At 40.2% G+C, this 144,179-nt stretch overlaps 4 protein-coding genes across 5 annotated transcripts; 2 read left to right on the top strand and 2 right to left on the bottom strand.

Annotated features, from left to right (window-relative positions):
- Positions 1–67,600: 67,600 nt before the first annotated feature.
- On the top strand, positions 67,601–72,537 carry LOC118772576 (putative GPI-anchored protein pfl2). The gene is made up of 8 exons (XM_036521027.1): positions 67,601–67,708; positions 68,921–69,277; positions 69,670–69,801; positions 70,115–70,147; positions 70,699–70,788; positions 71,396–71,527; positions 71,968–72,056; positions 72,438–72,537. The coding sequence occupies exons 1-8, from the start codon at positions 67,639–67,641 to the stop codon at positions 72,519–72,521; spliced, it is 987 nt and encodes a 328-aa protein (XP_036376920.1). The 5' UTR covers positions 67,601–67,638; the 3' UTR covers positions 72,522–72,537.
- A 476-nt stretch (positions 72,538–73,013) lies between these two features.
- LOC118772575 (NLR family CARD domain-containing protein 3-like) lies at positions 73,014–80,754 on the bottom strand. Its single transcript, XM_036521026.1, is given in 9 exon segments — positions 73,014–73,581; positions 75,061–75,107; positions 75,680–75,853; positions 76,288–76,451; positions 76,563–76,732; positions 77,707–77,708; positions 78,044–78,217; positions 78,541–80,341; positions 80,682–80,754. Coding segments are annotated over 9 exon segments (3,126 nt in total). The 5' UTR covers positions 80,719–80,754; the 3' UTR covers positions 73,014–73,024.
- A 5,121-nt stretch (positions 80,755–85,875) lies between these two features.
- Positions 85,876–96,994, bottom strand: dync2i1 (dynein 2 intermediate chain 1). Its single transcript, XM_036521802.1, has 22 exons — positions 96,905–96,994; positions 96,468–96,521; positions 95,532–96,246; positions 95,255–95,322; positions 94,798–95,052; positions 93,635–93,724; positions 92,728–92,941; positions 91,983–92,103; positions 91,583–91,712; positions 91,085–91,196; positions 90,652–90,746; positions 90,250–90,379; positions 89,675–89,847; positions 89,347–89,509; positions 88,963–89,076; positions 88,366–88,427; positions 88,044–88,095; positions 87,867–87,927; positions 87,411–87,510; positions 86,941–87,072; positions 86,354–86,577; positions 85,876–86,047 (listed from the first exon to the last, which is right to left on the bottom strand). The coding sequence occupies exons 1-22, from the start codon at positions 96,917–96,919 to the stop codon at positions 85,876–85,878; spliced, it is 3,252 nt and encodes a 1,083-aa protein (XP_036377695.1). The 5' UTR covers positions 96,920–96,994.
- Positions 96,995–97,781: 787 nt separating this feature from the next.
- esyt2b (extended synaptotagmin-like protein 2b) lies at positions 97,782–137,872 on the top strand. Of its 2 annotated transcripts, XM_036520707.1 has the most exons (23): positions 97,782–98,722; positions 108,585–108,626; positions 110,371–110,505; positions 111,110–111,186; positions 111,279–111,351; positions 113,589–113,678; positions 119,440–119,495; positions 123,865–123,985; positions 124,850–125,026; positions 125,366–125,448; positions 125,802–125,850; positions 126,210–126,299; positions 126,676–126,771; positions 130,053–130,115; positions 131,513–131,587; positions 132,038–132,124; positions 132,287–132,436; positions 133,665–134,026; positions 134,336–134,434; positions 135,030–135,161; positions 135,722–135,827; positions 135,939–135,988; positions 136,463–137,872. In XM_036520707.1, the coding sequence occupies exons 1-23, from the start codon at positions 98,342–98,344 to the stop codon at positions 136,506–136,508; spliced, it is 2,640 nt and encodes an 879-aa protein (XP_036376600.1). In that variant the 5' UTR covers positions 97,782–98,341; the 3' UTR covers positions 136,509–137,872. The 2 variants fall into 2 exon arrangements, with proteins under 2 accessions (XP_036376600.1, XP_036376601.1); XM_036520708.1 differs by lacking the exon at positions 130,053–130,115.
- The last annotated feature ends 6,307 nt before the right edge of the window (positions 137,873–144,179 follow it).

Raw genomic sequence — 144,179 nt, 5'->3', positions numbered from 1 at the left:
GTTTTGACTCCTTTTTTCTCCAACTTATAGAAGTGACTCCCCATCATGCAGAAAAAAAGATTTGCTTCAAAACAATGTCTTAAACTTAATTTGACATTGAAAATACCCTTTTAAACCAAAATTTAAAGTGCTGTTTTACCCACACTGTGGCCGTCTATCTGCAAGATGCAGCAGTCTACTTCAAAAAGGGCTTTGAAAGACAGAATTCAGTTTTTGAGCTTGTTCGTCCTCCTGTTATTTGATTCATACGCATTGCAAGTGAAGAACAGAGAGACCATGTTATTTTTAATCTGCCTTTGAACCATCTCAATGAAGGGCTTTTGCGTTTCAGAACAGCTACATACACCAAGAGGGGAACTGAGCAGTGTCTGGCAGGCACCAACAGAAAGCATTCAGAAAATGAGCTTTCATGAAAACGCTGGGATTCTGAGACCACACTTCAAAATGAAAAAAAGAGAAAAACTAAAAGAGATAAAAAATGAAATTAAAAAGGTCTCTCAAAAGTTGCGTATGAAATTCAAATGGAAGGAAAGAAAATTGAATTTGAAACGCTTCATTTCTTTTCTCACTCCTGCTGTAAGTTTAAGGCCTGACAAAGTACAGTGGAGTTAACAGCCGAAGGGCTTCATTGAGTCATTCAACAAAAAACTTTTTTAACCTGAGGAAAAAAGTTTTCTTAATTCAGGTCCAGGCATAGGACCTCCATAATCCCGTCTCTTGTCAGTTAATACATCGGCAGTCCCATGAACCTTCCACTGCACAGTTGAGACGGCCCGATGAAAATTGCACCTAAATCCGCCCCGGGGAATGCTCTACATCAACATTTTTACTGCTCCAATAAAAAAAAAAATCAATTTGCAGGAATGAGGGTAAAAACGCTTAGTTTGGTTTGCGGTGTTTGGGGGGTGGGGGAGGGTGGCAGTGTCAGAGCTCGGCTGCATTATGTAGGGCCTGTATTTCAGAATGAGTCCACGCAACAAAACAGTTGAGACACATGATCCCTGCATCATTGGAATGAGCAGATCTGCTGACTTCCCCCACATCCCATCCACCCGGTTCCCCTCGCTTCTCCTCCCCTCACCTCCTTGATATGTTAGGCTGAGTGGCCAGCAGGAAGATTGAATTTAAGAATAGAAATGTTTTTTTTTCCTTCTCTTTGTGTGTGTGTGTGTGTGTGTCTGAGATAGAGAGAGGCTTCTTTTTGTTGTTGCAATCGAATATGCTGTTAAGGCAATAAAGCCATGGCTTCCCTGACCTTTTAAGCGGTGCATTGAGCCAGGCTATTCTACACAAGCCAAAAGACGGGCGCTAATTTTAGGGGAATTGTCAGCGAAGCTCAGATTCCCTCCGCAGAGGGGTTGATTTGGGTGGGAGGACTCGCCAAGCCAGGTTCAGGAAGTGGGACAGGCTCACTACAGCCAGCTTCTTCCCCCATTAGTTCTGCATGCTGAAACACATATCTATTCCAGCAATCATGTCTGTCAGGTGGGTTGGTGAAGGTCACGCAGTGTCTATTTCTTTATTTTGACAGTGGCCCTCTTTCTTCACAGGGTGGTGAATGGAGAGCCGAGACACACACTGTAGATGATCCGAACAGCAGGCCATTATCTTCCAGCCCTCTGTGCTGTTTCTTGAACTGTAGAGAACCCAGGAGCTGTATTCATGGAACAGCACATAAGATAAATCTCATGACAGTTCTAATGAATATATTTATGATTCTTGTAAGCACATTTGTAAGTTCAATTCCTCACATCTTCCTGTGAGCATCTTCAATATTTCTCTTAAGAAAGAATATTGCAAAAGAGTGAAATCGCCACCAGTGCTCTCATTATAGTGTTCCCAGAATGAATAAAAACAACCCTCTTTAGCTACAAGCAGATCCCTCACTATATTAATAATAAGGTTTGATTGCTAGCTTACTTGCATTAATTCATTTGTGGGGATGTGGTGAACTTGAGTTGCATTTTTGGTTGGGATATATATCGATGATTGGTAATAGCAGCTAAGTGAGCTACTAGGTTCTATAGGTACAGAAAACATTTAGAGTTTAGGAAAATCGTTTTTGTTAGTAAATTATTTTGTTTGTTCATTTGTTTTGTAAGAACTTTCAGAGAATCCAGCCCTACAGTGCCATCTTCAGTCAAGGACTATGCGGTACACCAAAACCTCCCAAAGCAGTCTGAGGAGCTGAAGTATTCATCCTCTTTAGTATACAGTACCCCCCCCCCCCCCCCATATATGGGTCTTGATTCATCCAATCAGAAATGTACCAAAGATTTGAAATCACATCATTCCAAGATGGAAGAGGGGGAAGGGCAGTGTGAAGTAGCGGGTAGGGAAATTACAGTGCCTTGCAACCATAAGATTGCAGGTTCCTATCCCTGAAGGGATACTGCCGTTATACCCTCAAGCAAGGCACTTAACCCGAACTTGGTTCAGTGAATTTCTAGCAGTATAAATGGACTATAAGTAAAAAATGTAAGCTATGTAAGCCTCCCTGGGTGAGGGCAGATAAATAATAGATATTGCCTCTGTCCCTATTCTGCAACACAACATGCTGTAATGGTCCTGCAATGGTCTGGAGTTCTCTCTGGGCAGTGCACTTTTCCAATGAGCTGAAAGCATGTCTCACCACAGGAAACAGGCGAGGAACATTTCCTATGAGCTGCCGGTAAAAAGAAAAGGATATGTTTGAATACATATGTATATAACATATATATTTTTGAATAAATATATGTACTGTCTCTTGTCAACACATTCCAATGAACTCCAAAGAAAAGTTGTTACTTTGTTTTGCCTTCCTAACACTGCAGTGTCATAGTTTTGGACTTGAAAACCCTTCAATTAAATTCCTTTAATTAACACGTTTTTTTCTTCTTTTAAAAAAAGACAAGAGACAAGAATGCAATGAGGAGACAAAATCAATGACAGCCTTAAAAGAGCATCAAACAACACTCTTCAAAAGGACAGAAATTTTTTGTCCCAGAACTGAAAAAGGGCTGCTTTTAAAGACTTTCTTGTCCCCAGACAACATTATTTCACAAATAAATTAACATTCGCCATTACACTTCCTTTGAATATATTCTGCGTCCAAATTCTTAGAGAAGTAATCAGTTCAGTGCTTCAAGACAGTGACAGTGCTTTCTAACGGCTATTCAACTGTTTATTTTGAAATTCAGCGGTTTAATTACTTTACACTGAAAGGCAAGGCCGTTATCTTATATTTCTGGATAATCACTGAGGGTAATATAGAGGAGAATATAGACCATTTTAAAAGAGTTTGGTATGACATGGCAGAAATTGCACCAGAAAAGTTGAAACAATAGAAGCTCCGTAAACCAAAAAGTCTGTGAACAAATTATTCTGATTAAAATGGGTGACTGCTTTGGTAGCATTGTGCACTCTGCATTAGTTATGAAGAGGCTCAACCCACCCATGGTCACACATGAGGATGATTTTGATCATTGGTGTTGCTGACAAATTATAAATTCGCCATGTACATTGTAGTACGCACAAAAAATAATATATAGCTATTTTTATGTTTCCACGTTGAACATGCCTTATTATCTCCTGGAGTAATATCTTAATTGGCACAATACAAAAAAAGCTTTGGACTGTCACTCATGCCTTGTGATGTCATCACTCATTTCACTGATAAATCCAATGGTCATTTATGGTCATGTTTTTACAGCTAAATCTATGTTGTGCTTTCTAATACAAACACACAGAACTAGTTTCATTCAAGCAACAATATTGCATAGCGGTTAAGGCATTGAATTTCAATGCCTTAATCTCACATGTGTTAATATCACGTTTTATGCTCCTTTGCTCCATGTTAGAATAAAAGCCTAAGCAAAAAACGCAAACTCTTGAATGATTGAATATGCAGCTTTAAAAAGATGTTCACTAAAGAACACATTTCAAAGCCATGCAGAACTTTGAGCTACTTAATCGAAAATGCTACATATCATTGATGTGGAAAAATATTCCATCCTTCTTAATGTGCACTTAAAATTCTATAGTCAGTTCTGTAGGCTGTTGCTTTAAGAGTTTTGAGTGCTGTATTTCTAGATTGATTTAATGATTGTCATTTCAACAATGGACATTTTACTGTACATGTAAGAGAGAATATAATTTGGCTAGTGTTTTTTTTTTTTTTTTTTTTTTATCACAAAGACCTGAAGGTAACTGAGAAATGATACTGAACCTTCTGCATAATTCAATAATTAAATGAGGTTACATTAGCATAGCAAATGGGTTTGTGAGGCGTACAGATCTGATTAAAGACTGTAGCATCAATGGTTTTCACAAAAACAAGCCCAGTTTGCTTTCCTGAATCTTGAACTTGTCTTTTTTTTTCAACCTCAGTTCTGATGTCAAACAAAATAACTCATTGTTCAATGACATTTTGTGTATTTTCCACCTTGACAGTCAATGTATCAGATAATGTTCATTAAATAATTAAGTAAAAATGGTTCCTTTATTTTTGAGCATTCTCTCAAAATCATGTCAAATAGGGTTTCAATGGTAAGCTGCGGTACTCAGAATATGAGTAATGAAGCCCTCATAAAATATGTAAATTTAGTCATTAAGGCCACCCATCAGGAGCTATGTAGAGCGTTCATAAGGTGAAAACTTGTCGCAAAAACAAATACTAAGCCTTCACTGTGGTGGCCGTAATGCAAGCGCTAACCGAAGTGTTGCGCTGGTCAGCCTCAGAATTCTAGTTATATGAAACGGTTGCATCTGCAGAACAAACAGGACGCCTCTCAGTTTGTGCAGGTACCTGTGCAGAAGCACAGCTCTTTAGAAACAGCAGTCACACGCTTTGACTAGACAGCCCCACCCCTTTGGCTCCCCGCCACAGGACCTGTCCCAGACTCATAAACTGTTGCAGTGGGGTATTAAACTACTCAGAATGGCCTCAGCTTTGCGCCCAGTGCATTCGATCAGTGGGATCAAATGGATGTGGTCACCTCTTGACCACTCATAGTGGCTTCATCATCATTGAGTAAATAAATATATATATATATATATATATATATATATATATATATATATATATATATAAATTTAGTGGAATATTATATATATATAGTGGAAAAAAAACTGCGATGTAATCATTGTAACCTTGAAGCGTTTGGCTGCTCTTGGCATAATTCATATTTATGTGAGCCCGAATCCCAGTTTTGCGATAACTCGAAAAGTCATCTTATCACAAGTGACATCGCCGAAAACTCATTATACCTTTATAGATTTTCATCAGAAATGGTAATAAAAACGAGTCCCCCTGGCTCACAAGATGTTCAGATATATCGGTGCAAATCTGTATTCCATTAGCAATTATATGAGATTCCATTACAAGCCGACTACAGGAACAATGACAGAAATTACACATGGCTGGTGGTGTAGAGATCAGATATTATCATCCTAAACACTGATGCTCACACAACCCAAAATGCTATGGAGAAGTTAAACTTTTTAAAATTTCATCTATAAAATGTTTTGCAAATGTATTACTTTAAAGCTGTCAGTTCTCCAGTGACACTATTTTCACCTATTATGCACCAGATTTGAAATTAACAAAGCTGCACTGTGTGGAGAAATCACTGAGGCATTTTCATGAAGGGAAAAAAAATCACAATGTGGTAGAAGACAGGCTTTGAAAAGATTAATATTGAAAAGAAACCTTTTTTAATTATGTTTGAAAAAATGTGCTGATAACATTTTTAAAGCACACTGTAAGTTTTCCAGTCAAACAATGCAGAGCTGCCTACCGGTATTTTCAAACAAATTTGCCAAGACCAAGTCACAGTGTTTGAACCTAACCAAAAAAAGGTATTGAAAGATTGAAATAACAACGCTAATGGAGAACCTCAAAATTTGACTTTGAAGTTGTAAAAGGATTAGCTGCTTTGCCTCCGTTGTTAATAGAGCAAAGTGGAAGGTCAATTTTTCATACAAGGAGGCTACATTGAAATGAAGTCTCGAAGACATAATGGAATTTGCTAAAGATTTGCTACTGCATTCAGTGCATTCCATGCTGCATCATTAAAGTAGATATAAGCATCTTCATGAACGTGGAGACAAAGCAAAAATATAAAAAAGAAAAAGAAAGGCGCAAAGGAAAAGCGACAATGTGAAATGTGAAGTAAGAAGACTAAACGCACATTGGGGCTGGGAGGTGAAAGTCACAAAGCAGCAAAGAAGTGTGACTTGAACGGCGGAGCGTTCTTTCTCCTCCCACTATAATTACCTGCGCTGCCCTGAACCATGGCTCCCCCAAGCTTCATCTCTGAGCTCGGGAGCTGACTCTCTGTTAATTGCTGTGAAGCCAAGAACTCGCTCATTTACACACAATTTCATGGCTGGTGCTTCGTCCATGTTTTATTCATCAGCCACAATGCTTGTTTTACACAGCACGTAGCAGCCATTGCACAGCTCTCTGCTCGGCTGCCGAGCTCGCCTGTAATCGGCTTATATTTATTACACAGACTTGCTCTCCTTGGCAATTACAGCACAGCTCCTTGCCACCGCATAGCATGACCCTATTGTGCAAGCCGATGTGCAATAAGACTTGGCCTACTTTCAGTCTTTGCTATGGCACGGGATTTTCACATAAGCGCGTGTGGGGGAAAAATGATTTTGAATTTCTGCTGTTTCTCAGTTCAGCTGCTGAATTTTTGTCATTTACATGGCTTATCAAGTAAAGCACTTCAACTGTTCTTTCTGTGACAGACTGCAGTCTCTCTTTTTGGAGGGTACAGCGCCATTAAGCAAACCCAGGAGCAACTAGGTCAGAACAAAAAATTCTTTCTCAAACTTCATATACAGTGTTAGATATTAGTTAACTATCGCCGCACTCACCAGGAGTTTTATATCGGTGTGAGTGCTGAAATGACCTTCTTTTCTGGTGGAGTTGGACTTAACCTCAAGCACCATCTGTTTGGAGTGTCATTTATGCATGCATGGGCATAAAAGAGCACTTCATACACATCCAATCACTAACTGAATAACAAAGTGCTTCTGAAAATGACATCCAAGAAGAAAAAAGTCCAAAATGCGTCCTGCATTCTATATGTTGAACCTTTTAATGAGCCTAAACGTACATCACCCACATTACAATAGAGCGACAAAAGCCTATGAGCTCTGATACACGAGTGGCAGGTATTTCAGGTGGAAAATGAATGACGGTGGAGTGCAACCAACCAATACTTGGCAGTGCTGACACCTTGTCTCCCTCTAGGTGCTGATTTGAAGCTGGCAACCGCCACATGCACAGCTGTGCCCTTGATAAATTCTGAAGCACGTCACATACACACTCCATCTCCATCCATCCCTCCTCCACTTCCAAGTCAGCGGGCCTTTGCCGTGGAAGTGTGGCCTGTGATTATCTGTGATGCGCAGCAGACGACAGGTCTCCTCTTAGGAGCACGTAGGAGCGCATTCCCCCTGGGAGCAGTGCGTCATCGGTGACATTATCACCAGGCCATTTTTTTTAAACTACAGTACCAGTCAAAAGTTTTATTTATAAAGGTTTTTTTACACTTTTATTTCTTTATTTTTACTATTTTCCACATTTTAGAATAATAATAAAGACATCAAAACTATGAAATAACACAAACAGAATCATGCAGTGACCAAAAAAGTGCTATAAACAAGCCAAAATTATCTTATAGTTTAGATTCTTCAAAATAGCCAAAAAAAAATATGCCTAAGAAATCATTTAAGCATAAGTCTTTGAATGAATGCATGCTTACCATGATCTTAACCAGGTGTGTCAAAACTTTTGACTGGTACTGTATTTTACTCATATGCCGTCATGCCATCACTTCAAAAGCAGCTGAATTGTTTCATTATTATTTTGGTTTTTTTACCGTCACTCTAGAAATGCATGCACCTTTTCCACAGTGTGTCCAAAATAGGATACGCAGGCACACTGAGAGTGTTAGGTCCACGCTGAAGAGACTGACATTAAATGAGGTCCTAGAGCCACCCTGTATGATCACTTAACATCCCATTACACCAGCTACAAAGGCAAAGTGGCACTGTTTGCGGCTCAGCAAGGCGATCCAGCCCACCGAAAAGCGCAACGGAGAGAGGAGATTTGGGTGACGGACTGCCTCTCCCCACAAGTCGAGCGCAAATGAGAGAAATCTGTCGGACCCGATGGCGCCCAATGCTCTCTGGCTTATTGCCCCATCATTTACACAGACAAATTGGAAGGGGAGTCGCTTGCATTATACATAAGTCACAACGGGGGGAAAATGGCTGCACCACTCACTTCACTACATGGATTTTTTTTTTTTTTGACCGAGCGTCATACACTTTGAGCACTGTCCCACGATAGATGATGTTATGTTGGCTCATTAAGCCATGTTTGTCCATGTGCAGGGGAAAGGGCGTGTTGTTTGCGTGCACGCGTGAGTAGACACTGAGGCGTGCATGCTTAATGCATCCTATCAATCCTTTGTGCTTTGTTAGGGGGTAGGTGAGCCATTCCTCACCAATGAGCCAACAAAGTGTCTCAGTCACTCAGTCACTCTCTTCTATTTGACCACTAGGAGTGTGGAAGAGCCTGCATTTTTCTGTTTTTTTTTTTTTTTCTCCATGGTCATGTTTTCATCAGATGATGAAGGCACCCTGATGTTTCACCATCCCAGATACTTCAGGCGTGTCAAGATGAGGATATGTCTGATTTCCCATTTGACAAAGAAACAATCCTTACAAAACAAAGCTCTCACCAACACCAGCTGTCAGTGTGATCACTATTCAGAGCACTTCTTGTCGCTACAAAGCGATTAAATGGCATATCAGAATTAAAGATGCAGAAAAAAGAATGCCAGAACATTGTCAGATTGCTTATTTCGATCAAATTTACATTTAAAGATGTGCTTTTGAGACTGTGCGCATGAGTGACGCTCTCCTCACACTTCAGGCCGAGCGGCATCAAACACAGCATCCTGGGAAGAGTGGAGATGTGTTGCCAGGGAGCGCTCACATGCTGAGTCTGTGGTGAAAACATAAACAGCAGAGCCCAGGATACCATTCTGGTCTAAGCACTGCCATGCTTCACACTTCTCTCCTTGTGCTGCATAAAAACCAAGGGGAGGTAGAAATAGTTCCTCACAAACAGATTTTTTTTTTTAGAGAGTAGTGGGGTTTGTTGTAAATCAAACTGTCACCGTCTGTCACAGTGGCTATATGACATCAGTACGCATATAAAAATATATAATCCAGAGCTATTTATTATGAACTTTACAGGACTTTCAGGAGTCAGAAATTGTCGGGGCAGCTTTCACACCCTTCTCAGTTCAGACCCTCTGGATAGGACCTTCAACAATTCCAGGCGAGGGGGAAGGGGTGTGCAAAGACAAACATGGGTATGACGTGCTTTTATGCTTGAAAAATACAATTTATATCTTGCCAGCAAGGGTTCTTAATGTTTAAGTTCCAGGAACTGCTTCACACTGTGCTGTTCTGACTATTAGCCATTCCTCAGAAGCTGCCATGTAACATTCACTGTCCCTGATGCTTTATGAATGGTGGCAGATGAAATGATCATAAATAAGGTTGTTTTTTGGCATTTTACTTAAAACATGTATACACACACACGCACGCACACACACACACATGCACGCATGGGTGAAAATGTACAGCATTAAAATAATTGGGAAGCCGGCCTGCTGGAATCTTTGGTTTTATTTGGAGTCCAATTTTGCGGGTACAAGGAGAGGAATAGGTGATGCTGATGATGCCACAGAAAAGGAAGGGTAGTGGTCAGCTCATCAACATCATTACGTGGTTTGGTTTGGTTTGGTTTGGGGAGAGTAGGAATGATATAAGAATTTCCTGACCTGCTGAACTTCAGTTATTAAACTTTCATTACATAAAATGTACTGTGTATGCAGGTATGTTGATTGTAGGTACATTGCCTATGTAGGGGTCCACTGCTCCAAACAAGACAATTTCCTCTGCAATAACAATTTCCGGTTTTGCTGCATTCAGCAGTTGCAAGTCCCCAGCGTCACAGACATTTTGTGAGGAGACGCTGTGCTCAAAACCAAGACCAAATAAAAGATGCACATCAGCACATTGGACATTTACAGCGACAGGATTTCACAGCTTCACAACAACAATCAAGATCCTACAGCTCAGGGAGTGATGTGTACTGTTTGGGTTATATAGCCTGTGAAAAAAATAAAAATGAATATTGGAATCTCATTGCTTGAAATGGTGTTGCCTTCTGAAGGGAAAGAAAAAAATCTCTTATTTTAAATTCATACTAATTGTAAGTCTGACTAAAGGATGTACAATGGAAGGACAGCCCAACATCAACTACTTGACAACTTGAAAAGTATCAACAAATAAACATGTAGCCTTCTGGGGAGAGAAAAATAAAAGCAGAGGCTGAATGAAATGAAACAATACAATTACGCCTGCTGTCATTCCGCAACGGTGGTGGTCTGCCCACCTCAACATGTGCTCTCCAATGAGGGAGTGCTAGCACACCCCATTCTGTCCAGACTCCTCTACAACTCTAAGACGGGAGAAGTCGCTGCTGTTTCCATTTAACATCATTAGTGTTTTAGCAAAGGGCAATCTGCATATCTACACAGAGAGAAACAACACAAATAACAACAACAACAGAATAGCTTGCATGCAAAGTCACGATAGCGGCTGGAGACCCTTCGTTCCACAGGCGCTTGTTGTGATCCAGCATACGGATGAGCGTCGCAGGTGGGCGACGGTGGAGACACAATAAGAATGGGGGAGAGGATTATGCTATTATGATATTTTTATCTCATTATTATTATGTTTTAAAGCAGTGTGATCTCACTCATTTTTCATTCTCCCTTTCCGCCAGCTCCTCGTGAAGGTTTTAGCGCGGCTCACGCGCTGAAGATATCTAGCCCCGTGCGCATGTCGGTGTCAAACGCTGCCGCGCGGATAAAAGATTCAATAATTAGCCGGAGCGCGCAGTCAGTTTTATCGCCTTTCATCATCCCCCGCCCGCCCTCCTCTGATTCAGATTTCACTCATAAACTCCATCTTTACAGCATGCGGTGCAGAATGGCACCTACTGAGCGCTAACAGGAGAAAGACTGACGGTCTCCATAAAAGGTGGCATTTACATTACATTACTGTCACTTAGCAGGCACTCCTATCCAGAGCGACGATTTTTGTCCATTTATGAAACGTCTGGATGAGACGTTTAACAAGACTTAATGAGAAAAGCATACATGGTTATCAACCATCGTAGTGAAAAAGGGAAGTATCAAATCGGAAGGACCAAATGTGTGTTGGATGTTAACATTTGTAGCTAACTGTTACTTCGCTAATGTTGGCCAACTACCACAGCCAACTGCCGTAGACTGCACTGCAACATTAGTTTGATACAGATTATCCATTTGCGGAGTATTATTTTTGATAGCCATAGCTTCCAATGTCATTTATGTATTTTTTTCAGAGGGTTTTAAGATATATTCATTTATTCTTATTTTTTAAGCCTTTAAGTTTGCACAAAAAGCTTTGCTAGCATATACTTCTTCAGTCCTACTGCTAAATATCATTGGCATTCTCATCCATTATCTCGTGCTGACATGCACTACTTCACTCCATTGCCATCATAAGCCTTAAAAACAACATTTCTTATTTGCAAACAATCAAACCAATGTCCCTCCCTCAGATGCTCTTGAAAAAAAATGATAAGCATGCTTTGAACTGTTTCCAAAACAACAGAATTTTGATAATCCCAGCCTAAATTGCCCTCCTCAATCACCTGCATGCTGAAGAACATGGATTATGACCTGGGTTTGGCTAACACTTTACGGCACCAAATTAGACCCATTTGAAAGTGGTAGTATGAAGTAGTGGTAAAGCGGAGGACTTGTAACCAAAAGGTTGCCAGTTTGATTCCCTGCTGGGGCACTGCTGTTGTATCCTTGGGCAAGGTATCCAGCTGTATAAATGGATAACATGTATGTAACAAAGAAAAGTGAAAGGCACAGTGAAGCCTTGATATTTCCAGGTCTGACCCAGCAGTGGAAATGCAGTAAGTAAGTTTTTGAGGGGTAGTACTCGGACGGGTATCTGAAGGTCTTTCCCAGATGGTGCTGTCCATATACTGTCAAGGTTTCTCTTCATTTGCATGTTTGGTACACCCTTCCTATCAGACAGCAAACCATCCATGACTTCTAAAATGTCTCAAATGAGCCAGTAGTCGCTCACTCTTTCCCCATGGGTATTAAAAATAAAGCTAATTAATAATAAAGATGCACGGCAGTGCCTGTAGGTCACAGCATCAGAACTTTTAAAGTATATATTACACAGCTGATAGCCCGTTGTCCCATCTCCTAATGACGCAAATTCAATAATTTATTGATTCTGCCTGCAATTTTGATACACTGTGAGAAATGAAATCATTACAGAAGAGGCTACTGCAGGCTTTGCCTTTGTGCCTCAACCAATTAAAGTGATTCTAGGAGAATACAATATGAGGTTTAGACCTGTTCTCCTTCAATGCATTATTCAAAGTGACGAATGAATGGCATTCAAAAGCCAGTGAGGTCTTGATAGTCTTTCTAGACAAAACCATCAGAATGTATCATGCATTATAATAATCCCTACCAGAAAAAAAGGAAGCTCATAGCTGCAAGTAGAACATACAATGGCAAAAGAGAAATGGTGGTACTTGAAACAACATCTGTTTATTAAATACATTTTGATTGGTTGATTTATGACAAGACCACACAGCAAATCAGGATGGGTTTGAGGCTTCTGCATTGACAAGGCAAGATAAAAGAGATTGGTGACCTTCAGTTGGGCCATTTACACTGTGTTTTATATGCGAATAAACTCTTCTCATGCAGAGCGCTGTGTTTATTTCACTGGTCACAACAGGAGTGCCTGTGTGTCCCTGCAATGGGAGGAAATATTTTCTACTGACCTACATGAGAAGAGTTTCAACACATTTAACTTTTTACAAGGGCTACACACTACATGGACACTGCCTTAACATGCAGACCTTGAAACAATGTCATTAAGAGAAGCAGATGTCCGTCATCATTCTTGAGCAGAATACCATTCTGAGGTTTTATTTCCATAAAACAATTGCATGTTACAAATGTTAAATGAAATTAAGCAACATCAGTAACGGCTGTGCTCTCTTTGAGGGTACTTAAAACTTTAAAACCTTGTATTTAACAACACACTAAAAATAAATTACAGCCTTTATAAACCTACCCACAAGATGTTTTCTTTGTCCTTATCTGAAAGTGATGAAATCATGCAGGTGTTATGTTTTTCCTTAAACTCACCCACCAACTCCTAACTGGCAATGCACAACAAAAAAAGTTACACAAGCTTAAATTCCTTCATTAAGAGTAAGGACAAAGCAAACTGTGGTCAGACTGAATCTTTCCCTCTGCTATCTGCAAAAACTTGTGAAGATCAGAGCAGCTACTGAAATGAAATTTAAAAAAAATCACAGGGGAAAAAATGAGTATACAGAGCATCCTCCATTTATCAGTGACTACAACTACAATATCTGTGTGTACATACACATGCAAAGTGAGCAACATATATAAAACAATGTGGTAGATGAAACCATAACTATTTACAATGTGTTGGGCTTTGAGAAAGAGGGCTACTGGCAAGTCATCAATATAAACTGAAACTATGCCTGATATCTAGAAAATCTAACAAACCTGAAATGTGCATGCAAACAACTAATTTCTTTTAAAGTTAAACAAATGACATACAGAACAAAAATGCAGATGCTCTTGTGTCTGTAATATTTGGTAAAAAAAAATAACAGTAAATGCACTTAATGCTACTAAGTTTAGTTTCATTTTTGAAATGAGATGTATGTACTGAATGTAGCTGTAAATTTATAAAAACACTTTGTTCAACTTGCTAAATTTTCTCAATTAAATACCACAGCAATATAAAAAATTGAACATCCCACAACAACAATCTTCCTGCACCATAGGTGCCAGATAATTTCTAACAATAAAAATAATAAAATACCTTCTTGACAAAAAGGGACATGTTTTATCTAAGTAACCAGTTCCTGTAACTGCATTCATTCTGAATCCTCAGCATCAATACAAAAATAAATACAATGCATAACTTATCCTTGTGTTCTGTGTGTCTATCAATGACAGGGAACTGATTACTCACTGACACTCTCTACTGTGTTAAAACAAGTCTTTTTACTAGGGGGGGTGGATTCATCACCTGAGTATGCAGCTGCCCTTTTCACTGTGGTCTCAGTGAAGAAACCCATGTGCTCAAAGCAATAGAGGCTGACCGCTGCCTGAGAGTCAAAAACGTCCAGTTCGGGACCCTCCACCGAGATCCTGGTCAGGTACTCCAACATGTGGACTGGCATCTTTCCCTTGCTCTCTGCCTGCAGTCGGCCGACGGCGGAGTAACCCCACTCCAGCACCACGCTGGACACGGGAAAGCAGTGGAGGATGTTGACGACATGCCGGAGGTTGGGAAAACGGGCCCGCTCCCGGGACAGTATATTCTGCCATACCTGCTGACTGGACATTTCTGCCAATCTTTCGGTCCTGTGCTGCTTGAACTGCTCCCACTCCTCGAGCAGTTTGGTGACATCCACGCCATTGAGGGCCAGCAGCCTGGAGAAGTGACGGCTGAACACCTGCAGCTCCGCGTTGCCGTAGTTCTCCAGCTCGCCAGGGTCGTCCGGCCACATGTCAGTCTCGAGGATTTTCAGGCATTGAATGGGCTCCATCTGATGCAGGGTGCCAAAGCGCTGAAGGATGCACTCGGACACAGCAGCAACGTATGCAGGAAGCTTCTCTCTAAAAGCCTGGGCAGTCTCGGCTTCACACTGCAGCCAGATCCCACTGAAATAAACCATCTGGGGGTCTTTAAGGGCATCCTCCAAAACCTCACAGAGCATCCCCTGGGGCTCTCCCCGACTAAGCTGCTCCAGCGTGCTGTAGAACTTCTCCACCAACGACGCCGTGTACACCAAATCCACATTGCTGTTTTGCAGTGAGCTGGACAGCTTAGCAATGGCCTCCAGCATCTCAGAGAAGAACAGCAGGTGAAGGACGAAGTTGAGGCTCCGAAGGCTTTTCAGGCACTCCTGAAAAATGGCCTTTTCCTTCTGCAGGGCCGACTCGGCAGACATGTTGGCCAGGCTGCAGACGATAGCTGGGTAAGCCTGGAGAAGAGCCCTGGTGGCTCGATGCTTGTGCTGTACCCATCGAGTGCCATCAGCTTGCTGGGGATTGTTGTCCACTTCCTGCATTACCTGAGCTAGGGCCTTCAGCTCCTGCATTAGAGTCGGGCAGGTCCAGTGCAGCTTCGCCAAGACATGGAACATCTCGTTGACACTGTCGAAAACGGTACCGTAGAAGACCTTCTTCACAGCCATCTCCAGACGGTGGCTCACGCAGCCGAGGGAGATGAGGTACGGCATGTCCTCCCGCAGGAGCTCCGTGATGTTCGCCTCGACGGTGCCCCTGTCCGCCATGTATCCCACCAGCTTCGTCTCGACATCGACGCCCTCTTCTAGAAACATGCCGAGTACTGTGCGTCTTAGGCACTCTGGATGCACACGCTCCACCTCCCGGAAGCCAAAGAAGCGCATGCAGGGGAAACCAGTGCGGTCCACGTACAGCACGTAGACCATCCCCTTCTCAGTCATCCCTGAGCCTACAGTGCCATCCGCAACAACAGAAAAATAGGGGGTCTCTTGAATGGCCTGGACCAGCTCAAGCTTGGTGGCCCGTCCAATGTAATCAATATACTCCCTGCACTTCTGCTCAGTAATGGCGGTCTGGCCCAGGTCCACTCCATGACGCAGTTCCAGTTTAGCCAGCGTCTTGAACTTTGACAGCGGCAGCTCCAGCTTAGCTACAGTGTACGCAATGTCAAAGAGCCGGTTGAGGTGGCTGTCCTCGATGGTCTGGGCCATTATGGAGGTCAGGTCGGGGGCGCCGCCCGCAAGCTTCTCCAGCGCCAATGCCTTCTGGTGCATCTCACTCTGAAAGTGCTTCTTGACGTTGTCTTTCTTCAGGGAGTTGCCCTCGATGCCGTTGACAAAGGCCGGGCTGAAGTTCCTCAGGCCTTTGATCTTGGCTTTATGCTTGTTGCACAGAGCGCACTGGATCTTGACCACAAAGCAGCCGTCAACCCCAACCTCATAATGAAGCCAATCCTGAGCAGAGTGCAGCTCCAGCTGCCACCTCTTTACTGTCTCCACTCTCAGTGTCATCCTTCTGCCAAGACCCACGCGCGCAGAGACCTTAAGACCATCACACTGCTCTCTTCTTCCTTCTGGCAGACATCGTCAACGTGCTGCTCGCATGCATCTGTTTTGCTGACAGGTTGCCTTCATAGAATAAGTCAGAAATAAAACATCAGTACATAACGTTTGAAATGGCCACTGTATACACACATTTCAGTCAATAACTGCAAATATATTAGTAACCTTGAGGATAGCAATACCAATTAAGGCAAGAGCAGCTTCTTTTATAAGATGAATGTAAACATTCATGCGTCTGTTTCGTTCATCAAAATTGAAGTTCTTTTCGGTCAGAACAGCAATTTTATCGAGGAAGCATGTGTATGACATAGCAGCAAACTTTTCACTCATACATAATCAGAATTAAGGGCGAAGTTGACAGGGTGAGACAGCAAAACAAAGGAACAACGACGGCGTTTAATGTTTACGTTTAATTTTATGCGATGTCTACCTTAACATAATGTAAATAAGTAGCAAGGCCAAGTAGCAAGGTGGTATAACAAAATCAATCGCCATCATTAGCTAACAGCTATTCATTTACGATATACTGTAGCAAGACATTTCCTGTATGCCAATAACCAGTTTGTACATGCTACTATCGTTTTCAGAAACTTTTCGTCCATTGCAAATTGAATTCGTTTGTTTCATGTTAAACTGCACCCATTCGTTCAACTTCAACCGAAAGCGATGCACACTTACCCGTGTAGCAATATGCCCCAGGAGAGGAAACGACGATGTTGTCCTTGTTTGCTCCGTGTTTAAAACAAAATATTGTCTTGACAAAAGAATTACAATGACCGACTAATTTTGTCAGTAATATTATATAAAATATTTGAGTTTTATTAAACGTATAAATTGTTCTTATTATTTTCATACTTTCTTCCAAAGTCGTGGATAAAAATTAGGCATATTATTGCATATCCCAAAGTGGGTCCTGACAATGCTTATCGGTCCTCCCAGCAAAACATTGAGGATGTGTTTGGCAGTGCTAGGGGCTAGGGGTGGCTTGAAAATATCTTAAATAAGTGAATATGTCACAAAAATTGGTTAACAGATATTGCTTGCTAAATATTTGACGAAATGTACGCGTGATACAAGTTAGCTAAGTGCGGGTAAAAATAGCAGTCTTCTTGCTAACGAGTGTTACCGTGGCTACAGAGCTAGTGTAGCAATGTGGGAGCAAGCTAATCTAGTTATCCGGATATTGTTGAAATGAACCAACGTTAGCTAGGTAGCTGTATTATCTCCCGGTCTGTTAATGTTAGCTAATTTAGATATCTTCGATTGCCATGTTTGCTGTCTGATTAACTCGATTTAACGTCATCTCTGTGTTGCATTTAGCTAGCTGGTTACTTGCTATGCAATGTGAATAGTTTTTTTTTTATTTTTTTTTTTTTTTTAGGTAAATACCATAGTTGATAATGTGACAGTAATACGTGTCTTTCAATTTTCATTTGAATTGGAGCATGGTCATCTCTATAACGATATAGACGTCGGGGGGACGGGGAGGGTCCCTTTTTCCCTTAGTTTGATTGCTGTCTGTGGTTCATTGCACAGTTCTTTGACCCCTGAGAAACACTTGTTTCACAACAAGGGACATAAGTAAACAAACAAACAAAAAAATGTATGTGTTATGAGTTTAGTTCCTTGGGAATGTTGTGAAAATTTCTTTCATCTTAACCATCAATTTATCTGATCTGAGTGTTTTGTTAAAGCATTGAAGACATTTACATAAGCCACTTAAGTGTTAAACCTGTTTAGAAAGCCTTTGACTATGTAGGCTTGTATGATTTCTACACATCAAGGTAGATCCTTTGATTTACACCCCATTCCATGCATAGACAAACTTGGCATGGCTGTCTGCAATTCTTATGTGTTGTTGAGAATGGGAAAGGATGACAATGCGGACAGATTGCTACCTGGCAAAATGAAAAACCATCCATCTTAAAAATCTCTGCCACATTGCCAATGTGACCACCTGCTGTGTATCCCTGCATCTATCACAGTGTCATAAGCCTATGGGTGATTTCTGCACAGCTGGGTAGAGCTCAACCAAAGGTGTGTTCGGCTGGCTGAAAATTCAAAGGGAACTGGGTTGCCTTTAATTTTAGTAGTTGAACAGTTCCATCAAAAACAGAAATTGCATATTGTAATCTTCTAATACCTTTCAAGCAGTGTGCTCCTGTTAGCAAACATTGGCAGCAGACAAGTGTGACAGGGAAAAAAAAGCATGTTGGCATTAACACACCTCTGCTGCCAAGTGACTTTGTGCAAGACCACCTGCAGTTTCTACTTTGTCTAGATGTAATGGTTGAATTGTTGCAAACATGTCATTGCTTAATTGTCTCTCCCTGCCTGACTCTTGTGACTCTTGGTGATGTGGATAACTTGTGACACTGTATAATTTCCCCTGACCATTAAGTAACGGGGAAATGTCTATCTCAATCAATCCAGCAGCTTGCTGTCACTGACAGCACAGCAGGTCTTGGGGCTCAGACGACACACCACATTTACAGCATGGAGAATAGAGAGCGAACTTTCACAAGGGCACAATGGGGGAAGTTAAAGGTCACTGTCAAAATCACAAATGCTTTATCCCAGTGATCCTTAAAGAATGGCTTATCTGTTCTATGTAGATGCATAAAACATTTCACGTACCACATTTTAATATTTAGATGAAAGATTAAAAATATCATTTTTCACATCACATTTCTATTTGTACATTTTTTATTTTAAAACAAATGTATATATTGCACCTTTAATGAATATATTCTGGCTGGTTAATATTTTATAAATATACTTTCAACATTAAATGCATATACACATCCTGTCATCAAAATTGGTCATCACAAACCTGGCAAGTATCCAATACATAATGTGTACAAATTTAGATGTAGTAGATAGTAGAACCACTATAAACTGTATTACAGTTTATAAGATGAATCAAAATAGACTAACTGATCTAAGAATGTTGCTGTGACAGACTAGCTAACACCTGTGTAAGAGCACTTGTGCTGTTACATTTAAAGTTTGTTTCTTATCCAAAACAACGCACAATACCAACACATACCCGGGCCTCTCTTGATAAGACTTCCATAGATAGACTCTCTTGCCTTTGTACAACATATGTGAGAAACAACTGAGACTGCTGCTTCAGTGCAGAAACACTCAATAAACGCTCTGTTCAGTTAAAGAGCAGATGAGCAGCCAGCTGAGAGGAGAAGGCCTAAATTTAAATTCAGTACCTCATCTACAGTCACAGCCTATAACTCATATCTCATGACCTTTAAATGTGGAAAATTGGAGTTTAGAATCATCTTTATAACTTTTGTTGTTGATCATTTTTTAACAAAATCCATGTCAGGTATATTGTTTATGATATTTGCTTGATTATAACCTTCCAACTGTTCCACCTCAATGAGCGTCAGTGAGGTTATAATGTAACTCGGCAGCTGGAAATACAGACTATACTAAGGTTTTCATTTGAAGCCTAATTAAAGATTTCACAACCCATGATATCCTGCACCGGTTCTGCATAATAATCACCCTTACTGTAGATGACCATTTTGATAGAGGGAACATACCTATCAGGGATAAACTATGTCTGCATATAAATAACAGCATCAGCAGATATGCCTGGGTAAATATCATTTTATAGCAAGGTGAGAATGTTTAACTAAACTAACATATTTTTTCAATACGACAACTTCTTCTATAATTACTATTAAGCATAGTGCAACATGCCAGACTCAGCCATATTTGTGCCATTGTGTTAAAACAGAGTAATGCAGCCAAGTCAAATCTTAAACAAACAAGTCAGATTCGTCAGTTAAGTTTTGCTTTCAAAGAGAAAAGCAGAGAAAATAGGGGGTAGTGCTAGTGATGAACTGTTTACAGAGGGATGTTGGACCATTCTTCAAGAAGGAAAGCCTCCAGTTCTTAGAGAGATGAAGGAGGTGGTAATCTACACCACACGAAGTATATATATAGTGAAGTATATTCCAGACCTTCCCATGAATGTTCAATGATGTTTAGTTCTGGTGACTGGGGAGGCCATGGAAGATGTTTGACCTCATGCTGGTGTTCATGAAACCACTTTTGAATCTGTTTATCAGTGTTTATGGGGGCAATATCATCTTGGAGAACATCTTGAAGATGTTGCACTTGATCGCCCAAAATGGCTTCCCTTGGTTGTAATTCTACCATGCAGAGTAATAATCAGACCCAATGACTTCCAAGAGATGGCTGCCCATGCCATAACAGATCTATCACTATGTTGAACAGTTGGGAATAGGCAACGTGGGTTGAAAGTTTCCTTTGGCTTTCTCCAAAAAAATCCATCCAGATGTAGGAAGACGTATAAAAATCGACTCATCAGATCATATTACTTTCCTCCACTGCTTAGAAATCCAGGTTTTGAGCTCATAATGTTGTGCGTTGACCTTGGTTACAAGCAGTTTCCAAATGGCAGCCCTACCTTAAATCTCAGCTTTGTGACGCTCACAATATACAGCTTTTGTTGAGACAGGGTCATGTAGTGTAGATTGAGTTCTGTAGTAATTTCTAAGGTCATTGTTTTGTTGGTGCATTGCTTGCAAATTTAAGCGTCCGTCTATCCCTGTCAGTGACCCTTGACTGTTCCATTTTCCTGCTGCAGTTTTTTCTTGTTTGGTGTATGCCAGTATGATTTTTGTCACTTAATGGCCGCATGAAATATTTTGCTGTTTCTGTGACTGACGTACCTGCGATTTGGGAACCAACTATTTAACCTGTTTCAAAATCTGTCAGATCTGTCATGTTGGTATAAAAGGTCACATTTTCGAGTTTTGATTTAAAAACATCTTTTGCAGCAATCGATTGGTAATTAGCATTGACATTACTATGAAATTCATACAGACTCATTTTTAATTGCAATTTAGTTGCTTAAAAATATGAGTCGTTTTACATTTTGTGTTTCCATTATTTCATCCACATGCCATGTCATGCGTCTTTTCTGTTTCTCATGTTTTTACCTTGACCAGGTCATACATATCAATGACCAAACCATCTTTTGCAGTTTTACCGTATTTAATCTGTCAGTGTGGCTGAAATGCTTTGATTTGATCTTCCCCGGGGACAGAATACAGTAAATCTGTTTATTGAGAGATATACAGTCGCACCTGGTGATATGCAGTAGTCCATCTCATGGGGAAGTTCATTTGTATGAAAGCTTGAAGCACTTCAATGCACCCTGTGTGTTTGCTTTTCTCATTAACCTTGACAAAAAGGCGAATATTAACTATACTATTGTATATAGGCTGTTTTGCCTGCTCCAAAACATATAGTCTCTTCTGGAAGCAGAATACAAATGTCCTTCGCGGTTCAGCACAAAAACCTCACGATTTCCTTAAACACGACCTGACCTCAAAACATGCATTACAGCCATGGCGAGCTGTTTTGTGGACATCCACGTGCCAGCCTTTGCCCTGAAACTGTCAGGGCCACCGCAGTTTTGTCTTGACAAAAGTAAGTCGCGGGGTGCTTTTTTTAAATTGATTGCAAGCAGCGTGAGGCAGCTCCATGACCTTTTTAGCACCTTGCTTGGAGGGCTAGAAGAGACAGGCTTGCAGCAGTATTGACTGCCTGTGAACCCCTGGCTGTGACTGATACACACCAGATCCTAATAGGATTACAGGCTGCTGGGAGTTCGTCTCGCGGTGCGGCATCGTCTGTTTGAAGCTGATACGGCGCAAAGTTTTGAGAGTCTTGATTTCCCTTTTGTTTCGCTTTCAGCCGCGGTGCGAGCAGAGACACCTGTGATCAGTTCTGTCTCCCCGTCAGGCCAAGTTCCGGGGCCAGCTTTGGCAGGCTGCAGTACCCCTAGGAGACTGCTTCTTTATGGAGATCTTTGGCTAGGTGGGGGGAGGGCAGTCATACAGCATGTTGAGCTTGGCAGAGCAAGAGAAGCATGTTCTGAATGAAGCAAATACACCACAGATTAGCGTCATATGTGGTTTTAAAGGACATTTCACCGTAGCTTTTCCTGCACAAATAAATTGCATGGCATCGACATGTCACTTGTGTTTTCCTGTCTGCCTGCAGGCAAGTGATTCTGTTTGCTGGAAGTGCCTGTTCGGTTTTCTCTCTGATGTGGATTACACAGATTGCAGCCTGCTTCCTGGCTGCCTTCTTCTCTTCCTCCAGCAGCCTGAGCTGAACCAATCGGTGGTGCATCACCAGCACTCAGATGCTCGGAAAGCCGCAGTTTAAATGACCATTAAATCAAAATTACAGTAACTACTCCTTTTAATGGGTTTGATTAAAAGCAGACACATGTTTATTATTATAAGCACTTCTCTGTTACATTTCACAGTGGTGCAGTTTTCTTGGAGTACAGACTGATGAGCTCATACACAAAACAAATTTTGAATCCTCACCGAGTCCAAATGAATTCAGTTCTGAGGGCCAACTGCTTTATGTGACATTTGGTTCCACAAACATGGAGCTTTCCCATTATGCCAGTAGTTTAATTATGTGGTTATTGTAGTTTCAGTGCCCGCAATTTAGCTGTGAAATGTAAACAGCACAGTTCTACCATTGCCAGTCATTTGTATGCTGCCCGAAGATAGCAAGGAGCCACATACATGAGTCACTGGCAGAACTGAAGCAGAACTGCAATCAAGTCTTAATGCACACCACGTCTTGATGTACATAGCAAAAAATAAGCAAATAGAGTATCTTATAAGAGGAGGATTATGTGTGTGTGTGTGTGTGTCTGCATCTGCATGTTCATATGTGGCTGTAAAAGGCAAAAATGTGGCCACATGCCATGATATTGGAACAGTAAACCTGTATTTCACCTTGAATGTTCCACAATAAAAAGCACCCTTAGCGTATCACTGCTGTAAAAGACATGCTTTGGAGACCTGCACTGAAGAGTTTACAGAACACCTGTCATTTTTCCCTCCTTTTTGATGGCTGCCTGGAAATGAACGGATGTGATTGGAATATGCTCTGCCATGTACCTCATGTTTTGATTTTATTCACAGTTCTCTCTAGATAAGACAAGTTGCAACTATCACTGCCCTTGCTTTAATCTAACAGGCTGCCTCGGAACATGTTCAGTTTTGCCGCCGGAAATTGTAAGAGCTGCATCATAACATTTCGAGCTCATCCGAAAATGCATGTTTTTGATCTCACTGTCACTCCACATACTATTTTCCATTAGTCCATTTGAAATACCTTGATTAAGGTCATATATTGTGTTGTTTACCTTGCTAAAGCTTGATTTGTCTACAATTATTGATGATCAAAAGAATGGTCACATTACATCATTGTCAAGTCCAATATGTCCCCATGAATCCATTGCCTAAAGCAGTCTAGGGAAAGCAGACAGATTTCAGTGCTATTTTATCCTTTGAACATCAGAGCCCTTCCTCAAAAAAGGATGGAGTTGTTGGAGTGAGGGGCTTTTGATTACCTCCTCTGAATCAAGGAGAAACCTATTAAGTCAATTGCAGTAAAGAAAACAAAGGCAATTTTTAAAAAAATGCCTATAAATAGATCAACAACAGGGACACTCTTGAGATTTTTCTTGTCTTGTGTACTCATATCATAGCCTATAGCGTTAAGCCTTCTCAAAGGCTGTCCAGAAAGATGTGTTTGAACAGTCAAGAGCCTGGAATGGTAGGCTTCTATTTGGAGATAATATAGTTAATCAGCATCAAGTCCTAGAATTTTCATGTCCCATATCACTACATTGTTTTGTATTGACTGTACTTTGTGTAAGTTTTAGATGTTTAATTTGTTGCTTGAAAATGACAATATGCCATTCATACAGTGACAGAAATGATAGAATCCTATGTATAATATTTTCCTCTTAATTATTTCTAAGATGCTAGTTTGTAATTTGTTTAATATGTCTTGTGTGAAGTTTTCCACCTAGATTTATTTTTCTGCTGTTACAGAAAAATGCAGATACGACATTATATTCAACAAAAGGGGTAGCAGTGTAGAATAGTGGTAAGGACCAGGCCTAGTTCTGGCTGCTGGTTCGATTCCCCATTAGGGCACTGCTGCTGTACCCTTGGGCAAAGTACTTAACCCAGAAATGCCTCTATAAATGTCCAGTGGTACAAATGGTTAGCGTAAAAATTATAACCAATGTAAGCCGCTCTGGATGAGAATGTGTACAAAATGACAATAAAGTAATGTGATGTAATGTACACTGTTCAGTGGTATTCCTGCTAGCCTGCTCCATGTGGGTTAAACAGACAGAGGCTGTTGTATAACCTTCATCCCTGCCCTAGTGTTATACAGTATATGTGCTCTTAAACATGCCACAGCATTAGCAGCTGTGCCATAAGTGTCCTTCAGGGATGTGCATCTGCACCTGCTGATGCCTTTCAACACAGGCTCGTTAGTGGCCTTCCGCTGGCATTTGGCGAGCTCTGTTTATCTATTGATTACAGTGATTAGCACCTGTAAACATTCACTAATCTCGTTAGCATTACACAGGGAAGCACATCATCACATTCCATTTACTGCTCAGCAAAGATAAAGGTTCATTAGTGAACCAGGGAGCTGTGAAGAGCATAGCTATTGGTGAGGAGAAAAAAAAGAAAAAACTTGATATCCCACATTTTCTTATTTCTCTAGTAAACTCAGCTTGAACATTGTAACACGTGACAAACCTATAGGAAGTGTTTTCTGAATCCTCTCTGCATGACATACACTTTGTCCTTTCAGGCTTTCGTTTTCTGAAAGATGCTTACCACTCCCCGATTACATGAGCATTATATTTATTCTTTTGGCAGATGCTTTTATCCATACCGACTTACAAGTAAGGCAGAGTATAACACAAGCGAAAGTCATACACAGAGTCACTATTAGAAGTGCAGCATGACCAAGTTTCAATAGTTGGCTAGAAAAGGTTGGCCAGACACCTCTCCAACAGTCCTTCCTATTTTAATAATTGTTTTGTTTAATATGTTTTGTTAATAATAAAAGCACTTTCTCACTGTCAAATCAATTTTTGCTGAGGTGTTGAGAGCTGTTTCAATGCTTACATGTCTGCTCTGAAGCTGGCTAGGTGGCAAGGCAACTACATAGTATTGAATGGATGAAATAAACAAGCATGACTGACATTAAATTGTAACAGGCTCCAAACAAACTAATCACAAACCACCTTTAGAATGTTGCAGGCATTGAATTTGATCACAGATGGTCAAATATGAACTAAGCCTCAAGATAACACTACTGTAGAGACTTTCAAAGACTACCACACAGAACTATCTCAAGCACCTGGCTTTGGTGGATTTGATTTCTCTATAGCGCAGAACTGCTAATGAAGGGTGTGCAGGTGTATACTGTATATTACATTACATTACTGTGTGTTACATTACATCATTGGCATTTAGAAGACACTCTTGTCCAGAGTGACTTACATAGGTCACACTTTTTTACATTTTACCCATTTATACTGCTGGATATTTACTGAGGTAATTCTGGGTTAAGTATCTTGCCCAAGGGTACAAGAGCAGTGTCCTGGCAGGGAGTCAAACCAGCGACCTTTTGGATACAAGCCCTGCTCCTTAACATTTTGCCACACTGCTGAAAAGTATACTGTATGTATTACATTGTTGTCATTTAGCAGACACTCTTATCCAGAGTAACTTACAATTTTACCAATTCAAACAGCTGGATATTTACTGAGGCAATTGTGGGTTAAGTACCTTGCCCAAGTGTACAGCAGCAATGGCCCAAAAAGGGAATTGAACCAACACCCTCTCAGTTATAAGCCCTAATCGTTACCACTATGCCACACTGCTGGCTATGTAATATCAATAATAAACAAAGCAGAATCCCATGTGAGTCTATTAATTTTTCACATTATATAAGCATGTGTCTCATTGTATTCAAACTACTCAACACAGGTGGGACTCAGACCTACAATCCCCAGCTCCAGGGGCTGATGCCTTATCCATTAGGCCAATGGCTAACATATGACATATGCATTCAGTATATTTCTGGTAGACTCTATTCTGCAAACATTCTTTTGATAACTTTGCCATGTGGTCAGAATGTTGTTCATAGACTTTGACACACACATATTCTGTTGTGAATTATATTTTCTGTTAAGGGTGGAGTACTTTGTATTAAGTCCCCTTCACTGCTACATTTACTGCATAGTGTGTGCTATGATACTGAATATACTGAACACTTTTAGTGGAGACTGTGTACCATGGTACTGAACTCTTACTGCAGACTGTGGTATAGCATTGAACACTTTTACTGGAGAGTGTGCCATGGTACTGAACACATTAACTGGACAGTTTGTGCTATGATACTAAGCATTGTAATTTGAGAATGTGAACTGTGGTACTAAACACGTTTACTGGACAGTTTTTGCTGTGGTACTGATTTTTTACGAAAGTGAAGCGAGCTTCGGTGCCTCGGTGTCGAACGTCCCATCACTATGAATAATATTATTTCGTAGAAGGTTTTTTGGCTATATCCTTGTCAGGATGGTATCACACTGGCCATACACACTGCGGATATACTGAGGTTATGACTATGTAGGCACTGTGACTACATGGGTTCTGTGATAGCACTAGCTTTTTGAGTTTACAGTATTTGGACTATATCCATACTGAGATTGTAACTATGTTAGCACTATGGTCACACTGGCACACAGAACAGTGTAGCTGGCTGCCAATTGTCATCTAGGTTGCTGTTGGTGCTGGTAACTTTCAGAAGTTTCACTGAAGATTTCACTGCATTTCAGACTCCTGGCACATCCTGAGGGTCATACAAAGGTTTCCAAATCATGTCATATCACGGATAGGACCGAAAGCAAATTGACATTAATTCCTGTAACTTTTTTTCAAAGCGCATTTCCCAGGGAGCAACATCAAAGCAAAATGCAAATACTCTTTTATGCATGTTTTCCCTCACCTGTTTATGCAGCTTTTTCTTTCACATCAAGCCAGCACAAATAATAACAGTGCTCTCCAGCCACATTGTATAAGCAGAGGTGAAATTGGATGTTATCTTGAAATACACAGTGCATTCGGGGGCTTAGAGAACATGCATTTTAGGATTTGATTTGATTGTCATTACGAAAAGGAGAGGGTATGTGTACACTGTGGAAATAGAGGCTGTCTTGCACTATGCTTTAATGAAGAACACCTGGGTTGGGAGACCCTCTGTACAACAGTGTATGTGTGTCTGTGTTCCATTTCTATACAATTCCAGATTCCATATCTTAGACTGAAGAAAGCAAATTTCTTTATTGTATACAGGGCTGTAGACAGCACCGATTACATTACAAAGATAATGTGTGCTGCACATGCATGTTGCTCAATTTGAAGAAAAAAATCATTTTGTTTTTCCTTTTTCATTTTTATTGGTTAGTTTTGAGTGCCTGTATAGGGGAATATGCGAATGTGTGTATGTCTTGTGATTGCTGGCATCCCATGAGTGATTGATCTCATACCCCAGCAGTTGTCTCAGACCTTAAAATTCCACTGAGCAGCGTGACTGCTCAGATGTTGAATTTTTTGTTATTGAGTTGCTCTAGCAAAATCTGAAAGGGAATCGGCCGAGAGGGAGAAAAAAAAAGGAACGCTTACAGAAAGTCAGTTTCTTGCATTACACTGAGCAAAATACCTTTTTCAGTGGAGTGGAATCCCTGGCACTCTAAGCAGAGACAGGACGTGATATGCCCACTGATTTTAAAAGCAGCCTCTACGACGGCAACAGGGTTGAGAAATGATGGGAGGCGTTTGAAAATTGCTAAGTTAGATGCACCATGAGAGGGTCTGCACAAAGAGCTAGATTAAGTTTGTTTGTTGGCAAAGCCATTCTAAAGTATATTTATTTGATCGTCTTGACAAAATCGCACCTCTAAGTGGACCTAAATCCCTCTTTTGAAGGGTAAACACTCGTTGCTCTCCTTTGTATTCATTAGAAACGCCAGCCCTCCCTCTCTGAGCACTAAATGGGAGTTTAATGATCACGCCCTGCCTCCTCACTTCCACTTTTCAGAGGAGACATTCAGCCACGGCCCTGACCCACTGTGGTCAATGAGACCTGACAACAGCTTCCACATTGGGGTGATACACCCAGTGTCCTGGACGAAGTCCACTGCCCAGCTCCCTAAATCTGACCACCTGATCCTCCCGTACAGATAAATGCCCCTTGCTTCTCAACCCTGGGTCATCCCACAGAATGTGAAAGTAGGGGCGGCAGTGTAGCATAGTGTTAAGGAGCAGGCCTTATAACCAAAAGGTTGCAAGCTCAATTCTGCTCTTGTACCCTTGGGCAAGGTACTTAACCCAAAATCTCCTCAGTAAATCTCCAGCTGTAACAATGGGTAACATGTAAAAAAGTGTCACCTATATAAGTTGCTCTGGATGAGAGCATCTGCTAAAATGCCAATAATCTAGTGTTGTTGTGTGTTTTTTTTTTTTTTCAACGAAGGTTTTACCTGTGAAATCAGCCTGCTCCCATCACCTTCTCATCTGTCCTCCTGGGGTGAAGAGCTGGACGCCTGCACCCAGTGTCTCCTGAACAGCAGCTCCAGAGTAGTGTGAGCTATAGTTTCAGACGACAGGGATGCATGACAAGATGATCAGTCCAAGTCCTGCTGCTGCTGAAGGGTTGATTATTCCTTCCCTCCTTACACTCTGTCTGCAGGACTATAAAGATCCAATGGAAAAGCAATCTATATGCGAGTGCCAGCAGGCAAACAAAAGCAATTGAGCTTTGTGACATTCCACAGCAGTTAATGCAAAGGCACGGAGAGTATAGGCTCTCCATTTTTGAAATCGTATCAGATGGATGCAGTTCTCATGTTGCCTGACTTGTTTTGTGCAAGGCAAGTTGCTGTTTTGTGATGTTGAGGTGTACTCAGGCCTACAGATGGCAGACAGACCCAGTGACACTTAGAAATCTGCTTTTATTCAACACATCCTGCAGCAGCCTGGCATTTGAATGCAGCTCTGTGACTTTGCAGCAACCTTTGGCATCCCTCAGGTCATCCGAGACTGATGACATCAAAGGCCATCTTGGGGAGCGAGCCTTTGAAGGCTGGCCTCGCTGCACCTTCTCGTCCTGCCGACAGCAAATTACTCCTCAGTGTGGTTCCACTTTTTCCTCACACGTTCTTTTCCAGCGCTGAGGAAGGACACAGAGGGGGTTTTGGTACTTGAATAAGATTCAAGAAGTGGGAGGAGGAAGAGTAGGAGGAGGAGGACGAGGAGGAGGTGGAGGGAACCCGATAGGGCAGGCGGGGGAGCTAGTAGATAGACAATGGCCTCTCCGTGTCACTAGGAGATGACAGCCGCGCTGCCACAGGAGTGAACGAAGGCCACCATCAAAAAATAAAAGGCAACCCAGATCAGTCAGGGAAGGTCTCTCAGGACTAAGACAGGGGATTAAAGGTAATTGAATTCAGAGTGGGACCATCTTCAAAGGGATGACTTCATATGAAACACAGATATAGCCTTTTTTCACTCTATTTTTTTTTTCCACACACCACCCAGGTGGAGATTTAAAAACCAAACTAAAATACCGGGTGAGAGGCAGGCGAAGGATTAGCTGTTTGCCAAGATTTATCCTCTCTTAAAAATTTCATTTTGTCAATGTTTATGTGAGCTGTTTGTTTTTTCTGTGTGTGTGTTGCTTTGTTTTCAAGACCAGTGCTCTTCGACAACACAGCTGGTGTCCGGCGGCAATATGTATTCCTCACTGAGTGACCTTCACATTTGGCCAGGGTGTGTTAGAAAGGTCAGGCTCTTCGGTGCTCCAAGTCCACGTCCGCTGAGTGCAGAATAGAACTGAAGGCATGGTCCCTGCATTTGATCTCAGAGGTGTTGGCTCACAGATACCTCATATTATATAAATAAATTCTAGTTAATAACCACACAGGTGTGCACCTGCACGTGTCTTGTCCACCCAGTGATCAGCAATTACTGGGTCACCATTTTTGCAAACGATTTTTGAGGTGCAATATACAGAGACATAATTTATTTGGTAAGCAGTAGAAGTGATTATTTAGATTATGTATACAACTGGAGGTGGGGAGGAGGTAATACATTATTTTTATTTGATGAATATATTATATATAGATCTTTGTACATGTGTTATAATCAATTAATTACCTGCTAGATAATTTATATTTGATTTTAGTTTCATTAATTTGTTTGTAGTATGACTACAAATGACTACAGATTTACTGAAAGTTCTAAAATTTACTAAAATCACTTTAAAACTGGATGCCAGGTTTAGGTCTCAGGTGTGTTACAGGTTGCATATTAATAGTCACTGTGTGTATGTATTACAATCAATTACCTACTAGATCATTTATATTTGTTTTTAGTAATTTGTTGTTAGTAATTTTTTTTAGCCATTTTAAGAATGTCTAAAATTTACTAAGATTACTAAAACCTACTTAAATTGCTGTAAAACTGAATGCCAGGTTTAGATTGCAGGGATGTTACATGTTATACATAACCTGAGGATATTGTGGAATGTGTAGAGATCATAGGTGTGCTTTACAGATCATGTGCCCATTACAAATTATGGTCCAATCTGACTGAGCCCAAAGGGGACTGGTTCTGTGGAAACCCCTAGATTCTCACACATCACAGGTGTGAGCAGGCATAGATTTCACTCACAGTCACAGTATGCGCACCCAGGGGGAATTGACCTACCCAGCAACCTTCATCTCCTCATCCCCCGCCAATGCATCAGAGTTTGTGTGTGTGTGTGTGTGTGTGTGTGTGTGTGTGTGTGGGAGTGTGTGTGTGTGTGTGTGTGTGTGTGTGAGTGTGGGAGTGTGTGTGTGTGTGTGTGTGCGTGTGTGTGTATGTGTGTGTGTGTGTATGTGTGTGTGTGTGTGTGTGTGTTTGTGTGTGTGTCAGAATTGAGAACTGATCGACCAGAATGCAAGTCATTTTTTTAATCTTACGTTGTTAATCATTGTCCTGTTGTTGTTTTGGAGTTGTTGACACAGGGATTTTGACATGATTACAACAATTAAAATGAGCTCTTGCTGGGAATAAATGAAAATATTGACACAGTGGTGAAACTCTTATCACAAGCCTCACCACATTAGGAAAGTTTTCCATCTCAGGAGGCAGACATGTGAATACAAGTGATAAACTGCAATCGGTCATGGGTCTGCAGCTGGCTCGGCTTACATTTGGCACATTGAAAACACTCTCAAAAAGAAGATGTTATCGTTGGCCGAACAGAAGGAAATCAATAGGAACTCCATTGTCATTAGGCATCATGCAGTCATTGGGCAGTTTTATGGAGAACTAATGGCACATTAAAATGCACCAGGCCTTCCTGTTGCAAGCAGTCACCTTCCGTGTCTTTGCCGTTCGCGTTAAACTGTAGCTCCTTTTTAATTCTGATAACTGCAATGCGTTAGGGCAGTTTCTCTTTGTGTATGATACCCTTAAAATGCAGTCAGCTATAGTTTACAATGTCTGAGTCTTGACTAAAGAAGATATGAAACAAGATCAGCGTTTAACTTATTTAAAAACCTCCCCAAAATAATTGAAAGCATTAAGGAGTAAAGTAGACAAATTAGCATAGGAAATTAATAACAAGGATAAATAAACATCATGCACTATAAACACAATCTACATAATCATAATATTCATTATCATAATATCAACAGTGATAATCCATGTACTTTTCTGAAAAGACTTTGTTTATTTGGGTTTCATGCTCTTTGCTCCATATCAAAACAAACCGGATGAATAAGATACGTTATCTTGAGAACAACACAAGCACATCAAGGGATTGATAAAGTGTTGTGTGCTTGTTTACCGTTCTTTCGAAGCGCCACCTTTCGTAATAATTTTTTTCAGCAACCCTTCACTTGGAAAAAAAAAGATGTTGTTTAGGGCACAGCGAGATAAAACATGAGAACGCAGGCGCCCTGTTTTCTACATCTCTCCTTTCATTTCTCCCGTGTTCTGCTCATCTGTCTTTCGTCGTGACCTTGTTCTCTTTCTCTTTCCTCCGGTCTCCGCTGCTGTGTGACGTCTGATTGAATGCCTTCAGGTGAGAAGGTTTACTTTGAATGCCGAACAGCAAGTGAATTCCAGGGCGAGGGCTGATTTCCCGGCATATATCCTGGGGCACAGAGTGTTTGTCTACATGCAGAAATGAGTTTCTAAACAGGAACTCCATGGGTTGAGGGAAAAAAAAAACTAATAGCAATGATTCATTTAACTTTTCATATTCCTCTCTCTCTCTGTCTCTCTCTCTCTTTTATCAAAAGGGTAAGATAGATTATTTGAGATCAATAGTTTTCAGAACCACTTTTTTTGTTCCTCTGTATCGTAATTAAATGCCATATCTTTTTCATATTCATGCAGGTTTTATCAAGGTTACATGCTGTGCAGACACCGCGATAGTCTTCACAGCCGCAACTTGATTTATGTGCCATTCAGAGTTACACTTTTGATATTTGATGGTTGACATTTACCTGACTGGAGCAGCCCCCTGCTTGCTAATGTTATCTGTTTCAGCAGCACTGCGAGCGGATAGGTTTTTAGGTGAGATGCATTCAGCTCAGGGGGGTGGAGGGATGTTCAGACAGGCTACCCAGGGTCCCTCTGCGTTTGGAAAAGAAAATAAATTTCATTCTGCAGTGAATCCGGATCAGAAAAACATGGACAGCACTTTCGCCAGACTTTTAAGAAATGCCCTTTAGTAAAGCTACCACCTTAAGATTTTATATTTACATTTTCATTTATTCATTTGGCAGACACTTTTATCCAAAGCAACTTACAAGTGAGGTACAACACAAGCAAAAAACCATAGTCAACAATATTAGAAGCACTGCATTACCAGTTAGCTAGCTAGCCATTAGATTACATTTTTTTATAGTTTAGTAGGAAACAGTTTTGAGACATGAGAAGTTCCTTTAGGGATAGTGTTTCAGGTGGTCAGGTGAGAGTGGAAGAGTTGTGTCTTCAGATGTTTCTTGAAGACAGAGAGGGACTCGGAACGGATGAAGTGTTGAAGTTCATTCTACCATTGGGGGACAACGTCGGAGAAAATTCTGGAGAGTGATTTTGTGCCAAGATGAACAGGATCACCAGACGCCATTCAGTAGCAGAGCATAGCAGTCAGGAGGGAACATAGGCTTGCAGTTGTGGGTTCAGGTAGGTAGGTGCAGTTTTTTGTTGGGCGTCCTGTACACAAGCATCAAGGCCTTGAACATGATGCAGGCAACTACAGGGAGCCAGTATATATTTATATAGGGGGTAAGAAGTACCACTCTCACATGACTGATTGAGCTGGATTGGATTGCAATCCCACCTCAGGAAGACTCTAATTGGCTGAGACTATCATTGACTGTACTGTCTCAGATGGCATTTATTGAACTTCTAACTTCAGTCACCCTCTGGAGGGATTCCCATATCTAGCCCTCCTTCTGGTCATACTCAGGTTCTCTAGTTTGAGCAACTCTTACCTCTTTCCATACCATCATGTTCCATAGATTTACAAAATTTAACACACATAGCTTGCATTCGGTTTTACAGTTTTCACAGTGATCTCAATGGGTTCCTGTTATCTTCAACAGAAGAAGAATGAATTGTACCAAAGGCAGCATGTGATGTAAAACAAGCAATCTTTTACACTATGTTTAACAACAAAACACTACTCTGAGGAACAGTCACAAACAAGGATAATCCCTTCTTTTTACACAAGCACAAAGAATGTTGCACAGGCCAAACATATCCGTTTTCACACTACTAAAAACAGAATTGTACAGGTGGCAAATGACAGCCAAAGCTTTGCTTTTTTACACTAAAGCTACTGAAGAACATCATCACACAGGCCCTGAATCACAGTCAAACCTGTCTTTTTTCCACCACTGAAGAACAATATCACACAGCCCCAAACCATAGCAAATGTGCTTTTTACCCTATTTAAGCTACTAAAGATCAACACCACTGCACACCCCTGAACCACAGTCGAACCTGAGGTTTCTTTCTTTCACTCCCACAGAACAATGTCACATAGGCACTGGATAACCGCCAGACCTGTGCTCTTCTAAACTCCTAAAAAGCACACCATCAGAAACAGACTACTGTGGGTATACTGTATACCAAAACTCCAGGTGTTACAAGCTGCTGTACTTTTTTGCCACAGAGGGCCAAACTCACATTCAGCCCATTATTATTAGTATCAGTATTATAATTAATATTATTATCTGAAAGTGATAATAAGTGATAATATGTTACTGTGATGTATTGTTTTAAGTGACGTGAGCAATGAATGGGCGGTAGCAACGTTGACCTTGTGACTTAAAGACACTCATGGAGACTTACAGTGGTTTTAAAAAAACAAAGCATTTTTTTTCCTTGTTGCTCTTAAAAAAACTGTGGATAGCTGACTGTATCGGGTACTGTACAGCTTTTGAAAAACACTAAGCATGCTGTAGCGCTTGAGGGTGCACTGTGGCTCCTGTCTTTAATAATTGATTTGGGAGGTTTGTAGGTTGTCAATTAAATGGCGCTGGCCCCCGTGTGGCACGGCTCATTGTCGGTGCACACCGCAAGATGTGCTGCTATCCTGCGTAAGAGGAAAATTGGAAATGCCATTTCCTCTGCAGCGGTAATCAAAGGGAATACACTATGACCCAGGGGAGAAGTGCCGCTGTGGTAAAAAGTTCTAAATGAGCACATCACAAGCCGCCGAGCCCGTCTCCCGTTCAGGGGAACAATGCCGGGACTCCTGCAGCTCTGCCGTCTCATTTCAATTGTATCAGCAGCCTGCTGTACTGTACTACCAGTCTCTCAAAGACGCCCCCCCCCCCCAAGTCCTCTCTGGCCTGCCCTGTGCAGTGTCTCTTACCCACAGTGCTTTTTGGTGACAACATTCCAGACAGATCATGGTGACATTTTGAAAAGAATGATTGAGCCATTTTCTCTCCACTGTGCGGGGACCTGCAACTCTGTGCATTGCCTTTGAGTCAACCACTCCTTTATGTATTTATATTTATTGTTTGCTGCTATTTATTTTTATTTATGTATTGATTTTATATCTCAGATGCTGTTGTACAGGGTTACTGACAAGATATTAGAAAATGCAAATATATAATAAAGATATGAAAAGAGCAAGCAGAATTACAAGTGATAGAATTGATATACATCCATATCCATGTGAGCATATATACAGCTTTCCTGTAAGTCATCGGATCTCTCTCTCTCTCTCTCTGTCTCTCTCTCTCTCTCGCGCTCTCTGTCTCTCTCTCCCTCCCTCCATGCCTCTTTCTCTGTGGGAATGACTGAAGCAGTATCAATACCTACAGAGAAACAGACTGATGAATGGAGGAAATGAATCGGACAGCCATTAGTCCTAAGCTGCTTCCTGCATTCTGCAGATCTGTAAGGAAAGGGAAAAAAAAAGCTGAAATATAATCACTGCAATTAAGGGCGTTATGTCAATGAAGCATTAAATAGAGGATAATTTGAAGTTCAGAAAGGGAGAAAGAGGACACATTGACTCAGAGCACTTTACAGTATCTGTAACATCACAAAATCCATTCCTCATTTTAATCACTTCAAAGTGGTCTGTAAACTTTTGTCTGTTCTCTCTCAGAGCTGGAACATTTATAATCACAGACTACTTCATCAAAATTGCAAAACCTTATCTTTCCCCAGCAGATCCCTTAGCGCCTCATCTGTGACGTCTTTAGTGTGCTATGGTTAGCCAAATCTTTTTTGCACCTTTTATTATCACTATTTGTTACAGTTTTATATAGTGGACAGGAGGTGTTCCTGTGTTCATAACCATCTGTTGGAGCTGTCATGGTGGAAATACACTGTAATAATCCTACTAAAAATTTAAATCACCTGATGTTGCCCACAGTGGATTATTGACTGCAGTTTCTTAGAGTCTGTGCAATAGTTAGGCTTGTTTATTAGTCACTAGCCAGGGCATGCTGTAGATGAGGTAATGTAAGCACAAACACCAACCTATCAAAAGCAGAGGGTCTTTTACCCACTCCATCAGAAATCAGTCAGCATCAGAAATTCCATTAGGCACCTTTGCAAAATGGAAAGGTACTTGTAACTATCTAAAGTAGCTAATTGTCCACAATAGTGTTTCTCTGTGATACAAATATCTCATGTTTCCAACTAGCAAGGAATGATAAATGGTCCCAACACTGTGCCACCAACAGCTGATATCCTGTTGATTTATGTGAACTGTGATTCTGTCTGGCTATCAAGGCAGGTTTGGGATAAATTCTGGGGGTCATCATGAAACTCTTATTTGGATCAATATGTGTTTTTTTGTGCCATGCATTACAATGTAATGTGAATTAATCAATAATCTTTATGGGGGGGTAAAAGTGTGCCGAATTTCAACTCATTTTATTGACTACATTTCGGTTAAGCCCTTGAAAAAGTTTTGAATGTGTGGATGTTTGCTGCCTCTTTGTTTAATAGTGAGCATACCAAACTGTGCATACGAATGTGTTTTGAACACAAACCACGTGTCTATCCCACCTCTTGTAAACCATACTGTGACCTACAAATGCTGCATACTGTAAATGTTCTGCTTTATCTTCCAGAGGAAGACAGAGAGATGTCACTGGTCTTCCCCACTGTAATGAAACATTTATTATTTGTAAGTCTGGCTGAGCAAGACAGGCCTGACATATGCCTGGTAAGCAAGACAATGAAAGACCCATTTAGACATATACTATTTATTAGATTCGATCCTATTGTTTATTATGTGTTAATGTAAACCTAAACACCAGTAACCCAAGCAAACATCCTCTTTTCCAATGGTTCATTTATATTCAAGGTTTTTTTCAGTAGTTTTTATATACACTTTTCTTGAAACAGATGTGGAACCCCTTACTGAAGATGTTTAACTGCAGCTGTTTGGGAATTGTGCACTCATTCAGCAATTGAATATCTTTGTCTCTGCACTGGGTGAGCTATATGTGGAATGCATGTGTGCACATACATATTACATACATATTTATCAGTTGTTTTACTTTTATTGTGATGTGGAGTCAATCTTCCTGTCTTGCTGGGATTTTTCTACAGAAAGCTCTCTCTCTCTCTCTCTGCAATTTCAGAGCTTCTTTGAAAGAAATATATCGCCATCTTCAGGTTGTAAGTGGTACAACCCAAAAAGTTCTCAAGATGTCCATCCCAGAGAGAAGGCAAGCACACCCCCAAACTCTCTGTGCTGTGGTTGGTGGGGGAGAGAGGAGGGGGATGGAATGTATTCCCTGTGGAGAATCTACACATCAAAGGGAAGCTGGCCCTCCTCGGCAATATACATCCCGACACGTGAAATCAAAATGAGCGTTTCGAACCACATTCTACCTGCATCACCAATCTCCATTTATTCAGGTCCCTGTGTGTGCAAATTCATTCATGAATTACCACAGAAAAGGAGAGGAATTCTCACATTAGCTGCACATTGGGGCAAAGCTCAGCGAACAGAGAACAGGTTGTGCTCGCTTGCGCTGGCTAAGCAGGCAAAATGGCCAGGTTCCCCCTACCCCAATGCGAGCCTCGATTACTCGATTACTGGTGATGTCAGTGATTCACACCTACAGCCTGCTGCTCACAGGAAGCTTGCTAATGATTCCACCACCAACCACAGCAGTAAATTGACAACAAGACAGACCCAACTTGAAAACAGTCATGAGTAAAGATGTCACCTACGTCCACATGTCCATCTATGTCATCAATGTATCCTCTTTAGTCCCACAGTTCTCCTTTCTCCATGCTGAACTGGCCAATGGGTTAATCCAATCAGTCCCTTCAAAGCATAAGTGTGGCAGTGTGGTTTAGTAGTTAAACAGCTGAGCCTGGAACCCATAGGTGTCGCGTTGCTGTTTTCCCATTGTGCAGAGTACATAACCTGGAGTTATGTAACTAGGGCTGTTCCAGCAGATACTCAGCTGTAATTTTTGTCACCTTTACAGCAATTTACAGGCAGCAATAATGCCTCAACTCTCTTTAGTTCTGTGAAAGAAGGAGAGCCTGACCTTCCCAGTCACTGTCCACCCGTAATGAACCCCTGGTTTCTAGTTAATCAGCACTGATGGAGGACAATACTGACTCAACCCCTGTGAGTCAGCTTAGCCTCTGAATAAAATGGAGTAAGAGGACAGGCCCATTCTTATTGACAAACAGGCCAAAATACTCCAGCTCACTGTTTCCTTGTAGCAAAAATCACATTGACCAAGGTGGATATGCTTTACCCACCCTACATTACAGGAGAATGCACATTCAGAACCTTTTGGTTATGAGTCCTGTTCCTTATCACTATGCTACACTACTGTCCTATTTGATAACAGCTTTCAGATTGGTACTATAAAAAAATGAATCAATTCAAAACCCCTTTTAACTAAAGTGAACAATATAAAACCTCAGTATAGAGATCCATAGTAGCTCTCTGTAGCTGGTTAGGTTGCGGTGCTATTCCCTGTGGCTGGCTAATCATTTTGTTATGTTTAATAAACAACACATCAATATTAGTGCATTGTCCTATTTTCATCAGCAAAGCTCCAGTTTTCAGTGTAGAGATGGTAGAGGTATTATAACTCAAAGGAATGAGAAAGTTTATCTACAGGTGATGCTTCATCATACTCAGTTTCAGCACTGGAATTATATTCCACAGTAAATAACAGGTAATATAAGTAAAGCGTTGTTAGGTATTGATGTGATTATACTGTGCACCTGCGTCTTGTTATCTCCAGGTTTGTTCACTTATGCAACATCAAGCAACTAGAATGGAACTGTCTACGGATGTGGTTCTTCTTTGTGAGCAGAGCAGCAGTCTGAGGAGGTAAGAACAGAGGAGCACCGTGTTGTATAGAGTCGCTGTGTGAGAGCAATGCCTGAGCTCCAGTAAAAATGTGACTAAGGATTGGCCAGTATAGGTCAAACCTGATTTAGACAACACCTGATGTTTTCCTAGTTTTTTTTTTCTCCGTTCCACCTCTGAGATCAGTTGGTCTTGCTGTTCCACCAGTCGTGCCATGATGTCCAGTGTTCTAAACAATTCCCAGTGCAATTCCCCTGAGTGCTCATGCAACCGTGTTTGTATGAAACTAACCGAGACGAAATAGAACGTGAAGTATGCTCCACGGAGAAGATCACAGTCATGTTTGTGGTCTGTGTGTGTGTGTGTGTGTGTTTTGTGCATAGTTTTTGTGCATGGGAGTATGTGTTTATGTGTTTAAGATGTGAATCTATATGTATCTGTTTGCGCATGTGTATGCATGTGTATGTGTGTTTGTTTTGTGTGTGTGCATGCGTGTTTGTGTGTATGTGTGCGTGTGTGTATGTGTGTGTGTGTGTGTGTGTGTGTGTGTGTGTGTGTGTGTGTGTGTGTGTGTGTGCGTGTATGTGTGTATGTGTGCGTGTTTGTGTGTGTGTGTGTGTGTGTGTGTGTGTGTGTGTGTGTGTGTGTGCGCGTGTGTATGTGTGTGCACGCGCATACGTGCATCTATGCATGCAAGCTCTGCATGCAGAAGTAATTCTTCAGATTGGAGATAAAGATATCACCATGGTGGGACAAACATGGAGCTGATTTTACTGGGACTCGCTGCAGGAGCACCGACACTATTTACAGAAAAAGGCAATATAATCTGCCAACGATGAAATATTTAATCTCTGCCAGCTAATGCATATACATGACCCGTATATTTAACTTTGTGACAAAGAGCAGGAATTACACTGGGCTTAAGGTGCAGGGCCTTGAAAAAGGAGGGAAAAAATCACGGAATGTGCAGAGCATTCACTTCTCATTAATTAGTATGCCCTCCTTTAATCAAATAACTTGGGAAACAAATCAATTTGTTATGAATATCACATGCACGGGGGTAATCACTACGGCTGTGAAATGGTAAATTCAGAGGCCACAAACTCGCAAATTCACAAATCCAATTTAACAGTGTATATCAAACCATGGCTTCTAAATAGATTTTACAGCCTTAAACTATTTAATGGCACACTATGTGAAAAGCTAAAGTCCCCCCGTTTCTTAAAAACAAATGCAAGACATATATTCATTTGAAAGAGTGCCTGATCCTTCCCTTTGCTACCCCACTTAATTGGCAAGTTCCTGTTTTCCTCAGCCTGAAGCTTATATTTGCCAATAAAGCTGAGACAAAGAAATGCTGACTACGGGAAATTAAGATTATTCAGGGTAGCGACTGGCTCAATTAAAAAGGTCGACTGCTGTATATTCACACTCCACTCATTAAAAACAGATTAATGATAAACATATTTCTCTCTTTCCCCAAGTGCTATGAATTAGTGCTTTTATTTTTTTTCTTTTGAATTGAAATTTAATTTTGGATTACAATAATTACAATACCAAGGGCGTACTGTATGTCCATCTGGAGCGAGACACCCACATGCACACGGTCAGACTTATGAAGGCGTGAAAGCCCTTTCTTCCCACAATTCCACCATATAAAAAATAACTGTATTAAGGTAAGGGGTAGAATGAAAGCTTTATCCTATTTTGTCATATTTTGCCTGGCGTCAGACAAAGGAGCAACGTCATGACACGGGAATCTTGGACATCTGAAGAGATCCTTCTGTTGCTATGACAACGAGGGTGCATAAATGAAACCTCCATGTTTAATGAAATACTGTACCTAAAGAGTTAAACTCGATATTTACACAGGAAACCGTTTAACCTGGCTGCTCTCCGTGCCATGCCACCACTGGCACTTTTTATGGTTCCTTTTTGTTTTTTGTTTTTTTGTTTTATTTTTTTTTTCCTCCAGAAAGCTACTTTGCTCATATAATTGCAATCGCTTTAAAGTACCAAAAAGGGGAGGACTCCTTTGAGGAACTGGCCTGGCAGAGCAAGATAGGGACTTCTGAGTGCCATTTTTAATCACACTGTAATAGAGTCGAAGAAGCATGAGCTTCAGTATCGTAAATTGCTGCAATGGTGCAGCAATGCAGAAAACCTTTCCTGGTACTGCTGGACAGGCTTGTCAGGTTCAGGTTCTATGGCCCCAATTAATTGTGCTGCATTTCCTTGAATTCAGCTGTCAAAAGTACAAGAAAACCAGCCAATCATGAGTGATTTAAATTGAACATGATGGGTCTATCTCTCCTATCTCTCAAGATCGTGTAATCAGAATCCAAGTAATTTAATGAAACAATATGTGTACTTTTCAAGGTGCCACAACATGAAATAACCAGGGTCAGATGTCAACCTGATGGATTTAGGAAAAAAACAGGTTGACATTAGAGTACAAGGATAACCCACTGATCAGAAGACCAGCCCATCACAGAGTCATAACTACCTACACTGAGTGCCAAGGAGACCGACTGCACTGGGGTCCAGACCCACAAGCATGTATTTAGTAAATGCAAAATTTATGTTCCTTATGTTCCGGTTTTCCTTGAGGTTTTACCATTTTATTCATTTTTAAATGACTATTTCCCTTCTAATTACCAAAAAATGTGCTCAAATCCAGTCCAGAATTATTCTAAAAATAAGAATGTATTCAGTAAAAAAAAAAAAGAAACAGATTCAAAAGGCTGACTCCTGTTGTGTTGGGTCTCTTTTGATGTCTGCTCACAATGCCAAGGCAACATCTGCAGGGATGAGGTAAATACCACTAAAGAAATCTAGCCCAGCACTCTGGGGCCCTGGTGAAAAACAGACAGAGGATGTGATGTGTGCTCATTGAATATTGAACAGACATTCCTTTGTGCCGATCACAGAGTTTCAAAATGGAGACAAAGAGAGATGCAGCTTTTCCCAAAGGCCTATAAGACATGAGACTCCGTGGGTAAGCATAGGTTTGTGTGTCTCCATCCATACTTAAGAGATGTAAAACCCAATGGCTGATGCTCTGCACTGCCCTGCTGTTTGTGATTATAATGTGAGGTGATGCTTCTCCAATCCAGGAGCTCCTTCCATTGTAACTGTACAGCTCACAAGGTCTTCGTGTACCTCGAGAGACTGAACACTTCACATGTATACAGTATGAACATAATACCTCATAACTATACTGCGTTTTGGTCTATAGCTCATGTGTGCCCTAAATGTGTTTTAAGTCGATCCCTCTGTTTTATTTTCTGATCCTTTCTCTGTCATATGCCTTCTGTCTGACAGTTCTCTTAAAGTCAGGTAAAATTACCCACAGCATTGCAGAGTCCTGAATGTCATAAAAAGAGTAACCTTGACAAATACAGAACACTAGGCCTACTCTTGAAGCCAGTGGTTCACTAAGACCTTTTTTTTCAGAAAGAATTTTGATGAGACCCTGTGAATCAATAGAGCTGTGATTCTGTGATTTGTCACACTCCCCATTCAAGTGATGTATGACTTCAATGAGATTGCGTTCTTGATGCCTGTACCTGCGGAGCCATGCCTACGGCCTTAAAGTGCTTAAGGTCCTTGGTACCCAACATTCCCTGTGCGATTTCTGAGGCGCGTGCGTGTGCGCATTTCTGTGCATACTGAGAGTGAATGAGTGTAGATGTGTGTGCATATTGCGTGTTCATGTGCCTGTGCAAGTATGTGCGTGCATGATTAAAAATATCCAGCATTGTTAGAATCAAACATCTAGTGCACACAGATCCTTGCGTTCCAGCTGGCTCCATGACCCATCAAAACTGAGATTGTACTACACAGACTCCTCTTCGTAAAGCTTTATCCTCACGGTGTTACACAGCATGTCATTATCATTCCATCCTCATTAACTGGAGTTTCTCAAACCACAAGGCACATACTGCAGAGAATCTTAAAAGTCCATGCTCAGCATGAAAACATCCTTTTAGCTTTATTTGCTTAAAGGTTCTGGCAGATACTGATTAGAAAATGTTTTGGCAGATAGCAGTTGAAGGTTACTATAAAATATTGTAAGTAACATTAGATTACATTGCTTTAGTAAACACTCTTATCCTCTTAACACACTTAACTAAGAGCAACTTCCAGCACAAGAGAGCAAAAGTGTATCCATCCAAGTTAAAGTCAGCAACAGTGTCAGACCAGACTAACAACAATTCCAGATAAGTGAGTGTTAGCACAACACCATTCAACTACTAGAAAACTATGAGAAGTACATACACTGCAATATATTTCAATGTCACTAGACCACAATATCCATAACACATAGCAATACTATAAGTAATGAAGCAGCAAGTAATACTAGTACAAGTAGCAGCTGCTAAGATGTGGCAGTTGAAGTAGAACAGAGGTACAGTCTGAAGAGGTGGGTCTTCAGTCTGTACAGGAAGATGGCCAGTGATTCTGCTGTCCTGACCCCAGAGGGAAGTTCATTCCACCACTGAGTGACCAGTGCAGACAGGTATCATGGCTGAGAGAAGCAGCCCTGTTGAGAGGGGACAGTCAGTTGCCCAAATGTACTGTGTACTGATGTGAGCTATAACAGGAAGCCAGTGAAGTAGGGCGAGGAGCAGTGTAACTTGACTACATTTAGGGAGGATGTAGAGAGGTCATGCAGCTGCATTCTGGATTAGCTGCAGGGATCTGATGGCACAGGCAGGAAGACAAGGAAGAAAAAAGCTCCCAAAACAGTCCATTTTGAAATATTTGTCTTATAGGTTCTAATTATGCTTTCAAAACCTGAGTGCATTTTTTTTTCAAGGATACAAGCCACAAGGGACCATTACTACAGATATGATCCTTGATCCATAGACTTGCCCCCTGGCACTTTTTAGTGTCAAGAACTGAGCTGGAGCAGACATTCTATCATGTACTTGACATTGTAGTATGCTAAGGAAAGAAAGAGAACCCTCTGCTGGAGAGAAGTGGAGGTAGTTTCTTTTTAATGATTTCAGTGTAGAAAATATTTCATTTAAGATTTATGTGTTACTCCTTACTGTTGTATTGATGAATAGGCACACATTTTTTTTTAAATAAATAAATAAATAAATTGTGGGTTTGTTTCTCTGTTTCTGTGCCTTTTGGTTTCTGTGCCTTCTTCTGGTTTCAGAGATTAAAAGACAGAAAATGTTTATGGAGTGTTATATTCATCCAGATTATACTGGGGGTGCTTGGTATTTTAGGATAGATCATATCATAGCCTTTTATTCCATTTCAGATACAATGAAAATTTACTTTTTCCCAAACAGAAGTCAATGACAGTTTGCTGTAGCTGATCGTCAGAGTATCTATGACTTCACCATTCTTCATATAATTATTGTTTTTTTCTCTCTCTCTCTGAACTTGCATTTGAGCTACATAACTGAACAAGCATTAAAGTTGCAGTTTTAGAAACAGCACTTTATGGGGAACCTGTAATAGTTCATTTTTTTCCCATAGCTCATGACATTTTCCTTTGAATGTTAACAAGCTTTTTTGTATTCAGTTATCTATCAGAGCAAAACATCAAAACCACATACATTAACATAATACACACTCAAAATGTAAGATTGCACCAGTGATAAGTATCTCTGAGGATCATCTGACAATTCTCTCATCAGCTTTTTTATACCACTGATCTGTTCTGAGGTACGTTTTTACGAAAAAAAAAAAAAATCTGTACACTGTATACTTGTGTACTGTAACGAAAGAGTCAGAAGACCCAAGTGCAGAGCTCCAGTACTTTTAATAGAGTCCACAAATCCAAACCGCCAGACAATAAGCAGAGTCAACATACAGGTCTAAACTGGAAAAGCGCAATGCACAACCACCAAGACACCAGCTCAGCATACAAGTGCAATACCTCACAAAGAGGTGCCTGAATTGCAGTCCTTAAATCCCAGTGGTGATTAACAGAATTAGCTGCAGGTGTGGTCAAAACTCAGGCAACTCAGAGTGTGGGCGTGGCTGAACAGGGGGCTGGCTGGAGGCAGGTCTGACATGTACCATCTTTTTATCGTACAATAACAGCTTCCAAAACAAACATAAATTATACACCAAGTGAAGGGCAAATCAAAACTGATTTGTAAATGTACTGAAAAATCCCTTTTTGCTTTGGCAACAAGATATCAGTATTCTCAAATTTTGGTGTCAAACCATACACCTCCCCAGAATAAATATTTATCTACAGGCTTCGTTTTTTAACATGTTGCTATTTTTTTTCTCTCTCCCATTAGCAAGAAGGTGAGGAAGCACAATATAGATGAAAGTACATTTAAAATGTGACTATACACAGCGGTCTTAAAAACTATTTAGATGTTCACAAATGGCTTATAGGGACTGATTTTAAAGCAGCAAGCAATCACCTATATTATCAAGTTAATTCAGTGCATGAATATAACCTTCAAGGCAAGTCTCTGAGAGTCTATGGGAATGAGACTATGGCAGTCTTTGGGAATGATAATGTTGTGTGTGTGTGTGTGTGTGTGTGTGTGTGGGTGTGTGTGTGTGTGTGTGCATGCATTACCTGACAGAACTACAACCCAGGAGAGCTATCTGTTCCCTTCATTTCCAACTCTGTTTTGTTAGTGGAATCCTGTTCATGTAAAATTTGTAGAAGGGAGCAATGTGGAAGTGAAGGGCAAGGAGCACGCATATACAGACACCAGGGGGTTAAGTTTGTAAGAGCTCCACCCTGGGACACGACATGACCACAGAATGAGCCTTTCTGCTGCAGTCACTAGTTGTCTGTCAGAGGAGGCTGTATGTGAGAGATCCCTTCCTGGACTAGACAGGAGCACAAGATGGACCCGCCAGATGCAGTCATTGGAGTCCTGTTTCTCCTGCACAGTGTGGAAGGACAGACAACCCCTGGTAATTTTAACTAATTCAAATCAAATTCGAAAAGAAAAATCCCTGTAATTCCACCATTCTTGACTTGCACTGGTTTCTTCCTCATAGCTAAAGCTGTTTCATCCCTTCGGTCCCATCTAACTCCCTTGACTAAATATTTATGGCCCCTTCCTCACCTTCCTGTCTCTCAATTCCCAGCGTAGTGCTCACAAAGGAATTTTTTATGATGTTCCTGTCTGCCTCCTAAGGCAAGCAAACTAGGTGAAAAGTTTGCCCAAATATATAGTAAGTATTATAAATTATAAATGTAAATTATTATATTTAGTAAATATGATAGTATATATTTACCATATATAGTAAAATAAAATATTTCCTCTTCATTTTAACTGAAATAATGAATAATATTAAATAAAAATAAATAAATCATGAAATAATATTTGTACAAGAAATTGTCAAAATGTGTTTTTGGAACTTTCAGAGTTGTTTTTTTATTCTTTTTATCAAGAGTATGAATGTCAGGGAACATCTAAAATTAGTTTAAAAGCACAGCCATTAAGCACAGGGTGTCATCGATACACAAGGCTTTGAACCATGTCTCTGCAGTGTGTATTTATTCCTTCGTGAACTTATCATTTTAGTCTGGTAGGAATAGCTGAGAATTGCATTTAGGCTTCATCACGAAAAGGGCAGACAAATATTTATTTCATAGCCTTGTCAGTAGTTGTGACACTTGTTTGAGTGTTTTTCATAAATTGCCGTCAACAGCTTGGCGCATAAAGGTACAATAACCAAAATGATTATACATTTTATTCGCTGAACACTTTTCATTTCCCATCCTCAAAGTGCTGCACTAAAGTAAGCTAAAGTAAAGATGCAAATAAAATCTGTCTGTTTTCTACTTTTCTGACGGCCTCAGACATTTGAGGCTATATATGTGTATATTTACTGACTGACTTACTGTCAGTCAATTTCTGGAAGGGGGAGTTGAACTTGTTTTACAAATTCCTTTTGCGAGTGTAGGCATGAAAGCATTTTCATTCTTAATTATTTTTAAAGTTGTGGTCCTCCTGAAACACGATCCATGTCTCTACGCACACACAACATGCGTCGAGCCATAACCTTTAAATGTTTTTCCACAATAAATGAGCAGATTATTGTCTGAGAGTAGGAACTATCCCTCCCCAACAAGTACAGACAATTGTAAGGTTAGATTATACTTACACGTGGTATCACTCAGGATAACCTCTTCTACTTTAACTGAGGTCAGATTATGCTCTTAAACCCTGTCACATAAAGAAACTTCAAAATAATAATGAACTTGAGAACAACATGAAAACCCAAAGAGGTATCTAATACCCTTCTAACAGACTCACAAAGGTTCAAAAAGCATGCTCTTAGAGCAAACTTGTACGATTTCAGGTGTAAACAAATAATCCACTAGGCAATGCAGTGATCTTGCCAAATTTTATTCAGAGAATTGTATTCAACAAAGGTCTTTTCATAACAGAATAGAAACAGGTTATTACATGATGATTAATACTCTTCAATAACTCCCTATTCCAGTAGAGACTGTACTTACACTAATATGTGCTTGTTCCTCTTGTGGGTACAGGTACTGTTTCTGAAGGGCTGCACCCCCACCCAAAACTTCAATAAGCGTGACCTCCCACAATCGTGTTTGCATGTAGCAAAAACTGACTTGTGCTTCTGAGGAAGATTACGCAACTGATTGTTATCATGAATAGAAATAACAGACCGCTTGCTGTCAGAGAGACTTCCCTTTGCTACAAAACGTTATTAGCATAATCTATAAGGTAACCATGTTCATGCATCAAATTAGACCCTAGAATGGATCCCTCAGAGTTCTTGCAAACCAAGAAAAGCATGCATTTATCTTTTGAACAGAACATTCAATGGTGTCTGCATTTACTTGTGTTCCTCCAGCTTCCAGCTAAATTAGGCAGACACTGCTGAGTAAGAGAATGCGGAAATGTCTCCATTTCAAGTTCATTCTGAAACAAGTGAAACATGTTGGAATGCCAGAAACAGCTGCTCCACAAAAACCTTTAGCAGCACGCTTGCTCGCTCTCTCTCTCTCTCTCTCTCTCTCTCTCTCTGTCAAACTTGTGACGGGTTTGAGAGGTACTGTCCTCCCAACACTCACAACATAAAAGAAAGCGACATTTCTCTGAGTGAAATCTCTCAGTGAGGCTTTCTGGGCCTCACTTTCCTCACTACTATCAGTTTGAACCAGAAGGAACAGGGGTGGGATTTTTTTTTTTCCCCTTCGTTCTCAGCTGTGATTCTGACAGGGGTTACAGTGCACCTATCATCTTCACCATCACTGTCATTTTTGCAAAAAAAATCAGCTTGGCTGTCCCACCAAGGCAATGTGTGCATGTGTTTGTTAGGCGTTTCTCTGTATGAATTAAAGTTCAGCTTCATCAGCAATAGGCTTAGGGAAAACCCCTTTTTGTCTTGATTTATGCAGCTGTTTGCACTTATCCAATGACCTTTTCAGAGAGTCTGACTTTTCCTTTCCTTCCTCCACCTCCTGCTGCAAGAACTAAAGGATAACAACATTGTTTCTTTTTTCAAAGGAGAGAGCAAGAACATTGCCTTTTGAGGACCATACCTCATCCCTCTTTCCTTGAACTGGCTCTACAACTCAAGGCGGTTAGCTGCGAGTGTCTTCTCTCTGCCATCGATTAATTTGTCTGTCTCCAACAATTCAATAGCTTTAGCTAAATTTTGATTTAGGGCTTGAAACTCGGTTTTGAGCGTCTAAAAGATCAGTAGCTAATTTGTGCGCATGACCCTTGAACTTAGACCCAGAAGGAATTACATCCAGATGTCCTATTGAATCTGCAGCTGTATTATCTGATGCAAAGGTGTCTATCTGCATTTTTTGCATAACAATTTGTTTTGCTATAATCTCTTCCATGACGCTAGAATACATGCACAAACACCAGACAGAAATATCAGACCATAAATCATACACTATGCAGCATTACACATGATTATTTTTCAAGAATCAACAATCTGTCTCACAGCTGGAATTTGTGTTGTGTTGTGTGTGGATTGTTGAGAAACATAATGTAATCTACATGAATCTGCAAACCCTGAACGACATGAAAGAATGGATTGATTGATTTGAACATACTCAAGATTTTTGGAACATCATTCCTAATTAACTCTTTTGATTCATTTAACCTATTCAAAGAGGGTCTCAGTCACCAATAAGCCAGTATTACTACAGTGTGCAATTCACATCACCAAAAAGAGGGACTGGGGCACAAGCATCCTGACAGTCTGCATCCCTGCTGGCTAGCTTGCCAATTTGTAAAATATGCTGATTATTTTAGGAGTAAACAAATAATCTACTGAACAATGTCATGGTCTTGCCAAATTTTATTCAGAGAATTCCATTCAAAAAGTCTTTTTGTACCTGGATAGCATGGGCTTCAAGTGGTGAAATAAAAAGTATAGATGAAATTGGAACATTGGGGAAAAGGCTTAAAAATAGGAAATGGACAGGGTAGAAGTGAAATAAGGGTAAATCATTTCATGGTAAAATATACTGCAGTCACAAAACCCAGAGGGTAACTGTTCAGAGTACAATCGCACAAAAGCACGGTGTGCCAATTTGACGAAAACAAAAAGAACTAATAACATATTAGACATCAGGAGTTATCTGCTGAGGCCCGAGACCCCCTCTGGTAAACCAATTAGATTACTTTCTGGCATGTTATACAACCTATGTATTAAAAAAAGCTGAGGTGGGCTGAAAGCAGGGGGCAAGCACACTGGTTGTATCACCTCCTGTATCATGTATACTGTACATGCTTGTAAGCTAAACTACCACATAAAAGAACTTCTCACTATTGTATTGAAACTGTGCATCTGCTCTTTACAACAGTTAGACAACTTAATTATGGTTACTAGTCAGCCTCTAAAAATGTTGGTCCTCTGTCTCATTTCAGAGAGCAATAGCTCTCTGTTTTTCAGAGAGTGAATACTGCCACTTCCCTGCAAGGGTAAGCTCCATTTTCTAACACGGTCACCAGGCATCATGTTAATGATGACATAAGCACAGTGTGTGTGATAGCAACTGTCATGACTGCGGCGTCTTAGCCGGTTGTTTTCTTTTCCCTGTCCATGTGCTTTTGTTTTTCCTTGTGTTCTAGCCCTGCCCCGTTCTCCGCCCACCTGATTGTCTCTACCTGCCTGCCTGCACACCTGCATCCCATCTTGTCATCTGCCTTGCCCTATATATTCCCCGTTTGTTTCTTGTCTCGTTGCTAGTTCGTCTCAGTTATCTGTTTCGCTACAAGCTATTTTTCCTGTTCTGCCTGCCAGCCTGTTTTCCCGATCTTGCCTGTTTCCCTCGACCGTGTTTTTGGATCTGTTTGGTACTGTTTGCCGTGTCTTTCTGGTTTTCCGACTTTGCCTGTTTTTGACTTCGTTTTCTGGATTCCCCGTATCGGCTTATTATACTTCGCTTGGTGCACCCCATTCCGCTGTCTGCGCTTGAGTCCCTGCCTGAGTTGTGACAGCAACAATACCATTTTTTTAGTTTCTGAGGGAGATTGTATCACACTGTCACATGTAGGAAAGCTGATAACAGGCTTAAAATAATACATGAACAAAACAAAGATAACAGTCCAAGTCACAACAGATTTTAACTGTGGTGATAGGATGTTACAGTATGTCATTTTATTTTAAGGTCAAACTCCAAGAGCCTATTTAATTTGCCATACCCATTGCACACTAGTTATGTACTTGCTAGCCATTAGTAACATATTCTTTAGAACATACACTATATGGACAAAAGTATTCGGATGCCTGACCATTACACCAACAGGGACTGTAATGACATTGTATTCAAATACATATACTTTAATATGGAGTAGGTCCCCCTTTTGCAGCTATAACAGCTTCCACTCTTCTTGGAAGGCTTTCCACAAGATTTTGGAATGTTTCTGTGGGAATTTGTGCCTATTCATTCTGTAGAGTATTTATGAGGTCAAGCACTGATGTTGGATGAGAAGGCCTGGCTCGCAATCTCCGTTCCAGTTCATCCCAAAGGTACTCGATGGGTTGAGGTCCTCTGTGCGGGCCAGTCAAGTTTTTCCACACCGAGCTCATCAAACCATGTCTTTATAGTCCTTGCTTTGTGCACTGGGGCACAGTCATGTTGGAATAGAAAAGGGCCTTCCCCAAACTGTTACCACAAAGTTGGAAGCATACCATTGTCCAAAATGTCTTGGTATGCTGAGGCATTAAGATTGCCCTTCACTGGAGATAAGGGGCCTAGCCCAAACCCTTTAAAACAGGTGTGGCCAAATACTTTTGTCCATATAGTGTATGTTTAATGACAAGAACTTTCCATTCAGCCCAGACAGACTTGTCATTTTGTAGTGTAATAGGCCTACAGGACTGCAAGACTGGTCTTCAGCACTTTTAAGCGTCTTTGCTTCCTTCCACTACAAATCCCGTCAAGCAATTCCATATAATCATCTTGCAAATAAAAATATTTTCTGATACTAGTATGAAGTTTACCGTTCTAATTAATTTCCACCTATACCTCCTCTCTTGTTCTCCTCAAAGAAGCAATAACTTCTGTAGTCTACTTTATTTATCCCTTTTTAAAATTGAAAAAAACCCAACCAAATCTCCCCTGTCTAGACTAACAAGAATAAGTATGTGCACACAATTGCTGTATCTGCAACAATTCAGGATCAATTTTCAGGAAGATTCTCTGGAACGCCAGGTAGATGGCAAAAAAAAACATTAGGTCCCATTAAATGCTTCTAGACAAATCTGCCACCATGACTAACTTTCAGAGCATGAGGAAGATAGGTGCAGAATTAAACCAGAGGAGCTGAGGAAAAGCCACACCTATCGGTGATGGCAGGGCAGCCCAGGGGATAAACAGAAGGATGTGTGTGAAAACTCCACTCAGGAATCAGATATCAGCCCACAAGATGAAGTCCTTTACTGCTGTCATTGGGCTCCTGTTTCTTCTGCACAGTGTGGAAGGACAGCTGATACCTGGTAAAGACACATATATTTTCCATTCAAAGAATGTTAGGTGCTATGGATTTTCACTCCAAGTATTTAAGTGACATTTAAGTGAATGGGCTATGGGGGTGGCAGTGTAGCATAGTGGTAAGGAGCAGGACTCATAACCGAAAGGCTGCTGTTGTACTCATGGGCAAGGTACTTAACTCAGAATTGCCTCAGTAAATACCCCACTGAATAAATGGGTAAACATGTAAAAATTGTACTCTATGTATGTCTCTCTGGGTAAGAGCATCTGCTAAATGCCAATAATATAATGAACGAAGCAAATCTGTGAGGGCACACAAAAAGAGGGACAGGCTAATAGGAACAGAGAAGCTCTATATTTTCCCTTGTGACATCCTCTGGTAAAGACACAAACTTTGAAAAATATGAATGAAGATATTTTTCCACACAAGCCATGTTAGTGGCTGTCATGACTCCTGTCACATTTTGAACAATGTTTTATGGACTGATGAGACTAAGTCTAAGCTATGGGGATGCGAAACATAGTTACAGACTGACAGAAAAAAAGCAATATCCTTGTTAATTTTTTCAGATTCATTGCACTGCTTCTGTCAAGGTTGGAGTGAATAAACGTGGGAGTGTACCAGAACATTTTATACACAAAATAATTTTTTCTCAGCTGTTAAGATAGAGTTGGGCCGAAGAATTAACTTTAAAGTATGATAATGGTTGCAAAATATGTCTAATTCTGTCGTTAAATATTTTGTGTGGAATGCCATCATTTGCTGGCCAGAGGAGCTGCCCAGAAATATGTTTCCTCTTACAGTATTAAATCTGAAAGGTACTGGCATCCCAATGGGGAGCTTGACCAGATTGCAGTTGCAAATTGGCACCATGTGATTAAGTGAAATACCTATTGGGACGTTTATTCGGTTTGCACTTTGGTATAAATCATTTAGAGAGATGCTTTTGCATGCAGGCACAGGGATGGCATGAGATGGGGATGTTATTGATTAGACAGGAAATGTTAGTGTCAAGGGAATTTTGTGAGAAAGAAGCTGTACATGTCAGGTAAACAGTTAGCTAGCTTTGTACAGCTCTAGCTAGCAAGATATGCAAATGCCCTTTTGCCAGCACACCAGCCATGTTTGTGTCAGTCAAGTCAACTGCAGCATACACTTAGCAACACATCACTGTCATCGGTAGCTATGATCAATAGCTTTAGAAAGTAAGTATGGCAGTTAGCATGAAGGTGTCAAGTGACTTTGGATTCTGCAGTAGAGACCCTATCCTTGAAATGGATTGTAAATGATTGATGAGACAGATACCTATTTACGCTGTTTCAGTTTGGCCAGGTACATGTTTTACCATACCAATACCATACCAGTAGTTAAGTAAGTAGGCTCTTTCACAAGTGAGTTGGAGTAGAAAGTTGATTCCCATAGTGAACAAGATACCTTTGTGTATGAATTGCAGTTTAATGTAACCCAGGCATTTTCACTCAACAGAATCAAACAGAGCAGTGATGAGAACAGACCCCTAAAAAAACAATTAGGTAGCACATTATCTCATTTGATGTTATGCTAATTGAGTATAATTGGTGTTGAAGAGCCGTTTTTAATTTAGCTTTCTGTAATGTGTGACAGTGAATGCGGCATACACAAGTATTTGTAATTTATTACCATTTAGGAGTCATTTAAAAAACAGGAGCCAAAAGGGCATTAGTGCTGGTGTCCTAGTGCTGATGCCTTTTCCTTTGAACTCCTACACTCTGGACAATATACAGTACATGCATCTGCCACATCATACATATATCTGCCACATCACCGACAAGTTAATTCGCACCTTAACGAGGCAATATTGGACTAACTGAACCACAGGAACACAGTTTGCTGTAGCTCAAATAAAAATCAAGAAAAATCAATGTGAGCTCTGGGGTAATGGTACACTCCTCTGTATATTTCAGGAAGCTGTTCTGAGCCCTTTCCGCTTTGATGCCCAGGACAGAATAATTCCTGTAGTAGGACATGCTACTGTGATGAGGCATGTGTGACATTGCGTGACTGCTGTTCTGACTATAACAGTACCTGCGCAGGTAAGGAGGTTGATCAGGAATGCATTTAGAACTGCAAAAATTTCCATAAGTGGTACACAGAGGGTACAGTGGGCTATAGTCTGAAATATTTTGGCTGATGGGAATAAGATTATACTTTCCTGGTGCTGGAGAGAAGACTGGACCCAGAAGGTGATGGTCAGCTGAAGAGGAAGCTATATTTTTACAGGTCACAGGCATCAGACTGCATTGCATACAGAATAAAAGTGGCAGGCCATTTTGTTTAGGGGGAAAAAGCAGTCACTAACTTTTTTTCCTTCAACAGGGAATGTGTCAGTAAGTGCCACAACAGACTCAGAAAATACAAGTCTGTCTTTAACAATGACCACTAGAGACCCTGATACTCTACCAACCTCAGCCCTGACTACCAGAGACAACAGTACTCTTTCAACCTCAGCCATCACTACCAGAGATGCCAGTACTCAACCTACCTCAGCCATGACCACCAGAGATGCCAATACTCTACCAACCTCAGCCCTGACTACCAGAGACAACAGTACTCTATCAACCCCATCTATGACTACCAGAGACAACAATACTCTATCAATCACAGCTATGACTACCAGAGACAACAGTACTCTTTCAACCTCAGCCATCACTACCAGAGATGCCAGTACTCAACCTACCTCAGCCATGACCACCAGAGATGCCAATACTCTACCAACCTCAGCCCTAACTACTAGAGACAACAATACTCTATCAATCACAGCTATGACTACCGGAGACAACAGTACTCCATCAACCCCACACATGACTACTAGGGACAACAGTACTTTATCAACCCTAGACATGACTACCAGAGACAACAGTACTCTATCAACCCCAGACATGACTACCAGGGACAACAGAACTCCATCAACCCCGGACATGACTAACAGAGACAACAGTACTCTATCAACCCTAGACATGACTACCAGGGACAACAGTACTCTATCAACCCAAGCAACCAGTGCTCCACTAACCCCAGCATTCACAGCCACCCATACCTCAATAACCCCAATCGTAACTACTATGGTGACTGCCACCAAGGGGACAACCATGGATAGGCAGACCACAAATGCCACACCTCAGGGTATGTATAACACTGCTAAAAATGCTGTGCATTTTTCATTCATTTATATCCTTTAGCACAACTTTTGCAGAGTTTATGTACAGTTGTTTGTAGTTTTATATTTTATACTTTTATAGTTTTATATTCTACTATAGTTTTATATTTTACTTAGTGTTATTGTATATTTCCCTATGTTTAAGTTATGTGTGCACTGTATAGAGAAGCTTTAAATCTCATTGTACTTTGTATAATGACAATAAAGGCTTTCTATTCTATTCTATTCTATTCTATCCTGACCTGAGACGTCCACCAGTGCATTCCAAATGTGTGATCTGTCATTATATGCAATGAATACCATTTATTTACTCATCTGTCGATCTGCCTATAGATGCTCAATCAGCTTTTCCATAGACTTTGATGCCACAAGCATTTTACTTTCAGAGGGAGGTATGTGAAATCTGTGCGCTTCCAGTAACTAAGCACATTCAACATTGTAAAATCAGATCCAGAGAGAAAGGCTGAAATATTGTGGCTAATTGTCTTGATCCACGCTGGGCATCTTTTTATATGTACATGTGTTCTTTTAAAATGTACATTTCTCTTCCATGGAGACAGACACAAATTTCCATAATGCTTATATAATAGTAATCAGATTCAGATTCAGATTAGAATACTACTAAGTCTATATTTGTGAACTGCTTACTTGTTGGGGAAAACAGCTTTATCATACTACCCTTAGTTGAGATTACGTTCATATTAATTTTCATACAATTAAATCAAATATGGCACTACGGATACATAAAGCAGGCTTAAAACAGTGTGCAGGGGGGAGTCTGAATGTGCTTAAATGTCTGAGATGATGAGAAACGGCACACCCCCAGCATTTATCCCTTAAAAGTCACCTTATGCACACAGTGTGAAAACAACAGTGCCTTTGGAATATCTGATGCTTATTCAGAAATGCCTCATGTCCTTTCTTCCACTTATGGATCTTAGGTAAGAATCATCCCCTTCGTGCGTAGGGTGTTGAGCAAAGCAGCCTGAGATAGCCAACACTGCACTGAGCCATTGTGAGGAAAGCATTTCACCTCAATTGCTCCAGCCAAAATATACTGTAACTGTAAAATGGTTACCAGAATGCACAAGGTAGAGGAACCCATGGAAGTGAAGTAAGGAAACAAGAAATGACATGGAGACTAACAAATACATAACCCCATGTATGTGTATTACTACCTTCCTCTTTTGGTTGCAGGTATTCAGACAGTGATTGGTCAGATAAATGTGTCCATTCTATTTCCATCTAATATAAAGAACACAGCAGTGGTGGACACTTTTGACAATGTAAGTGGAAAAAAAACGTTAATATTTAACACATTACAACATATAAGTGTCTTATTTACTCATTACACCTATTATCATACTATTGATAATTGCTGAGAGTTTAAATTACATCACACACTCATGGAAGTCACTTTACTTGAATTATAGTGGCATAAAATGATGCAAGAGGTCATCGAAAAATCAGCATGTGTCATAGATCATTGTCTGAGTCAGGTGTTCATTCATCCACTTGTTTTGCTATTCACTCACTCACTCACTCAATCACTTACTCACTCACTCACTCTCTCACACAATTCTTATGCCCATTTTATCTTCACAGCTCACACTCAATCTCCAGATTTATTTAAGGAGAGAGTACAGGGAGGTCAACTCTCTAAGAATTATCAGGATCACAAGGAAATGAGAAACTTGGTTTAACTGTTTCACATTCAGAACAGCAATGCTTTGCAATGGAGTAATGCACCAGCCTGAATGAACCTGGGTACTTAAGTAAATTCCACCAATGTGAAAGGCAAACCAGATGGAGAACTTTGTTAGTTGAAAGTGCTTTTTATTTTGCATTCAGGTATTTAGCAACATTGCTAAAACTCAGAGTCCTGAATGTAAGGCTAAAGTATGCCTGTGTAGCTAGAGATAATATGATGGAGATGCACAGGAAGTTCACTAAATGCATAAACTTACGTGCAAATCATGCATAATTTAATATTAGCAATCAATGCCTGCCTGTCCTCCAATCAATATTTTAATTCCATCAAACTTTATTTTTCCAACATGTGTGTTTACCTTAAAATATGTGGGATTATTGTATTATTACCTATTTGTAGACTACAAGACTATTATAATTACAATCATACAACTGAACTTTTCTCATCAGTTCAGTAGTTCTTTGTTTTGTTGGACATTTCGTTTTGCATGCTAAATATAAAAACGTACTAGACTTCACCTGATATTGAATAAATATACCACCAGATGGCAGCATAGCACAATGTTTCAATTCTTTGCATACGCAAGTAGAGAGCTATTTATGCAATACAAATGCTATATTTTCTATTTACACAGAAAGTAAGAAATGCCTGTTTAGTGGCATACTTGTTTAAATGCTTTGAGAAATACCAGTATTTTTAGAATTCAATATTATCAATATTATCTGCTTCCTCTACCCATAATATTTTTTTTCTGATATTTAGCCCCTTATAATATTTCTGACATCAAGCATTAAAAAACAGAAAAATAAATATGATGACACAGAATCAAATATGCTGTTATGGGTATCTACAAGCAAAAGACAGTACTTCTACACATTTAGCATTTAGTACTATGTCTTTGATGGAGACTGTTAGTTCACTCAGCATTTGTAAGACAACGAATGCTGGCATAAAGAAAAGTATGAAAATATGATATAGGATTTGGCTCCCATATATTTGGATAAAAAGACCAAACCTCCATCTCATTGCAGAAAAGAGAGGCTTCATGTTTATGGGAGAGCAAACACTCACACTACCCTGCTTGTGTCAGCTTCATTTAAAAAACAGATTCATTGATACCCATTTTGTTAATAATAAAAATCCATGGCCACAGTACCTGATCAAAAAGCCATTGACAAACGCAGCCATACATCTCTTAGGGAGATCATATCACTCTGTCATGTTGCACAAGCTTTAACTGATAACAGCCTCAAAATAATATATTCAAGAAAGAAAGATAACAGTCCAAGTCACCACAGATTTGAACTGAGGATGTCACAGCATGTCATCTTCTTTTAAGTTCAAACTTTAAGGGCCTGTTTAATTTGCCAGCACATCATAAGGGCCTACATACTGAACCACTGTAATAATGACAATAATGATAAACTTTATTTGTTGACAATGTGACACAAAATATAAAGAAAAATTACCAACACTAATTTGTTTACAAGCTTAAATATAATTGAAGATAGTAGCCAGTCAACCCCCTTTATCGTTTCAGTCTGCCTTCTGAATGAAAGTGGTTCACTAACCTTCTCACCTTCACAAGGAAGTCATTGTCAATAAAGGCTTTCCTGGAAAAATACGACATTTGAAAGCAATACACTTTCTTCCTCCTTCGCAGGTTGTTGGGTCTTTTGTCTCCATTTGCAAATGTTGCAATACTAACAGTGTTGATGTGCTTGCAAAGGTTGTTCGGTGGCACCCTTAGGTTAAATGATCAGACCCCCATTTCCTGGGAGAATTATGGTATAATAAGTCTAGCCCCTCTTCTATTTTCTTGATAAGCATGTTGTGTTGTCAGGCAGACTCCACAAATCTATGTTTACAGTTATTGTACTTACCTTTTTTGCATTTAATAAATGGCATATATTTTGTGTATTTTGAACATCTGGGGAATTTGTACAAGGCAATGAGTGGATGTAGTTGTCAAAGATTTATGTGGTTTACTTGCTTCTGACAAAATGCAATTAACATATTTTGCTATACATTCAAAGATTATGTTTGTTTTCTCTGTCTGTTATTATGAATGCATGCTATGTTTGTGTGATAGCTCAAGCACAATGTGAATAGCAATAGTGTCTTTTTACAATCATTGGTCAGGAAATTATCAGGAATTATACAAATACACAACTGGGACCTTCTGTGCCACCATTTATTTGTTAACTTTTGCTGCAGTGAATAGTTTGGGAGTAAGCTGGAAACAGGGAAATTCACTTATATAGTGTTCTTGTACACAAGGTAAAATAATGATAATGATTAAAATGTTTGATATAAATTTACTAACTAACACATGTCTGGATGTACAAAATTTTCTAAAAATATCTTCTGGGATGTTTTTATTCTGAAAAGGTAAGTCATTATTTGGTGATCTGCCACACCTAACGCAGCCCATCAAAGGCCTGATAATGAGCTCATAAGTGGAGCCAGGAGTAATAGAGAGATCTACAATATGCAGTGTTGTGAGTCCCAAGGAAAATCTGCTCCAAAAAAAGCAAAATATCATGCAGGGGTTGCTGTCAGAAATGGCATAGCTGGTCTTCATCAGGCCAGCTGTAGTTATTCTGAAATTTACAAGACCCTAAAGGCAGAGAAAATCCCTATTTCTCTATCAGAGAATAGGTCAAAGCTTTGAAACAACAGGTGATTATACCAGAAAGAAAGGATCTGGAAGGCCCAAAGCCACATCATGCAGGGATGACCACCAAATTTACTGTTCTCAAAGACAGGAAAAAAACTGTCAGAAGAATTCAAGACCTCAGACAACAAGAATCTTTCGAGAGCAACAATTACCAGAAGGTTGTCTATTGCAGGTTTTGTGTCTAGAAGATGTGTTAAAAAGCCATTGCTGTCTGAGAAAAACATCAAAGACAGAATGAAGTTTTTGGCAGAATATGGAAAGTTTGATTCAGAGTGGTTCAGCACAGTTGTGTGGAGTGATGAATCATGGTTTGAGTTGTATGGTGATGCTCCACAGAGGTGTCTTCAAAGACCTGGTTAGAAATACAATATATGCATCTCTACCACAGTGTAATGGTGTGGGGAACCTTTTCAGCTGCTGGTACTGGTGAGCTGCTTCACTGTGAAAAGTCAATTAATGCTTTGGAGTACAGGAGAAAGTCCTGCCCACTCTGCAAAGACCACCAAGAAGTTGCTTGAGAACAAGTCCATCAGGCTCATGTTTTGGCCTGGCCAGAGTCCAGATTTGAACCCTATAGAGAGTATTTGGTCTCACATTAAACACAAAATAGCCAGGAAATGTTTTTCAACCACTCATCAACTGTTTGAAGCCATCAACGCTGAGTGGAACAATATTGACTCTTCCTTCTGTAAAAAGCTGTCTGCAAGTTTACCCTCAAGGCTTCAACATTTAAAGAAATCACAGGGGAAAGCTACCCCATACTAAGTTACTTTATCTATTTGTTTAATTCTTGCTAATTTCCTGAAAAGTTGTTTGTTATTAAGACCATTAAAAGCTTAATGCTTTGCCATTTTGGGCTTGGCCCATATTTTTTTGCCCGGGAGTGTACATTATATGGTTTGCCCAGCATCCGAAGCAGCTAAAGGAAGTGTGACTTCAGTGAAATGTCAGAGGTCCTGGAAGCGCAGGGGGATGAAATACTGGTCATCGGGAGCATCTATGAACGAGAGGAGTTTTGAAGGAATGAATATCCGCGACGGGGAGAGATTCAGATGTGTCTCGAGCTGCATCAGAGTTGCAAAGGCAAAAATCAGGTCTGTGTGCTCCCTCGGGTTTAAAATGTTTGTTTACACTTCATTGTAAACTTTTGATTTTTAGGATTCCCAAAATTGCCGTCACTGTTCGCGATGTTGCGTCAACGCATCAGATAATCAAAGGAAATAACTGAGAAACATGAAGTGGAGTGTTGAACTGCGTATCAAGTGCGTCTGTAACCGCTCCAAACTGAACTGGAATGAAAATCTGCATGTACAGGGAACCCGGGGGGGGGGGGGGGGGGTTTGGTAATTTACACATCAGTTTAATAGCAAAATAGACAACCTTAATGTGTTCATGCATGGGTATGTGTGTTTTTGGAGGCAAAAGGAGAGAATATGTGATGTCTTTCCTACCTCCCTTGGTGCTGAACTTTGAATTCCCAGTGGGCTATCCTTTGAGCTCTTCACCTCAGTTCACACTAAGCTGCAAATGGCTGTCCATATCCTGGTGAGTCTGGTCTGACAACATCACCCACTATGGTCTCTTGCCACTGTGTGTGCATAGGCTATCTGCCTTGATTTTGATGAAGCACGGTGGCAGATAGTATTCAACAGCCAGGTGTTTGACTGTGGATTCTGCTTCTTGCAAAAACCGGGCTCAGACTGCCTCTTCTGTTGAGAATGCAAGCAGGAGACTGCCAAGTCTGCGTGACAGTACTTCACGGTCCAGATCAGAGAGGATAACATCTGGAATTTCAAAGTGCCTGGAATCTGTGTGCCACTCTGCAGTCACACCCATGCAGGTAACATTGAAGCAATTCCACCCCGTATGGAATAAAGAAAGCATATGCACATCCATTAATATTTGCAGGAGCACGGAAACAAGAAAACGATACAGGGTGGAATAAGGAATCTATCTCAAATGTTACGTATGTGTCACCACAATGTTAGATTGCTGTCAATTATTGGAGTTGACAGCATTTACAGTATTACAGAGAAATTATTAAAAGCAAATTTATTTATTTGCTCCATTTTGGCTCTACTGTTCTTTCGAAACCAATAAGACATAATGGGGCTATGAGGTGTTTGCCAGGACATGATCTTATCCTTTTCCCCTTATGTCATGTCTTCAGGGTTCTTCAGGTGGGACACATTCAGTGCCTAAGCTTGGCTGAACACTATTTATCTTTCAGCAGGCCAGCAAAGATGAGGGCAAGATTGTGACTTAAACCAGAATCGTTGCAGCTACATCTGTCTTTATTTTTTTTTTTGTTTACACCATGTCTATCAAGTGGGTTTGTTGTGAATTTCTGTGCTTCTGTCAGCTATGGAATCAGACTGTACACATCAGTAGGTATGAGAATCTTCAGAACCACAGAACCACAGCTCTGACAGCAGCAGCAATGAGGAAATGGGCCCTGTAAGATACAGGCTGCGTTCAGGTGCAGTGGGGACTGGGCGCCACAACCTGTTTCCTCCTCTACTCAGGGGAGTTTTACGCAGTACTGCCATACTTTGCCTGGAGCCCAGTATGTTTGCTGTCTTCTCTGTCTTAGCCACAGAGGGACTTTGAGGCCAATCGGAGCAAAACGTGACAGAAAGCAACAAATATAAAGAGTTTGTTGAGAAGGGCTGTGGGAAACAGACAGGAGAGCATGATGGAATCACTGAACTAGAGCTGGCTGGCTAAGAACAGCAAGGAATGCCCACAATGCAGCTTCAGCATACAGGTAACAGGCCCTGAGTGACAAAACCATGCTGTTTGAAACCATTATGTAACTGGATCAGATCCCCCTGTTGTATCATCCAGTATTACAGTTCCTTGGAATTGCTGCTCTCAGAAAAACCAAAAGTGCAAACGTAAAGGGTATTGACTACAGTTCAATTATATATTATCTAATGCAGTTATAAATATAGATTAGGCATGAAGAAGGATGAAGTGGAACAGAAGTTATTAAAAGAAAATAAAGATACCCATACAATGATCCCTTACAGTCTTACATACTGTATATCTTTAGACTTGTTTGTAGAGTTCTTTTACTTAGCACTAATACCCTGGGCATCTTTGATAGATGACATTTTTTACATACTTACATATTGTCTGTATAGATTACATTTTTTGCATACTACTTTAGTGAAGCCCTAGAGGTTAAAATCCCTGTTCAACTAGTTCACCAGCTGCAGTGCCCGGTACTTGAAACAGGTTCAGACCGATTTCAGGGAAGCTCACTAAAACTGGTTGTTGAAAGAGGAGTTTTTGAACATTCCTTGCTACTTCTCCGACCCAAGAAGAAGATGAATTCCAGGGACATATGTGCTTTCATAACACACATGACTTTGAAGCAGAGAAGTGTATATCAGTGAAAAAGAACAAATCCATTTTTAGAGATTAAATTTAAGCAAATAGAACAAGAGCCCATTTGAAAGTTTCCCATAACCCATTTACAGATTACTGATACTGTAAAATACAAAACTTTAAAATACAAACAATACATACCTCATTTTAAATAGTTAGCTGCTGTCAGAGACATAAAATCTGCATCAAATGTGTCATCAAAATGTAGCTAGCCATTTTGTGCAATAGTGTAGCATTACATATAGTTAAAGCTAGTTTAATGCTAGCAAAAAAGTGGCAATTACTGACTTTTCTTATATTTTAGTTACATTTGTAAGCTGCTTAGTGTTGTAGGCTCATTTATCTAAGTTCAACATCTGTTCAGAAGTCATTCTTTTAATAAGTGATTTTCACTGTGATAGGTAAGATTTATTGAACTCCTCTGAAGAAAATATATTGTGGGTCAAACCCATGACACCTATGTCAAATTTGTCTCCAACCCAATCCACACCTGTTCAGGGGGATTGGTCTACAGTACCAGTCAAAAATATGGACACAAATTTTATTCTTTATTTTTACTATTTATCACATTTTAGACTGATAGTAAAGACATCAAACTATGAAATAATGCAAACTGAATTATGCAGTGACCAATAAAATGTTAAACAAATCAAAACTATGTTATATTTTAGATTCTTCAAAGTAGCCAATTTTTTTTTAATAATTGTTTTTTGTAAAGAAATCTATACCTATGCATCAGCTTCACTTTTTATGTTTGTCTAACAGACAAATTTCAAGCATTTAAGCATAAGCCTTTAGGTCAAAATGTCTTTGAATTTAGGTTTCCCATTATTTTAATCAGGTGACTCCAAGCTTTTGACTGGTACTGTACATCTATAATGATGGATAATGGATATGTCATAAGAACAGCTTTTCCGTCTCCATGCTGACCAGTGTATGCTGCCTCATGCCTTACAGAAGACCAGTGGGTGCAACAACTGTCTGCTATCACAATGCAAGACCTGTAATCACAAGGTGAACGCTGCCTCACCCATTTACAATCAATGATCTCTGACTCACCCTGCAACATTCTGTTAGCCCAGTCCCACCTGTCCCAAACACAGGCAGGAAGCCACACATTACATTACATTACATTACATCATTTAGCAGATGCTCTTATCCAGAGCAACCTCCAGCACAAAAGAACAAAAGTGTATCCAGTCAAGTTGAATGAGTAACAGCTTCAGACCAGGCAAACAACACCCCAAGACCAGTGACTGTGATTAAAACACTATTCAAGCCCTACCACAAGTTAACTTGTGCAACCTGACTAGACAAGGGAAGCCAAGTATGCTACCATATATATCCCAGTCACTAGATCACAAAATCTGAAACACATTGTGATACTACTTGTTGCATCGCACTGCCCTGCTTCAGCCAATCTGCCTTGCGTTACCAGGAAAAATATATATTTCAACTATGAAACCCCAGATCACATCTATCCACCCTACAAGCCCACCCATCAATAACCACTAAGTAGCCACATTCAAAAGAGCCCCAGTGTATTTCAGCAGCGCTGGTGTTCAGCCTGGGCCCTCACGAGTTACATTAAATTGTATTATTGTCATTTAGCAAATGCTCTTATTCAGAGTGACTTTCATGTTTTACATGTTTTCCATTTATACAGCTGGAAATTTACTGGGGATATTGTGGGTTATGTACCTTGCCCAAGGGTACAGCGACAGTGCCCCAGCGAGGAATCAAACCAGCAACATTTCGGTTATGCGTCCTGCTCCTTACCACTATGCTACACTGCCATTCCTAGTTCCTAGGCATTTCCCTCCATCAATTTCTGAATTAATGGTATCTAAATGACCAACTAGAGACCAGCTCAAGGTGAGCAGCCTGTTCTCCGTTCCATTCTCAGATTCAGAATGGAACGGAATGTTGCTTGACATTGTTGCCTTTTTTCCTTTTACACAAGGGTTTGTGCAACAACAGATTTGTAGTAGTTATTTATTTGTAGTAGTTACTTATTTTCAAGTTTACAAGTAAAATCAGGAGATTCATGTCTTACTTGAATCTTTTTGGGTGTCACTCATAACAGTGACCATTGACCATCACTCATCTGCAGCATAGATACCTACAGCACGTCCAATTTTTAATATGAGATTGGTGCGGCATGGTTATGTTTATTGTGCTTACCGTGCATGATTCATGTCTTTACAGTAACCTGAATCACATCCTTATTCAAAGTCAAAGGAAAAAAAGCACAGGGGGAATTTTACCTCCAAAACAAAGGTACTTCAGTGTGCTTTACATACCTTGTGTGAAAATCATTAACCAAGCTTAAGAGGATTGTTTTTGTAAACATTAGGAGCTGAAGTAAGTATACTTCTCAGCACAAATTCAAGTTGGACTAGGCCAGTACATTACAGAGATGTTCGTGCAAATTGCCCAAATCCTTCATAAATGCATTTCATTTTTATTAGGTATTAACAAGGTATTATAGGCTTAGGCATTAAAATTAACATGGCTGGATTCTTTTGAGAAGCAAGAGCCAAAACCGGTCTTGTTCAAAGTCTGATCGGTGTCCCACCTGGGATTCAGATGGAGACTCCTTTGATCCATCCATACAGTCCCCTGGGATTCAGATGGAGACTCCTTTGATCCATCCATACAGTCCCCTGGGATTCAGATGATTCCTTTGGAAGTCAAACACGCCCAGTGGAATAAATATTGGATTTAGAATACCAATGAAAGAAAACAGCGAGGAATGCCTGCACTGCAGCTTGACTAAAAAGCTCACCTTAACAGAACTCAGCGTATATATATAAAAAAAGAACAGGGGCCCTAGATGAGCTTACATACCTACTGCCAAAAACCTGTTGTCCATTGTGACCACTTCAAGGTCACATCGATGTGAGTTGATTGTGAGTTGACAGGTGAATACTGAACTTTAAAAAAAAAAACAGCGATGGCACTGTGAACAGACAAACACACTATTCCACCCTATTGTAAAAGTTGTGATGTAATCAGACCAATAATAATAATATAGCAGCAAATTAGTCACCCATTCATCTACCTCACAGATGGCAATCACAGCAAACACCCCCACAAACGTATACATGCAAAAACAAGCACCAAATATGTTAGGTTTTCATTACTTACAAGTGTGAATCTCGTTATTAGCAGGGAACAATAGAAGCATATCTTCTTTATCGGAAAGCATTTCAGTTACAGTACAGCAGTTGGATTCACAGGTCACAGTTTCTACCACATTGTAACATATGCAATTCTTAATACTGATCTTAATTCTTATGATGTTAAAATAATGCTTTCTCACTTTTCAGCTAGAATCTTATCTGCTCAATACCAGGAAATAGTCTTCACCATTTTGACAGGGGAAGAGGTTATCTCTCTCCAAAAACCCAATGACGTTTCTCCCTCTCTGCCCTGCACAATTGTGCAACGTACTTCTACCAGCAGAAGTATTGCTGGCAGTCTCCAACAAGGATTTAAATGCATCTACGTGTGTGGTGCTCACCCATAAACATACACTTCCATATATTCAATTGTTAAGTAAAAATATATATTGACGTAGTAAGTTGACTACATAGAATACATACAAAAATGCATAGATATTTGAATCTGATGTCTGCACCTTTGTCATTATCATACCTGCTTTGGTATTTAGTAGCCCTGATGATTTACACAGAGATGACTGCATTGAACTGTTCATACTATCCCTCACGCTTTCACTTTTACAGAAATGTGCACATACGTGAGGAAGGACGTCTTGACTCAAAGAAATAAGAATTCATATAAGCAAGGCTCATATAAGCATGGCTCAAATACAAATAAATCATTTTAGATTTAAATCTAAAACATTAAACACAGTATATGTTGACAATTTTTTTACATATAATAGTATGCATATTTACATGTTTTATATTTTCACTTTTAAGGCTATTGCTAATAACATTAAATGTCAGAATTTTCTTACTTGTACAGTACCAGTAAAAGTTTGGACACACCTGATTAAGATAATGGAAAACATGCATTCAAAGACATTTTTATCTGAAGACATATGCTTAAATGCTTGAAATTTATTTCTTAGACAAATATAAACAGTGAAGATGATGCCTATATATGAATCTCTTTCCAAAAAAAAAAGAATTAAATTTTTTTTTTGATATTTTGAATAATCTAAAATATAAGATTGTTTTGATTTGTTTATAACACTTTTTTGTCACTGCATAATTCCATTTGTATTATTTTATAGTTTTGATGTCTTTATTATCTCTATAAAAAGTGGAAAATACTAAAAATAAAGAAAGAAAAGCATGTTCAAACCTTTGACCTTGGTATTGTATGTACCACTGTGTGCTGCATGGCCTAATTCTGTCACAACAACAGTGGCGATGTGGTGGAATGTTCACCTGTCTGTGAAGGAAGGAGCAAAATAAGGGTGTATTCAAAGTCAGAACACATGACTGATCGTAAGAGCAAAAATCAGTTTTGACTAGAGGGAATCAGTGGGCGTACCAAGACGAAGGCAGGGTAACTGATGGCTTAAATAGGAGGCTGTTTATGAGAGCTCCACTCTGTGACCAGCCATCAGACCGCAGGATGGACTTTATTACTGCTGTCATTGGACTCCTGCTTCTCCTGCACAATGTTGAAGGACAGACGACTGCTGGTAAATTTGTGAGCCTTCACTCTAATGACGACCAGGAAGTTACATTTACATTACAGAAAATGTCTGTGTATATTTATCAATTATTTTATTGTTTAACAGACAAACCACCTGTGTCAGATTTCATGTCTACTTTAAAAGCTCACATGCTCAGATTTAGGTTTTTTTTATTATTTTTTAAACTGTGCTCTCCATAATGAACCTTGCTGCTCTGTATTGTGCTGTACCTGTTGTTTTAATTTGCCTATGCCTTTACCACACCTTTTTACTTTGATACATTTGATATTTGCATCTTAAGTGCCTTGATATTTACTAAAAATGCTTTCATTTATTATTCTTATTATATGCAGGCTTTGGAATGCCTATATATTAAAGACTCTTTACAAAAACAAATTTACAATAACAATTTTTTTTTTTGTATTGCAAAATCCAAAATTTGGATTTCAGATCAGATAACATAATTTCTTGTCAAAGGATTATGTTCAGTGTTCACAGAGATTGAGTTATTTTCCACTTGTTCTTCAGGTTTGACTTGAACGAAGTGCAGTCTGCTGTATGTAGCAGCATGTCATACTTTTCCTCAGGACATTGTTATGTAAAACACACATAGTGAAAGGACTGTTTGGGAGTAGCCTTGTGATCCATGGTAGAAGAAAGATTATAATGCGGCATGCTCTTTGAAATATCAAAAATGAGTATAAAAACATGCATGTTCTTTCAGTTGTAGTGGTAGTGTTTGGTGTATGGTTTGTTTCTAAATTCAGCAGACTGTTGGAATATGGCCAGCGATGTCCTTTGGGGAGACAAATTTATAATAACTACTACTGAAGTAATTATGCAAAAATACTGAGTTTGATCCATTTATGCAATTTGGTTCATCTATCATTCGCATGGAAATACATTCAATTCATGCCTTCCTGGTTGATCAGTATCAAGTTCAGAGAAAGCACCTGTGCTCCCACAAGACATTCAGTCACACCAGTCTCCAGTACTTCAGAATCAACAGTGCATCATGAACCAAAGAAGATCTGTGTGACTGAAACATTATTTGTTTGAACATTAAAAATATTTATATTTCTTAAAAATGCATGGATTTGTAAAGCTTGAATCAATTTTATTATTTTTTTTATTAATTGTATTGATTTGCTATGTATAATTGGCAAAAGTTGTTAACTGGAATGTTTTTTGTTTCTTTGTTTCATGATCCTGAGCCAGATCCAGTTCCTATGATTACAACAGCTTCTTCAACGACTTCTCCATCAACTGAAAGTTTGACAAGCACAACACCCCACCACAGCAGTGTGATGAACCCAGCTTCAACTACAGCGGCCTCAACGTTGTCTAACAGCAGTGTGATGAACACAACTTCACCTACAGTGGCCTCAACGTTGTCTAACAGCAGTGTGATGAACACAACTTCACCTACAGTGGCCTCAACATTGTCTAACAGCAGTGTGATAAATACAACTTCATCTACAGTGGCCTCAACATTGTCTAACAGCAGTGCAATAAACACAACTTCAACTACAGTGTCCTCAACCTTCCCCACTTTCACCACCCCCTCTTATTCCAGTGAGTCAGAAGTATGTGCTACCTACTTGCTTAAATAACAAACTGTTGGTCAGCATCAGCAACAGTATTTTTTTTTTCAAGTGGACAGTGTTATTTTCACCAGTAGCAAAATAAACCTTTGATGTTTTATCTCGATCAGACCTCAACGCCTAATACGGCAGAGAAACCTCTACAGTAACGAGTTCTGGCAAAGTCTATGTATTTCATTACACTCACGTACAATATCCTCAGAGGTTTCCTGTTTTCTTCTGAATTCTGTGTACTCCTTGCTTCTTGAATTTCCTTGTACTGTTGGTGTCTTCAGTCAAGGGCAGTGTAGAACAAAGCTTGTTGTGTGTTTAATTCTGTGTGTAGTTAGTCAGAATGTTTGTTTATTTTTATTCCGTTTTCAGGGAAATGTTCAGCGTATCCTCCATTGTGCTGTGCTGGACTCAACAACAGCTGTTACAGAGGGTGCTATTGTGATGTAGCCTGCTTACGGTTTCGAGACTGCTGTCCTGACTTCTCCACAACTTGTGTAACAGGTAGAACGGGAGCATGATTTATGTTTTTCTTTTTTTTTTTGGTTGTTTTTTTAATGATTATCGTAGAAAAATGATTATTAATACCACAATTGATTTTATTTTCAATGAAGCTGAAGTATAGAGACCTGAAGGATGAAGAGAATATACTGTGTTTTTCTGTCAAGCTGGTGTCAGCAGCGGTATTCACAGAAAGCAATAGGAGGGTTTTGAGAATTATCTGAGATATGAAATGTGTGCATGCACTTTATATGCAATCACGCATGCTTGCATGCATGAATTTTATTAATTTTATAAAACTTTCCTTCCTGTGCAGGCAGCAGTTCCACCAGCACTACACCAAATCCAGGTGGGTAAGGGTCCTGTACTATGAAGAATCGGAATCACAAAAGCAAAAAACTTTCAAGGACAGAAAATGTGTGTGTAAAAAATAAGGCCACCTCCAAAATTGCCTTGCTTCTGAGATGGCAATGTCAATTTAAAGCAAGAAAAAAGATTTAACATATACTTTTTCATGCACAGCTGGGATAAAAGATGTTTGTTACAGAGCTGGGATTTGTTGTGGCATTCACAAAAATGAATAGGGCTGTTTTGAGAATTAGTATGTATTGATTTTTATATAAGAATTTCAGAATTCAGATCAGTTATAAAATAGTTACTCTGCACTCACATGCACACTGACATGTATTCATTTAATACTGACATATATTAATAGCATTTCATATCTAAAATTAGTTCTTAATAAATGTCTGTAGTTTGCTATAATATTTAGTCTTGAAAAAAATTTTATGAAGTAAAGGCTCAATACATATTTGTAAGATGTTGACCATAAATGAAAACCCAGGATTCTGTGCAACTATATTTTATATTGTAAAATGACATTGCTTCTTGTGTGTGCAGATGGGCAGAATGGAACATCTATAAATACAACAGCATCCCCTGTCAGCAATGTGACCAGCACTCCACCATTCCCATTGAATACATATTCAGGTGGGTCAGTGTCCTGGGCTGAACGGCATCATACAGAACACGTGTACACAACCTGTACAACCAGGTGATGCTGCCACTTACATAATGAGGAATCAGTACCTGTATAAAGCATTAGAGAGAATGCAAACTTTAATAAATTAATTAATATATCAAAGATCAAATTACAGTCTTTTGGAGGTGTGTTTTTCTGAGATATTTCTTTTGAATGATGTCTGCATAGTTACAGAGGTATTAGCACGTTTTCTAGAAAAAAAAAATACTGTAATTACAATGACAAAAGATAATTAACATAAAAGACCAGAACAAAAAGACTGTCATAGAAGCAAAGAGAAGTTTTCTTGAAACCACACAACAAAAAAGTATGGTTCTCTTAAAGCGACACACATGTGCAGCAACGTCTGTGCTACTGTGGCAGCGTAGCATAGTGGGTAAGGAGCAGGGCTTATAACCAAAAGGTTGCTGGTACAGTTCCTCCCATTGTATCCTTGGGCAAGGTACTTAACCCACAATTGCCTCAGTAAATGTCCAGCTGTACAAATGGATAAAATGTCAAAAAACTGGAACTGTAAGTTGCTTTGGGTAATGTGTTTTTTTCATGTTTATTCAGGGAAGTGCTCAGAAGAGCCTAAGCTCTGCTGCGTAGGCTCTAATATAAACTGTTTCAGAGGGTGCTTTTGTGATGAGGCCTGCGTGCAGTATAATGACTGCTGTCCTGATTACATGGGAATCTGTAAAAATGGTGAGGACCCCCACTGTCTTATACTCATTATATAACATTCTCACAATGCTACTTTGACAAGTGTGGTTAGAATGGTAGCAGGTCATGTGAATATTACATATAGGTCTTAAAGTATTTTGCTCATGAAAAAAAGATACAGGCACATGCAGTTTTTACTAATTTCAAGTACTAAAACCTAGGAAATTAACAACAAACATAAAACATATTGACATGAATGAGAAACTGTGTGCAAATGAAAAAGTGAAAAAAAGGTTAAAAAGTACAAAACAAAACTGAAGACATTGGATCAATATTGCACAGTTAGGAAGGGAGTTTAATTTTATATTTACAATTTTTGTAATTTTGTGGAATATCTAACACACAAGAGAGAGATGGTTCTGCTTGTGTCAGCCTCTCCCACCATTACAAATTCTGTCTCTCATCCCTCTCTGTGTTCACAGATATCGAAACTGTGATCGGCGAACTGAGGGTATCCCTCCTCACTACAGCTGGCACCAGCGATCAGACCATAGAGGCATCTTTGTACAACGTAGGTCCTGCTGTGTTCTTCACGCAATGCTAATAGTTAGCTAAAAATGTAAGATATACCAATGGTGATGAGCAGAGGCAAAAACACTCCAGCAGTTTGAGTTTGTAGGTGATAAATCCATCGATCGACTATAGGCTAATATTAACCTGTAACCCACACATACTTTCACACATACTTTGTGCAGCACAGCTCTTTCTATTGGCTAATTATTTGATTGACAGGTAAAATTAATTGGAGAGGAGACTACAAAAATCAGACGTGTTCCTATGGAATACTTCCAGAGCAACAGAATTCCAATAGCTGGAATGATAAAGTACTCAATTGTGATTGATGTAAATGTGAGTTAACGCATTTATATATGTAAATGTCTCTCATCCTTAGGCCACTGTCCGCCTCCAGGCCTACTTAAAGAATATATCCAGCGCCATTGAATCCGTGAGAATCATCAAATTTATCAAGACCTGAGCCTAATGTACGTGTGTAGTTCCGAGCTACATGAAGCCGAGGGCTGCACTGTTTATCTCAGCGAGCGCTTAGCTGATGAGGAGATGGACCTGAAAAAAAAGAAAGCCTTGGAACGTCAACCCATTTATATTATTCTTAAAACTACTTTATTTTTTCTCTGTCTGTCTGATTTCAACCTGTATCCTTCAACGTCCTTTTTCAGCTTTATGGTTTACATCTATAAATATTCAAAAAAAAGAAAGAAAGGGGTGAGTGGAGATACAATAAATTTGTAGAAACTAATCAAATTAGTACTTCAGAGGTGCGATCACTAAAAACACATGCCACTCAAGTATTATACACTAGGTGCAGTTACGGCAGGAGGCAGTGAAGAAACATTGAATGATGAAGGAAACTACACACAAAATGAAACATGCTGGTCCTGTCCATCTTTAAATTCCATTGTCCCAGCTGCTTCATAACCAATGAAGATCCTTGTCATAGACACATACAGTACTTTGTAATCAGGGCGCAGAGGGCTGCTCCACTTGGCACAGTGACACTGAACTGTTAGGGCTGAAACAAAACCCTGGATAGAGGGGCTGAGTGAACCTGGCATGGAAAGTGTGCACAAGGGTCACTGTGACCGAGGAGACCCTGTAGAAGGACAGGGTACCAGCTGGCCAGTCCAGGTACACACCCACTCTGTAGAAACCAGGCATGGATATAACACTCTTCTTTTTATTGTGCATGATGTAGCAGCCTTCTGACTCAAACTCGTGGCTGACTCCAAATGCCCAGGATTTGTCATTCACGCCAAGGTCACATTCAAAATTTCCTCTGCGGTTAAGGTCACCATAAGCCACTCCTATTTCAACCCCTTCTCCTCCGTTCCACTTAACCTCCCAGTAAGAGCGCCCAGAGAGGCCTTCTCTGCACAGCACTCGGGGAGTGAATTCAAATCTCCCAGGGTGATCAGGCTGCGGCCTCTTATTTGGCACCCATGTCACCTTGGTGTCATCCTCAGTCACAAACACCTCCTTGTGTGCTGTGTAGGGGTCCAGTGAGAGCTGACAGGCATCTGCAGGTAAGGAGAAGAGTTAAAAAAGAATAAAGAATTACATAGACATATGTAGATATTTGTGAATATTGATATGTGATTTGGATAATTGTACTTTCTGTAAAAAAAAAAAAAAATATATATATATATATATATATATATATATATATAATAGAAAGAAATGTGTAAATTATTAGCACAAAATGGAAAAGGCATCATGAGTGGATCGCATAGATAACCAAATATGTCAAGTAGCAAAGAAGTGAACAGCTACAGGAAATATGGTTGAGTTGTCCCTGTAAGGGGGTTGGATAATGATGGTCTGTGAAGTGAAGTGGAGGGGACTAGGGCATAATGAAAGAAGGAAATCAAAAAAGTAATGATTAATGTATTTCTTTCCTTTTTTCATTTCTTTGCCCTTAAATGTGTGTTTTGTTTTGTTTTGTAAATATATATATAGATATATATTTACAGTTATATATAACTATAACTGTAAATATATCCCTAGTTATATATAACTAGAGAAGAGGTTGGAATACTGACCATTGGTTTTGGGTGGAGGATAGGTGGAGGACATTCACTTGCTAGTGGTGAGACAAAAGACTATTGATAAATATTGTATGTATTTTTTTTTTTCTGTTTTCTTTTTCTTTATTTTATTCTGTTATCCTTTTTTTCTCTTTTTTTGTGTCTTCACCTTCATCTGCTTGCTGTAATTCAGTAACATTATTGATCCTGTTGTCTTTCTTCTTGAGCTTAATAAAGAGGTCCTCCAATGAGGGGGGGTGGTGGTGGGCAAAAAAAAAAAAAAGTTAAAAAAGAAAACAATCCTACTATGATCAGAGACTGGGGGCCTGGTTCATTTCTTCTGCAAACAGCTTGAGCCATACAACAGCAGAGTAAAGCTTTATACAGCGTTTCCCAAACCTCTCCTGGAGGAGCCCTTGTCCTGCGTGTTTTAGATCTCTCCCTGCTCCAACACAGCTGATTCAAATGATCACCTCGTTACGAACTCCTGAAGCTGCTTAGTAACAAACTGAACAAGCTTGGGTAGATCATGTGCTAGAGGTGATTCGCTGATGTAAACTAACTGGATTGTTTTACAGTGGGCAATAAAGTCTCTCAATGTTCAAGGTTAAATTCAAATATTAAATTAAAAAAAAAAAAAAATACTGTAAATGCACAACAGAAAAAGATTGGCATGTAATGGCAATTTAAATAACGGAGGATCCCAGGTAATGTCCTGTTACTTAATACCTAAGTTTTCTCTTACTGTCATATTGTTCTGAATGTGTTCTATGTTAGATGAAAAAATAAAACCACAGCTCTCCATCAAACCTCAATTTAGTGTGTATAGCAATGGAAATATTAAAATGTCCATATATATCTAAAAAACAGCGGGAAAACATGTATATTGTGTTTTATTTTCTATGGTTTGACTGTGAGTGATAAAACTTTATAAATGAAAATTGAAAGAGTATAGTCACCACAACAACTGACATTTTTGAGGACTCGGTCTCATGCGGCACTCTCCACCATAGTCCATACTGCAAAAAATAGATATAAAAAATTAAATTAATATAACTAATGGGCTTAAGCATGTTCCACTGCCAGTCCTTCTATTAAACATCATGTATTTTTAGGAACAAGAAATGTGTCAAAATTTTATTATGTTTTCTCCACTTGTCAACATTTTACTTTGTTTTTCTGTCACCAAGGTATACCATAGTATCTCTCATGACATAAAAAAAACAAAAAAATATGATGCTTTGTGAAAAACATACATGTAACTAAAAACTCAAATAGTGCCAACAAATTCAATATGCATGAGCTCTCTATTGCCACCTAGCAAAATAATAAAGCACTACAGACTGATTCAAGTTAAGGTGACAAAAGTGAGCAACTGTTCTTCCATTACAGACATCTGTGGCTTTTGACACAGTTGGGTGAGTGCATTTACAGCAAATATCATTGGTTTATTTGACATTATTTTTTGGTAGTTAATCTTGAATGATATCAGTATTTGCTACTATACAATTTATGCAACAAGTGAATAGATTTAAATGGAACATCCCTACAAATCTGCACACATGCACACGCACACACACACATTACATACCACAGTTTCTCCAGCTTACAGCTGGGGTCCTCCAGTGCATGTGACAGCACTGTCACCCCTGAATCTCCTGGGTGATTGTAACTCAGATCCAGCTCTCTCAGGTGTGAGGGGTTTGAACGCAGGGCTGAAGCCAGAGAGGCACAGCCTCTCTCCGTCACCTGACAGCCTGACAGCCTGAACAAGAATGGTGATAACCTCTTTATTCCCAAGTCCACATTTGTGTTTTACTTAGAGTAGACCAGTTTTCTAATGTGCCATTGGAGCTGCTGAATTTACCCATACAATGCCTACAAAGTGTACTCTTCTGTAAAGAGTTCCTGATTGCTAGTTATCTCTCCCATTTTTACATCACATTACATTACGTTATCGGCATTTAGCAGAAACTCTTATCCAGAGTGACTTACATTGCAATTACATTATAATTTATATAGCTGGGTATTTACTGAGACAATTGTGGGTTAAGTACCTTGCACAAAGGTACAGCAGCAGTGTCCCATGAGTGGGGAATCAAACTGGCAACCTTTCGGTTACAAGACTTGCTCCTTAGCCACTATGCTACACTGCCACCCTTTTAAAAGCTGATCATGACTCTTCTTCGATGTGCTTACCTCAGCATCTCTAGTTTACAGTGAGGACTCCCCAGCCTGGCAGAGAGCAGATGCACTCCTGAATCCTGCAGGTCATTATCACTCAGGTCTAATTCTCTCAGGTTTGAGAACTCTGAACCGATTGCTGAGGAAAGGGCTGAACAGCATTCCATTGATAGGTTACACTGGTGCAAGCTGAAAATGCACATTTGCGTTAAGCCATTTCTGAACTACACTACTGGCTCTCTATCACAAAACAAAATGGGAATGCAAAAATCTGCACACACACACATTACATACCATAGTTTCTCCAGTTTACAGCTGGGGTCCTCCAGTACATGTGACAGCATTGTCACTCCTGAATCTCCGAGGTGATTGTAACTCAGATCCAGCTCTCTCAGGTGTGAGGGGTTTGAATGCAGAGCTGAAGCCAGAGAATCACAGCCTCTCTCTGTCACCTTACAGCCTGACAGCTTGGAGAGAGATGAATGAGATGAATAAAAACTCTTCATTCTCCCAGCTCTGGACACGTTGCATCATTTACATTTACATTTATTCATTTAGCAGACACTTTTATCCAAAGTGACGTACAAAAGTGCATATAGTAGGCAAACAGGCACAGGGGCAGGATATGTACAGGTCATACAATGCAGACAGTGCTGAAGCTGAGCGCAAGGTCGGTGTAGCGAGACAGAACTAATCTGATCTAGGGTTACATATATCAAATACAGTCACTGGGACAATAAAGCATCAGATAAATTACTCCTGCAACGGCTCTCATGAACTCATTATAGAAGGTACTGTATCATTTCTTTTATGATTTATGCAGTTGCAGTGGGCCTGTATTTTTTATTGATTTGCCAAAATTTGTAAGCAGCCTAAGTTATTTTCTGCTAATAATATCTAGGTAGGGCCCAAATGGAATTGTTCCCTTGCTTAACTGGCATGGTGGCCATATCATACACAGTGAATGTATATTGACGAGGGATTATACAATCCCCTTATGTTACAGGTAAGTGACATACATATACAAACTGGCAAAATACATTTTTGATATTTCCATTACATTATTTTTTTCCTCTCCAATGCATGGACCCACAGAGTGACTGCAGCTATTTTTCACACTACAAGTCCCACAATGCACCAGTAGGAAAGCTTCAGTCAGAGGAGGCGCATCTTCCTCTCCACCCATCAGAGTAAGTCATGATTACACAAGACCAAGGGTGCTGAGAGCAGAGCAATAAGCATACCCTAGCTGAGTTACCCACCTCTATCCCTGCCAGGATGAAGTCAATCATTGTCAGCAAATGAGCCAAAAAAAATTTAACCTGGGCCATATGCTTATCCTGCACATGAAACGAACACTTTTACTGTCTGAGCTGCTCAGGAGCCCATATAAAATACTTCTTAATATCTCCTTATGTATATTTGGGCCTGAACACCTATGAGGGTAATTTTCTTTTGTCTTTGTGTGGTAGCAAACAAACAGAAGCTATAGAGGGGTGTTCTCTTAACATCATACTTTGCTCTTCTACTAAGCATTATGGCATTCACAGGATTCAATTTTTGATGTGTTGTTTTTATGAAAATGACATTGGTGAACCCAGCCGCCCACTGAGTTGAGAGTTATTGTGCATTTAGTGAGCATGAAAATGAAGAGCTTCCAACCTAACTGGAGTGCTGTATGAGCCGATGGTCACCAGAATGAGAAAGGCAAAGTTCCTGAAATTTTTAAACCTGTGACATTCTACCCGCATTTTTTAATTCCAGGACTTACCTCAGTACCTCCAGTTTGCACTGTGGATTTCCCAGTTCAGAAGAGAGCAGGTTCATGCCTGAATCATGCAGTTTATTGAAGGTCAAGTCAAGCTCTCTCAGGCTTGAGGGCTTTGATCTGAAAGCTGAGGCCAAGGCTTCACAGCATTTATCAGTGAGGTTACAACGGTCCAACCTTGGAAAAATAGAAAGTTGAAATCTCTTAAAAACAAATTTATCTTTTTCAAATCAATAAACAGTGATGTTACAAGTCCTACATTCAGATTAATGGACTTAATCTGAAACTCATAATTTTCTATTTTATTTACTTGTGTCTTCAAATGTCTCACAGAGATAACTAAGCATGTGTCAAAATTTCTGGTGTTCAGTACAATCATTCTAGAAATAAAAATGACATTTGTTTTTGAGAAATTCAGTACAGTGTTGAAAATGAACATCTTAAACGTCTTTTTAACGTTTAACATACACAGTGCTGACTGTCACAGTGAGAGTACTTACAGGGCAGTTTTGGAGACCTTGACCACTGGCAGAAGCCTCAGAAGACCCTCTTCTGACGGCACATATTTCTTCAAGTCAAACACATCCTGCTCTTCCTCTGATGTCAGCAGCAAGAAGACCAAGGCCGACCACTGTTCAGGTGAGAGCTTTTCTGTAGAAAGACTTCCTGAGCTCAGGTAGCTCTGGATTTCCTGTGTCAGAGAATTGTCCTTCAGCTCATTCAGACAGTGGAAGAGATTGATAGATCTGTCAGGAGAGGGATTTTCATGAATCTTATCTTTGATGTATCGAATGGTTTCCTCAGTGCTCTTTGAGTTGCTTCCTGTCTGTGTCATAAGGCCTTGCAGTAGAGCCTGATTTGAATTCAGCGATATGCCAAGGAGGAATCGGAGGAAAAGATCCAGGTGTCCATTTTGACGCTGCATGGCCTTGTCCACTGCATTCTTCTGCAACTCAGACAGTGTTGTCTGCTTAAATAGCCTGAAGAATCATCCAGAGAGGGTTTGATCCAGCAGGTTTTTGTTGCTGTTTATGTGTGACAGAAACACATACAAAGCAGCCAGATACTCCTGGATGCTCAGATGCATGAAACAGTAAGTCTTCTCCTGATACAACACAGACTCCTCCTTAAAGATCTCTGTGCAAACCCCAGAGTACACCAAGGCTTCACTGACATCAATGCCACACTCTCTCAAGTCTTCCTCATAGAATATCAGGTTGTTCTTCTCCAGCTCTTTGAAAGCCAGGTTCCCTAGTTTCAGAATGATGTCTCTGTTTGCCTGCAACACTTTCTGCTTATCTATCTCATTCCCTTCCCCGAACTTATGATTCTTTGCTTTTGTCTGAATGAGCAGGAAGTGTGTGTACATTTGGGTCAGTGTTTTGGGGATTTCACCCCTGTTTGCCTCAGCAAATAGCTGTTCAAGGACGGTAGCTGAAATCCAACAGAAGACTGGCACATGGCACATGATGTGGAGGCTTTGTGATGACTTTACATGGGCGATAATTCGAGTGGCCAGGTCCCGATCACTGAATCTCTTCCTGAAGAATTTCTCCTTCTGGGAATCGCTGAACCCCCGTATTTCTGTTACTCGGTGGACACAGTCAGGCGGAATCTGATTAGCTGCTACTGGGCAGGAGGTTATCCAGACTAGTGCAGAGGGCAGTAGATTCCCCATAATAAGGTTTGTCAGTAACACATCCACTGATGTTGGCTCTGTTACATTGCACCTTCTTTCATTGCTTTTAAAATTTAAAGGAAGACGGCACTCGTCCAGACCATCAAAGATGAACAAAGGCTTGTAAGCATCAATGTCAGTGAATTTTAACTCTTTCAGATCTGGGAAGAAGTGGTGCAGAATTTGAATCAAACTGTATTCTCTCCGCTTCATCAAATTCAGGTCTCGGAACGGAAGAGTGAATATCAGCTGACAATCCTGATTTGATTTTCCTTCTGCCCAGTCAAGAATGAATTTCTGCACAGAGACAGATTTTCCAATGCCAGCCACCCCTTTTGTCATCACAACTTTGATATGTTTGTCCTGTCCTGGTAAGGGTTTAAAGATGTCTCTGCATTTGATGACAGTCTCTTCTGCAAATGCTTTCCTGGATGCTGTCTCAATCTGCCTCACCTTGTGTTCATTGTTGATGTCTCCACATCCTCCCTCTGTTATGTACAGTTCTGTGTAAATGTTTTTAAGAAGTATTGGTCTTCCCTCCTTCAGTATCCCCTCAAACATGTATTCAGACTTCCTTTTCAGGACTGATTTCAGTTTGAGCTGCATTGTTTCCAAAAGTGGATCTGAAGAAAACATCAAGAAAGTAGTACATTTCATGTCTTAAATGACTATAAATATTAAATGTACTTTCTTAAGGTTAAATATGAGACAAAAATTAAAGTAAATGATTTATTACTTAATATTTTTAACATTGTGTAAATGTTTGAAACTCTTACAAATATGGTATATATTAAACAAATATGTCAAACATTTAACAATTGCTTAATTTCTTAAATATTTACATTTACAAAATGCTGTGTGGACATTGACAACACTTTTCATTGAGAATGCTCTAATATTTCAAACCATACTTTAGCTGTGATGATTGATAGATAAAAAGGCACTGTGAGACAAATCTCTTACTTTCATCCAATGAGTCTGCGAGATCCCTCCGGTTCATATTCCTCAGTGTGTGTAGTGTGATCCTCAGTGCAGTCTCTTCTCCATATCTCTCCAACATTTTGTTGACAATATTCTGGACATCACAGCCCTCCAGCTGACTCCCAGCGCTGCTTGGGTAATCATGACTCAGAAGTCTCTCAAGTTTTTCCAGCTCATCCTGTGCAAGCTGCTCCAGTGTGTGCTGGATCAATTTCAGAAAAGATATACAAAGACAAAGCTAACACTACACAACCACTCAACTCTTCATGTCTTCAAAGGGGCAGTCTGCACACCTTTGACTGCAGTTATTAAAACAGGTCTTCAGGCGTACTCAAGCTATATATCTGATCCTGCTAGCAGCCACATCATTCTATATCATATAATATTATCAGCAACCATATCATATTACAATATAATCTTGGCATTATTTCCATTCCTCTGGCTCTTCATAATGTTTCTCTATAAGAAATATGACACAGAGCTTTGTCAAAACAACATGACTGGAGATTTATGATCAAGAGAAAATGGTAGAGAGGCCTGACAGCACAGATATTAGCTGTTCATTTGTTACAATTAGGCAATGTGAAAACCATAGCCATAACTCTGTATTACAGAAGGCTGGGCCATGAGAGGGTAATTAGGAATATAAACTGATACCTTTAATTTGACTTGCAGGATCTTAGTATGAGGTTCTGGCTGGATCCTGTAAGACAGTGCAACAAGGTACATTGAAAGTAAGATCATCACATAATGATACAGGGTGTTTACTGACTACTATACCAATGGAGTCTCATTTACATTTTTCCCATGCTTCAAGTTTTATCAAAGGATATTTCTCAAATAAAAAGGAGAAAAGAGCGTTTCCTTCATTTGATGTTCCATTCCAATCTACCTCTCATAAGAATCAGACCCTCATGGATGTGATTCTTAGAATCAGTACACAGGGAGCATTTCACCTTTGATTAGTGAAGAGGGGTCCTTCACTGAACTTGACTGGTGCTTCCATCGACTGCTCAGTCTTCACAGACATACAGCTTGGCACAGGTGAAGCTGCTCTCTCATGTCCTCTGCAAACAGCACATCAGGAAAGCATTGAAACAGCAGAGCAAAAAAACTACAGACAACTACTGCAAGCAATGAAGGAAATACTATAGCAGGGTCAGCGTACAGTTTCCAAGGATAGTTTAGGGTCAGTTTATGAAAGTGACCACAGTGTTTAAATTCTTCCTGGATAACAGACTGTGGTTCTCTAACATTTTGACAGCTGGAAATTGAAAAGCCTTCTTACACATCAATTACAGCAAAGGCCTTACCTTTAAGGCCCAAATAGTAGATCTTCACATTTGCTAAGAGCCTGAATTATGCTGTTGAAAATCTTCCTCTGAATCACAACTTCAGGTAAATGTAAGCCCAGATCTGTTGTTGTTCCAGTTAAACATCAAACACAGTTACTTAATACATACTCATACCTAATGACAGCATACATGAGATAACGACCTCACCTTTGATTAATGAAGAGGGATCCTTCACTGAATTTGATCGGAGGCTCCATTGATTGGTCACTCTGTATAGACATACAGCTGGGTACAGGTGAGGCTGCTCTGTCATGCTGGTCTCTGTAAACAGCAGACAAAGACAGCTTTGCAACATCTCCCAGATAGCATAACACGCATATGATCTCACATAGAGCTCTATAAGAGCATTTGGAGTCACTCTTAACCTATGTGAAGTACCTGTAGGATACAATAAGGGCATTTGGCATGCAAGACCTCTGGTGAACTACTGTATATAAGTGGCTTTTCATGAATAGTCTACTGCCTGTGTGAAACACTGATTCTAGAAATTTTCCTCTGAATCACAGCTTCACATTAATGTAAGTCCAGTTTCAATGCTGCTGTTTTTTTTTTTTTTGGCCTAGAAAGCTGCCAAGCACCACGAATTATTGCCAAAGGTACACAACAACCGTGAAGTTTGATTCCAAACAGGGCTGGGTAATACCCACCCAATTATGGCATGCATGAGTTTATGACTTCACCTTTGATTAGTGAAGAGGGGTCCATCACTGAATTTGATTGGAGGCTCCATTGATTGGTCGCTCTTCACAGACATACAGCTGGGTACTGGTGAGGCTGCTCTCGTCTGCTTCACACTGTACCAAAATGTTATTTTCATGAATTGACTATTGCCTGTGTGAATAACTGCTCCTGGAAATCTTCCTCTGAATCACAATTTCAAGTAAATGTAAGACCAGATCCATTGTTGCTCCAATTAGACTTCAAACAGAGTTACCTCATACATATTCAGCCCAATGACAGCATATATGAGTTGATGACTTCACCTTTGATTAATGAAAAGAGGTCCTTCACTAAATTTGATTCATTGATTTGATTGATTTCCTGGTCACTCCTCACAGACAAACAGCTGGGTTACTGGTGAGGCTGCTGTCACCTGTTTGACACTGTTTACCAAAATGTTAAGTCTGAGCAAGTTGTTGTCCAGGAGGATGATACATGTATGATCAAAAGGATAAATTACATGTATTCTCCATACTTAACCTGCCTTCTACACACAAAACAGTCAGTGCTTCTCACCTTTCTTTTACAGGGTTTATTGCTCCATCATTGGTTTCACTCTCCAAAAAGAAGCTTGGCTCAGAGGTAGCACCCTCCTCCTTGAGCTCCCCAGAGAGATTCATCTTCAAGGCAGTGCCAGCCTCTTCATCTCCCCCCCAGAGACTCATTTCAGGAGCAATATCACCCTCCCCAGTGCCCTGAACCAGAGCATGACAGAGATGTCCAAAATCAGCTCCTAATGCTGACTAAGTATCATCATCATCATCATCATCATTATTATTATTATTATTATTATTGTTATTACTATATTATTGTTAGTAGTAGTAGGTGGTGTTTATACTTATTTTTATTTCAGAAAATAATAATAATAATGATAATAGTAATAATAATAATAATAATAATAATAATAATAGTAGCAGCAGTAGGGCCTTTGGGCCATAACAGTTATAGTTATAGTTATAGTTAGTGGAAGCCTTCATTTACAGGGTGTTTATACAGGGTGAGTTCATATCACCCACTTAGATGAATTACATTTACTCATTTAGTATAACTGCACTCTTACTGCTGCCACTGATATGAACTTTGCACTCAGCAGTGCTTCTTATCTAAAGAGTGAAAGGTGTTTATGTTGCAAGACCAAAAGGAACAAGGAAGGCGCTATAGACAGTGAGCAATCCATTCAAGTGTGCTTCAAAAAACAGTTTTTTCTTCTTTTTTTTTTAGTCATTAACACATAGATTTCACTTGAACAATGCAACAACAGATGGTTATCTGCAACAGAGCATGCAGATAAAAATGAACAACAAAACAAGATGAATCGACAAAGGAAACTCTGGGCAAAGGCACCCAAATTTAATTATCATTTAGGAATGGAATCTGTACAGTGAGAACACCTAAGAAGGTTATTTTTATGCATCTATGTTTGTTGTTTTCTGGTCACATCTACACGAATATTTACTATGTCAACTACTTAATGCAACAAAGTGTGATCCAAAGCAGCCTTTTTAGCATGGTATCTATTTTCATTTACTCTTCCCTGTTTTCCACACCTGTCCTGGTCAACTCCAGAACCCCTTTTCATTTAACCCAGTGTGAAAAATACTAAATATACAGGGTACTTACCGCATTGAGTGTGACTCTTTCCTCCAGACTCCTCTGTGTGAACAGTAATCAATACTGAAACTAGTACTTCTACATCCAATAAAAGAGCTCATGTTATAAAGCTATAAAGGAGGGTGGGGCTTGTGCAGAATAACTAAAACAACAAACACCATGGGAAAACAGACTGCTGCAAAGCAATTGTTTTTTAATATGAAAGCTGGCAACAAAAATCCAAAAAAGAACCCTTTAAGTGGAGTTCAGCTTAGATATCAAAGCCAAAAAGGTAAAACTACACCACACAGTGGAACAAAGTTTGACCAATGGCAGGGTGGGGAGATTTGGAACCGGGTTCAGGAGGGCTTGATAAAATAAAGACAGTTCTCTCTCACAACCACTCAAACATGCAAATACTTGCTGCTGCCAGTTGCCTGTGAGTCTTTCCTGTATAAAGATACATGAGGCTGAAGTATTGCCATAATAAGTAAAATGGTCATTTATGTTGAATTTGTTTTTGTCTGGAGGTATTTTTTGAAAGTAAAGAGACCCAAACAACCTATGTGGCTACATATAAGCAAATCAAGGGCTGTAAGTACAGTAAAAGCTTTAGCTGGAAATGGAGAACGCATAACCTGATGTTCTTTTAATCAGAAAAGTCCTAGACTACAAATCTGATCAAAGTCTCTAGATCTGCCATTCCCAAGCACTTACATCCATGATTGCTGACAAATAAAAGCTGCTGAAGAACCTCCTTCTAAGAAACAATAAGATAAGGACAACTGGATCTAAGGAATAAAATAACAAATTAAAAAAAAAGTAGAGATAAATAATGACAGAATTTTATTAAATAAAAATAACAATGCAATTACTGTACACAAAAATATATTTAATCAATCTATTCACAGTGCAAACCACTGTTTTACAATTACATTCTCCTTTTTGGCTTTTACAGCCTTAAAGTGAGACTAAGCATTACACATATCTTTGGAGTTTGTTTAACAGAGATAAGATAAACTAAAATTATAATCAAGTTGTATTAAAAGGAAACAGCAAAAATACATCACAGTTTCCATCTCAGCTGGAACTCTTACATTCTCTTTCTGTTAAGACAATGTGTTCAAGATTACGCAGACTGTAAAAGGTTGTTTGGTTAATTGTAAAGGTTAACTGGTGGTAATCTGTGTTTAGCAAAGACTTCCTTACTCGCTCCAAATTTTAGCAATGCCAGAACTAAAATGCAAGCATGCTTTTATGGCAAGGTTCAATGATGGACATAAAACCAGTCAGTTACTCAGTCACACACCTTCTTGCTTCACCTATTTGCTTTATATTCTAATTAAAATATCTGCATTTCATTAAGTGAAAAAATATTGTTCTCTTGCAGAGCCAGTTATCAAACTAGATTGTAGACATTGTATTATATGATCTAGCCACATTTTTTTTTTATTAAATGACTAACATATTGACAAATGGTCAAGCCCACCTTAGGTGGTATAAATATGCTTTCAAAAAGCCTCATGCAGCATGTTTTGTAGGTTTTCTAACTCTGCAGGGGTAGGCACTGCCCACTTCTTATTGAAATACTGCATTTCAATTTTCCCAGATTGCACGGCCAGTGATATTCCTGAGAACATGTTCTGCTTGGCTGGGTCACCGAAAACAGCCATGGCAGTCACTCTGAAAAAGAAAATATATGTATCTTCAGAACTCAAACAAAAACATCTCAAAAGTGGGGGAAGGGGAGATGGGTGTAATGCAGTAACAACATCACACCTGCCACAAAAATGCAGAGGAGTAACATTTCTGATCCACGTGTATATACAATGTTATAAGAAAGAAACATGCTATATATGCAGTATATGCTACTGCAGTTATGCTCTATTTTGCTCTATAATTTTTTACAGATGCAAAGACAGGAAGAGGCCGCCAGGTTTACCCCACCCCACTCTTGCCCTACCTTTCCCAGCATAGCTGTGGGCTTACCTATCAGACCGGATCTTTTCAGTCGTCATGGGTTCATAGTCCTTTTCCAGTAAATCCCATATGTGAATGTTAGACGTAGCATCTAGGACACAGAACATGGCCGGCCTGGTCAGGGCCCACTGGACAGAGACAACTGGCTCTCCATTTGTGCTTCCGGTCCACTCCATGAGGGGCTGTTCCTTCCTCAATGAGTGCATTCTGACACTCCCATCCGCGCATCCGACCTAGAGGAGGGGATTTGCACACACAGTCATGCACACAAGCAGGCACACCACATAGCTTCCACAACCACGTCTGGCTGAAAAATATCGCTATCAAGTCAATGAAATTTTTCGTTCAGGATTCAGAAAAAAATTACTATTTCACCATTCTTTGCATCATCTAAGCTGAAATGTCGCAAATGAATCCTTGAACCCAAAGTAACTGATCTCAGCTGGTCTTTGTAACGCCCAAAGTGAATCAATGAGTTACAAATGCCCAAGTTGAAACACACAGCTATGAGTTACCATGGACAAAGCCATCTACAAGGAAAATCTTGAAGAATAAAACCTGCCCAACCCTGTCAGTCCTGCACACAGTGATCTCACCAGGAACACGGGTTCTCCAAATGGAGAGATGTCGACCGAAGTGACATGTACAGGCCTGAGCCCAGCCAGCTGTGGCCTGTAGAACTTGGGAGGAATGTTCAGCCCATGCCTGGTCCCATGAGTTACTACACCCTGAAATAAAGCATACAACATCAGTGACATCAATGGACATAATTAGCCATTGTACCTCACATATTCTACGCAATGTAATGTGCAGATGTAACATGTAGCTAGGGATTTCTAGCTGAGCACATCAATTATTAATGATAGCACCTCTATAACCAGAATAAATCGTATGAAGATTTTGGGCATATCTGGCTTGTAAAATACAATTATATACAATTTTGTCACTAATTGAATTCTGAACCTATAGTCTTATTACCAGTTTATAGGCTCCATTTTTGAGCATCTATAGGAGTTTCACAGAAACAGTGGTAACGCTATCAGGTGTGGATCAACGCAACGCTCACCATGTCAGTGCCAATGAAGAAATGGTTGGAGTCAGAGGGGAGGAACTTTAACAGCAGTGCCCTCAGAGGGACTGTTTTCACAGCTTCTCTCTTTGAAAGTCTGCAGAAGCGAAACGACAGCCATCTGGTCTTCCTCCTCTTTCAGTGCCTACTCTATTAGTATTTCTGCTTGCCAGTATCATATGGTCACACACCATAAAAAACACCAGCAAGGCCTAAACACCTATCCCCTATGCTTTCACACACAGATAAAAATCTGACTGGAGTCAGACTGCATGTAAAACATCTTTACAAAAACGAAAATTCAGGAACCCTTTCCAAATACAAAAGAAAGTAGAACCTACTCCAAAAACCAATATCATGTCAAAGAGTAGGCATCAGACATCCCTCAGACAATAATGCATCTATTGGCAATGGTAAATTATCCTGCCATGAGAGTACAAGTCTAGATCTCACCTCTCATTGGTAGTAATGGATGAACTGTGAAGCAGCTTAACTTTGCCCCCCGGTTTTAGACCTGTACATAAAGAAAGCAAAGGATGAAAACCTCTCATGATCATAACCTAATATTTATTCACCAACTCTAAAAAAAGATTGATAGAATTGGCCAACAAATATAGGAGGCGCTCTCACCTAGGTCAGTCTGTGAACCAGCTTGGTTAGCTTTTGGAAGTTCCACAACAACCTGACAGACAAAAGAATTACAAGCATTACTTTTGTGAAGGAAAATATATGGTTCATCTTGTGTAGCTTTTAGAAGAGTGGACCCTGAACCAAAGGGCTGTAAGTCTGTGAACACCTGCTATGTTACTTTGCATAAAAGTCTTTGCAAAAAATGTATGCATTGAGAATAAATGTACTGTCTTTCATATAATTAAATAAAATAACTATCATTAAAGCATTAATGAAGTGTTATGGAACACTGAAAGCCAAACCCATCTCAGCTGACACTCACCCACAGATTTAACACTCCACTTTCATCAAGGGATGCTAACTGGAATGACAATCCTGATACCCCTGCAATACAAACAACACATGCATGCTGCTGCGGCAAGTCAGAACAGGAAAGACTGCGCAAAGCCTGATCTTAAGCTGGAGATCTTAAGGTCTTAATGCTGTACCACTACATATACACTGCATTGTGGTAAGAGATATATTGTAAGGTGATGTGGTATATTAAGAACATTTGCATGTACAGCTGCTTTATGGTGAAATATTCTTGTGCTGCATAATTACACATTTTATGTAACTAATATGCATGTAAAGAGTGTGACATAACAAGATTAAAGGATGCATTAAAGGATGTGAGGGTTAAAGTCTGCAATTTAACATATTAACATACTGTATAAACACTATTATAACATACTGAAAATAAACACTAAATCATTAATCAATATCCAATATTCTCAACTGAGTAATTTTGTAGTAAGAACAACGGTTACAACATTCCAACTACACAGGTAAACTGCTGAATATAAAGTATTACTAACTGTGTACTTTTATTTGTGAAGTTTTCATGGCATTTGCATTGTTTACGTAATACCCACAGTACCTTCATGTGCTGGCAACAGAGAGAACTCAGGTCTTAGCCCCTCAGTCACATTAGCAGGGACAGGTTCCACTGACCTCACAGAGGAAAAATGACTTGAAGCTGCCAGAACAGCATCTGCAAGGACACACACACATACGCACACATACGCACGCACGCACGCACACACACACACACACATAATGTATCAAAATATCAGGGAACCACTCTGAGCCTCATGGCCGAAGCAGATCACCTTTAACAAGGACCAACCCTATCTATTTCAGTTCACAAACTAGTATACAGTGGCAGGCTGACTAAAAAAAGGCTTTCAACAGCAAAACAATTAAATACAATGACAGCAATTTCACTAAAGCAGTCGAGCAAAATAGAGCAGTATGCACTCACCTGTGGAGAAGGTGGGGTAGCGGAGGGTCCAGTCATGGTCTCCTATTTTTAGAGTGTAGTGTAAACTGGAGTGCTCTCGCAGGTCCCAGACAACCACAGAGCCCACAGCAGTACCTGCGAACACCAGCGTGGCCTTACCAGGGCTGAAACAGCAGCAGAGAACCTACAGAAGGAGGGAACCCAGAGGGGATGATGCTATGTCAATAAGTACACAATTTGATAACGTCTTCATAACAATCACTGTTGTTGGCAAAACGCATGTTCAAACAGACGGATGTAGAAATAACTAATGTAGGTTTTTCCTTATTTGCCATGAAAATCACCACACCTCAGATTCGTAGACAAGGACTTTCTGAGGACAAGATGGCTCCCATATGTTCCAGATGCAAAGGATGGTCTGGCTGTCCAAGCGGACCGCACTGGGCTTGGTGGTGGGACTGTGCACGGACAGCATGGTCTGCCTCTGTACCTGTGAGAAGCTGATCAAGCTGACCTCTCGACCTGCAGACCACAGAGCAGTAGACTTATCTTACACTATCATTCTGGAGGTAGGGACCTGGTCATCCTTAGGGTAGGGGACTACCTTATTCTGCAGGTAGGGAATAGATCATATTGAAGATAGGGACCTGGTCATCCTTAGGGTAGGGGACTAGCTTATTCTGCAGGTAGGGACTGCATTCTGAGCATTGCTTCAGGAGCTTCACTGTATTTGATAGCCATGACCAGACTGCTAATTGCAAGGACACAGGAGAAGCTGTGCTCATAGTTTCTCACCTTCCTTTTACATACCGTGCATAAAATTGAAACCTTTCAACTGGTCTGGGGTACACTGTTCAAAAAGACTGTTCTGGTTTGGCTGAAATCTTAATGCAGAGATAAGGGCCGCAGTCGAAATGGCCTTACCATGCAGAAAGGGCAACTTAGTATTGAGCTCTAAGCATCCGTCGCTGAATGACAAACTATCTACTTGAGATTTCAGCTGCCTCAGTGAATGCTTTTCAGCTCTGTCTTCTTCTAATAGGACTGCCACCACCTGTCAAAAGAGACAGGAGACTAGTAATAACAACAGTGGATATAAACAATCTCAACCCAAATAAAACTGAGGCAGATTTCAAAGAGGATGTGGGCCAGAACAAACATAAAGCTGCCAATATTTAATAAATTTACATTTGCATTTTTAAGGTCCAGATAAACTTTCATTACAAATACAACTAGCAGCTCCTCTGTTTAAAACACACTGAAGTGAAAAGCTATTGAGAATTAAAATGTAAGTTGTGTATTGTAAGTAGTAAAGAGGTGTTATACCTGAGAAGCTGAGTGCAAAAATGCTGCCAGTCGTTGAGAGTCAAAGCTCATTTTGGTCATGGATTCAACTGAGGCCTCATTAGTGAGTTTAGGACCTGTTACAATGACACAAAAGAGGTTGAATATTGCTTTATAAGATCTAAGTAAATGGAGGAGCCTGCTAAAAAAAAATCCATTAAGCCAACAGAGCAGTCATCCTAGGGTTCAATTTTCATTTAACTATTGACCTATCTATGATAAAACTGAAAATGTAATACCCCATGGAAGGAGTAATTTAGAAAATATTCTGTGATATTGTAATATATTAATTAGAATTCATGTTCAATGTGGACATCATGAACATTTCTTCATTTCCTAGATGAAGCAGTAGTGTTGCATCAGACAATATGTCCAAACTTCATGACCCCACATTTGAGTCCAGAATGTTTCTGACCTCCACAGACTACATTGCTGTCTCCAGGATGCTGTGTCCATTTATCACTCTCCTCAATCTCCTCTGTTTGAGTTTCTCTGTCGGTATTATCTTCATTACACTGGACATATGCCTGTGAACAGATGGTTAAGTGTTATTAAAACTGAGTTATTAAAATGTAACATTAAAAACACTGATTGTCACCACCACAAACGCCAATACTAAAGTAACCCCCCCCCCCCCCCGGAACTGGCACAGAGGAATCTGTTTGGATAAAAGAGCGACTGAAATATCTAATCAAATTAGAGCCTGCGCCCTGTTGGCCCTCCTAAAGAGGTACAAACAAGACTGTACTTTCTCCAGACAAGCTGCTAAAAATAAACAAAGAATGCTACTTAAAAAATACTTCCTACATGTAATGCAGACAAAAGCTTGCTTTCAGAATCTTTGTTTATCTAGAAATGTAAGGAGCCACAGGAGCAGTATACAGACACTTTTTAAAAACAACATAGTACAAACCTGTTTAGTGTTTGTTGTCCCAAAATTTTTAATGTACATGTCATATTCATTCACTGGAGGCAAATCCAGCAAGGAGAAACTGACAGAGAAGTCTAGATCGATCAGTCTGAGCAACTCTGCACTGCGTTTTCTAAAATGGGAAAGAAACAAAGTTCCGGGGTTTTATGCCACGCTTAAGGCAGTTGTAATGGAAAAAATATATCTATACATCATTTAAGATGATTTCAAAGTTATACATTTCAAAAATCTAATATAAATCTACCACTTCAATCTAATTTCAGACTTTAAGGCACACAGATGGGAATGTATACACTGAGTTTTATGTCAAGTGCTTAACTCCTAAAATGAAAGGTAAACGTACACTGGACTATCACATAAGTGAAACATCATTCCAGCTTACTTCTGCTTGCTGGATGCTTTCTTGCTGACCTCCCGCTGCTTTGCTGCCACAAAGTCAATAAACTTCCCATGCTGAATGCTTTTACTCGGAGAAACACCAGAATGTGCACGGTGGACATGATCTGAACAAAAACCTCAAAGTTATTATCGGCGGTAACACATTGATGAACAAACAATGATGAATAATCTTTTACTAATGAATACATTGTTCAACAAACTGCCAATTTAGCAGCAAACAGAATTAGATTACATTACATTATTGGCATTTAGCAGACACTCTTATCCAGAGTGACTTACATAGGTTACAATGTTTTTTTTTTTGGTTTTTTTTTTCATGTTACACATTTATACAGCTGGATATTTACCGAGGCAAATGTGGGTTAAGTACCTTGCCCAAGGGTACAACAGCAGTACCCCAGCAGGGAATCAAATCAGCAACCTTCCGCTTACAGGTCCTGCTCCTTACACTATGCTACACTGCCGCACCATGAATGCTTCTGTGAGTCTTGTACACAACTGCATTCACTTCAGTATCCCAAATTAATCACTGCTTAAGAAAATGCATGTTCACTTTCCCATGTGCCCAGGTGCTGCCTGTCATAAGTTATTAAGCACAACCCTACTGGCATCCTACGATCAACAATATTACAATTCTGCTTGTTTAAACTCCCCTTAAGAAGAAGCATGGACACATTCCCCAAAACGTACACTATTTTCACAGAAAGCCTCAGACTAGTTTCCTTTACCTCTTTTGGACACTTCAACCTCCTCCACACCACGCCACCGCTCCCCAGAGCCCACTCTTTCATTTTCAGCGTCCATGGCTCGCCGGATTTCCTCGATTTCCCTTCTCTTCTGCGGGGACAACTCTTCCTCCTTCTTCTCTTCTTCGGCCCCATCCTCCTTGTCATCCCCCGCTCCATCACTCTCATCCAGCTCTTCGAAATCCTCCTCATAATCCTTTCAGAGGAAAGCATCCAAAGCTCAATGCCCTGCCACTTCCTTAAGCATCGCATGCAAATGGTTAAGGAATGGACAAGAAATCAGATGCATTTCACATACATTGCGAAAATAAATAGCTGTGAATCACATGTTACTCAAGAATTATTTAATAAGTCTTACTATTAGTTCTATTTCTATTAGTTACTATTAGTGTTACTACTACTACTACTGCTACTAATAATAATAATTATTATTATTATGATTATTATTATTATTGGTAGTAGTAGTAGCAGTAGCAGCAGCAGCAGTAGTAGTAGCAGTATGTGGTCACTGACACATGCTGTGCCTCTCTTTATTGGACACCTTGAATTTTGTAGCTTTGTTTTTATTAAAATAAACCATTAAACTAGCCTGTTCTTCAAATTCAATGCACACCATGCTGATTCAACATATCAATGACAAGTGATAATATCACACACAGCTACTGACATCCACCTATATATTACTAAATGTATCTGACATCGTCCATATACAGTGTTCGATTTTCAGTGAAACACTTACCATTTTCTTTTAATAATGATCCATTTTAAGCATGCAAAATAAAATTTACAAACAAGAGAACAAAAACCTGAACACAACGTACACACAGATTTTATTCTATAATCGTGTCAGATATCAGATGTTCATCTTTAACTGTTTCACATTTAATACCTCAAAATCCTCCTCATAGTCATCAGCTCCTTCCTCATCCCTATGATCCTCAGCAGCAGGTTTCTCAGTCTCATCCTCTTCATTCTCAACCTGCAGACATTAGCATAACCATTAAAAGACACTGCTGTTACACAACCACACTAAACACACCACAGTTATCCACATGGTTTCATCTATTCCTATCATGCTTCAGCAAAGTGTTTCACATCTAGAATTCCAATATTTAATTTAGAACACTACATTCAGTACTTCATGATGTACCTCAATCATACTGGCACAACATGTAGTCCCTGGTGTAGAGAAGTACTGCCTATTAATTTCTTAAAGAATAAGTCAGATATGATACAATATATAACGCATGTGATATATATGATACATAGTGTCTCATCTGAACGTGTTCATCTAGAGAAAGAAAGCCTAAGGAAAGCCATCTCTGCGTTATGACAGTTCACACACGCTTATTTCCCTGCAATTAGGGCAGTTCATTTATCCAATCAACTCGAATAGGAGGCTGACTGAAACAACATGCACTGGACACACAATGTAAATCCATGTGAATTGTGAAGCCACATCAAAGTCAAAAATGCAATAAAGTGGAAAGTGGAAAGTTTCTTTCTTTCTTTCTTTCTTCACTATACACCACAAGCAATATACCAATTAGTGCAGGTCAGCAAAGACTTGCTTTACTTCAATCCTTAAGACTTATATTTCCAAAGTGTTTGAAAAGCACTGCAGAAACAGGAAAGACAGGGCATGATCCCATCAGGAAAACACAAAGACTCCCACAAGAGGCTTCTTACAGACTCTCCTCTGTGTCACTTAATTCTGGCTGACTAGATCTCCATGGTAACTGAGGCCTGAGATCACAGGAAGAGGAAGAGAACACAAAGGGAAGGGAAGACACAGATACTGGTTCACTGCAGAGTGGAAGAAAAAGCTCCAAGGGTCATCAAACAACAGTCATGGAAAAAAAAGTCAAAGTTGTCAATGTTGTTAAAGCAAATTAAATAAAAGGCACAAAATGATATTCGCTTCCCAAAAGCAACTGCACAAAATTAAGAGAATCAACAACAGTAAGTGCTGCTCTCGAACGACACCAAGCAATAAAAGCCTGTGGACTAGCTGTACATTGTTGCACTACCGTGACAGAATCCAGTTCTCACCTTTTTTTCTTTGGTCTCTCTTCCTTCCCTGTCTCTGCCCAAGCGCAAAATGTTAGCAGAGGTCACTTCAGCTGGACCGTTCTCCAGGTCCCCTTCCTCTCGGTGCCTCCTCTCCCTCGGCTTGCTGTGTGATCTCCTTTCCCTGCTCTCTACCTCACCGGAGAGGTGATGCTCAGACTCCTTGTGCTCCCTATGTCTGTGTTCTCGCTCTGAGTCTTGAGGCTTCCCGTCATGCCTGCGGCTCTCTCCGGGGTGCTGTAGACCAACCATAACACAGAACAGGCCCCCAGAACAGTCAAATACTCCAGTACAACACAGAGGTAATGACAGCTGTTTGCACTGATTCTAACAGTAAGTGAACACATTTGTTTGTGAACAGCTGAAAATACGCATATGTAGAGTGAATGTTCTGTGTAAATTTTTCGCTCTTAATGGATGCATGCAGTCAAAATCTTACATGTTCTTCTCGCTCTCTGTGTCTCCTTTCTCTTTCTTCTTTTTCTCTTCTACGGTGTTCCCGGTATTCTATTTGTAAAGAAGAAATAAATCACTGTACAATAAAAATCAGACACAATGTGTGTAACTTGTTGTCAGAAAGGGCTCATGTACCTTAAAATTCAGCCTTAAAAGACAACATAATGTAGTTCTGAGTGTACACATGTCAGAAAACAAAACTGAAATGCAGTAAAAGGTCAATACTTAAATTTTATTTTCCTGGGTAGAATTTTTTTTACCTTTGTCTTCTTTTTGTCTATAATACTCTCTGTCACTGTGTCTCTCTCTTCTTTCTTTTTCTCTCTTTGATTCCAAGTACTCTTCTCGCAGTCCATCATTGTAGCGGTCAGTTTCTTTGAGATGCTTACTGCTGTGGCCTTGCTCCCTCTCCCTGTGCCTGTCTTTATCTCTCCTCCTCTCATAATCACGCTCTTTTTCTCTGTCTCGGTCCTTCTCCCTCTCTCTGGCTCTTTCCCTGTCCCTCTCTCGTTCTCCCTCTCTTCCCTCTTCTCTCCTTCTATCCCTGTCAGTCCCTCGCTCCTGGTCTCGCTCAGCTCTTCTTTTCTCTCTTTCCCTTTCCCTTTCTCTGTTTTCCTTTTCTGCTCTTTCATGTCGTCTATCCCGGCTCCCTCGATCGATGTCCCAGTCCCTACTGCTGTCCCCTGCTCTCTCTCTCTCTCTTCTTCTTTCTCTATCTCTCTCGCCACTGTCCATGGTTCTTTCCCTTGTGCCTTCTCTGCGTCTGTCATGATCTCTGTCCTTATCCGAATCTCTGTGCTTTGTTCTCTCCCGAGTGCTGTCTCTCTCTCTGTATTTGTCCCTCTCCCTATATGCCTCGCTGTCTCGATCCCTGTGCCGCCGCTCCACTGACTCGCCACTTCTGCCTTTCCTTCCATCTTCATCTCTTCTCCTTCTGTCTTTCTTCCTGATGTTGTCTTCATCATACACTCCTCCCTGGAATGGTTTAGAGTAGAACATAGGCTACATATTATGAACAATCTAATCTAGGGGAAATATCTATTTGAGCAATCAGCCACAGTTGTGTATTTGTGATGCTTACAGAATATTACAGTGACTATTATATTTTTGCATAACCAACTTTCATTGGGGCTGTAAACAAACATTTGGAGAAATAAAAATGAAAAAAACGTTTTATAAGATAAAACACTACTTACCCTGAGGTGCTTCTCTAAGTCCCGTGTTTTCCAGGTATCTTCCATTTTAAGTTCCTAAATAATAATACCATTAATGATTACTAGCGTACACATGCCATTCATTCGTAGACACCATCAGACACCTCCATCTAAAACTATATCTGTGCTCTTGACGTAAGACAAAATGATTTCTGGTATTGAAAACCTTGCATTACCTATAAGTACTACTACTTACGTCATGCAATATTATCATCCCTAGCAACTGTGTTTTTCGATCAAGAATTATCAATTGCTAAGATCTTGCTTTTTAAATATTTGATGCAGCTACCCCGCTAGAATAGGTATACAGTATGATAACTATCCTTGCTAGCTGGCTGTAAATCCATTAACTGCACAGTTTATTTCAGAATATTTAAATGTGACCATACTTTTTGGTTTTTAGTGCATTTAGCTGTTACCTTTTCCATGTGCATTGGCTATCTACAGGAACCTCGTTTTGTCTTTAAAAAATCCAGGCTGAGTTTGTGTTTACCCTATCCACCGCCATGGCGTCAAGAAAGCTGACTGCGCATGCGCAGTTGACTGAAACCAAGGTAACTGCGTCATATTATCTTGACAACAGGGTAGTAAGCTGAAATAAGAGCAATCGATACAGTACAAGAAAATCACAGCCCTACAGACATACCAACGGTGTTGATAATAGATACATCGATTCTGATAAAAATATTAAAAAAAGGATCCACAGTTTATTTCTGTCAGTTGGTGTGTACAAAGGATGTTGATGTGAGAGGTCAGATAATTACACACAGTCAACAAATACAGAATCGTAGAATAATTGCATATGGTTAAAAAAGTTAATATAAATTGACTATTCCAGAAGAGTGCTCGTGTAGTAAGCTAGCCTTTTGGATGCAAACATTAAGTAATGTAATGTAAAGTTTGATCTGGCAGGTCTCATTGTGTATTGACTGTACCTTACAGTTTCAACAAAAAAAGCAAAAATGTTGTTGAATGTTGTTGTTAATGTTGTTGTGCAGACTCATCTGAAACATATTTTTCTCAAAGCTGAAATTTTTCCAATGCCTCTTGGTGACACCATAACACAGCTCATTTAATATTTAGCACTTATATTAGAATGTGCATCATATTACTAGGTGTATAACCACGTGCATATTGGTTTATGTCCAGATTTTTGTAACACTCTTAACAATTATTTTGCACTTACAACCTATGGGCACAAGGTGGCAATTTTGAGCTGTTTAAATGATGGCATATGCTTTTGACCTATTATATTCAACAGCAGTTTCCTATTGGAAAAGGGAGAAGGGGCTGAACCATTGGGCAGAACCTGCGGCAGCTGCCTCTGTGTTCAAAAATCGACGCAGTTCCATATCAGGATGTAGGGAGGCCGGTGTATCTGTAGACAGTAGGTAGCTATGCAGTGAACGGTCAGCCTCGCAGCACTAAAACTCAGTCGCATAGGGCAAGTTCAATACATATCAGTTTACAGTCAAAATAAATGGAGACGATGAACACAGAAACGTGGATCGATAATGTGCGCGCCCTTGGGATTTCTTACGTTATGGGGATGTTGGCTAGATAGCTACTTATAAAATATTGCAAGGTATGCGACTGACTTTGCCTTGCGAGAGGATTTAGGTTGCTGTCAGCTAACAAGAATGCCAACGTTTTAGCTAGATAACTACCAATTACACTAGTCAGTTAGCTAGTTAACTAATTGGTTATACATAGGTAGTCTGTCTTGTGGCAACAAAACATATAGTTTATCACTTTTTTCTTTTACTGTCTATTTTAGTTAGATACCTAGTGTACCTAACTTTGGACGTGCTTCATTTTGAAGGGTTTTACATTGAGTGTGTTGGGGAAAGTTGGAAATGAGTAGGGAAGCAAAAAGTTCTGGACATGGTATGGAACCGCATGCGGCAAATTCCATGGGACCAAAGGAAAATGGACCGAACAGCAGGACGAGCGCACCGAGTTCTCCAGATCAAGGAGAGGAGTCGCAGTCTTCCGTCGGTGATGTTAAGCAGATGTGGATGCAGTTGGCGAAAACATTTGTGATGATTTTCCCTATATATGTCTTGGGCTATTTCGAGTTCAGCTTCAGTTGGATTTTAATCGGACTCGCGATATTCTTCTGGTGGAGAAAAAATCAAGGAAATAAGAACACTAGGCTGAACAGAGCGTTGGCATTCTTTGAACACGAAGAGAGAGCTGTCAGGCAAAGTTTAGCAACTTCGGAGTTGCCACCATGGGTAAGTTTAAGTGCTGCGGGAAACATTGCTTACATTTAAGATTATGTACAGCTAGGTGTAAATCAGACACTTTATATGCAATCGTAAAAGTCGTCGGTTCAACTTGCCGTGTTTTTTTTTTTTTTTTTTTTGTATGTGTGTGTGTTGTTAACACATGAGTGCCGATGTGCGCTTTTCCTTCCTGTAATCATTTGCTCTGGTGACTATTTCGTATTGGTAGGTTTGCAATGGTTGTAATAATGTAAAGTTTAAAAATACATAATAATATTCAGTTATAATTATTGTTTGCATCTTGTTCCATCTGTGCAGGTAAAAACACATTTCTTCAAAAGAAACTAACCTGCAAAGATTTGAAATTAATCTACGATGTGCAGCACCTCTTTTGACCTCAGTGACTTGGGTCTTCCCCAAATTAATAATGACTTTTTTATTATTATTTTTGATAAGCTGTGCTAATTCATAAAAAAAAAGATATGACAGCATTTCAAATGATGTCAGACATTTTTGGCTTTGAAACTAATGCTAGTCATTGCTCCCCTCTGAAAATGACTGTACAATGAGGCTTCACGCACCCCAAAATGGGTGGAGTTACGGAGATGGTAATATATGTTGTCTGCTCGCATATTTAAACCAAAGGAAACCTCATTTGATAGGACTCAATGAGAACTACACAAAGAAACCACTCTTATGATTTTTTGGTTATTACCTCGATCAGGTGTGCTAAAGGTCACTTGATGAGAATAGACTATCGATCTGACATTTAGCTACAGCTTAATTATTTGAGATGGTATCTGAAGCATTATATTACGTTTTTTATACAGCAGGGTTTCAGGCTTTCATAACTGACATTATATGTTGGTTCAATCGTCCTTCAGTAGTGGCACCAAACAATTCACAGTCGTTCAGGCTGCATACAGAAAATATTATTGGGCTGTGGTCATATCATTTACAGTACATGCTAAATATTAAATATGATATTTCTTCTTGGCAGTGTTGTTTTGATTGTATTGTGTTGTATTGTTTTGATAAATCAGGCTTTGTCATCTCAGTGGTTATGTACTAGCAGCATATGTGTCAGCCAGGCCAATAGCTTGTATCCTTTTTCAGTTTCCTTGTAAAATCAGCTTCCAGATAGAGGTGACTAATATGACTCAAAGCACTCTGATAGCTCAGCTGTCTTCAGAGATGGCATTAAACTGAGCCTCTTCTAAATAGGGCGTCACACAATGGTCTGTAGTTTAAATCGGTCACCAAGGAGAACATGCCATGAGTGACTGATGTTATTTTCGGCCTCACTGGTGACATGGTACAGTAACAGGAGTAAGCCAGGTTCTTGAATTACATGGAACATACATTTGCTTTACACTGACACCAGATACCACCAACAGGAAATTTGGTTAAAGGGTAATTAACATGTTGCAAATGTAACACACAACATTTGAATATTTTATATGAAAATTAACATCATTTGAATGCTAGAATTAGGCACATCTTGGCTATTTTCAATGAAAATGTTTCTGAGAACTTAATAAGAGCACCTGCATTTACTTGATGTGTAGAATGCCTTTTCAGTTGATAGGATGAACACTGATTGGGTGCAAGAGAAAGAAAAGTCACTTCTCAGTTTTCACTCTCTATTTTTATCAACAAATATTTGACATTGTCATGCTTACAGGCTAGATGCTTTACACCTAAGACAAAGGTTGTCAGGGCTTTGTGAGTAACAAATAGCTTTCTCTCTGTCTGTGTAGATAACAAAGCCCATTTCCTTGAGTCCTACAGTACATAACACTTTTAGAAGACAGTGTGGGCCAGATACAAGATACATGTCTCATCAAAAATGTGGAGTTCGACAGGATCAGATCAGTGGCCTCCTTGGTTCAAAGAACAATAGAATCAGATATTTTGCAAAGTATTCAAATTACAAATCATATGATGAAACACTGGTTCCCATTGAACTTGTATCTGTACTAAATATACTGCAAAAGTTATTTAATAAGGTGTGATCTAATATGTGGACTGAATCTCATACTGTTAGTTTTGAAAGAATGAGATGTACGCACTGACAGTTTCAAGAGGGCTAGACTAGAATGTTATTTTATTTTGCAACATGTTTGTGTATATTTGTAATTGGATTTAGTGTCCTTTTAGTCAGATTTGGTTCTGTGCATTTTGTACTCCTGAGGTACAGAGCTGATGCATTTTGTTGGCAGCCTGTGATAAAGGAGTTCACCCAGCCAGGCCTCTCAGCTGAGCACTTGGCTGTGCCTTGTGATGTGAGGTGCAGTGTAATGAAGTAGCTGTGAAGGTCCTTTCAAAGATAGCCTGAATTGAATTTGCTGTGAAATGATATGGCAGTCTCTCAAAGGCAAGAGATGCTGCTGAGTCAGGTACAGTGTAGATGGGCACATCAGTGCCTGTAAATCAGAATGCAATCAATTTTGCTCATTCTCCTCTTCAAGACAGTAGTGCACTTTTATATTCAGTGGCTGTTTATGATGTTTTCAGGCTTTCCTCAAATGAGGTGCATATTATGGCATGGCATACAGCCTAACTTTGAGGCTGATAAAGCACATTGAGTAGAAGCGACCTCCTTTTAGTGAAATCTGACTGCGGCACAAGGAGTGTACTCAGTGCAGGAGGTAAGTGGGAGATGGCATGTGTTCTGTATCCAACATATATCAGGCAGACCTGGACAGAAATGCAGATAGTTCACTATTGTGAGCTTTTGGTTAGATACTAACAGATTCGTCTCCTGATTAAAATGATTTATTCCAGACTCATCTGAGAAAGATGTCCATTTTAGCTTTTACTGAAGAAAAAAGCCCTCAGTCAAAATCATGAGATCACTCTGTCAGTGAGCACATTCCTTTCCCCAATAAATATGGCACAGAAGTACTTTGTTGCTCCCAGCTACAAGATTCTGTCACATAATACATTGTCCTCTTCTTCCCAAGAAGGAGGGCCATCCTCTAAAAGTCTGCAGCTGTGTGATTGCTGTCAATGACAGAGAAACCCCCCATGGATATTTCAGCTTAAAGTGTGACAGCTGTATTAAAGTCATGTTTCTTTGAACAGTTTTATACTGCAGGGACATATGTATATCCTACATTTTAGCCATAGGTTACCTTGCAGTTGAAATCAACATTTTAAAACATTGACATTCAGCCCTATATGCTACCCGTGTGTGGCGACCCCTATGAAAGTGTTTTGTCATGTTTTCCTGTGCTCCAGTTACCCAGACTAAGAACAGCCACCCTAGGCTCACTTTTCAGTGTGCATGTTATGACTGTGTGGGCCATCAGGATGCATGTGCCTGCCTTACAGGGCAGCAAAGAAAGCCTTTTGCTTGTTTTGTGGCATAACTGCAGGAAACATCACAAAATAAAGGAAAACAGAATATCAATTTGATACCTGCTGCTTTTATTTTTCCAGTCATATCAATGTGATTAAATATGTAATATTAAACACTTGATTTCTCAAACAAAAAGATCCATTAAAAAATAATTTAACTGTCACTGTTGACTTGCACCTGAATGCTAATTTTGTGTGAAGTGATTTCTGTAAATGAATATGAATTTGTCAGCTAATTTGCATATGGACGGTGAACACTAAATAGCACATCTCAGCAATCACTAAAGCAAATTAAATCAGCACAAGTGAAAAGTATAAAATGTTAATGATGATGTGGAGCAGTATCATAATTATTTTGTTTCCTTGCATTTCTTTGGTTTGTTAGGATTGGTTTCCTTCAACACATGGCAGACCTGTCCACTTGTTGATGGCCCTTTGCGCTCTGCACTGAGGGTCCGTAAAAAAAGACAACAATTTGTCTCAAAACAGAAAGAGCAGGCCTAGTTTGGTGTTTTATGAGGACATTCAATTGATATGTTAGGTTTAAAATATTATTGTCATATGTAGACAAGAATTGATACTTGAATTGTTGCCTTTCAGGGTTATTTTTGATAAACACAACACACATTTTGTGGAGTCTACTGTTTAGCCTTATTTAGGGCATTCTCACCACATGTAAGAAAGATCTGCACTAAGAACACTATATTTACCACATGGTCAATTCTGGAAAGTAGTTCTACATGTGCTTAACTGCACTTAAATGGTAGTTTACTGCCCACTCTGGTAAAATTAAGCATCAAGTTATTTGGGTCCTCATTTTGCTCGTAATTAGATACAAGGCATGCCAATTGGAGAATGTTCACATAGTCACAGGCCGTTTCTGTGTTGGTCATCTCTTGAGCTCTTTTTTATATATGCCTGAATTAGCCTAGTACAGGGTACCAGTGTTTATCTTTCTGAGCCAAAGAGGAAACAGAATGCTTCATTCACCTGCCTTATGTATTGCAGAATCAAAAGATAAATATGTCTCAGTTGAAAGGTTAGGCAATATGAATCACACCACACACATCTTTGTCAAAGAAATGTGTACATGATATGTAATTTTATCCTCTTTTTAAATAGCACTTAAGCTGAACTCATGATCATGAACAAGATATTGGCAGCCTCTTTCCACTTTTTTTTCCTATTTCCACGCTTTAGGGGGATTGGGAGACATTTTTTCCCCAGATTTATTCAGAACTTGTTGAGCAGGTTCTAGAGTAAAAGAAGAAGTTGTCCTCTCAAACAAACTGTTGGCCCTGTGACTTTCCCCCTGTGGTTTTGGTGTCTGTACATTGCGCTCTCACTTTCACTATCCTTGGCCTGTCCTGTTTTTTGTTTTTTTTTTTGTTTTTTTTTTTGAGCTGCAGTGAGAAAAATTGTGCCAAACTGTTTGTTGTGCTGTCAAGTTGTGGGCTGGCCTGCACTCTCAGGAAAGCAGGGACTGTGTAAAGCAACTTTGAGGTGTGGGGGGGGGGGGGGGGGGGGGGGGGGATCTCCTGTAGATCTGTGCAGGAAGGGGTTTGCACTGAAGAAGTGAGAAAAGAAACCATACTCTAATCATGGTTTCAGTGGATATGTTCTCAGCGCCGCAGTGCTTATCTGACAAGAGCAGAGGGTATGCAAGGTTGGCATTCCAATATGTGATGAGTACACAAGTCACCAAACAGCAATAAAAAAGAGAGGGGGAGAGAGAGATGATGTTCAGCTGGTGCACCGTGCCTCAGGAGTGATAGTAATGAAACCGAGCAGATGTGTTGGCAGCAAAGTTTGTTAGCCAGAGGCTGCCCAGGGAGCACGGTTGTTCCTTAGATCATCTCATCTGGGATCCTTTTTCTTTTGACCCGATTGGCTGGAAAATAATAAGTGAAAGGACATCTGAGGCTATTGGTAGCTGGAGCACAGCCAAACAGTGGCCATTTATAGCTAAGGTATCGGCATATTCATGCAGTGTTGCTACATGGTACGGAACAGAGAGTGGCCTTATGAAGCTGGTGTCCTAAATAAATTGGGTGTGTTTTTTCCACATAGTGAAATTGTTTTAAATAAAATATAATGATGATTATCACTAGGAATATGGAAGATGGAAGCTGTTCAGATGGCTGAGTCAGGCATTGAAACCATGTGTGTGTTATTGGCATATTGGACTCTATAAGATAACAGTGTTATAATCAAGTCAATACCGCAAAAAGGCAAATGAATGAGTCCGCTTTGAAATCCAAGTTTACAAGACAAGAATTTTAACATGGTATTCTTAGCCAGTTGTCAGTAGTGTTGTCAGTAGTATTATGTATGTCCTTAGCTGACATCTTCATACAGGACTTGCATCATATTTTTATATAGCAATTTTAAGAGATTTGGATTAAGAACCATACTAAAGGGGGCAGTAGCTGTGCTCAACTGCAGGGCTCTGATCTAGAGTCCTGTTCCTTAACTACAATGCACTGTCACTGTTGTACATAGTGTAAGGAGGTCTCAGATGACAAATGACAAATATTGTTGAGAGTATGAGGGCCTAGTGCAGTAAGTGGTTAGCTTCTGTAGGTTCTCCCATGTGAAGACCAAGACCAATGGATTATCCTGACAAGGCACATCTCGTGTGATCAGAGCACAGGCAAGCACATTAGCGTTGCTCTCAGTAAGGGCGAGGCCAGTTTTATTTCGCAACATGCCCTATTGTGCTATAAGCCTGTTGGCAGTGAGCAGTAAGTACAGTCCGTGTACCGGGATGAAGGAGAAGTTGACCCCCGTCCAGCTGCCCGCAGCTCTGTTCTACAGCCAGTTGTCCTGTGGAGTGGAATTGCAATATGACACCTGAGTGCTCTGAATGTGGAGGAAAGATGTCTGTAGAAGGGTCCAGTGAGCAGCCTTTTGAGTTCACGCTGCAGTGACAGCCCTTAGTCTTTTTGTGCTTTACTTAAATTGTGTCTTCATAAAACTTTGAGATGAATTTAGAGTTTATTTAGCTATTTGACCATGTGTCTCTTGTATTATTTATAGCTCATTGGGAATTGTGCATGGCATTTGAGGTGTTAAGTTTAGAGCCACACACACACCCACAAACAAAGTTTGACAGGTACACACTGCTGCTGTACACATTGGCAAGGTACTTAACCCCGCAGCCTCCGTAAATATCCAGCTGTATAAATGGATAAAACTGCAACCTATGTAAGTTGCTCTAGATAAGATCTTATTTTCCAAGCTGATTGTGGGTGAAGAAGGCTACCTATAGTGATTATTGACTTCATTTTTATTAAGTTATTAATCGGCAGTGCATAAATACCTCACAATATTAAAACATAACAAAGTGATGCTACTACTCATTGCATCCAGCATGAGATGCCAGCCCTTTGTATGATAAGAGATTATTACATGCATTTAATGTAATGTAATGTAATATACATGTGTGTAACATTGTATGATACATGTGACTTTGAGTCAGGCTCGTCTGTAGTCAGACTAGACAGACAGGATAGCAACTTCTCGCTGCCCAAACTTGATTTATTAGTACTAGGTAAATCTCTCTGCTGTGGCTTTCATTATTGCATCGGGTATTTGCTTAGCAGACGCCCCTATCCAGCTCTTGTTGCTTATTTTTCTTTAGTGCTGCATTGCACAACTGGTACCCATTCATACTGCTTCTGTGCAGCTTTACTAGCGCAGTGGCGGTTGTAGTGCCGTACCCCAGGGTGCAACAACAGCATCTCCCCAGAGTTCCAGCCCACAACCCTGAGGTCCAGAACAGCTGCCATTAGCTTCATTGAAGTCAAGACGCAAATTTTACATTTTACATTTAAATTATTTCCAGCATGTGGGGAATAAGGCTGTTTCACCCCTCTGTGATTGAATTCATCAGAACTTTCAAATCTGTAGCTGTTTCATATGATATGCATATCAGTATTATGATCAGATATCAGTCAGATATCAAGACATCAGTTTGCCTTCAATGATCAAACTGTTAAAGAAAACCAGTTAAGGGCAGAGTCATGATAACAAAGCCTGAAGTGATAATCCTCTGGGCAAGTGAGGCATAGTAGTGTGAAGTTTCCAGAAAGGCATCAACTAGCATATTCCTCAGAATCAATTTTGAAACTGCAGAAGGTCCTTCAGACAGTATGATGAGGGAATACCTTAAGTCTAAGTCATGTATGTTCCCCTGCGGAATATGAAACACTCCGCTGTCTTCCTGGGCACCTCTAATTGACACAACAGCTTTCTCAAGGCAATGCCAAAAACTTTATCTGTGGCAAAGCAAGAATATAAGGAATGGTTTTAAATGTCATAAATAAATGTCAGTCTGAATCTTACACTTACACTTCAAGCATGATTTCATACATTGTGATAAATCAGTTAGATATTGCAAACACAATCTCTCAGAGAACTATAGGCAGCCTTGGCCCTAGGCCAAATGTATACCTTCCCACACCATATTGCAGTATTTCTTATAAAGCTGTGCACTGTGAATGTATATATTTCTTCATAATTGCCTTCATGTTTCTCAGTCATCTTGTAAGAAGCTTGAATTTCACTTCTGGAGGCCAAAAGGTTGGGAACAGCATTTAGTGCCCTTAGAAAGGAATTCTGGGAACAATGCTGTTTATTCATGGAAGATAAGAAAGACCCTTTACATTTACGGACATGACCATTTCATAGCACACATTTTGGAGCCATGGTAACCAAGGTTACACACGGCTTACTCATTCAAAGCAATAAGAAGACTCACTGCAAGTGCCTTTTTTGTCTACGCTGCCTGGTTTGTTGGGTCCCTATCGATCTGAGTTGCATTTCTGTAAAGGTTTGCCATAGCAACCTCTTCATGAAGCTGTATTTGGTATATCTTGCAATGGTTCTTTTTCTGACTACATGGAACAAAGAAATGCATGTGTTTCACCTGACATTAAAATAATGCTGTTAAGTCTTATGTTTAAATTTAGACACAGCTGTGTCATATTCTTCAGTGGGCATAAGTCATGATATCAAGCCAACTGTGATGTCCACAATGGATGCTGCTGCATTCTTATAAGCATCATTTTGCATTTGGCGTAATAATGACATTGTTAGGCACTCAGTACATGAGCATTGCCTCAATGACTCTGCAGTCATTTTTGCAGCTTGTCAATCTGACCTACATTTCATGAGGTGATTGATGATGAAGAGGTGAACACCAAGGGGCAGAGGTATGGCTCGGTGGTCGGGAAAATGGGTCTATTTAAAAACAACTTGAGGGTTTCTTGATGGAATCTTCAGGTGGGGCACTGCTGGTGTCCCCTCAAGCAAGGTACTTATCCTTAATTAGGCTACATCCATCAATATCCTGCTATAAATGGATGAAGTGTCAGCTGCATCAGTCCTCCATATGAAAATGTCAGCTAGGCAAACAGGAGAAAAAAATGTCATAACCATGTCTTTTGCTAATGGTGGTAGCTCTCCTTCTCGTCCTGGCTTGAGGGTGGAATGCTCAATGTGGGTTAATGAAAAGCTCTTAGCGGCAGTGGAAACAAGGAGCACTCAGACCTGGAAACGCCGCCCTCACCGCACCTCATCGACAGCGCAATGCACGCTCAGCGGTTTCATGGCAGGGGCTGGAAGCTCTTCATCATCAGCCTCTCCATCCTCCGAGCCTCTCCTCATCCAGTCCTGCGTGTTTAAAACACGTAGGCGAGGCTAGCGCTTTTTGTGATGTTTGTATTCCCAGAAAGGTGCCCCGCCCTCCATTAACGGCACTTTGTTTGGAAGAATTCCTGCTTTACTAATTAATGCGTGCATGCCAGGTACAGGCCAGAGGCTATACTTTCACTCTCACTCTCACCAGCTCAGACAGCCAGTGGCAGATTAGAGGGCAGACACAGGGAGGCCCGGCTCTTGCTATCAGCTCTGGTTGTACACTGCAGCACTGGCAGGTTTCAAAAAATTAAAAAAAATTCTGTTTCATATGAAGTCAGTTACGGCAGCTAACTTTTCTTCAAACAATTGCCACTTTAGGTCCTTTCCTGGAATAATTGTGAAAATTAAGATAATAGGATGTCATTCAAGAATGTAAAGTTGTCTCTTTAATTTAGTATATTCCTTGTCAATGTTGGAGCAGTGCTTTTCACCTGAAGTTAGCCGGTTTGTTTTTCAGGTGGGGCTCTGTTGTCATAGCCTTGAGCAAGGGGCTTAATCTCAATTGCCTCAGTAAATATTCAGCCATGTAAATGGATGATGTGTTAGCTACGTGAGTTGCGATGTGTAAGGGCGTCTGGCTGCTAACCAGATAATGCAGCCTTATTGTTGCGTTGCATACAACAAACTTGTAACAGCGATACTGTTGACAGAAAACTCAGGGGCGTGTTATCCCTATTTCTAATGAATAGCTGTCCTTACAGTATACAGAATCTCTGTGTGTCTGATTTACTCTGGCTTTTTGCAGGTCATCTCCCACCATATTGTGCTCAGCAGTATTAACCATGTTATTTTTATTTCATTCCAGGTTCATTTTCCAGATGTGGAGAGAGTAGAATGGTTGAACAAGGTAAATTTGCACCCCGCACCCCTTTTTTTTAAAAACACACTTTCAACATTTTTTGTTTTTTTTTTTTGTTTTACTGCGGGGGCGCATAGAGCTGTCAGGTTTGCGCGCTCCTCCTGCTGTGCTCCACATCTCCGAGTTTGTGAGAGCTGTGGGATATAAATAGGCTGCTATCTGGAGCTGCGCTGTCCACACTCCCTCCTGCGGGTCCCTGGGCAGGGCTGGGGCTGAGAGGGACCGTATACTGCAGCAGAGGAGCCGCAGCAGAGCTGTGTTTGCCTACCATGCCACTGAATTCAGAGGGCCGCCTTACTGCAAATGGGCTTCCTCTCATACATCCACCTCCTCCTCCTCATTCTCCTCGACATGTATTTAATTGGCTAGTTATGAGTGCTTGATATGGGCCCAGACTCGTTTGACGTTGCAGATGAAATTTTTATTTGACAGCCTTAGTTTTGGACACAAGTCCAGCCATGTGATGTGTGTGCTATCATAGGTTAGACACGCAAACGTCTGTTGTGTGACAGATGCTGGACAAATAAAAAAGAGACCAAAACAAGCTGAGTTCACGGACTCTGGGGCTCACTAAAATGATTACATTCATCGGCACATAAAAAGAAATTTCATTCCGTAAGAATCAGGGCAGGGCAGCAGTGTGGTGTAGGGGTTAGGAGCACAGCACCTAACCCATTGCTGGTTCAGTTCCCAGGTGTGCCACTGCTGTTGCTCTTCTAGGCAAGGTACTCAACCTGATTTGCCTCACTAAGTATCCAGCTGTAGTTTACGCTGGATAAGAGCATCTGATAAGGAAAAATATTAGAAGTGAATTCTAACAAGATGCATACCTTCTGCCTACCTGATGTGGATGAGGTCAGTGTTCTCTCATTCAGTAGGTGCTTAAGAAAAATGATATGCAGTTATACAATCAAATGACTTGGCAATTCAGTTCAATAGAAAACAAAGAGAAAAAGGCACACCGGAGTTTAGTTCACAGACAATCATCTATGAATAATTGAAGACAGACCATACAGTTGATCTAATTGAAATGTGTTCAGTAAAAGTTCTGCTGAAGGTGTAAATATTCATTTGATTTTTCTAAAAACACATCGTTCTCTTCAGTGCATGTACTGAAACATTGGTGCAAAGGTGTTTGAAATGGATGATTAATTGCTTTTAATTATTAATGGTTGCAGTCACGAATCTTTCATTAATGTGCCAAGGTGCTGATACCAGCTCAGATCAAGCAACAGCTAATATTTTAACGAAACGGGGTGTGATTAAAGCTATATTCATTTCACTGTTGCAACATTGTAACAGCTTCTCTTCCTAAATGATTTCACAAGACAACGGGGGACAAAGATATGCTGTTAAACATTTTGACATTTAAATAACACTTTCAGCAGTCATGGTTTTGTAACACACATTTTTTTCTGTGTCAGTTTAAATTACAAAGGCAAAGGTTTTCTGGCCTTAAAATCATTGAAAGTGCAGGCTTAGTGGCATTGCACTTTCATTAAATCATCCCCTGTTATCCCCTCTCTCACTCCCTCTCAGTAAGGCCATTGAAAAGGGTAAACTCTCAGACTGAGACATAACGAAGATAATCCCGATGTTATGCTCCAAGGCCAGTGTGTTTATTCACTTCCAGCTCTGCTTCTGCTCAGTACACTGCCAATATGAGGGATAACCCTGCTTTGCGGCAGAGTTGATTGGGGCTGAATTTTTTTTTTCTGCTTTGGATATTTAGACAGTGAAACAGATGTGGCCATACATCTGCCAGTTCGTAGACAAGCTGTTCAGAGAGACCATCGAGCCGGCGGTGAAAGGTGCCAACGCTCACCTCAGCACCTTCTGCTTCACCAAAATCAACATGGGAGACAAGGTGAGGAACCTGGCTGGTGTGTCATAGGAGGGAACACCAGCTGGGCGGCGCCTTCAGAGCTCCGTCTCTGTTTTGTTTCAGTTGGCCTGGCGTGTCACATTTTGGTCTCAAAACCAAAAAGGAATGTACGCAGCAGTGTCCTCATGGCCTCGCCCCTCACTTGTTGCTTTCCAGGAAATGTTCTTCCCTTTGTAGAACCTGTATTTGTAAAGTGTGTAGAGAAAATTTCATGCATATTTGGTCCTGTGTGATGTGTGATGCTGTTCACGCCTAAGGAATGTAGGCTGCATTGTCTCCGTGGTCACATGCTTCTCTTGTACCTTTGAGGAGCTGTTGTACCTCTTTATAACCTGCAGTGAAAATTAACACTGAGAATATTTCATACATATTTGGTTCTTCGTGGCCTTCCAGGTGTTGGTCTGTAAGCCCCTCAGGAAACAAGTAGCAGTATCTCCATGGTCATCTGTGGTTCCTCCCCTCACTGGTGCTTTGGAGGAACTGTTCTGCCTAATGTAAAACTCACGTTTGTAATGTGAGCTGCTACGATTCTGTACATTGTGTGTGCTCAGACACTTTTTGTCTGTCTTTGTCTCTGTCTCTTCAGCCTCTGAGGGTTAACGGTGTCAAGGTTTACACTGAGAACGTGGACAAACGGCAGATCATCATGGATCTGCAGATCAGGTGACCAGGGTGCCTCAGTTTGGATTTGGCATTGTTAAAAGTGTGTCAGTTTGTGATTGATGGGTTTATGATTTTGTTGTTGTTGTTTTCAGCTTTGTGGGAAACACAGAAATCGATGTCGACATCAAAAGGTACTACTGCAGAGCTGGCATCAAGAGCATACAGGTGATACAATCATTCCCTGATCTTTGTAACGGCTGCATTCACATTTTAGGCAAGTGGGACACATCGATAACACTCTGTAATGACCAAACATTACCAACAACTGGCAGCTGAGGAAGTCGTAATCCCTGAGACTGAGTGCTGAAGTAGAACATGACACATTTTACTCAGAAGACCATCAACCATGATTTGTCTGAATCTGGCAGCTTGTGCCAGACGGATGTGGTCACAAGTTCTCAGTATATGTGGGCAATCTTTCTCCAACAGCCCCATGTGGTATTGGTTTCCAGTGGTGCTCTTGCGTGGTGTGTTGCATGCAGTGGTTTGACGTACAAACACACTTCTTGAAACATCAGTATATGGCACACAACTGCTCATTGTGCTGGGCTGCATTTATCATATGCTTTTCGTTGATTATTGTTGTCAGGCTCATACAGGTTCTGATTTTTTGTACTGTTCGTAAGATTATGAAATACTGCTGATTTCAGTCACCATACTTAAATCTTAAATATACGTTCACTCACACACAAGCTTGGGCCTTTTTGCTTCTATTTTTTTTTTCTCCTGTTCTGATTTGCAATTATAGCCAAGCTCTTGATAGGCCATAAAGATTTTATTGGTGCATTCTGAAATGAGCATCGTGTTTAGAAATGTGCTGATGTAACCCCTGATGAAATATTTAAATATTCCTTCATCAGCAGCATACTTCCTACACTGGAACAGACACTAGGAGTTTATCTTCTCATTGTATTTGTATTCTCAATACATTTCCATGCACCATGTGATACAATACTTTTTTTAAAATCTGAGGCCTACATTGTACTGCAAGAGCCATGAACAGCTTGATTTGCATAATTGTGTCTGCAGTTAGGGCTTCCCAAGTGGCACAGTCAGCAGGCTGAGCCCCACAGTCCAGGCTTGAAACCAGCTGTCTCACTTGCCGGCAATGTCCAGGAGCCCACAGCGGTGAAACAAATTGGCTTAGTTTACCACCAGGGAGTGGGATAGGTAGATCGGACAGGCAGCTGAAAATTTGCCGGGACGACATCAGTGGAGTAGCCATGATCCATCAATCGGTCTATTTCACTGTGGTGAAGTGTGTGAGCTGTGGTGCGGAAAATAGCTACTGGCTGAGTACGAGAATGAGAGGATTTTGATCATGGTTGCCCCGCTTCAGCAGTCCAGGAGATCCCATTCAGATGAGTGTAATGTATAATTGCTGATTCCAAAATAGCATTCCACTAATGTGTCTGCCATGGAAATGCCTTTTCTGGAAATTGTTACTTTTTATTTGGATCTTAAAGGCTCATTCTTAACAACATGCAAATTGGTTAGTCAGAAAGGTTCTCTTATTACAGGTTTAGACACGTGTCAGCACTTCAGTTAAGAATGCCTTTCCTGATGCTGTCTTTTGACAGCAGGGTTTGCCAAATGGTGACAGAAGTGTTGTGCGCTATTCTGAAAACAGAAATGATTAAGGAGAGACAAGTGCCTTGTGTCAGACGCTATCCTTCCAAAATCATGGGACATCCCATTTGATAGCAGGAAAATGTGGACAACTATGAGTGTGGCTATACATGGTTTCAAAGAGAATAACCTCAGGCACCAACATAGCACTGGCCAAGCACAGAGCCCTAAGCTCAACCTGAGAGACCCTGTTTGGATGAACAGAAACACAGAATTAGGGTGAGCCCAAGATGGCCCTCTTCAGTAGTAATGCTTTTCAGGAGTAGTGAAGTCACCAGCTTTCTACCAGAAATTAGCAGACAGTTTTCCATGATGCATCAAAGCAGTCAATAAGGCCAAAAGCAGGCCAGCACACAGTTCATTTCTTAGTGAGAACTTGCCTCATTCATCTTATGCAAATTGATTCAGAAAAATTCTCTTATTACAGGGTTAGACAGGTTTAGATGCATTGAAGCAGTCATTAAGGCCAAAGGCAGGCCAAGATGATGTTAATTTCTTAGAAGAAAGACTTATTCATAGCTACCTTTGTCCCATGATTTCTAGTAGTCAGGTAGTGTATATTGTAGGCTCTCGAACTCTGTTCACTCTGGAAAGGCCACTCACTCCAACCATGGGACAGTAAAATGTCAGGGAAGTTTTTAATTAGATAACTCACTTCATGGGTCATGGATTCAGTTGGGGTAGAAGTGTGTGTGTGTATATGTGTGTGTGTATTTGTAATGTTGCACTTAAAGGTCACTCAGTAGAACGCATGTGTTTTTCTGGTTTTGCAGCTCCATGGAGTCCTGAGGGTGATCTTAGAGCCGTTGCTTGGCGACATGCCTCTGGTTGGAGCTCTGTCCATGTTCTTTCTGAAGAAACCTGTGAGTGTTGGCTTCTCTTTCTCCCAGGAAACCAGCTTCTGCTGCCTGCGCTGATATTGAAATGTGTCACATTGACCAATTGCAGGGTTACAGTCAAGCCTTAAAATAATGCTGCCTCCAAGAAGTCTGCTACAGTACAATTGCATGTCTGCTTAGGCATAAATAAATAAGGTTGTTGTTTTTCTATTGATTGCACAGTTAGCAGATCCACTGCTTTTAGTGCTGGGCTGAAAATCTGTTACTCTAGTTAAAATTAATTAGTCAAGCATGTATCTTGAGCGATTTTGCAGCACATACAGTCCTTGTTTGCATAGCGGATGATCATCCAAGAGGGCTTGCAGTCACAAGGTTTTCCTAGAGAACTCCTCTGCCTAAGAATAATTGGGTCTCTTCTCGCCTTAAAATGAACTCAATGCTTTCACTCCAAGATCTGCTAAGTGCTCCCTGTGGAGGTTCCAGCACTTTAAATGGATATAAATTAGACTTCAATTCCCTTGCTGGATTTGTTTAGTCCTGAAAGCAGTGAAGATGTCAGTTGTGGGGGCTGGTTTGCATGCGGTGAAAAAATCAGGCTCAGTTAAACACATAGACAGGAGGACATGTTAAAAATACGTTATCAGCAAGTTATTTATCCTGCAGACAAAAAAGGGCTTCCGACTGACAGCTGTTTCTGTGTCGTCCTCAGTATGATGACAGTGTCTTAATTCCTTCTGCATTTTAATACCCTGGTCCTGTTAGTCAAATTCCAAAGGACATTTAAGAGCTAAATATGACCATTGCTATGGCAGTTATGCATATAGAAAGAATCAAAGGGTACTTATGTTTAATTGGCTCAGAGAGCATGTTCTCCAATGAGGAGGCTGCCATTTGTCCAGGAACGTGGGACATGGATAAGTAACCAGTGCGGTTACTGTGTCCCGACGTTGTGAAAAGCCTCATTACACTGGAAGGACAGCAGGAGTGTGTGGGAGTCCATTAGCTCTTGTATTTCAGCCTCCCCTGGTGTGGCTGGGTAGTGCTGTGACACAGACCGTGAAGTGGTTGCCACGTGTTCCAGGAAACTGGGTTAGACTGCAAAAAGTGAAAATCATTTTCCCTGACACAAACAAACAAACACAAACACACACACACGTGCGCGTCTCTCTGTTTGGTATTCCTTCTCCAAATTCACCATGTAAAATGGAGAGCATGCTGTGCACTGGTCAGCTCTTCTCTCTGCGCTTGCTAATTGTGACAGTTTCACAGCCGACGCTGCGCCTCTCAGCTTTTGCAGACTGTATTGAGGGGAGAGATGATCCGCAGAGCCAGACAGACTCAGCACCTGTCAGCAGCACAGTCCTCATTAGAAAAATCATTGAGTTTCACTTCAAGAAGTCTTGCAAGTCTTAATATAAAAAGTATGCCGTTAAATACAGTAGGATATTCTCCAAAAATTGTCATTCTCTCTCTCTCTCTCTCTCATGTAAATGTAACACAGAAAATCATAACATTAAATATTATACAGGTGTCCCTGCTGTTTTTTCTATGTGGTGCGTAGGCGAGAGATAGTCACCTCAACATGCCTGGCTTCTCCAGACAATCCAAGGACACTCTGTAGCCCTGTAGTGTGCCAGCTACTTTTCTTCCTTTCCGCTGCGGTGTAAGCAACAGAAAGGGCTATAAACTGCACCCATATCGATTACTGGAGTCACGAGAAAACACAAGAGATGTATAGTATTTAGAAAAGGGGGAAAAAGCCTCTGGCAGCCTGGAGCTGTTCCTTCCTGATCAATATATCTTCTGCAATCACAGTTTGTTATATATAGTCTAACTTTCGATTTAGCGTGACCTTACAGATACGGTTTGAAATTCAATTTCTGGCATCTTCTACAGTACAGATTTGCAAGCATTTTTTTCCAATGTTCTTCATGAATGGAATGTAATGAAAGATTTAGTTTGCAGCTTTGAAATACACGCCGTGATATTAGCAGAATCTGTGGAATTCTGTTGCCTGTACACAGAATGGTTCCCTGCAGTCTTAATAATCTCCACCATCACAGTCTCATTGATTTCATCTGTCTTTAACTCATAGTTTGCCTGCCAGCACTGTCCCTACCTCTTACATTGTGTCACCTTTCCTGCCCAGCTGATGAGCTGATGTCATATGTCAGCATATGGAGGAATCACAGGAAGAGCTTGTGCTAATGTGTCTGTTGCTGTCAGCCTGAGAGCTGGTTGTTGTGGTTTCCTGGGTGACTGTAGCCAGGTCAGAGTGTAGGTTAGCGTGGAATACTGTACACAGATGTTGATTGCCTTTTAGGGCACATCTCACGATAGAGTGCATGTGCTTGTCAATTATACAGGCCCAGAATTGACTGGTGATAAGGAACAGGACTTGTTGAACCAAACCAAAGACTGAATCGTATTCATGGTCCAGGACTACTTTATGTATGTCTGTTGAGGTACCGTGTTTCATCAGTATATAATGAAAAATAGTACTTTACAAGAGTCTTACACAACTTGTGTATCTAATTGATTATCAGTTTTCTGTATTTCTCTAAACATATGGTCAGTAATAAGTGGCATTACAATGAAAATACTGAAATGTTTACCAAGTTTCACCTTTCGGTTGGTAGCACACTACAAGTACCTGCAAGCTCAGAGCATGGTTCGTCCTGTATGTAACCTAAAGCACTTAATGAGGGAGAGGTTTCAGGATAATACTGGATGTTTCTTAGGTCCAACCCCATACAACCAATAACTGAATAAGTGTGGCTTAAATAAAAAGCAGAAGTGTTGGCTAGGTTTTAGCTTTCAGTTGGTTGCATGCTCAAAGTACAGGATCACGGTATGGGGTATGGCACGTTCCATCTCTAACCGAAGGCAGTTAACGAGGGAGTGGTTTCAGGACAATACTGGGTTGTTCTGAGTGACGATCCAGTTATACCCTGCTTCCTCATTATGAATTCACCTGTCCTCTCAAACTGTGAAGCAGCCCCAACTTTGTCCCTTTTTTTTTTTTTTTTTGCTGTTCTGCCTAATAACCCATATGCTGTGAGTTTGAAAAATGGGCCTGCTTGATTAATCTTTCCCCTCCTCTTGTCTGAATGTACTTTAGCTGTGAGTGTTAATGTGGATATACAGTATCAGTCAAAAGTTTGGAAAGACCTGATTAAGATAATGGGAAACTTGCATTCAAACACATTTTGATCTGAAGACTTATGTTTAAATGTTCGACATTTATTTCGTAGACAAATATAAATCGTGGAGTTGATGCTTATGTATGAATTTCTTTTTAAAAAAAGAAATTGGCTATTTTGAAGAATTTAAAATATAAGTTCGGTTTGATTTGTCTTACTTCATAGTCTTGATGTATTTACTATTATTTTAACATGTGGAAAATAGTAAAAATAAAGACATTTTATCCAACCTTTTGGCTGGTAAGTTACATACACATATATGGTTTTCAGGGTCTGCTGCAGCTGACTGTAGCTACTGGATGTCGTTATGTTTGTATGACTCACAATGAAGCAATGTCCCAGCCAGTACTCTAGCAGTGGCATTCTTTCCTAGACATCCTCAAGAACAAACCCTGTTTAAATATTTTGACGTGATCTGGATTTAATAATCCAACACTGAGTAAGCATCTGTCAGATGAGTGAACACCTAAAAGCTACAAGAATACAACTTGCCATTACATTACATTACACGCACTTAGCAGACGCTCTTATCCGGAGCGACTTCCATCACAATAGAACATAAGTGTATCCAATCAATTTAAACAAGCAACAGTGTCAGACCAGGCTCACAACACTCCCGGACCAGTGAGTGTGAGCATAACGCTTTTCAGGCCCTCCCACAAGTTAACTTGCGCACTCTGACAAAAGGCGAGTATACTACGATACAACAGGTCCTAGAACAAAAATTCATAATACATCATAATATTACACTTAAAGTTAACATTGAATGTAGCAGGTATTAGGGGGTGGGGATAGAAGTGGAACCATTGGGTGCTACTTGTGGAAACAATGGGTATCCAGGATGCGCTAAGCAAATCACCTGCTAGATAGTGATCTGTTGGTTGTTTGGGGTTTTATGCTGAATGGTGACAGGGTTCGTTGTGTTGCCATGGAGGTGCCAGTGTGGTTTGTGTCGGTGGGCAGAATACTCGGCCTCTGATCTGCTCATGACTCATAGAGCCTCGGCCATGTTTCCCTACCAAACTGGGAGGCCTGGCTGTTGGCAGGCAGAGTTGGAATAATCCAGGGACTATGACTGTGAGGCCTTGTGCATCTGCTGCTGTGCCAGACACTTATTCTCCACAGAATTGCTCCTCAGAAAATAGTGGCTCAAATGTAGGGCGGGATGGCACCACGTTAGCAGGGCATTGGGGCCGTTCTGTTGGCCTTCTCTCTCAGGAAGTAAGTCATTCAGATAATTGTCATTCATTCACTACACCTTGTCTTCCACAAAAGGAGTTTCTCGGTTGGGCATGATTGTTGTCACAGCATGTGGTATGAAGGAAATATCAGTGTCAGAAACTTACTCTATTTATACAAATTAGTGCTTTATTTAGCCATTAACCATTTTAGGTCATATGCTCTAGTATAAAGGTATATAAATCTACTCAGTAGTCTTCTCTGTATATTATGTAACTGATGTCTGATCAAAACAATCAGATATTTCAAAGAGAAAATTAAACTGGCAATACTCACATGAACTGTGATTCCTATGCTCTCTGCAAAACTTTTTTTTAAATGAGACTATTCTGAAGGTACAGTATATACAGTACTGTACCCACTTAATAAGGCCTAGTGTGTGCTCTGGAGAGTCTCATTTGCTGGCATTGCTTCCACACTGTAGAACCTGTGAGAACTGTCAGCACTATTTCATATAACTGTTTCATCATTAAGTGTGTCTTCTCAAGGGTCAGGATAACGCTCAATGGGGTGTCACATTGTGAGCTGAGTGAAACTGCTGAAACTGTGTTAGCGTTTTTTGTCAGTTCAGAGGAATTGACCTCTGTGTGTGTGTGTGTGTGTGTGTGTGTGTGTGTGTGTGTGTGTGTGTGTGTGTGTGTGTGTGTGTGTGTGCTCGTTTGCATGCAACTAAGCAACCACACACCATGGAGTGTACTGAAGTAAACAAATCACATACTGCTAACTGGCCCTTGGTCTTTGCTAATCATTCATTACAGAATTGCTGTGTGTCATTGGTGTCATCATTACAGCATTTCATCATGTGTTTACCTGAAGAAGTAGACTGAGCAACCGTTGCCACTCTGATATGGTTCCATAAACTGTATAACTCTCACAGGCAGAGCACACGCTCATTTCTGCTCAGATTTGCTCTTTTTAATGTTGTGCCTTGCATGTAAACTGTATTTTGTAATCCTGCTCTGGGTAAGGCAGTTGGGTTGTAGCATGTATTTGGGTGTTTATGCCATTGTTGTGCTTTTTGTTGTACATTTGTGCTTCACAGAACTCTGCACTGAACCAACATCCTATACTGCTCTGAATGTTGCAGTGCAGTTTGGTGTGCTTTATTGGCATGACAAATGTGCACATTCATATGTTGCCCTGAATAAAGGTGTTTCCCACATGTTTAATAAAAACCACACTGTATTTTAATATAGCAATCAACTCAAACTGAACAGATGGCATATTTTCCAAATGCATAAGAAGAATCACAGTACAGGTTAACAAAGAAATCTGCTCAAACTGAGCAGATGGCATATTGATTTGCTGTGTATGTACTGACCATTTGGTGTCTTTTTTTACAGTTGCTGGACATTAACTGGACAGGCCTCACAAATATGCTGGACATTCCTGGATTAAAGTAAGTGACCAGTCATCATAAAGTCATATTGTCCAGTGTGAGGGCATTTATAGCCTCCGTGTCTTCGCCCCTTGCGTCTGCCTCTTCGTGAGTGACAGGGGATTGTGATGTGGGATCTACCTTAGTGCATGATACAGCCGTGAAGCTTTGCAGCTGCTGTGGTCTGGATGGGTGCCAACACTGCGAGCACTGTGATTGGCCAGCTGAGGGGTGGGGTAGGATGGGTGTTGTAATTGTCTGCTCTTAAAATGTCTAATTAGAGATTAATTCCAGGCTGTCATAAGCATTCTATCGTACAATGGCTGTTGTGAAATCCAAAAGTACCTTCACCTCTCCTGTCCGTGCAGCTGTCTTCTGCACTAAATACGATTGCAGGCCTATTCAGTGAATTATGGCCATTATTGGTCAGGTAAAGAGAAAGTGCCAGGCATGTTTAGTATTCATGATGATGAATATTGAATTACAGTTTTGCTGTCCGTAACAATTTCTCAAGTCAACAACTTAATCCTGAAGAAGTCTTCATCTCGCAAATGATAACTGGATGAGGAACATCTGCATTTCCACTGTACTTCATTTTAATATATTTGTAAAAGCTGCTCATTTCAATACAGTTTTAACTTGCATGGATACACTTTTGTTGTATTGTGCTGGAAGTTGCTCTGGATAAGAGTGTCTGCTAAATGCATGTAATGTAATGTAATGTAACAGAAACTAAAAATTTCAGAAGCCGATACAGCAGTAGACCAGTTTAAATGCTAAGCTTTCATAGTGGGAAACGGTCCTCAGTAGTTAATGCTGCACAAACTGTACCGTCCGAGGAGCGTGAGCCATCTGTCCGATGGCAGCCCCCACACTGTGGTGTGGATACGGCTCCGTGCTGTCCCTGGGGCGACGGCCAGCCCACACGTTCAGTGGGTCGGTGACGGGTGCCTGGCTCTTTGAACCATCTGGTGGCTGGCAGGCCTGTTTTTTAACCAATGGGAGGCTCCTGGTTCTCCCACTGCTGCTCTCTGCTGTTTCAGCCGTTCACAAGTGACAGTAACTGTAAATTATGTGCGTCTGTCTGGTACAGCTTCATTTTCAGGTTATCTTAGTATGTCAGAGAGGACAGATTGGATTTGCTCTCAATATTTATCTTTGGTAGTTATTTGTGGTCCATGGGGAAATTGTCTTTTTCCCTTGCTGTACACAGAAGGGTCTGTCCTTGTTTTTCTCTCCTCAAATCATATATGTGACATCAGACTGTATGTAAATGTAAGGTGTTCCATTAGGATACCTCTCTGTCCACAGGCGGTTTCAACACAAAACAAGCAGTGTGAACACATCCCACCCATTCTGATATTATCAAACTATGAAGGACGCCTTGTTGGTGCAGTAGCATTATTTGTTGAGTCATGTCTTATGCATTAAACTCCCTTTGTTTACAGTGCCCTCTCTAACAGTTCCCTTACACACCTTGAGAGTGTACTGAGACTGTATCGTCAGGAATCCAGGCAGGGTTCACAGGAAGTTTCACATTGCTAATATCCTGCTGTGCCACATATCTCAATCAGGTTGGCAGAAATGGGATTTCCCTCTTCTCTTGCAATCACAGATGGGAGTTGGGCGTGTCAGAGCGGTGCATTGAGAGAGAGATAGCCATCGTTTCATGGAGGCATTTGTGTGTTGTTTTCCATGTAGTCCTGCTTTCCTCATGTGTTGCTGTGGGAGTCAAATATTGTCCTCTTTCTCAAATATTCCCCTCTATGTGCTGTTTTAATGAGTCAGCTTAAAGTCTACGCTACAGGTGGGATACAGGATTACGAAGGTATTAATCAGACACATGAAGCAGTAAAATATTGTGTGGCCAGTGGTAGGTGTTGGTATTGAGTACACAATCTTTGTAAGCACAATGGAGATTACATACCGCAGAGGCCTTACAAACCCAGCAGGGACTGGCTGAATTCAGTCTGATCGGCTTTGACCCACATAGGGCTGCTCCAGCTGCCTGTATCCACTGCATGTGAAAAGCTGCTCCACAAATACCTTCAAGCTGCATGAGCGATACAATACTGCACAGCCACGGTCTTCACCAAGAAGAATAAGCCACTAAGCATTTAAATCTTCTGGGTTTATTCCCTCTAAAAATAAATGTAAACCTGTCCAAAAAGGACATGTCTTCCCCTTCCGCCTAAGACTTACAAACTAGAGTGTTGACTCTGAAGTCATGGATATTGTGTTGTGGGATTTTCAGAGGACATTTTCTTTTGAACACAAACTGGAATGACAATCTGTTAGTATAGATATGTTCTGTTTCTGAAATATTGCATTGCAGCATGCTAACAATTTTTGATGCCATGCCTTCGCTGGTGAGAAGTTGCTGTTCCGGTTATACAAGACACACCTTAACCAACCTGCGGTTCACCTGAAACCTGGCGTAACTCCACCAATCACAGTGCCACTTCTGTTTCCTGTACGAGGCAATCACTGGCATCTCATGTTCCTTTTTTCAAGGTCTCTTCTCTCCCCAGGGCCAACAGAGAATCATGAAGTGGTGTGTTTTATTTAGATGATTTCTCAAAGTTTCACAAAGTTCTGCCCCTAATCACAGCTCTGTGCCTCTTGTTTGCCATAGTTTATTAGCTCTCACAGTTTTGATCAGATTTACTGAGACGTGGAACTGGGATACTAGAGTAATACTACAGAGATGTAATGATAAGCTTCACTGGTAATGATAAGCTACACTGTAAGCACTACCTAAGGTACTATATTGGAGATATACACACTATTAAATGACTGTAAGTTGATATGCTATTCATCTTTCACGGTCAAAAGGAAATATTTATTCATTATCTGTATGTATCTGATGTATGCCGGTCTGTTTTTGTCTTTTGTTTTTTAATGGGCTGCATGCCTATATTGAAATGCCCGTGCGACACTGAGGGGAATGTGGTTAGTTTGTCGTTTGTTGTGTTGAGTTACACTTGTTCTGTTGAATTACACTGCCCTCCTCTGGTGACCAGGGGTATCAACTGGCTCCCACCATTTTAAGCACACCTGAAAGTTGATACTGCAGTGCCTCTTTGATGATAGCTCAGCCATGTGTATATATCCACTGTCATACCACCTTAGTTGTAATGAATGTTGTTTCAGTGATTTTTAGTGGACATTTTATAATATAGCAAATAAGAATGCCTGTAAACTGAGGCATAGGGCTGAAAAATAAAGCCTTCCTGCAGTTAATGTGTTGTTCTACATTATGTAGAATTACAAAGCAGTGCTTTTTGTTCTGTGTTGAAGTTTCCAATTTAAAGCAAAAATCAGCAAGTTAAGTTCTCAAATACCATGTTATTGGCAGCGCTGGTAAAATTTGGTGACAGAACTCACCCATTTCTCTGCACTCGTGACACACTCGGCTGGTCCCCCGCAGCGCACCCTGGGTCAGTCTGGCGCGTTTCGCTGGGATGCTCTGGCACGCTACCGGGGGAGGAGGGGGCTGGGGGGGGGAATCGGAAATGGAAGCGTGAGTCAGGCCAGCAGCTCCGCGTTGGCAGACGGGCATGGCCAGCTGCAGAGGAGAGCGCCTCACTGAGAGCCGTTTCGGGGGTTTCACGGTATTCTCCGGCTGCTGCGAAACAAGGCACATCTCCTCCAGGGGTTTTCGTGGCCAATGGCCTCACCCCCCTCCAGTTCCCGCCGCAAGGTCACAGTGATCTGTCTGGCCGCGCTGCGGACGCTTTCTGCTGCCGCTGCAGATCAGACCCCCGCCACCACCCACACCACGTGACGCCCGGGCCTTTAAAGCCATCCTTTTCCTCTCGGGCTCATAAATTAGAAATACTGTCACTCGACTGGGAGATTAAAAAAATGGGAAGAAGTGATAGCTTTGCTTGTGCTCAGGGCCAGATGAATCACAGCTGAAAAATAAATTAGCCTGGGTAGAAGAAAGGCAATTTTAGATAAATAAAACACATTACCTCACTCATCTCTGTAATCCTGTGTAATCTCCCTGCACGTAAGTCACATCTTTTTGTGATATATGGATCAACACTGCCGTCACGGAACCTTTTAAAATTAATTTCACACCGTAGGGAGGCAACATTTCAACTTAGCCGTTTGCAGGGAATGCTGCTCTGCCAGGTTCCAGCTTTTACCACTGCATTATGGATTCATAACTGAAAAGGGAAGTGATTTGTAGGGAGATATTTGATGAACAAAATGTGCTCCCTTTTGCCCTCAGATCTCTCCTGGCACACACTGTAATACCGCTCTGGTTTTCTCTCACACCAGTGAATCTCACCCCTTAATAATTGCACATCAAAGAACGTTTGTAGGTTGCTGGGTGGCTGGGTGTGTAAAGACATGTTTCTTTTTTTTTTCCCCCTGCCAGCGGCCTGTCTGACAGCCTGATCCAAGACATAATTTACAGTTACCTGGTCCTGCCCAACCGCATTGCCATTCCTCTCGTGGGGGAGGTTCAGCTAGCACAGCTGCGCTTCCCAGTGCCAAAGGTAAGGCTTAAGCCATTGTAAGCCTCTCAGGGACCAGTGCTTTATTATCAATCCTGCGGGCATAACAGAGTGATTTAGTGTAATTAAAAATAGTCATAATACACACATGCAGTACATTTTGTCCCTTCCCAGGATTTCATTTCATAAACAGTAAGAGGTAACAGACGTTCACCACTACCAATGTGTAGAATCTGGACTGTCGACATGGCTGAGCAGAATGCACAACGAACATCAGAAGTTTATTTATTTTGCCAAAACCAGGGCTGATAAAATGCCTGACTTGAAAGAGACTGATTTAACATTTGGCCAGGTCATCAGGGAAAACCCGCATCCTTTCTGATGAGTATCACGAGACTTTAATGGTTACAGTAAGTCAGCCCTTTGTGTTATTATCTCATCTGAAAGCACCTGGGGTTTACCTGTGACACCTGTTGTATATGTAAGCTTTTTCCAAAGGAAAGCCTGCTTCCTAGAGGCCTGTCAATACCATTACCAGCAACAAGCTGACTTTCCCAGGAAGCATCCCGTCCATTACATTACTGTCATTTTAGCAGAAGCTGATTTACATAATTTACAGTTGTTTTTGCGTGTTAGTCATTTGTACAGCTGGGTATTTACTGAGGCAATTTTGGGTAGGGTATCTTGCTCAGGGGTACAGCAGAAGTGCCCTAGTGGGGAATTGAACCAGCAACCTTTTCATTACAAACCCCGCTCTTTACCACTATGCTACACTGCCACCCCATCCAAGTGTCAACCCAGCCACAGCCCAGACAGGCTCAGTTTGGAAACACCCTCTCTTCCTTTACTGGAGGCATGATGTCAGCACTCAGGTGTCAGTGCTGAAGAGTTGCTCTGTCCAATCAGGGTGTGCTGAGGATCCACTTCCTGGAAGCCCAGGATCTGGAGGGAAAGGACAAATTCCTTGGAGGGCTGATCAAGGGGAAATCGGACCCATACGGCATCATTCAGCTGGGCAACCAGCTGTTTCAGAGCAAGACCATCAAAGGGACCCTGCATCCTAAATGGGGCGAAGTGTATGAGGTACATTAACTTTCATGGAAACATTGAAATAAAAAATGGTCAGTCCCAGTCCAGTAGTCATATTGAGTATGAAAGGACTTCTGTTGGTGCCATAGTTCTTAATGATGATACTGAAGTGAAACAATACAGAGGAAAAGATCTGCTTTTTGGCATTACAATAGAAATGTATTGTCCTGCAAAAGGTGAAATCAAATATGGATTACAATCCATTTACTTAAAAATACACACTTTGCGGAGGAAATTATGCTTGGTGAGAGATGTGGTACAAAGAGTGCAGTGATCAGATATAGATGTGTGTGACTGGGCGAGAGCTGAACTGTATCTGAATGTCATATCCAGGCCATGGTGTATGAGCAGTCGGGGCAGCACCTGGAGATCGAGCTGTTTGACGAAGACCCCGACAGAGACGATTTCCTTGGCAGGTAGACTGCTGCTCTTTTTTACTCTGTGAATTTGCCAATGTCTCTTTGCCAGCCCACAGAACCCGTCCCTGTAAGACATGAGCATAATGCAACAGGCTGTCCCATCTATCAGTCACACTGCAGAATGCATAACTAAATGTGTGCAGGCTGTCTGTGAGCCAGCTGTTAAAGGCTTTGATAAATAAATGTCTGCTGTGCTTTACGGAGGAATGTTACTGTCAGCTGAGTGGCCCCAGCGTTCTGCGCGTGGGGAAAGTCTCATTCGGGCGAATTTGTCTGGATCGGGTTATTAAGTGGCATAAATGATGATGAAATTGGACAAGCAGTGACTCCTTTCATGTCTTTTGTTCCAGTCTGATGATTGATATGAGTGAGCTTCACAAGGAACAGAAGGTCGATGAGGTAATCATGTTTCTGCTGCCCTCTTCAGTTAAACCAAAGGAAAATATGGAACACATGACTATTGAACTGCATGTCTGTTTACAATGCGTACCGTCTGTGTGTGCTGCACAGTGTATTGATGAACACACATTATGCACTGCTCTCAGGGTGTAATAGCACTTTATGATACTGCTGTCATTAGAACCATTACAGCTGAACTCATGTGGTTGAATGTTATTATTACATTTATTTAAAATTACACAGTATGAATACTCAGTGTAGATGAAACATGTTGATTAAAATGAACTGTGCAAACCAAAGTCAGGCACTGAGAGAGAATGAACTTCTTATTCCATCCTATGAATTCTCTGTCCCTCTAGTGGTTCAACTTGGAAGAAGTCAGCACAGGAAAACTGCACTTAAAGCTTGAGTGGCTTTCTCTCCTCACCGCACCTGAAAAGCTTGATCAGGTATTATTATTATTATTATTATTATTATTATTATTATTATGTTTCTTCTTTGTCTTCTTCTACTAATACTTATTGTTGTTAAAATTACTGTTGGCATAGTAACTGTGGTGGTTTCTGTATTTGCTAATTGCATTCTTATGCACTGTCTTTGCACAGGTCTCAGCGGTGTTAATCTTAATAAAGAATAGCATAACTGTATCAGCCTACATTTTCTGATTAAAGAATTGTGTATATGTTATCAATATTTACAAAATCATCATATTCACATGGATCATTGTGAATATTTGGTGTGGGAAAGTGCTGTAGGACATTGGTTGGGACTGTTAAACCCAGCTCGCTTCCTCCTGAGCGTGACCGTTCCGATCTGTCACCTCAGGTGCTGATGAGTATCAGGGCGGACAAGGTGCAGGCCAATGACGGCCTGTCATCGGCGCTGCTCGTGGTGTACCTGGACTCAGCCAGGAATCTGCCGGTAAGCGCACCCGCCGCTCTTGCCACAAGCTAACCGCATTACCCACCTTCAGGTTACGGGGTGAATACAGAGTGTAGTGTGGTACTCACTCGGCCCCCACTAACCTGTGTGCCCAGCATTTTGCCTTTATTGAGAGGTGTGTTGCAATTCCGCTTTATGCAAGGAAACAGTTCAGTCAGTGAAATTATATTTGACGCATCACATTTGTTACAAGGAATTTGTCACTGAGTGCTCAGCAATGTAAAAACAAAGATATTCACAAGAAAAAGACCAAATCAGTCAGAAAAGGAAATGACTGGAAGATTGGGAAAGGGGTACTATATTATCAATGCAGGAAGTGAATCAGTGATCTGCAGATTGATTAAGAATAAAAGAGCAGTGAAGCTAAGACTGTCTGAGAGTGCATTGCATCCTTATCAGTTTGGCAAAATGCAAAGACACCATTGCTGGAATTCACTGTAAATGTCAACTCATTTGATTGTCACTTTAGCATATTGACAGCTGCCAGTGTTATGATAACACATGGGAGAGTTTTGGAGTGAATATTTAAATAAATGAATGTATTTAAAATGTTGAATATATTGCTAGCATTGTGAAAAATCTGAAACACATAATGAGACACATAATGAATGACCTGAAAGTCCTCATCATAGCTTCAACAAATATGTCTTAAATAATTTCTATGAGCATTGTGAATTTTTTTTCCTTTCAGCCATACAGATTTTTTCAGGAACAAGTATGTTGGGTTGTTCAACTATTTGTCGTTTCAGCTGTTCAATGACTTCATCTGTGTGCCATTTTCATATGGTTTTGTCCCATCCGTTCTTCATGTAAATTTAAGTATTGACATCACCCCTGCCCTACTCTTTGCATTATAGCAACCACCCCAAACCCTACCCCACCCTTTACACCTCAGCTAAGTTTTGGGGATAACTGACAGACCCTGATTAGCTCTGATCTTCAACTAAACCCTCTAAGGAATCCTTCAAAGGGTCTGTCTAGACCAAACTTAACACAGTGGCATACGTAATGGGGAAAATGCAAGCTAAGATAGTCTGAATAATTTTCCCCTGTCTTTATACATCATTTTGCTGTTTTGTTCTAAATATATTTGTGACATGTCAAATTTGATGTTGTCATGGATCCGGGCTCATCAGATATCTTCATATGCATTTATGTACAAACATAAAATTCCTCATTAAATACTCAAAATGTATACCTGTTTAGTAGAAACTATTAAATGACAGCTTCAGCCTCTTAGTCCAATGTTTTTCTTTGTTCTATTTTCTTCCTTATAAAGAGTGTCTTCGAAGGGAGCTTTGGGTGTGGACACTTAAAAGAGAGGAGAGCTTCGGGCCTAGTCTTTTGTGAGAATACTACCTCAGTCTATAGAACATTATTTGTGAGTCCTCTGGTATTTTGCATCCTAGTATTAGCAAGCTGTGTGATTTTGGTGTTGCTATGGCAATCAAAACCAAAGTCATGTATGCCAAAAAAGCATGTTGATTGTCCCTACTGCACAGCTGCATCGCTTAACATAACATATATGATTGCATAATACATAATAAATTAATTGTATAATTAATTGAAATGGACATTTTGGATGAATGCGGCTGCTGATAGCAAGTACTCATTTTTTATTTTTCATTCATCTTTATCAAGGTCACAGAGATATAGTGGTCATCCAGTGGGATGGTGAAAATTGAAGGAGACCTTCAGTAGATTGTAGTGTCTGTGGTCATCTTTATTCTCCCTCCTGTCAGCCCTCACTTAATAGATGCCTTAATCCAGGGTAACTTTTGATGTACAAGTTAATTACAGTATCAGTAAAATCCAGATCCAAATACATGTTACATGGTCAAAATGTGTTTCATAAGTAAAGAATTGAGTGCAGTTCAGATTTTAAACATCTTCTACTTGGGAAGATAGAAAATCAAAGGAAATATCTGGCATTAAGTGTGAAGAAAAGAGAAATGAAAGAGGATGAAAATGGCAGAGGTCTTTTTCAGAAATGTGACAAGAGGTAAAAAGAGACTATGCAGTCCTAATGTTGACAGGCAGTGCAGTTTTGACAGAGTGCATGAGAAAGGATAAAATGAAAAGGTAGAAGACTTAGCCTACCAGTAAATGAAGTTACTAGGAAATGGTGTCACCAATTTTCTCTTAATATTTGGTTTTTTTTTTTTCATCACAGTGATGGACAGGGTTTCAAATTATCTGAAATCATCATTTTGCATGCATCACAGTTTTTGTGGGGTAATTTCATAATTTCAAAACAACCCATGATTACGCTCTCAAACATTTTTTTTTTTACAAATTATAAACATTTATTTTGACATGCTTTGATGGTGAATATTTCTGACTTTTCAGGGCCTGAAGCTGCCAAATCATGGGAACGTGCAAGAGTTGGTCATAGAGTTTAGAGTACCAAAGCAGGACAGGGAGCACACTCTGTATAGCACAGACACCTATACATATATGGATTCCAAATGATGGTTAATTTCATAGAAATCACACAGCACTGTACTCCTTTTAAGAATGAATTGCAATCTGCAACATGTTTTTTTTTTTTTTCTCTGTCCATATGATGGATAGTTTTAATTTTTTTCACTCCATGCCTCCAAAATGCCCAGTAATAGGAACCCTGGAGTGCAGTGTGTCTGTGAAAGGCAGTCCTTAGGATTCCATTTTTAATTAGTCATTAATTAGATTGTGCATGTAACACCATTCATAAAATTTAACTCACCAGGCGGTCAAGATTTTGCTTCAGGGATGGCTTTGTTTATCAGTGCAGGAACACCAATATAAGACAGAAAGTAAAGTCTGTGCAAAATAAATTAAATCAAAATTCTTCCATTTATATCCACTGTCCACCTCAAAAAAGCTTTTGATTTCCATTCAGCATTCATATTAGCCAGTTCCTCTAAAAATCCTTTTCCCTCTGTTTAGTCCTGCGAACAGTTCACGTTGAAATATGTGTATATGGAGACATCTATGGCAGTGTAAACTACTTTTTCATTTAAATATCCCTGTCCCTCTGCGTATATTTATCCATAGAGTTTTCCATCTGTGTCCTTTGGTCTGGAAAGTGGGTTTAAACTCTACATTGTTGATTGTCACTCTACACATACTTTTAAATCATGTCTTTAAATTGAGTTTTTTCTTGGGGTGATTGTCTCCTGGTTTGATTTATTCTGTACTGCCTTGGATCGTGGTTTAACCTTGCTAATGGTTGCATGCCCTAATAACGCGCTGTGTTCATTCTTTCCTACGCCTGAAAGAGAAATCCGTTAGAATTTAACCATGATGGGTTGAAGCAAACTTCATTCAATAAGGCTCTCAAGGTAATGTAAAAGAGCATGCAGAGCTGCTAGGTCACTCTAAGCGGATCGGCAGTCATTTATGTCCATCCGGCATGTTGCTGTCATTTTTTTGTTTCAAGCTTTTATATTTGTTATTTCCCACCCTTGTGTCGTGCAAAACGTGTGGATGCTTTGATTTACAGGTGAATCTTACGGGTATCTTGTGTGTCTTGTGAGTTTAGCTCTGCTTTTCTCCATCTTGCACTAACCCTGCTAGGATGCTTTTGGAATGTGTTGAAGGAATGTGCAGCATTCAAACATTTTGTGTATGTTTGACCCAGTTACTATTTTGACTTTCGTTCTAAGGAGTATGTCGTGGATGACGTTTTTTTTTGACACCAGCCTTTTGCGTTTTGTGCTGGCAAAGACTTGGAGTACTGAAGGTCTTTAATTCCCTCACTGTAAAAAAAAAAGTTGTTGAGTGACTGAACATTAAACTGAAAATAAATTATTTAATTTATTTTAAAATTGGATGTGATTGGTGAAATGTTTGCGACATTTCAGTAGAATTGTGTCTTTTATAAGATTACTTGTTTGGATTGTATTTGTCTTCCTGTGTCTGGACTTCTGTCACTGCCTCTGTTTGGACCATTGTCTGGATCAGATCACAGGCAGGGGTGTGGGTTTTCATTTGCACCATGGAAAGAGCTGGATCTTCATGTTTTCGGTACAGGTTACACTGAGACAAGTCTCTCTAGAAAAGTGGATCATCTCACAGGATGTGAAAGGTTGAAGGAAAGTCAAAGTGGAATTCTTCTAATCAGATTTTGCATAAGAAAACACCCACGTATGCCTGCGTACAGTATGACAGTATATAAGTATATAATAATATACAGTTATAATGTACAAGGGATATCCCGCAGTCTTACATGGTGATATGGTGCATGTGAATAAAGTTGAGAATTGGTTTCATTCAAATCAAAGGGACTAATCAGTGTTGTTCAGGCTGTTGTCACTTTGACTCCAGACTTATTAATGAATGCCTAGCAGCCTCCATATTGATCCGAGTTACTGTCAGTAAATTAGAACCAGGCTCCACTTCATTAAAGGAGCTGAAGCTAGACTGATCATGACTGTTGTCAAGGAAGTGCCACAGAGAGAATATGTGGCAGATCCAGTATCTCTCCTTCCAGAGAAATCCCTACCAAATGTACTGAATGTCTTGCTCTTGGTAATATGGAGACTTGTATACATCTATTGTATGCTGTGTAAATAATGAACATTTTGCTTAGCACATGCTTTTCTTGTTTTAGAATGCTGCCGTTCTTATTACTTACCCCTTGAGGTCTGTGTGCTTTTTATGTCTGTGATGTGTATTTGTATTGGAGGTGTAGGTGTTGCTGTGTTTGTTCACTGTTTTCTCTTTGTTTATCTCAAAGTCTGGCAAGAAGGTGAGCAGTGAGCCGAGCCCATTTGTTCAGTTTACCGTCGGGCACAAAACCTTCGACAGCAAGGTGAGGACATCTGGAATTAATCTATATCTCCTCTTCAAATTAGTGGTAAATTTGTGGGAAATTCAACTTCACGCGGTGCTGATGTGTTTGTTCTGCAGTGCAGTTTTTTGATATATGTATTGTTGGGGCCCTTGCTCTGGGATATAGTATCTTCATATATGTATTGCTGGGGCCCTTGCTCTGGGATATAGTATCTTCATATATGTATTGCTGGTCACCTTGCTTTACAACGTTTTCATGTATTACTGGTGTCAGTGAAAGAATCTGTTTATAGAGAATTCTGCTGCAGTGAATACTCTTACAAAGGGCGAGGCTTATCTTATCCTGGTTATAATCTTTTGAGGTAATGATCTGTAGTTATATTCATTTTAAGTGATGTCATTTCGTCTAAAAGCTCTGTGAATATGATCTTCCCTTTGGCTCTGAATCAACATTTTCTTTCCCCAACAGATTCGGTATAGGACCAATGAGCCCCTCTGGGAAGAGGCCTTCTCCTTTCTTGTTCACAACCCGAAAACTCAGACGCTTGAAGCCGAGGTACGTTTTGCAAGTGGGAACCGCACGTTCAAGCGTGCAACTGCAGGCCGCAGACTTCAGCCCCGCCCGAGCATGAGGAGATGTCAGGTGTTCTATGTAAATTCCGCCCGCGCTCTTTGGGAGCAGATGAGGTGACATGGGCGTGGTTGCTTCTGCTGACAGGTGAAGGACGAGAAACACAAGTGCTCGCTGGGAAGCCTGTCCCTTCCGCTGCTGCAGCTCCTGGAGGCTGAGGACATGACGATGAACGAGAGCTTCCCTCTGAAGAACTCTGGCCCCAGCTGCACCCTCAAGCTGAAGGTGGCTCTGCGGGTAAGGGCTTTCTGAACCCGTGGGCCTGCATGTGGCTTTCTACAAACAGAATCCACAAAAATCTTCCCACTCTAGGAAACTCAAGGAAAAGTCTAGTAAAAATTCTCCAGACCAATAAATAAATAAAGTTAATTCTTTCTTTTTTTCTTATACAACTAGTTAAGCACGTTCATATTACATTTGTAACTTGCTTGCTTCACAACTGTCAAATCCAGTCAAATCTGACTGCTGAGACAGATTACACATTAAACCCACTACCAAAACTCAAATGAACTAACAACCCAACAAGCACATACTGCTGAGAGCAAGTGTGTGTCTGGATATTTCACAAGTAATGCATCTCAAAAAGTATTTGTTCCTATATTTCCACCTTCAGAGCTGCCCTGCCTTCTCTTGTCTACAGACTGTCTTGCTCTTTTGAGTTGTTTTGCTGTTGCTCAGGAAAGTTCTCAAAGTTTAAACCTTGTGTCTGATTCTCCAGTAGTTCATAGGCACAACACCAGTGTTCCAGCTAGGAAATAATTCATTACCAGCTAGTCTAGAGCTTAGTGCTGGAAGCAGGACCCCCACCACACTTAGTATTTCTTTCAGAGGCCTGAGTGAAGCTCTGTAACTGTAGGTTTACCATAGCTGGGTATTTTCCATTTTTCAGTCCTGGATCTTAGAAGTGACTGAGCTTTTCAGCATGGGAGACATAAGATTAAGGCACGCGTTTGCTGTGGTAGCATGTCACACCACAGATCATTATGCTCTGCAACCATGGGGCAACTAACTGTCCCATCCCAACGGAGTCGCTCCTCTCAGACACCATCCCTGTCTGTACTGGGCACTCAGTGGTGGAATGAACTTCCCACGGGGGTCAGGACAGCAGAATCACTGGCTATCTTCTGACGCAGACCCACCTAAGTCCCCACTCCTTAACAACTGCTACTCGTATAACTTCCTGTTTATTTTATGTATGGTATTGCCATGTGTTTTGGATTCTGTGATCTAGTGTCAGTGATGAGTGTGGTGGTATACTTGGCTGTCCTTGGCTAGTCAGGATGCACAAGTTAACTTGTGGTAGGGCTTGAATACTGTTATGCTCACACTCAGTGGTCTGGGAATGTTGTTAGCCTGGTCTGACACTGTTGCTCATCCAGATTGAATCGATACACTTTGGTTCTTTTGTGTTGGAAGCCACCCTGGAAAACAGCGTCTGCTAAATGAGTATAATATAACACCACAGGTTCTTTGCCTGGAGAAGCTGACTGCGTCAGACCAGCCATCCTCGGTGCAGGTGAGAAAAGCCAGCGCCACCGTGCTGCCGCAGAGACCCTACGCCCCCGAGACTCCTCGACCTGCCTCCAACCTCCCCCCCTCCGCCGCGGGCTCCAGTCTGGACCTGGACAGGAGGACAGAGTACCCGGATCGGGCCTACTCTGGCAGCCCTGTCAAGCTGGCTGACATCGGCAGGAGCACCTCTAGCCTGGCTATCTCCGGCTCCCATCAGCATCTGGCACATAAGGAGTCAACGCCCAGCATTGCCTCAGACCTCTCCATGCCCTTCGCCACCCAGGAGCTGCAGCAGAGACTGCGTCAGCTACACAAGTAAAATTATACAACCATTTTTGCCCCAGTTAGCTCTCATGCGGTGGTGCAGACAGAGGCTTTTCTCTGCTGGTTTGTTTATTTTACTTCAGTACAGTACAATACGGTGTAACTTTATGCATCATACAAGAGGAAAGTTTGTTTTGGGCCAGGAGAGTGATTTCATACACATCGCACAATGGTAGGACTGTACGATCACAGCCACTTAAATCTGGAAAACGCATTTTTGGTCAGATTGTTTTAGTTCATGGAATGGTATAGATTGGAGAGGAGGAATATCCCGCCAACCCCATCTCTCTCTTCTTGCAGTGGAACAGCTCCCAGCCAGTTCCCCTTGGGTGAGATTCAGCTCACGGTTCGACACAGTTCCCAAAGGAATAAGCTCATCGTGGTGGTGCATGCTTGCCGGTGAGTGTAGGCATGCTCTGGCATGTCATAGACATACTCTTTTGTTTTGAAATATTTCTTTTTATTCTACGACTACATTTTCAACCTGCAGAGATTACCAGATTGAAGGTCTCACAATAAAGGACCCCTGACAGACAAACATGCAGACAAACAGACAAACATGTTTGCAAAAAAGTATTTAAGTGTGTGCAGTACATTTATGGTTATGTTACATATTATTATAACATGTAATTATATATAAAACGTTATATACATTTTATATGCTCTCATTTTACCTTGCTCTCAGCTGAGAACTGTCTCATTGTGGAACTGTACACATCCTGTCCCCGTACTGTCGCTATACTTACTGTATGCACTTTTGTAAGTCGCTTTGGATAAAAGCGTCTGCTAAATAAATAAATGTAAAATGTAAATGTATATAATGTTATATGTTATATAACATTATGTAAAATTGTATTTGAACAAACTGTAATTTAACAGCAATTTTAACAGTTAAATGGTGAACAACACTCTGTACTTGGGAATGTTTAAACTCCAGTCAGACTGTGTGTGCTGCCAATTAGTGAGCGCCTAACCTCTGTATCTCTGGCCACAGTAACCTCATTGCGTTCACAAAGGATGGCTCGGACCCGTACGTGCGCCTTTACCTGCTTCCTGAGAAGAGCAGGACGGGCCGAAGGAAGACCCAAGTGCTAAAGAAGACCCTAAATCCGGTTTATGACCAAACGTAAGTTCAGTAATGCTTGTAATGCTACTGACCACTCTAAAGTTTTCCTCTACAAATAGAGTACTGTATTACACGAAATCTGCATCCAAGTCGGACTTTGAGTTTTTAAAAAGTCCGTGTTGCAGAGAGTGATTGTCTCTCCAGTTCCGGGCTAGTGAGTAGTGTTTTACAAAATGCCTACCACAAGCAATCAAATTTCAGCTGTTTGTTGTATTTCTCTGTGAAACACAAACGTGTAGCTGATTTCTTGCCTACCATATTCTAAATTTTAAAAAAATATTTTTGGAGAATGATTGTAAAAAATCACATAATGTAGTATTTATTTTTATATTTTTATAATTCGATTTTTGTGTGGAGCTGAGTTCATATTTGGCCGTCACCTTAAATTTGGTTTAGACCTGGAGCTGGGCAAATAATCCCTACACCACACCAGCAGGGGGTGCTACTGCGCAGCCAGCAGGGTGTGAGAATGATCAGAAACAGTATGGAAGCTGTTCGCATTCTACAGGAACGGTGCTGTGGTGTCTGACAGCGGTGTCACAGCTGTACTGTGTGCGCAGGATTGAGTTCAGCGTGTCCATTGTGGAGCTGCACAGGAGGGTGCTGGATGTGGCCGTGAAGAACGGAGGCGGCCTTCTGTCCAAACACAAAGGGCTGCTGGGGAAGGTGAGGCTGGTGCTCTCTGCATCTATACTCGGTCATAAAAATTGCATGAATCTACATGCATCTCACATGTGTCACTTTAGGCTGCCAGATTCAACAGTCTCACTTTCACAGGTGCTGCTGGATTTGACGCATGAAGATATGGCCAAAGGATGGACACAGTGGTAAGACATCATGAAATTATTTTTAGCCCCGGCTTGTCTTTCTCAGTTATCACAGAAACTACAGAATGTATGTAGTGGGATAAATATTTGTAGCATGACATAAAACATAAGTACATTATATTATTGTCATATATTTATATTATATTTATATTGTCATATTGTCATTCACTCCTATCCAGAGCGACTTACATAGATTACAGTTATCCATTTATCCAGGTGGATATTTACTGAGGCAATTGTGTGAACCTTGCCCAAGGGTACAGCAGCAGTGCCCCACGGGGCAAACCGGCAACCTTTGCGTTACGAGCCCTACACCTTACCACTGCACTGCTGCCCACTAAGTCTTTGCTTATTGTGCCCTTTGTTGTTGGTCCTCGTAATTGATAGAGAGGTTAAATATGGAAGGCCGCTCAATGGAAATATGACTCATTTTTAGTGTGCTGACCTCAACTGTCTGCCATCTACCCCCCTCAGGTATGAACTAACAGAAGACGGATCACGAAACCAGCTCCAGGCCTAGACGGCAGGGCGAGACAGCACAACGTCACCTCAGCAAGCTTTGTGAGGCCTCGTCTTTACAATCATTGCAAAATCAACCTGCTCTTTTAAATAGCCTTACAAGTCAGCCAGTGGGCACGTCATTACTTTGTATTTTTAATATTAAACAAGCTGCAATTTAAAAGTGTCTATTTATATTATTGAATGCAACACATTCATTGCCACTTTTCCTCTCATTTATTTATTGTGCAGTTGTGTTAGGGAAGCATGAGGTGTTGAAGTAAATTTCTGTATTTTAAGAAAAAGCAAACAAACTGTTTAAAATGTTTTCTGGCACAGCAGATTTGTTGCCATTTTTTATATGTGAATAATGTTTAACATGTAAATAGGAACTGATATCATTATCATCAATCTCTTTTGGAGACTTGCAGTGTTAAGATGGGTTTGTATCACTTTGTCTGAATGACATTCATGGTGGAGACGTGCTAGGCTTTTTTTCAGTCACCAGAAATTTAAACTTCAGTAGGCAAGAGTGGTGGAAGCTGATGCAGTTTCCGTTTTTATTTTGTGAAAGGATGGTAGCCACCAAGAGACAATTATTTCATTGCCTATGTGATTTGTACATGTATGTTTGCACATTGTGTTTTATATTTTTTTAGCCATTCAAAGATTTTTGTGTTTGTAATGTACAGTAGTTATTCCTAATACTGATTGTCTGACATCATCAGTTCATTGCTTCCAGATGTCAGAAAAAATTCCATTATTTATTGATTTGCAACTCAGTTTTGAAGTTTTATGATAACAGAATGATACCATGTCATAGCAATATCAATCCCCATGATTTTTATTTTTTAATTGACCCATAATCTATTTTAATTGTACATCTATGTTATTGTTTTTTCATTTATTGCATACAAAATAGACTACAGTGAGGCTCTGGGTTCTCTGTAATTGTTCTGTCAACCTCTGAAATTGATTGCTTCTAGATCAGAGGCTTTTCTTACTGGGAAAGACATTAAGTGCTGCTTAATAGCATTGGTCATCTAAATATATAATCTTCCTAATTTCATTTGATTTCTCAGAAAATCTGTTGCAATCTAATTATAACTGTGCAATTCATATCAAAATTTTCTGCTGTGTAAAATTTTGTTAATCATAAGTTTTCCTTTTGTTAAAAAAATATGTATTTATTACCTACATACGCTGTCAAATGATAATTGTCTTCGAGTATCCCCATTGCAAGACATTTTGCCTTCTCCATGTACTTGACCTTGTGCCTTAAAAACACAATGTTCAGAAATGTAAACATGTAGGATTTGTGGGCATAAAGAAGGTTTTAAAGTTTCCTGGTTTGGGAAAGTTTCCTCACAGCTTTTCAATAATAAAGAGTCATGGCTCTCTGTAAGATGAATTGGCTCTGTGGAGTTATTACTCGCATATCGCAATTAGCATACTGTACTTAAATGTATATTGTGACACAGTTAAGCCACCGAAAATATCTCCAGTTTTGTATTGTGTGTATTACAAATGCAGAGAGGTTAATGCGCATTAATTTCATGAAGAAGCCATTGGTTTAAGTGTTATTTTTAAATGAAAAACTGCTGGTTAGTAAGTCAGAGCACACTTAGCAAACACTGAGTTTATATAGAGAAAAAATATGTAGGGTGACCATTGCTGCCACTAGAAGAAAAAAGGTGTTAAAAATTGGTGCAACAATGTTAATACAGCCATGCAACAATACTTGCTTTCTCCTCCTAGTTTTCTTGAAAAAGAGATTGTTGCTGTTGAAGTAGCTTTGTTTTCTTACTGACTCTTCAGGCATAGCCATTAGCTGCCTCATTAATGGTTGCTATAGTATCCAAGATTCTGAGTTCAATTTTGTACTTGGCAGCTTCTTTTTTTGGAATATAACTTCTTACTAACAAGTTGTTTCAAAATTTGGAGAAGCACATCATTGGAAGTTGATAGATATGTGACCAAGCCAATGGTTGTAGTTTAACAAGTCAGCAATTGAGTGATGTCATGGCCTCCTTTTCTTGGTATATAGAGTCTGTCAACATTAGCTTTCGGGTGGTGAGTTTTTTCCATGGTCCGCATTTTTCTTGTTTTTGTATCAATCCTTTTGATGTCATCAAGGTTCCAATCGATGATGTTAAAGCTATATGTCACTACTGGTATAGCTAATGTATTAATGGCTTCAAACTTGTTAGCTGCATTAAGCTCACTTTTCAATACTATCCTGACTCTTCTATTGAATTCTTTTTGAATTTTCTGCTTCATGGCTCAGTGTTGAATGCCATCTCATTTGTCAATTCCTAGTTACTTGTAAGTACCCTTCTAATCTAGCTTTTTGATTGTGGTGTTGATGTTAAGATTTTTAAAGGTGGCTTTTGCACATTTATCAAGCCCAAACTTTGTTTTAATGTCATCACTGAAGGTTTTACAATGTTAAGTAGACCTGTTGGTCATCATTTTTTGAAAATCATCCAGGTCATCCACATTAAATAGATGGTTTAATTTGCCATGCTGCATTTCAAAACCATAGCCAATGTTATGTAAAGTGCTAAGGGGTGCTAATGCCGTACAAAAGAGCAATGGTGACAATGAGGAATCCCTGGAAGATTCCACTTTTGATATTGAGTAGTGTAGATGTTAGTGTTCAATCCACATAGTGGAGGTTTAGGGTGGTCATCCAGGTCTTCTTGTTCTTTTTAATAAATTGGATGGCAAACTTTATATATTTCTAAGCTTTTCAAGATCCAGGAGTGTGGCACACTGTGAAGGAGAGCCTTCACCACCTCTCCCTAAGTACTAATTGTCATTTGGTGTCAATCACTTGTGTGCACCTGTTTTAATTTGTGGGAGAACTAGCTTATTGGATAATGAGCCACACCTTGCTAATGGAGGATTGATTAAATATAGGTGTGGCTTGAGAGCAGGGAAGAGGCCACTTTGTCCCTGTTGGGGCTGTGCCAGTGTGCATATAGGCTTGTTTCATTGTTGTTTGGATTTTAAAATAAATTAGTGGTTTTTAACCTTTTGTTTTTGGCTCATGTATGAGAGAAGTGGTGGCCAGTTTCTCTACAAGTGGTGTTAGATGTGGGATTTTCCCTGCAACGAGTGACCCACAAGGAGCAAGGAAAAGGTAACAGAAGGGACCATGACAGAAGAAACCAAAGACAGCAGCCACAAGAACCAGGAGGAGGACCTGAAAGGGACTGTCTTTGCTGACCTGGGGGCCCTGGAAGAGGGAGCAGCTCCAGAATCCCTTGGATCTGGCGAGGCCAGGAGGGAGAGCTGGCAGCTGGTGCAGTGGAACAACAGTTCGGGTGACCAGAAGGGAGATTACCAGTGACCAGTGTGAGGCCACCCTATAGCCCTTGGTGGGAGAACAGCTGGGGAGACCTTGGGGTCAGCTATTTTGCCCAGATCTACAAGGGGGGATTGGTGTCTGCAAAGCTGGGGGAAGACTCCTGCTGTCTGGTGGTCCTGGGTTGTGTGTTTGGGGATTCTGGATGTACTGTTGCCTGGTGTGTGGACAGCCCATAGACATTTCACTGGAGCCAGTTCTGGCTGTCTCAATTTTGAGACTAGGCGAGGGGGAAGGAAATGTGAAGGAGAGCCTTCACCACCTCTTCCTTGGACTAAATGCTAATTGTAAATTGTCAATCATTTGTAATTGTGTGCACATGTTGGCAATCTGTTTGGGGAGTCAGCCTATTGGATAATTGGAGCCACACCATACTAATTGGAGGTGATTAAATAAGGTGTGGCTGAGTAGCAGGAGGGAAGCTCACTTTGTCCCTGCTGCTGGTTTGCATAGGCTGGTTTTAGATTTAAAATAAATCATTGGTGGTTAACCATTTGTTAGGCACATTTGAGAGGAGTGGCAGCCAACTTCTCTATACACACTATCAAATGCTTTCCTATAATCAATCCATGAAGTAGACAGGTTCTTTGATTTGGTCTCTGATTGCCTCATTAATGAAGTTGGTCCTTGCATCCATAGCTACCTTTTTTGCACCATTATTTCAATTTATGCATGGCATTCAGATACTACCAATCTTTCATCTTAGGAGGTCAGTTTTCATTAGAAACATCTTACTCTTAAACATTTTTAAATTGCAAATACATGGCCAAGTGAAAATACTTAAATTGTGCTTTTGGCAAAATTCAGACTGCAGGTAAGAAGTGGCCCAGTTCGAATGTCAGGACAGTGAGCGGGGGGAGGGGGGAGAAGAGTCGGATCTTTTCAGTTCTGAATTGTCATATGAATATATGGAAATGAACCAGATCCAGCCGCGCGGCCTGTATGTGGAAGCTAAAATCAAAACTGAGCGTGTTTAACATTGCCTAAGTGATTTGTACGTCACTGCCCGCGACAGGTCGCCCTCGTCGTTATTAATTTATTTACAACACTGTACAAACTATGAATATGAACAATGCCAAAGTATAATTGACTTACGATTATATTAAAAATTAAAGTTCCAAAGTCGTTATAACAATGAGTGTCAGACAGACGAGACGTCTTTTTCCTGTTTACGTGCTCTTGCGGGACATTTGCGGATGAGCGTTCACACTGATATCGTCCACTCAGAAATGAATGTGAACAGTCAGGGGAAAAAAACGATATGAGCAACAATTCGGAATTGATCCTTAAAGCCCGCTGAACGTAGCCTATTTGTTCGGTTAAGGCATGGTTTTCAGACGCCATCTGGTGGGTACATGCTACCAGCACCAACACCCATAGCCAGTCTTAACTGCTCGTCTTTGAGATTCAGAACAACAGTTTCCGTTCACCCGTGAATAATTTCTTTGCACTTTCTTTTGTGTGCGTTTATGCAGACATGGAATGTAATACAAATTACTGATGGCCAAGCCAGAAACTGCTCGTATTTCTTTTTGACCAAGGGCTAATGTGTGTAAGTATTTGGGATATACAACCCGGAACTTTTAGGAAAAAAAGTGGTGAATCATAAATGGTCTATCATCAATGTAGGGATGGAAAAATAACGCCTGGGATACAAATACAAAGGTTTAACAAGGGTATTTTGTTCCAAATGTTATCTGTTGTATGTTTTTGCTTTCAGACATTAAATGTGACTTGATTTGGAGATTGAGTTGCAGTTTTATCGTCCTCTTGTGAATTGGCGAATGGCCACGAAGAACTTCGATTGCAAATACTTACCCGGTTTTAAATTACATGATGATGATGTCTGTCTGTCCGATTTAAATTTTCAAAAACTAACCATGATAAATTAGCTTGTTAAAATCTGCCAATTTGTTCCATATGGTGTCACTATAGCGTTAGGCCTATATATATATATTTTTTTTTTTTCGCCGTGGAGCATTCCTACCTGCAAGTTGATGTGAAATGTGTTATTCAGGCAGGCCAGTTAAGTTTTTAACTGCAACATTATTTTGATTAAGTTACATTTAACCTTATGTATCAGTCGATTAATGACCATAAGATTTAAACACCATTTAACACAAAGGATTTTCATGTAAATGATGTGAAGTCTACATTTAAGAAAGCTGTTTGGTTACAATGTGTGAATAAAGCTAAAAAAAAGTGACTTCACTTGTCCTGATTTCAGCCTTTAAGACACTGAAAAGACAGTTTGAAAGGGTGTTTAGACTTTCTAGATACGCTATGTTCCAAAAGAAACCCCTGATGTACCGTTTAGTCACACACCAAGCAATACAGGTTAGTCTTTCACTGAGATTTATAGTATGTTCAGCAAGACTGTTTTCCTGAGTTTTAGTTTTCATAATAAAATAAACATGAAACAGCCTAAAAACACCATGTATTACTGTGGCTTTTCATTTACAAATAGTGTTCCCTGTGCCATACGTTGCTAAGTCAAATCATAAAAATTTCATTCAGTACAGCAACATGGATGTTGACAGCATATTTTCATCCAGAAAATATGTATTCATTGCACTGCATGTATTATCACATGAAATGTTCCAATACATAACTAATGTCATGCATTTACAGAATTGACTATATTTACCGACTATGTTTTGCCTCCTCCTGCATATAATCTTTTTTTTTCATTAACACATTCATTCATAAAGCAAAGCAATATCTTTTTTTTCATTAACAGTTTGCATTTAGAAGCATTTGGCAACATTAGAGGATTATTACTTAGTCTTAATTAAAGGATTATTAGTTAGTCCTGAGGCATGCTTTCTGCCACAACATGAGTTTTAGCAGATGGAGAAACAGGAATGAGATGTAATTAATTTAGAAAAACTGAAATTACCAGGCTCTTAAGACTGTCGTCTGGAGGGAGTAAAACACAAGATCACAGTACATTATAGCTGCAGTAAGGTTGAATGCCATACATTTTGCTGCTTTGATATAAAATTTTGTGCGTATTTTGTGGAAAAGTCCCCGTTTCTACAAAACTGTATATGGGTATGCTTTCTTAAATCTGAATTACTCTTATGAAATTGAGATGGAGACCTTCACAATGGAGAATTCCATTAATATTCTATCGTATGAGTCAAATTTGTGCACAAAGGGGTTGGAGGGCATTTGTTTCCAACATAAAAACATTTAATATAATGCAATAATGTAATCACATGTTTAATAAGTGTATTTATGTAATCTTGCAATACAGGTATACCTTGGTTAATACTATTTATGACAAAGTTAACTTTTTTTATTCAATGAATTTATATTATTTTTACAACTTTCCAGAAATCAATAGAAGTAAATCAAACATATTTGCTTTTTAAAACAAATACACTTTGCTGAAATTATTAAAAGCTACAGTGAACAGATTTGTGAATTTGTCCATTTGTTCATTTGTCCATCTGGCTAATGTGTCCCATTACTGTATCCCACAACTAGCAGTGTGGCGTCCACCTAATGGCCACCTAATGCAGCTGTGAGTGGTTATCCCATGCAGAATATGAACTGTAAATCAAATTCCGTACATAAAAGAGTAAAGAACTGGAGGAAATGAAAAGAGAAGGGGCACATTTGCTTGAGTTGACACAGTTGACACTGAATTTTAAATCAAGTGCAAAAGGTGAAAAGGTGGAGCAGACAGGTGCAGGCACACTTACTAACATTAACAGTTGGAGCTAAGGCAGTGTCAGCCGGCTGTCTTGCAGATAACAGTCCAGGCCACTTCACATAAACTAAACAAATACTTTTCAAATGCATATGAGCTAGAAGTCACTCTGGATAAGAGCGTCTGCTAAATGCATGTAATGTTATAATCATATAATATAATGCATACCTGCCCAATGTTTTACCCATTTTTTGTGCAATTTAGTCCTATTTTTTTCATCTGACCATCTGAAGAGGAAATGAACATATATACAAACCTGTTGTATTTTTGCAAATGCAAACTATTTTGCAATGTTTCTACTGATTTATACTGACCATCTGATTTTGTTTCAGGCTCCGTTGATATATGGGATTGCCAAAATTTCAAGTAAGATGCTAGATGCTACACAAAGCTATGTAGTTTCCAAAACCACAGACTGCTCACAAAAACACAAAAGCACTGGCTTTTAATATTTATTAATGATAGAATATTATCATGGTTTTAGCATTCATATGTGAGAATATATCAAGCCCACCCCTATCAATTTTTTTGAGTCTCTGTTCTCTGTTGTACTCTGTTTTGAGTTCAGTCACCAATCCTCCTGCACCCACAGCAGCAAAAGGCTG

Source organism: Megalops cyprinoides, chromosome 2 (genome assembly GCF_013368585.1).
Source record: "Megalops cyprinoides isolate fMegCyp1 chromosome 2, fMegCyp1.pri, whole genome shotgun sequence".
NCBI classification, from domain to species: Eukaryota; Metazoa; Chordata; class Actinopteri; order Elopiformes; family Megalopidae; genus Megalops; species Megalops cyprinoides.
Note: the sequence above shows the minus strand (reverse complement) of the source record. Positions and strands in the feature narration are given on the sequence as shown.

Excerpts from the sequence above, each read along its gene's own strand:
- LOC118772576 (XM_036521027.1), top strand. The coding sequence starts at position 67,639 with ATGGACTTTATTACTGCTGTCATTGGACTCCTGCTTCTCCTGCACAAT. Across the intron at positions 69,802-70,114 it reads CTCCACAACTTGTGTAACAG|GCAGCAGTTCCACCAGCACT; the intron begins GTAGAACGGGAG and ends CTTCCTGTGCAG. Across the intron at positions 70,148-70,698 it reads CAGCACTACACCAAATCCAG|ATGGGCAGAATGGAACATCT; the intron begins GTGGGTAAGGGT and ends TTGTGTGTGCAG.
- dync2i1 (XM_036521802.1), bottom strand. Across the intron at positions 91,713-91,982 it reads AAAGCATCCAGCAAGCAGAA|AAAACGCAGTGCAGAGTTGC; the intron begins GTAAGCTGGAAT and ends TTCCCATTTTAG. Across the intron at positions 88,428-88,962 it reads TCTGTTGCCAGCACATGAAG|GGGTATCAGGATTGTCATTC; the intron begins GTACTGTGGGTA and ends TTTGTATTGCAG.
- esyt2b (XM_036520707.1), top strand. The coding sequence starts at position 98,342 with ATGAGTAGGGAAGCAAAAAGTTCTGGACATGGTATGGAACCGCATGCG. Across the intron at positions 98,723-108,584 it reads CTTCGGAGTTGCCACCATGG|GTTCATTTTCCAGATGTGGA; the intron begins GTAAGTTTAAGT and ends ATTTCATTCCAG. Across the intron at positions 125,851-126,209 it reads AGGAACAGAAGGTCGATGAG|TGGTTCAACTTGGAAGAAGT; the intron begins GTAATCATGTTT and ends CTGTCCCTCTAG.